At 46.3% G+C, this 144,179-nt stretch overlaps 3 protein-coding genes across 6 annotated transcripts in view; all 3 read right to left on the reverse strand.

The window, feature by feature from the left end:
- Window positions 1-54,054: 54,054 nt before the first annotated feature.
- SMAD4 (SMAD family member 4) lies at window positions 54,055-98,426 on the reverse strand. Of its 2 annotated transcripts, XM_088464696.1 has the most exons (13): window positions 98,191-98,426; window positions 83,595-83,914; window positions 79,445-79,619; window positions 75,306-75,335; window positions 73,105-73,323; window positions 72,897-72,953; window positions 71,990-72,109; window positions 71,293-71,406; window positions 70,340-70,390; window positions 69,851-70,034; window positions 64,632-64,800; window positions 60,249-60,387; window positions 54,055-57,926 (listed from the first exon to the last, which is right to left on the reverse strand). In XM_088464696.1, the coding sequence occupies exons 2-13, from the start codon at window positions 83,832-83,834 to the stop codon at window positions 57,715-57,717; spliced, it is 1,710 nt and encodes a 569-aa protein (XP_088320822.1). In that variant the 5' UTR covers window positions 83,835-83,914; window positions 98,191-98,426; the 3' UTR covers window positions 54,055-57,714. The 2 variants fall into 2 exon arrangements, with proteins under 2 accessions (XP_088320822.1, XP_088320823.1); XM_088464697.1 differs by lacking the exon at window positions 72,897-72,953 and having other exon boundaries at window positions 98,191-98,425.
- Window positions 98,427-99,455: 1,029 nt separating this feature from the next.
- ELAC1 (elaC ribonuclease Z 1) lies at window positions 99,456-118,866 on the reverse strand. Of its 3 annotated transcripts, none has more exons than XM_088464691.1 (4): window positions 118,814-118,866; window positions 116,834-117,010; window positions 110,015-110,473; window positions 99,456-100,647 (listed from the first exon to the last, which is right to left on the reverse strand). In XM_088464691.1, the coding sequence occupies exons 2-4, from the start codon at window positions 116,988-116,990 to the stop codon at window positions 100,178-100,180; spliced, it is 1,086 nt and encodes a 361-aa protein (XP_088320817.1). In that variant the 5' UTR covers window positions 116,991-117,010; window positions 118,814-118,866; the 3' UTR covers window positions 99,456-100,177. The 3 variants fall into 3 exon arrangements, with proteins under 3 accessions (XP_088320817.1, XP_088320815.1, XP_088320816.1); XM_088464689.1 differs by lacking the exon at window positions 118,814-118,866 and adding an exon at window positions 118,249-118,375; XM_088464690.1 differs by lacking the exon at window positions 118,814-118,866 and adding an exon at window positions 118,112-118,231.
- A 7,897-nt stretch (window positions 118,867-126,763) lies between these two features.
- ME2 (malic enzyme 2) overlaps window positions 126,764-144,179 on the reverse strand; it is an 89,091-nt gene continuing 71,675 nt past the window's right edge. The window contains exon 17 of the mRNA XM_088464681.1: window positions 126,764-126,988. Coding sequence (XP_088320807.1) covers window positions 126,937-126,988 — 52 coding nt within the window. The 3' untranslated portion in view covers window positions 126,764-126,936. The remainder of the gene's footprint in view (window positions 126,989-144,179) is intronic.

The raw sequence follows: 144,179 nt of genomic DNA on the forward strand, positions 1-144,179 counted from the left end.
TATCCCCCCGGCTATCCCCCTTCTGTCTCCCCAGCCATCCCCCTTCTGTCTCCCCAGCAACCCTCTCTTCTATCCCCCCAGCCATCCCCCTTCTGTCTCCCCAGCCATCCCCCTTCTATCTCCCCAGCCATCCTCCTTCTGTCTCCCCAGCAACCCTCTCTTCTATCCCCCCAGCTATCCCCCTTCTGTTTCCCCAACCAGACCCTCTTCTGTCTCCCCAGCCATCCCCCTTCTATCTCACAAGCCATCCTCCTTGTCTTCCCAGCAACCCCCCTTCTGTCTCCCCAGCCATCCCCCCTTCTGTCTCCCCAACCATTCTCCATCTGTCTCCCCAGCCATTCTCCTTCTGTCTCCCCAACAACCCCCCTTCTATCCCCCCCGCTATCCCCCTTCTGCCTCCCCAGTCATCCCCCCCTTCTGTCTCCCCAGTCATTCTCCTTGTGTCTACCCAGCCATTCTCCTTCTGTCTCCCCAGCAACCCCACCCTTCTATCCCCCTGGCCATCCTCCCTCCTGTCTCCCCAGCCATCTCCCCTTATGTCTCCCCAGTCATTCTCCTTCTGTTTTCCAGGCCAGTCCCGTTCTGTCTCTCCAGCCCCTGGCCACCCACGTCCAGCCTTCGCAGCCCACACACATACTTGCTATATCTTCTGACTGTGGCCGGCTCTTCATCAGTGCAGCGATGTGGCACACATGACGTCATGCGCACCTTGTGTAAAAAAAAAAAACTTTATTCATTGATTGTGTCTACTCTATCAGGCAGCCGCCGGCAAGCAGCAGTGGCTACCTGTCCCTAGACATCTCCCCCAGGTAAGGGGCAGGGGAATACCCGGGACTCCAGTTTTGGCAGTCCCGTACTGATTCTACCCCGTGGACGTGGATGGCACCACCAGATGGCACCCTCCCTCGGCCGACGTCCCTGGTGAGTGCCATCCTGGCCAATGGGTAGATAAGCCCCTGTGTTCTTTGAAACATGGCAGAGCTTCATGCAGGGATTTGCAGCAGGATGCTATTTACGGCAGAACATTGGCCCCATACTGCAGAAGGGGACGGGATGCCACCTGATTGTTTCATTTCCCGTGAACCCTAGAGAGCTCCCAAGGATTTGGGAGTCTCCCGGGCATTCCCGAGAGAGTGGGCATACACGAGTTGGTATGGAATTTGATAAAAGCGTTATTGTTGCTTTTAGAAAGCCCATGGTCTGTTCCCATGATTATGATCTATCCTCCGTTTTCATGGTGGTAGTGAGAGAAAAAGTTAGCGGCATCCACAGAAGTACACCAGCTGCCGTAGAATGCAGAGAAAAAGTTGCAACACTGAAAAAGTGCTAAAATTTTTTTACAAACAAACAAAACAAAATTAAATTTGGATTGGCTCATCTAAGTTTACTTCCTTTTCTGACTCCCTTTGGAAAAAGAATTGGCAAAACACCTGTCACCTGCTGTTATCAACCTCCCATGATTCTTACCCTGCCAGTCAGGAACTAAGGATCATGGGAGTTGTAGATTAGCATGATCAGGTTTTGTTTTGGTACTGGTGCAAAAGGCAAGTCCCACGGTGCACAATCTCAGCTGCCGAAAAAAAAAACATATATCCAGTGTGACATTTCCGCTGTATGGGAGATCAACCGAGGACATTGAGACAAAAGGCACAAATCTTGCGAGTAAAGAGAAAATAATCTTCCCCAGAGCTGTAATTATTTTCTGTTGGATTCTAGTACTATTGATTGTGATTACATATCTGAAGGGGAAATCCTAAGATAGAAGATGGCTTTTATTAAAGTCGGTTTATGTCACAATAAATCAGGCCGGGGTGATGAAAAGAGCATATAGGGGCAGACACTTTGCTCTCTGCTCCCTGCTGCCTTGTGAGAGTGTTGTGGCTTCTGTGATTGCGCCTATGGGACAAGCGGTATGGGGAGGACCATGACAGACAGAACCGCAATAAAATACTGTGTCAAGCAGCGAAGGGACAAAGGCCCTCATTCAGAGCCGTTCGCTATTTGCGGTCGTTCGTTCAAAAACAAGGGGTGGCTATTCAAATGATCCGTTCGCACATTGCGGTCTGTTCACACCTCTAAGTCTGAACGAGCGAGCAAAACATACGCTCGTTTATTTGATAAAAACGCCCCCTGGCCGCTCGCACCATACGTAATGTCCGCTATTTATTAGATTAATCAAGTACATCGTACAGCGTATGAACTGCTCGCTATTCTTGTGGTTGGTTTTTTCAACCGCTATTTTGCGAGCAGTTCTGAGTTAAAAAAAACCAAGTGACGTGGTCGCTGACGCTGCTGAACTAATTATGCACTCCCTTAAAACGCCCGTTTTGACCTTTAAGCACGCCTGCGTTCAAATTCCACACCCCCGTTTTCAAGCACCTTCCCCTGTTACCACCCACATACGCCTCATTCTGTCACTCAAAATAGCAGGCACTCGCTATATAGTGTACAAACGATATTCGGCCACACTGACTGGTTCGCGCATGCGTACTAAAAACCGTACGCATGCGCAGATGTGCAAACATCGCTCGGAATGAACGTACTGCCGCTAACGAGCGGCTCTGAATCAGGCCCATAGTTAGGACAGCTAAAACTTCAGAGTGATACAAAAAAAAAGGCATTTTTAGGGAGCAAATAATGGGTAAAGAACTGACATCTGTTCTGCAGCAATGAGAAATAGGCTTGCCTGGGACATGAAGCACGGCCAGATGACTACTGATGACTGGAAGAAGGTCTGATTCAGAGATCCATTGATGTATTGCTCATTAAACTCCAACATTCCATAACACTTAACCTAAAATTAAACTAATAAATAAAGACACGGACACATTACAGCTTGGGTAAAATGTCACAGCTTTTATTTATCAATTAAATAATGACCCTAACTGAGGTTCTCAGTGATCACCAGATCAGAGATCATCGCATAGACTGCCATATAATACAGAGAGGTTCTCAGTGATCGCCAAATCAGAGAGCGTCGCAGAGATGTGCCATATAATACAGAGAGGTTCGCAGTGATCGCCAAATCAGAGAGCGTCGCAGAGATGTGCCATATAATACAGAGAGGTTCTCAGTGATCGCCAAATCAGAGATCATCGCATAGACTGCCATATAATACAGAGAGGTTCTCAGTGATCGCCAAATCAGAGATCATCGCATAGACTGCCATATAATACAGAGAGGTTCTCAGTGATCGCCAAATCAGAGATCATCGCATAGACTGCCGTATAATGCAGAGAGGTTCTCAGTGATCGCCAAATTAGAGAGCGTCGCAGAGATGTGCCATATAATACAGAGAGGTTCTCAGTGATCGCCAAATCAGAGAGCGTCGCAGAGATGTGCCATATAATACAGAGAGGTTCTCAGTGATCGCCAAATCAGAGAGCGTCGCAGAGATGTGCCATATAATACAGAGAGGTTCTCAGTGATCGCCAAATCAGAGAGCGTCGCAGAGATGTGCCATATAATACAGAGAGGTTCTCAGTGATCGCCAAATCAGAGAGCGTTGCAGAGATGTGCCATATAATATAGAGAGGTTCTCAGTGATCGCCAAATCAGAGAGCGTTGCATAGATGTGCCGTATAATGCAGAGAGGTTCGCAGTGACAGCCAGATCAGAGATCATCGCATAGACTGCCATATAATACAGAGAGGTTTGCAGTGACAGCCAGATCAGAGAGCGTTGCAGAGATGTGCCGTATAATACAGAGAGGTTCTCAGTGATCGCCAGATCAGAGATCATCGCATAGACTGCCATATAATACAGAGAGGTTCTCTGTGATCGCCAAATCAGAGAGCGTCGCAGAGATGTGCCATATAATACAGAGAGGTTCGCAGTGATCGCCAAATCAGAGAGCGTCGCAGAGATGTGCCATATAATACAGAGAGGTTCGCAGTGATCGCCAAATCAGAGAGCGTCGCAGAGATGTGCCATATAATGCAGAGAGGTTTGCAGTGACAGCCAGATCAGAGAGCGTCGCAATGGGTGCCAAATAATTCCAGATAACTCAGTAATTGCCAAATAATGCAGAGAGCATCAGTGACCCACATATAACACAGATATTATGAATATTATGAATATAGGACTTCATTCAGATCCCCTCGCAAGCACCTATGCGCTCGCAAGCGGGTCGATGGTGAGGCCCTGCGCACGCGCAGCAGCTGCGGTGCACATGCGCAGGGGCTGGCTGGCAACTTTTAGCCTGGGGGGCAAATGCATGCAGGCGGCCCTGGCAGAGGAGTAGCGTGTAGCTACGGTGCCCGAAGAACGTGCGTGCTACGGCGCCGCCCCCCCTCAAGTGTTTCAGGGAGGAGGCGGGTCCATATGGGATTAATGTAAGGTAAAAATAAAGATTAGGGGCAGCCCCCTGTCGTAGTGCCCATATGCAGTGCCCCCGTGTGCCACAGGAGAAAACACCCTTATGCAGGCCTCCAGTAGTGCCCCCAGTAGTGATCCCCCCTATGTAGTGCCCCTTGTGCCCCCAGTAGTGGTCCCCCCTGTTCAGTGCCCCTTTTGCCCCCAGTAGTAGGCCCCTTATATAGTGCCCCCAATAGTGGTACCCCCTATGCAGTGCCCCCAGTAGCAGTCCACCCCCCCATGCAGTGCCCCAATAGTGGTAACCCTTATGCAATGTCCCTTAAATAGTGGCCCCAGGTGTAGTCTCCCCCCTATGCAGTACCCCCAGTATTGCCCTTTATATAGAGCCCCCAGCAGTGGTCCCTCGCAGTGCCCCCAGTGGTAGTCCCCTCCCCCTATGTAGTGCCCCTAGTAGTAGTCCCCGCCCCCCTATGCAGTGCCCCTAGTAGTAGTCCCCTCCCCTTGTAGTGCCCCCAGTAGTAGTAGTAGTCCCCCCTTGTAGTTCCCCCAGTAGTAGTAGTCCCCCCCTTGTAGTGCCCCCAGTAGTAGTAGTAGTAGTCCCCCCCCCTTGTAGTGCCCCCATAGTAATCCACCACCCTGGTAGTGCCCCCAGTAGTAATCCCCCCTGGTAGTGCCACCATAGAAATCCCCCCCTGGTAGTGCCCCCATAGTAATCCCCCCCTTGGTAGTGCCCCCATAGTAATCCCCCCCCTTGGTAGTGCCCCCATAGTAACCCCCCCCTTGGTAGTGCCCCCATAGTAACTCCCCCCTTGTAGTGCCCCCATAGTAATCCCCCCCCTTGGTAGTGCCCCCATAGTAATCCCCCCCTTGGTAGTGCCCCCATAGTAACCCCCCCTTAGTAGTGCCCCCATAGTAATCCCCCCACTTGGTAGTGCCCCCATAGTAGAGAGAGACTTAATAAAAAAAAACAAAAAAAAAACACTTACCTGAAACCCCGCTCCTGGTCCCGACGCTTCCACCGGCTCCTCTGGCCGCTTTGCATTAAGGGAGAGACGTCGTCATGACGACGTCTCTCCCATTACCCACTGCGGGAGCCGGAAGATGGCTCCCGCAGTGGGAGCAGCGGCAGCCGCTGAGAGTCTGACAGACTCTCAGCGGCTGCTGATTACAGCAAACACACAGTTGCCGGCTCCGGCGGCTGTGTGTTTGTGCTGTGTAGCGCTAACCGGACTCCGTCAGGTCAGCGCTACACACGCGGTGCAGTCTGTGTCACAGTGACACAGACTGCACCGGACCGCGGCCCGCATGACGCTGCGGCCCGGGGGGCACATGGCACCCTGCCCCCCGGCCCAGCCCGCCACTGAACATGCGCTAGCTCCGGAGCGAGTGACAAATTCACTCGCTAAAAAAGGGGCGGCTGTCGATGTTGATCGACAGCTCGTCCCGTTTTGTAGGCGGGGAGGGGGGTGGCCGGACAAACGGAGGTGTTCCTGAAGGAACGCCTGCCATTTGTAGGCGGCCCTAATGACATCAGCAGTGATGTCAGTAGGTAGCTTCCCACTCTGTTAGAGCGGGAAGCTACCTGGGGCTTGCGGGAGATGAGACCTGACCCCAAGGGTCTCGTCGCAAGCCCCGATGGTTGTGATGGTCTCGACCATCGCGACCTTCACCTGGTCACTCGCTAAAGCTGTGGGTGGTCACCCACAGCTAAGCGAGTGGCCAGGAGGCCAGAATTTAAAGAGGAAGCGGCCGCCCTCATTCAGAGCGAGCGCACGCATTTTGCGAGCAGCTCTGAATGAGGTCCATAACCCTCACACACAATAATAATAACCCCCCGCATACACATTATTACACCATCCTCAGCACCTACAGTATTAAAACAACCCACTCCCCCCAAAAAAATAAAAACTACACCCCCCCATTGCAGAAGTATTCCAACCCCCCAACTCACCCTCAAACATAATTTAAACATTTTCACACCTCCCCTGGCACTTACCTGTCTGGAAGGCTGTTCTGTCTCTGGTCCCTGCGGAGCTCCAGGGTATAGGAAGAGATGACACAGACAGGATAGACTAGTGAAGGGGCGGAGACTCGGGGTGAGGGGGCGGGGTCTTCAGCAGGGACAGGAGAAGATAGATTAATATAGTCAGACATGGTAGGAGAGGGGGCGGGGCCTCCCAGTGAGCGATATCGTCTAGTGTGTCCCCGGCAGTGTGTGCTCAATGTCGTTCATGACATTGAGTACACCCGCGGAACGATATCATTAACGATATCATTCAGCGCCGGGCTCTCTCCCACATTCCCCAACATGCAGCAACCTCACAATATCGTCAGGTTGGCCTGCATGTTTACCCAATGAACGATAAAGACGAACGACCCGCGGGAACGCGCATCGTTGTTATCGTCCATCGTTTTGGTGTAAAAAATGGACGATAAAGTGGACGACTGAACGATAACGATATCGTTATCGTTCAGTCGTCCACTTTAATCGGCCAGTGTGTACGCACCATAAGTGTACCAGTACAGCCCCTGCAGCGTAGCGCTAGAGCTCTCTCTCTCCTCGGCTCCTCGATGACAGCATGTCACTGACACACACCCCAGACGGGGAGCGCATTACACAGGCTCCAATCACAGCACAGGCTGAGCACAGCCTGCTCAGCTCAGTCAGTGCATGATGCGGACTGTGCTAGGTGGGGGGGGGGGGCAATCGCTCAAATCGCCCCCTGCTGGATCTGCAACTGAATCCGACTACATTGCAGCTCACTGGAAAACCTATGGGGGCTGCTTACCAGTCGGAAATGGAGGGGCTGCGGCAGATAGCAGAGATATCTCCTGCCATCCCTCCATGGTACATCTGGGGTATTTTTAATATTTGCAGGTACCCCACGAAAACTGATGTTTTTTGGGACAAATAGGCCCCTATGGGTGAAAAGGACACACTGCATAAAGTTATGGGGTTCTTTTATTGTCAGATCTGCAAACACAAAATGCACAATTAATTATCCTTTCCTTCATATAGCCGCAAGTTGTTTTGCAGAACTGTGCAACCAGGGTACATTGCCAAGCCAATAGGGCACATTTATTTTTGACAGAAGGCAAAGGAATAACGGTGGACCTGAGATATGAAATCAGTCGGATAAACAGACGGCGTAGTCACATGCAGGTAATGTGTCATCTGGAATAACAATTGTATGTAATAAGTGTAATTAATCTTAATTTTGTAATCACTATGATTAAATTCTAAATACATCTCCTCTCTCACACTCGCTCCTAACAGTGTTACGCTCACTATCAGAGCAATTAGCACAGGACATGGCTGCTGACAAATCCAATTTCTTCTAGCGCCTGCTCCTGGCTTTTCTGGACACGGTCTGGGGTCCGGAGCCTCCATTCCAGAACCCAGACTGGTCTGATGCAGCTTCTGGATGAATCCATTTTCATTCAATGGGGAAAGAAAGGAAAATGTGAAAAAAATGATCATATATATATATATATATATATATATATATATATATATAGGATTAGTTTGGATTTGCCAGCCAAATTCGGACTTTTCCCGCCAAAAATCGTGTCTCTGGAAGAGGCAAAACGTCAACTTTCATGGACAAACATCATCATTCCTGGACAAAAGTCCATGAAAGATGATGTTTGTCTATGAAAGATGACGTTTTGCCTCTTTCGGAGACCAGATTTTGGCGGGAAAATCCGAACTAATCCGAGCCTGCACATCCCTAGTCTGAAGTAGTCGCCGACTGTGTTGGAACTCATGACTTTGGAAACAAACGTCATGTAGGCGTTTCAGGGCGGCGAGTATGAATACGCATGGAGCGGCTGTGTCTGATGGGAGTGTCGTGGGCGCGTAGTGCGACTTCCATGCTTGATACTGGTGTTCGGACCCAGTTCGGATGCTTGTTTCATACGGATGGGCTGGTGCAAGTCTAGATACTAATGGTGGCGGCTGAAGCACGGACACAAACAAACAATGGTCGGTGAGATCGGATTGCGTGCACATGGATGGACGGATAGCTTGTTTATCATATCTCAGGGCCTTATTCACAAACGTGCCCTAATGCTGACGCAGCTGCGAATTTGTACCCAGCGGCTGCGCGAAAATATGCAATGTCGCAGCCGCCGGGATTTGTAGTGAGACGCCCATCGGCGGCTTCGCAAATCCAAGCGACTGCGTACAAAGACGCAGAATCGGTTGCAGATTAGTTGATTATGAGACTTATGAGTAACCCTACGGGCGCTCAGAATGGCCGCCAAACCAATGCAACTCAGGGCCTGATTCACTACAGATGGCTATTCTGCTTATACACACGCAACGCAGTTGCTAATATCAGCGTGGATATGTAAATGTTTGCATTCGCATTGCGATCGCAGCCTGACATAAGGACGCCCACTTCCCCTTACTCACATCGGTATACTTGACCGACATAGAGAAACAATCGGTAACATCAGACAGTTAGAGAAGCTCAGACCTTACTATGAGGCCTCAGGCGGCCTCTGGTATCGCAGTGCCTAATTTATGTACGCCCCTGCAACGCCTGCATTCGGCCAACCACCCCCATTACCACCCACAAACAGCACTTCCTGCCAATCACTCTGCCATGGGTCTGTGTAACCTCTGCATTCACTTTCCCGATCGCAGTGGCCAATTCAACCGATTTTGTGCGTATAAGCAACTGCGTTCCTTGCTGAATCAGGCCCTCAGACTTTTAGGGGGTTTATTTACTAAAGTGCGGGTGTTTAGAAGTGGAGATGTTGCCCATAGCACCCAATCAGATTCTAGCTATTATCTTCTAGAAGGTGCTAGATAAATGATAAGTAGAATCTGATTGGTTGCTATGGGCAACATCTCCACTTCTAAAAACTCACACTTTAGTAAATATACCCCTTTAGTCCACTGACGGACGCAAAGTTCGACGTGACTGCAGCCAACTCAGCATCAGACCCTGATAAAGACTGATGCTCATTAATTGCTGTCTAAACTGTAAGATTAACTTTCCCTTCTGGGTGTCACTGTAGACAGGGCCTGATTTAGTACGGATCGCAATTGCAATTACAGCTGCGTAATCACACGCAATGAAGCTGGGAAAATATGCTGATGCCTGCCACCACTCTGCCAGCATAGAGACGCCCACTGCTGCGTTCTCACATCCGTAAAACATCGCAGTCCTGCGTACACATCGGTACCATCGAGACACATCGGCCCATCACACACAATTACAGCAGGTCTGACCAGTTGCAGAAATTGCAAGTCTCGCCGCACGCAGTGAGTACACAAGCTGCGTAGGCAATCGCAGTGGCTAATTCATGCACGCCAATGCAAAGGCATTCAAATGGACGGACGCGCCTGCGCTTCTGCTACCACTCCCCCGTCAGCCCCTCCAAACGCTCACGGCCTGTCACTCACTCTACAATGGATTCCTATCTGCGGGCGTAATCGGAGTGCGAATGCAGCACACACGCAGTGGTGTGCATACGCTTGCGCAGTACTGATCGGCGTACGCAGTTGCAATTGTGTATGCTGCTGAATCAGCCCCACAGGCTGTAAAGTCAATCCTAGCACATAATTTGCTTCACTAATATATATAGTTTGAAGCTCTGATCGATCGTATGTAGACATACCAGACCGTTCCTCTTATCTCAGCGTCCATCCCGGCTTCCCGAGGAGGATTCGTGCAGGACGACAATAGCATATAGCTCCAACATTTCTCCAGGCCGGGGATCAATAGCCAAACAAAAGAGAATCAAGACGGAATTATCCCTGCGAGACAGATTTCCAATATTTAATAATGTATAATAAAATTGTTTCATACATTACTGATTGGAGAAACTAGCCAGAGGTACATTCATCTCAGCTCACTTGTTCCGGATAAATGCCGGTTAATGAATAAGGAGCATTTGGGATGACACTAGAAGGAATTACTTTGAGATCAACTTTCAAAAGAGTTTATACTCATTTATGTGACCAGCAAAAAAAAAATCAATCTCCCTACAGCCTGGTGAAGCTATGTGGTCACAGAACTCATTGCTGACTTGTATAATAAATGTTTAGATAATTTAAAGTAGGGCTTTCACTCTGATTCCCCGGCGACAAGCATAGAAGTCCTGACCCAGCCTACCAGTATGTTTTAATACTGTTGGAGGGGGATGTAGTTATTATCCGGCTGTCAGCGCTCAGAATGTCGGCTCCGGATTCCCGACACCAGTCAGAACCTCGACGCCAGCATCCCGAATGCCGACACCTCCCAACGGAGGTCACGGAAAGGGTTATGGGTTAGGCCATGGTTGCCGACTTTCTGGCTGCCCCTTCTGGGAGGGAGCAGCCAGATCGTCAGGGCAGGGGGGCGTGGCTGGCACAAGGGGGCGTGACCAGACAGGTGACTGTCATTTGTGGGCGGGGCAGAAGGCGGGGCCACACGATCGTGACATTTAGGCCCCACTCCCGCTACACAATGCCGAAAATTACAGGCATTGTGAAGCAGGGGGTGGGGCCAAAATGACGCGATTCAACGTGAATTGCATCACCAGCCCCCTCTGCTGCGGGGGTTTCACAGTTAATCTGGGGGGGATCGGCAGGCCGGCCAGGAGGCTTGCCTGCACGGGTTATGGACTATAGACAGACAGTAATTAGTTAGACAATGTCTAGATAGACACCAGCTGTTAGATAGTTAATAGTTAGACAAGGATAAAAGTTCAACACAGACAAAAGTCAGACACACTAAAGTTAGACATGTAAAAAGTTCGACAGGTACAAAAGATCGACAGGGTCAAAAGTTTGATGGGAAAATGGTTTAGGCACTAGAAACGTAGTTTAGGTTTAGGGTGCGGGGAGCGCCAGCATCCTGTACTCAACCCGTTGGAGGAGACCTATGTGAAAGGGGAGACAAACTAAGATAGAAGGTGGGTTGGAATCTAACACAAAGGGCCTGTTTCTGAGTCACACGCAAAAGCGCATGCAGCAGTGTCTATTGGCGGTCGCCCCGGGCTTGGGGTGAGAATGATTTGGCCATGGAAACCCGGTAATAGGGTCTCCTGGCTGTGGCATTACACCCCGGTCGGTTTGGGTCTGGTGTTGGTTTTAAATATAGGCGGATCCTTATGCAATTTTTCCCCCATATTTAAAACCAGCACTGACCCTACAGCCAAGTGCTGGTTCCTAAATTACGGGGGAACCCTACTCATTTTGTTCCCCATAATTTTTTTTAAAAAATGTAACCCTTCTTTTACAGGTATAACACAAGCAGCCTTCACATATCTCATTGATATGTGCAGGCGGCTAGCTCGGGAGAGTTTTGCAGAGAGAAAACACTGCAATCTCGGGTGAGTAATCTCATCTTAACTTGCAACTCGGGGGAGATATCTCGATCTGCATCACCATCGGGAAACTCACTTTCAGCTAAACTCACTTCTTAGTAAATTTGCGAGATGAAAAACTGGAAAATCACCCGAGATTCAGCGATGCAAATCGAGATAAAAAAAAACAGAACGCTACCAAACTCGAATCTTAGTACATTTTCCCCTGTAGAGTGCAAAAGGATTATTTTTCATCTAGAAAGTGAAAGTAGGCAATGGTGCCCAGAGCCTCAGGGATCTTCCTCTTGCTTTATATACTAATAATTAGTACAGGATCCGGAGCATCACTGCAGGGGGCATGGGACCACCACAATTCTGCTGCTGGGTTTTGTCCATTCAGCGCTGTCTCTTTCCTTCGCGCCTCTGATTGAAGCTCCTCGCGAGGATTAATGATTTCTTATTTTGTTTGTATAAACTGTGTCATTTATTCTGATCTGGCAGCCCCCACTTACTTTGTAATTGAAATAAACCTGAACTCTGAATTAACTGATTTATATCAAGCATGTTACAGCGATTCTTTAAAGGGTTTCCACCATTTACCAGCTTATTCATGGCGTCTAGCAACTTTTAGAAAGTAAGTTTCTTCTCCATCTCTTGTCAGTGCTTTTCAGCCATCTATTCATAGCATCAGGCGGAGTAGCCATTATAATAAAACCCTTTAATGATGTCAGAAACTGTATATTTCCTGCAGGGCACCACCACCATAATAATAATTTTATTAATATAGCGCGTTTCACCAATAGGACTTAAGGAAGTAACAGGCAGAAGCACCCCAGAGGCTGACATGATGCGCCCTCCTACCGAACAATCATTTGATGGTTATTCTGGAGAATGGAGCTAAAGTCCCAACCAATTAGCTCCTGTAATTTTTTAGTGACATGGCAGTTAGGAGCTAATTGGTCCTTCACTTTATCTCCAGCCAAGGCTTAGTAAATTGACCCCTTAGTGCAGGGGCGGGGAACCTTTTTTTTGTCCAAGGGTCATTTTAATATGTATAACATAATTTGCGGGACCAGGTCAGGCCACTCCCCCTCCATGTGATGTCATACGGGGGCAGGACCACAATCGCTGGCAATACCCGGAGCATCCTGGGAATGCTCCGGGGAGCTGTAAGGGCAATGGAGTGACCATCTGAAGCGTCCTAAGGACGCTCCAGGCGGCACTGCTGCATAGATTCTGGCTGCAGGTTGCCAATCTAGGCATCCTGCTAGCCGGGTGAGGCTTGCAGAAAAAAGCTCAGAGAACCAGACCAAATGATTCTGGGGGCCTTATACGGCCCCCGGGCCTGAGGTTCCCCATCCCTGCTTTAGTCACTAGGGGGTGCTTACACTCCATCTCCATCAAGTTTTTAATAATCCCATAGCTCCCCTGAATCCATCATTATTTGCAGTGTAGTGATAATAGGTTTCTCATTCACAATTGTATTGATTCCTGGCCTAAATGCATCCAGCACAACTGACAGATGATTGCCTGACCCTGGATACCAGCACAGAATGTGTAACACGTAATCGTACAGCTCAGAGCAGGTGCTGAAATGAAATAAGTAATTTGCCAAGACTGCAGGGCCTGACATCTCGGTCCAAACAGTTCAACTGCTCCCATTCCTGAAATGCTACACTTCTGTCCTCTATAAATCTAATACGTCCACTAAAGACTACAGCATCTCCATAGCTTGAATGAGTGCAGAGTCATTTGCTCAATGAATATTTGCATGTGCTGAAACATGAACTTACATTTAAATTGAATTTTTCAAACTCATTTCTAAATGCTGTAATCTTTCTTGAGACGTGTGCAGTATCTTTTCCTTAGTGTGCTGCATTTGTGCCATCTAGTGGAAAAAAGTGGAAGTGCAGTTTCGAGAAGTATTTCCTAGAATTTGGGTGAGAGAGAGGGAGAGAGAGAGACATGTATATTAATAGCACATTAAAGAAACACAAGCATATAATGCACAATATATGGATCCAATAAGATGAGCCTTACTTGTTAGAACAAAGTCTCACTTGAATGATGTAGCGTATAATATAGAATTGGGAAGGTGTGATCCACGCCACTTCAAGGATAGAGGCTTGATGGCAATGTATGCTGCTGCTTAGAGAATGAGAGCGGCATCCAGAAACCTATCATAAGTTGACTGTAATAAAAACAAAATTGATTCTCTTAGACGCAAATATACCATCTTCGCAAAGTTCTCTTTTGGAGTAAAGATATAATCCTATTAGGATATATTAAAGTCCTTCACAAAGTAGTTATATACATGGTAAAATCTTAATTAGATCAAATGACGCATTCTGGAGACCTCTATACAATACAGATAGCATTCTGGTGACTACTACAAATACAGACAGCATTCTGGTGACCTCTATACAATACAGATAGCATTCTAGTGACTACTATAAATACAGACAGCATTCTGGAGACCTCTATACAATACAGATAGAATTCTGGTGACTACTACAAATACAGACAGCTTTCTGGAGACCTCTATACAATACAGATAGCATTCTGGTGACTACTACAAATACAGACAGCATTCAAGTGATTAATTTACAATAACAATGCATTCTAGTGAATAACAAACAATGCAGAGCATCTAGAGAACATTCTAGTGACAACCAACCCTATTCAGTAGGCCAACATACAATATAGACCCCAAAGTTCTGGTGGTTTTAACATTGAGACCTCCAAGTTCTTTCTTGCTTTATAATGCGGACCCTAAAAACACTAGTGCCTATAACATGCAGACACCTCTATAATCCTAGGTGGTTGTACAATGCAGACTAACAAACCTCTGGTGCCTTTAGGTTGTGGAATTTTCTGTTAAAGTATGTAAAGAACTACAAATGATCCCTCTGCCCTCAGAAGCTACTACTACCTCCGTTCGCAAAGGACCCTAAGTTCCTGGGCCATTCCCCAGTTTTAAAAATGTGCACCTGGATATTTTTAGTAGTGACAGAAAACAAATCCTCTTTCCTGAATCCTGAATTTGGTTCTTACCAGTGGCGGCTCCTACCATGTACCGGGAGGAGGGCTGCCTGCAGACCGGTCAGAGCGATTTCCAGTCTGTTGCACTTGCAGAGCCTGCCAGGTGCATTGAGCATGTGCAATGGTTCTGGCACCCGAGACCAGCACATGCACACAAACACAAGGCTTTAGGTACTGCACCGCCTGTAGCCCTTAGACGTCAGGTAAGGCGGATGGAAAGGCAGGGAGTGACTTCCTATTGTAAGCGCTCTCTCTGCTAATCATGGTCCGAACTACCAGTCCCAGGGGGAGAAAACACCTGCCCTTGGCACTGCCTCTCTAACGCTTGATTAGCAGGTAGTGCATCCAATTGGAAGCCACTGTCAGGGAAGGCACCCAGTATACAGCATTACAGACACACTGGTAACTTCACTGGGTGTGGCAGATTTTACTGGCGGTAAAGTTTGCCACTGGTTCTTACTACATGCACTGGGCTTTATAAGGGAATATCTATAGATGTACTGACTTTGTCTAGAATGATTGTACCATTCATGACGGCTATGGATCATTCAGTAGCCGAGAACTAATCTCAGCAATATACTGTAAACAATTAAGGCACAAACCAGTATTTGAAATTAAATTCTTGTGTATATAGTTAACTGACTAGGATGAATGTTCATTGTCTTGTAGTGGAAATCGCATCCACAGCCACTGTATCATATCTCTTGTCACAACTTTTCGTGGGTCACACGTTCACTGACGAGAGGCGCGCACAGCCCCCTTTTCCAACACGTCAATACGTAAATGTTTACTGTGCTGAGCATCAGCCTGTTTTAGAGGCAGTCGCAGGTCACATGCAACGACACTGTGGAATTAAATTAAGGGCTTGGAACAAAAAATAATCAGTTGATCAGTAACATTAAGTGACTATTGATCACTGGCATAAACTGGCATTTAAGCTGTTTTACGGCTGATTAAAGCTCTCTCTGAGTGACATATAAAGACATACACAGTCCCAGCGTTTGATTCCAATGATGCTAAGATGTGATGGAGGGCCTGATTAAGAGATGTTGGACACAGTGGAGCAATTTTTTTTTGCCACTGCGCACAGGTCATGGAAAAGCAGGTAGTCCATCGACCTGCACTGCGCACGCATTCCGATGCATTTCACATCAATTTAGCCCAACTTCCCCATACGGACCCACCAGTAGGCAAGTGTGACTTGGATGCTCTTTTTGAGAGAAATGGCTTCCATGTTGCCACCTTACCCCGCAGCTTGGTGAGTAGAATAGAATAGAAGAGATTGTTATGCAGTGCAGGGAGTGACCAGCTCCTGCCAGCAATTCCTACCGCTCCTTTGTTGCCGTAGTCCTCTTAGAAGCCAACCTGATAAATGTTCTCTGCGTCCTGTCGTCGTCTTTGGAGGGACGTCCTGATCATGCCCGTACAGAGTCGCTGTTGCGATTTCAGGCGCAGGCATGGAGAAGTACATTGAAAATGTATTGGGCGGTGAGTGGGAGGGGGATATGCAAACGCACGGAGATGGTCCGTCCTTTGGGCGTGTTATGGGAGCATCATGAGCGCGTCGCTGATAGTGATTACGTGCGCAGATGCTTAATTGCTCACATAGGAGGCCGTACTCTGATGGCCATGGGGCTGGCGCAAGTTACTGAATGTGCGACCGAGGGAATCGGTATGATATGCCGGCAGCTGAAGAGCCGCTGGTGGAAATCACGACACTGGAAGCCCGCATGGTGCAGAATCCTGAAAGCAGTAGGTAAGTACCCTAACCTCTCCCTCACCCCTCCCCTAACCTCCCCAGGGGGTACCTAACCCTAACCCCCCCTTCCGCACCCTAAAACTAACCCTGGGGGAGGTGCCAAACCCTAACCTCCCTCCAGTGGTGCCTAACCCTATCCCACTCTTCCCCTAGCCTAACCCTCCCTGGGTGGTGCCTAACCCTAATCTCCCCCCAGGGGTGGCTAAACCTAACCCCCCCCCCTTCCCCGGGGACAGAGCAGTTACTTACCCGTCCGGACTTTGGTATCCTGTTCTCCTTCAGGATATCAACGTCAGCATATTGCCGGGCGGCAGGATTCGGGCGGCGGTATATCAACGCCCGGCATCCAGTCCGCCGGCAATATGACTGCTTCCCCGACCGAGACGCACCAAATGGTATTTCAGCGTTTACAGATGCTGAAAGTGGGCGTCTCAGTCATTGTACATTTGGACACACGGGTGTACACCAGAGAAGGGGTTTTTTCAGCGGGATTTGTAGGTGTGCGGCTGGCAAATGACACAGACATGGACACAGATGTAAGAATCAGGCCCATTGCCCATAGCAACCAAATTCTTTCATTTACCTAGTTCATGCTATAAAATGATAGCTAAAATCTGATTGGTTGCTATGGGTAAATTCTTTACTTGTCCGAAAGTTTGATACATCTCCTCCATAGTCTTCCCAGTGCTCCATCATACCTGTAATGCCTGTATAGTCATCTATCTCACCTGATTGGTGACATTTCTACAATTAAATCCCTTTTATGTTTCAATAACTCCTTTCGGACCATGGCTATCCCTGTAGGATGCTACCAAGAAAACTGCAGGGACATCCTAGAGGAGCAGATGAGCTTTATTTGGGGATTAATCATAATCACTGTAATTAATAGTGTATGCTAATTACCTTTGAACATGATTTTGAATGTGATTGGTTACCTCTGGTAAGCTATAGCCCCATTATGGAAGGTTGTGCTCACTGGTGGGTTGTGATAATATCGCCCAAAATCTCATTGCGATATTTGAATATATCACAAGGATGCATAAAACATTGCATGGGGGGACATAGCTTGCAAATCCTCTCCGCACAATTTTCAGGGTATTTTTCACAATAACTGCCCTGACCGACTAATTGTCTTGGTTGTAAGGTCAAATTAACCCCCTCTTACCTCCCCCAAACACTGCGTGATACTCAGTGATTTCTGTCGTGTGTGGGATAATTGGTTTCTCTTACAATAGACTCTGCTGTCAAATCAAAGCATGAATCCGCTGACAGTCTTTGGTGTTAAAAAGTGTAAATAAAGGGTTAATTTTTTTTTTTTTTAAATTGTGTCTGAGGTACAGTGTGGTATGAAACACGTATGTCTTCCCAAGCCACCCAATATCCATTGATCTACTCAGGATGACGGTGTTATGCAGGTCCGAGTCTAATTATTTTCAGAGGTTTTTCATTTATCAATACTGTATGAGAATATTGTTGATATTACAGTGTTATTTCTTGTTATATAATGCTGATTTTTTTTGTTATGTTTTATGTGTCTACTATATATATATATATATATATATATATATATATATATATATATATATATAGGGCCCCATTTACAAACGAAGGGAAATACCAGCGGGAATTTTCATTTAGTATCACTGTGATACAAATGAAAATTCCATTGGTATTTAGTAATACTTACCCCTCCAGCGAGGTCCCACGAAGTCCAGCGGAATCCTCGTCCTCGACGAGGTCCTCTTCTGGGCTGCTGGCAGCCTAACGCTGCCAGCGACGGGGCTCCAGGGTCATGCGCATGCGCGACGGTCCGTCTGCGCATGTGCATGACAGGGAGACCCGGCAGTGCCTGGAAGGCTTCGTTGAAGCCGGAAAGGCACCGCCGGGTCTCCATTGCCGGCAATCGGGCCCGCATCGCTCTCGCCATCTTTTAGATGGCGAGAGCGATGCTGTACAAACAGCGGTAATCTTAGATTACAGCTGTTTACTAAATACAGCAAGATGGTATAAGCCCATTAGCGAGCACTAAAGGGGTTATATTTCATTTGTAAATGGGGCCCATAGTCTTTTTTAATTTTGTTGTAATCATTGTCCATGCTTCTATAAATAAAAATTGTGTAAGGTTCCCCCACCCCCAAACCATAACCAGCCCAGGACCTCGGAGCCCAGCCTGCTACTAGTAAAGCAGGGGGGAAAACCGAGTGTGGGGTCCCCCCTATTTTCCAGTAGCCAGCAGGTGTTTTTTTTTATTTTTACAGGGGACTTCTACTGGATAAGGGGACCGAGCACCGACAATTAGGAGGTGAGTAAGAAGTTTGTGAGTGTGTGTAATAAATGATGAAATCCGTTGGCTGATAGATCCTCCGGAGCGGGACCACATTTTATTTTGGGATACCCACTTCCCGAGGATTTCCAGTCCTGGGCTGACCAGTTAGGGGCTGGTTTGCATTATGGCAGGGGGACCCGATGCTATGTGTTTCCCTGCTATAGTGAAAGCCCCCTGGTTGGTTCAGTCCAGGGCTGGTTACTTACTGGAAAATAGGATGTGTCCCCTCCAATTTTCCCACACCAGACCGGACTCAGCGGTCCGGGGCTGGCTATGTTTTTTGTGCAGTGCTTCACTCAAACCTGATGCTCACAGGCAGGGTCTATTTATTTTGTAGGATTGGTTATGTGTTGGGTCTTGCTAGGCGCACATGGGGTGTAGTTTTTAACATATATGGATAAAGATATGAACAAAATATATGTTGCATATTCGATGTTTCAAAATTAAAATAAATATTTTTTTGTGTGTGTGTTACTAGTTGGCAAATTTATATAAAACGCAAATATGTAGACAGTAAAACTAGATAATGTTAGCACATATGCGCAGTAAAATTAGAAAATAAAAAACAATAAAATTAATATAACAATATGCAAAGAATAGATAATGCTTATGGAAACCGGATTCATAAACTGTTAAAAGCCAATAGGTTGGCTATTTGGTCTAAAAAAGTATGCTTTTAATATCTCCTTTAAGATTTAGTAGCATAATAGTGGTGTGCTTCTTTATAGTTTAGGCAGGGTGTAATCCAGTGTTCATATATACTTTCAAAAGTCCTCTTGCTCATATAAGTTCCAGTTAATTAGATATTAAACTTGTGTAAACGGCAAGCGAGTTGCAGTAAAAAGAAGCCAAAGTCTATTTGTGGTGCGCGCACCTCCTACACTAACCCGTTCGTGGTAGCTTGCAGGTGTTTGCGGTCTTGTGCCGGGCATGTGAGTATTGCAGCCTCATCTGTCTCCTATGGCAGTGTTTCCCAGCGCTCCGTCTTCCCTGCAGAGTCTCTGGTCCTTCAGCGGAGGTGGCTGCCGGAGGTGCAGACGGCTTGTGTAGCAGAGGCAGCTCCGTCTGGCAGAGCTCTTTCCTACGGTGCTGTCCTTGCTGCTGCTGCTGCGGTGTCTCGTGTAGGTTGAATGAGGGCATGTGGTGGGTGTGTCCAACGTGTTTCTCCTGGACGGGCTTCATCAGGGACAATGGTTTGTGTTGCTTGTACCATGCTGTTACCTTAAATGGCTTCCTTAATTAGATCTTGTTAAGGATTGTTAATCTCTTGATTGAAAAAAAGTCTGTTTTACCTTGTTTCAGGGTACTGTATATCCCCTTTGCTATTCTTGTGGTTTTGAAAGAGATCCTACGTTTAAATACTTTTGCAATCTTCTACTGAAAAAAATATAAAGAATAATTTATGTATGACATTAATCATGTCCTTGTGCTCGTTGGTAAGGAAATTGAGGAATGTTTGTTAGGGATAGACATGTTCTGTATTGTTTGTAAGAAAAAAATCTTCTGCAAAGGTTAATTAAGAAAACGGGAAAGGGAAGTTATGGTTCATTTTTTTAGGGACATGAGAAAAAGTTATTTGTTGGAACTCCTTATTTGTTAATTTTCTATGTAGAGGTGAGTCTGCTTTGTTGGAAAAGATCTGTATTTTCAGTATTTAATATTCCCATACTAGTTGTGGTGGAAATATATTTGAAAATAAGGATATATTTATGGAAATGACATAAGGGGTGGCTAATTAAGTAAAGATTGATTAATTGGCTAGATTTTTTAATACTGGTTATAGAGGTTCTACCACTTGCATACTATTTTTTACTTTGAGAGCTGATTTTTCATCCTTGGTAAGGTTGTTTCTCTTCCTTTATTTCTGTTTTAATTTGGCAAGATCTAGTTATACCGCCTTTTGGAAGGTTTCTATGAAATCGCCTCTGGTGTGAGTCGGGTAAAAAGTTGATTTCTCTTTTAGATCAGTATGCATAAATTCATCTTCATCTTTTTCTCTTGTTATCTGTTCTGATTTCAGAAAACAACTTTTTTAGGGTGAGTTTTCTTGAGACGATATTTAAATCTACAAACGTTTGAAATTCGTTCAAGCTGTTTGAGGGAGCGAATTTGAGGCTCTTGCTAAGTACAGTAGGTGTTGTTCTGCCTTACTGAGTTTGTATTGGCTTAGGTTGAAAATTCCTATGTTTCGGTCCTCTTTTTTTTCCTTATTGGTTCTTCTTTGGTGTTTCTTTATATGCTTTTCGTGTTGTTCCTCCTCTGACTCCTCGTCTAACTCTTCTCTTTCTGTACAAGGTTGTATCCTCTTTTGTGTTGTATCCATTAGAAGACTGGGTGGTACAGTAGGTCTTCCTTGACTAATTCTAAAAAAATATTCAGATTTTCTTCTGTTCTGTCTTGTGTTTCTTGCCTTTCTGATGTAGTTGATCTACTCGAGGTTCATTTTTCTATGTTCTCCATCAGTATTGTTGTTTTTTGAAGTTCTGCATCTCGTGCTTTCATCATTCGTTTTCTGTAGCTTTCCTTAACCTTATTTGTATCCAGAGAGGTCTTGGTTTGATCTCTTTCATATTTTAAATGATCTTCTCTGTAGGGTTGGTATATTCTGTTCCTTGCCATATATCTTGGGGGTGTTTTGATGAGTGGAGGTCTTTCTTTGTTCCTCCATATGTTCATTTCATAGTTCTGTTGTGTTATTGTTCCATAGTTTTCCTTATTTTTATTTTTTTTTAATAATAGTTTTTATTGAAAGTTTAATACAAAGAAATGGGGATACAGAAGGAAAAAGAAGGGAAAAGGGGTAAGCCAGACATATTGCATATCACAATATAAATCAATCGATCTTGGTCCATTTACATATAATTAATACTTAAACATTTTAGGACAAGAAAAATGTTTTATAAAACACTTCACAACACATATAGACAAAATACTAAATAATCAGTTAATGGAACTACCCCGGATCTGCGTGAGTTGAACAGAGAACACATAGATCAACCGAAACACTATAAATGGTGGAATGGCCTTGTTTTTCCCTATATTCTCCCTATTTAAACCATTTCATATGGATGGAATTGGCGGAGGAGGAGTATTTCTCACCCGTTGTTTCAAAAACAAAATGCTTATGGATCTTGTTTTCTATGATTGTGATGTTGGGGAGAGAGGCTGTCTTCCACCCCTGAGCAATTGTAGCTTTTGTAGCAATCAGCACATGACCCATAATATATCTCTCGCCACGTGATAATTCCCCAGGATAAAAGTGGAATAAGGCAACTAGAGGCTCCGCCTGAATAGTTACACCAACTATTTTACTAATCATAAAAAATACCACATTCAACAAGGGGCGAAGTAGAGGACAGGACCAAAAGACATGAAAGATGTCTCCCACCAAACCACAACCTCTCCAGCAATATTGAGAGACAGAGGGCCAGATCTTATGCAGCCTTTCAGGAGTAAAATATGCTCTCTGAAGTAATTTGTAATACATATTTATTATTTATTAACAGTTTCTTATATAGCGCAGCAAATTCCGTTGCGCTTTACAATTTGAATCAAGATTAACATTATACTGACATAAAGACATACATACATGACATACATAAGGGTAAGAGGGCCCTGCTCACAAGCTTACAATCTATAGGGAAATAGGTGTTGATACACAAGGAGAGGTGCTATTGCAAATTGGTCCAGCCCAATTGCAGATATTCTTGGTGGGCTGTATAATCCAATCACACTGGAAAGTTGGCCTAGGGTTAGGAGGATGTTCAATTGAAGAAAGAGAAGATGTGATAGGTGTTTACTATAAGAAGAGAGTTAGATAGGGAGCTATAAAAGGTTAGGTGGGCGGTCCTGGAATCTGATAAGCTTGTCTAAAGAGGTGAGTTTTCAGAGAACGCTTGAATGTTTGGAAACTAGTGGAAAGTCTTATTGTGCATGGGAGGGCATTCCACAGGGTGGGTGCAGCCCGAAAAAAGTCCTGTAACCGTGCATGGGAACAAGTAATGCGCGGGGATGAGAGACGCACATCTTGTGCAGAACGGAGATGTCGGGTTGGAAGATATTTTGAGATAAGTGAAGAGATGTATGTTGGTGTGGTTTGGTTAATAGCTTTATGTGTGAGTGTAAGTATTTTAAATTGAATACGGTAGAAGACCGGCAGCCAATGGAGGGACTGACAGAGTGGATCAGCAGACACTGAACGTTTGGTGAGAAAGATCAACCTCGCAGCTGCATTCAAAATGGATTGTAGTGGGGAGAGCCTGTTTTTGGGAAGACCAATAAGGAGACTATTGCAATAGTCAATGCGGGAAATTATGAGTGCGTGTATAAGAGTTTTTGCAGTGTCTTGCGTAAGATATGATCGAATTTTGGCTATGTTTCTTAGATGTATGTAACAGGATTTAGAGACAGATTGAATGTGGGGAACAAAAGACAGTTCAGAGTCAAGGATGACACCTAGGCAGCGAGCTTGTGGGGTGGGGTAGATTGTCGAGTTGTCAACAGTAATAGAGATATCAGGTTGGCAACTGCTATTGGCTGGTGGAAATATAATTAATTCTGTTTTGGATATATTAAGTTTGAGGTGGCGAGATGACATCCAAGATGAAATGGCAGAGAGACATTCAGTGACACGGACCAGCACAGATGGTGACAAATCTGGGGAGGATAGGTAAATTTGAGTATCGTCCGCATACAGATGATACTGAAAACCAAAAGAGCTGATTAGTTTGCCAAGAGAGGTGGTATATATTGAGAAAAGCAGAGGACCTAATACTGAACCTTGTGGTACTCCAACTGATAGAGGTAGCGAAGTGGAGGTAGAATCAGAAAAGCGAACAGTGAAAGAGCGATTAGATAGGTAAGATGAGAACCAAGAAAGGGCTGTGTCTTGAAGACCTATGGATTGTAGTGTTTGTATGAGAAGAGAGTGGTCAACAGTGTCAAAGGCAGCTGAGAGATCTAGAAAAATTAGAAGTGAATAATGGCCTTTAGCCTTGGCAGTGACCAGATCATTTACTACCTTAGCCAGTGCTGTCTCAGTGGAGTGTTGGGAACGAAAGCCTGACTGAAGTGGATCCAATAAGTTGTGGGTGTTAAGAAAGTGTGTGAGGCGAGTGTAGGCAAGTCTCTCCAGTAGCTTGGAGGGGCAAGGTAGCTGGGAGATAGGACGGTAATTTGAGAGAGAGTTAGGGTCAGAATTTTGTTTTTTCAAAATGGGAGTGATCACTGCATGCTTGAACAGTGATGGAAAGATACCAGTAGAGAAAGAGAGATTACAGATTTTAGTTAAGTGTGGAATGAGCACAGGAGACAGAGCTTTACTGATTTGTGAGGGTATAGGATCACGAGGAGAGGTAGTAGAGTAGGAGGATGAGAAGAGTGTAGCTACTTCATCTTCATTAGTGGGGTCAAATGATGAGAACGTGCAATTGGGTTCAGGTAGAGAATTGAACAAGACCCTGGCTGAGGAAGTGCATACCATTTCATTTCGGATATTATCAATCTTGTTTTTGAAATAGGAAGCAAGATCTTGTGCACTGATAGTAGCAGGTGGGTTGGGTGATGGAGGGTTAAGAAGTGATTTAAATGTATTAAAAAGTCGCTTGGGGTTAGAGGCTTGGGCAGAGATAACAGATTGGAAATATATCTGTTTGGCATTATCCAGTGCATTACGATAAGAGTGGTAGATTGTCTTATACGTGAGGAAGTCACTTGGAGTATGAGACTTTCGCCACTGACGTTCTACTTTACGTGAGAGTTTTTGTAGGTGTCTTGTGAATTTGGAATGCCACGGCTGACGTCTAAGTCTACGCGGAATGTGATGGGTAGCTGGAGCTACTTCATCAAGGGCTAGTTCTAGGGTCTGGTTCAGGTGTGATACAGCAGTCTCAGGAGAAGTGAAAGTAGAAATAGGTAAGAGTGATTGTTGCAGAGAGGTGGATAGTTGTTCAAGATTAATAGCATTAATATCTCTGCGGGTTTGAGGAGGTTTGGTTGATTTGCTTGGCATTGAGGCTGATGTAATGGAGGAGAGTGTGCAGGTGATAAGGTTATGATCTGAGAGAGGGAAAGGAGAATTAGTGAAATCAGAGACTGAGCATAGTCTGGTAAATACAAGATCAAGGCAGTGGCCATCTTGATGAGTAGAGGAGTCAGTCCATTGGGAGAGGCCAAGAGAGGATGTTAAGGAGAGAAGTTTGGAGGCATGAGGGGATTGTGGACTGTCAATGGGGATATTGAAATCACCCATGATGATGGTGGAGATGTCAGAGGATAGGAAGTGAGGGAGCCAGGCAGAAAAATGTTCCAGAAATTGATTGGGTGGTCCAGGTGGACGATAGATAGCAGCAATGCGCAGAGAGAAAGGAGTGAAAGTCCTAATAGAATGTACTTCAAATGATGTAAATGTAAGGGATAGTACCTGTGGAATAACTGTGTATGTAAAAGATTGGGACAGTAGTATTCCTACTCCACCTCCTTTACTATTACCAGGCCTGGAGGTGTGTGTGAAGTGTAGACCACCATGTGAGAGTGCTGCAGGGGAGGCAGTGTCTGTTTGTGTGAGCCATGTTTCTGTTAATGCCAGAAGATTGAGGTTATTAGAAATAAAGAGGTCATGGATGGATGTTAGTTTGTTGCAGACAGAGCGTGCATTCCATAAGGCACATTTCAGTGTTTTGGAGGGTAATGGGAGGCATGTGATGTGTCTGAGGTTTGCTGGATTTATATTCCGTGAGTAGGGCATGTGTGTAGGGCCTGGATTTGGTGATATGTCACCAGCTAAGAGAACTAGAAGGAGAGAGACATAAATAAAGTTCTGTGCTTTGCATGAAAGTTTTTTATGGCAACAGGCTGTGGATGTTATGGTCAATTTAGAAAGATAAGTAAATAGCTCATGTGTGTTCATAAGAGGGGAGTAGATTATTGAGGCTGCAATGTGTACAGAGGGGTGAGCTGCAGGGAGAGTAAAGGATGCAATAGCCTTAGAGAACATGCCATGGAGTGAAATAAGAATGAATAATGTTTGGTACATGATGGTTTAGAATAAAAAGAGAAAATCCGTAAATGGTTGATACATTTGGATATAGTAAAACAGGAACGAAAAATAATATTCCAGTCCTCATCAGAAAGGTTGTTTTCCTTATTTTTTAAGGGCATGTGTGTTTGTGGGGTGTCTAAGGTTGTATTCACTTTTTTCTTTATTCCTTGTATTATGCCTGTTGTACATGGCTTGGTATCTTGGAAAGGTTCTCTGTTCATTATCTGTGTATGGTTGTTAAAAGGGTAGTGTTTTTCTCCACTAAAGTGTTCTTATGTTTTCCTTGTTCCATCTGTTATTGTGGCTTTCGACCCTGGGTTTCTTCCAGCTTCTATTATTCTCCATGAAGTCTGTTTTGTCTCTTATATGTTTCCTTTTCTTTATATCTATTGTGTCGTTCTCGATTCTTCTTAGCTTGTCATTTGTTAATGTTTCTAGATTTTTGTAGTCTTCCATGTCAGCTAGGGGAAGGAATCTGTCCTTGATTGTTTTTATCTCCTTGGTAATTTTATCTAGTGATTGCTTTCTATCTTCAATAATTAATCTCATTAGTGAAAATGAGCATTTATCCAGTGTCTCATCCCATTTTTGTTGCATGTTTTCATCAAGTGGGATGATGGTGGGGTATTTAAACATCCTGAGGCCTCTTGGGACCAGTGTATGTTCTATATACTTTTCTAAAGTGTTGCTATCTCACCATTGTTTAATTTCCAGGGATAGTAGCTTTTCTAGTCTCATAAATAGTGTGTAGAATATTTCATCTCCTATTGGTTGAGGTTTGGATGTCTCATTATCCTTAGGGGAGAAGATGTTCTCCAGCCTCTCTAATCTATCTGTATAAATACTTTAAATATGTAAATGGATAGTATATGTTTGAGGAAGTGGGAAGGAGTGATTTTTATTCCTATTTGAACCCTGGCTCCGGATATCTGAAAGGTTAATTTAATACTATATAATGGGGGTGTGTTCCACGCTATTTTCCTGGGAAAGGGGGGTGGTATCCTTTAATTGTATGTTTATAGGCTGCAACAGACCACTGTGATCCTTTTCTAGATCACTAAGATAGCAGGATTGGCTCTGGGTTGGGTCTTGGTATGGGATGTAGTTTTTAACATATATGGATAAAGATATGAACAAAATATATGTTACATGTCCGATGTATAAAAATTCAAATAAATATTTTTTGTGTGTGTTACTAGTTGGCAAATTTATACAAAACGCAAATATATAGACAGTGAAACTAGATAATGTTAGTACATATGCGCAGTAAAATTAGAAAATAAAAATCAATAAACTTAATATAACAATATGCAAAGAATAGATAATGCTTATGGAAACCGGATTCATAAACTGTTAAAAGTCATTAGGTTGGCTATTTGGTCTAAAAAAGTTTGCTTTCAATGTATCCTTCAAGATTTAGTAGCATAATAGTGGAGTGCTTCTTTATAGTTTAGGCAGAGTGTAATCCAGTGTTCATATATACTTTCAAAAGTCTTCTTGCTCATATAAGTTCCAGTTAATTAGAGATTAAACTTGTGTAAACGGGAAGCGAGTTGCAGTAAGAAGAAAACAAAGTTTCTTTGTGGTGCGCACACCTCCTACCTTAACCCGTTTGTGGTAGCTAGCAGGTGTTTGTGGGCTTGTGCCAGGCATGTGAGTATTGTGCATTGTGCTGCTATTTTGGTGTGATTTTGATCGACTTGACAAACACACGATTCTTAGTAAATTCGTGATTTGTATTTGAGTCCATGTAAATGATACAGAGTTTGGTCCGATGGTGTATTGTGCCAGATTGGTGTAGTAAGTAATGTTTCACCTACAAGTTGCAGTCAAACTGGCCTATGGTAAACCTCTGCTTTGCAAAATCACACCCAAATTGCAGAAAAACACCACATCGACCAATGACAAATCTTAGTAAATGTACCCCTGAGAGTTTGTGAGCCAGAGGCAGCCAGACTTACCTCCAGAGAGGTATTGAAACGAAATGTCATCAGATGCCTGTAGTGGTTCTAAACTTGCTATATACAAAAAAAGAAGAATAGCCTGTGTCGTATTGTTGATTTAATATGTACTTTGCTTATATTAAAATAAACCTTAGATCACTTCTAAACAATAGGGCCTGATTCACACAATTATATGCAACTGCACATGAGCAAAAAGTCCTGAAATCCTCTACAACACATGCATTAAACAGAGTATACGCTCATCGATTGTGTTGTGTTTGGGACAGACGGTATCAGAGATAGGGTGGCAAAGTGATGGGCATTCCTGGGATTTGACTGGGAGGTGGCCTAAAGTGAAAGCCAAAAAAATTACTTCTTATGGGCTTGTTATAAGTGTTGGAATTTAAATACTCTATGATTTGGGGTCATTAGGCTGTGGTTGCAGCCTTTAAGAATGGTATTTTTCACATCTGGCCATACTCAATTTAAAGCTGTAACTGTGGGCTCCCAGGAGGTGCGTGTACTGGGAATGTATATGGTCCTGAAAGTGTCTTTTTTCTTTTATAAAACTCTCCCTTTAACAAATTAAACTGATACAGCTGAGTTTTCCATCTAGATCACCCTGTACCTATCTGCAATGTAATGTTCAGTGATGTGTACAGCCACACCAAGGGACTGCACATTGCTGATAATTGATTATGCCGCTAGGACAGTGGTTCCAAACTGTGCGCCGTGGCACCCTGGGGTGCCTCAGGAAACTTGCAGGGGTGCCTCAGGTTGATGGTCCAGTACCAAATTTAATTATTTATGGTCACTGTAATGTAAATATGTGAACAAACAGAAGCACAAACTAGTCCACCACCAACCACATAACTGACCCTAAGGATGACAGGTAAGCACAATTTACTTCACTTTACTACATTGCTACATTTTTTTCTGAATTTCTTCACAACAAACTTTTGGCTTAGGGATGCTGTGAAAACAGTGCTGTTATTCTAGGGTGCCGTAATTCAAAAAAGTTTGGAAACTACTGCCCTAGGAGTCAAACAGTAATTTCACTATCCATGTCATCCCCAAACTTCTGGCAAAGTAGAAAGACAAAAGTGTTTAAAAATAAATAAACTTGCAAAAATGTTTAACAGCCTTAAGCATTACCATAATGATGGGGATGTGCGTGTGTAATAGGAAATTTTAGACTGCAAGCTACAGTGGAGCATAGACTGATATGGAGGATTCATGATTCTCTGTACAATGCTACGTTGTATGGTAGAGTTACATAAATGATAAATGTCACTGGCTCAATAATACTTAGTAGGATTTGTTTCAAGTCACAGTCATGCCCCCAACATGTGCCCATGCCTGGAAAATATTGGAAAATTTGCCATATGTAGAATGGACATATGCCCTTGTCTTAAAATACCCACCCTTGATCCTGACACTCTCTCTAGCAACCACCCAATCTCTGTTCTCCCCGGCTTGTCTACAACCACCTCACCACCAAGGGCTACTACTGTATGCTCATTCTGCTTGAGCTTTTGACACTGTGTACCACCCTCAGCTCCTGCAAATCCTTCACTCCCTCGGTCTGCGTGATACTGCACCCTCCTGGCTGCCCTCTTACCTTTCTGACTGTTCTTTCTATTTCTCCTCTCATGATCCCACTCCCCCCCTCTTCTACTACCTGTAGGTGTTCCCCAAGATTCTCTTCTTGGACCTCTTCTATTCTCCCTTTATACATACTCTTTAGATGAACTCATCAGCTCCTTTGGCTTCCAATATCATCTCTGTGCTGATGACACTGAGATCTACCTATCCTACCATGACCTTTACTCCTCTTTCCTTTCATATCTCCAGCTGTATCTCTGCTATTTCCTCCTGAATGTCCCAGCACTTTTTTAAAATAAACATGTCTAAGACTGAGCTCATCATCTTCCCACCCTCCTGAATAACCTCACTTTCCACAATTTCATTATCTATTGACTGCACCACCATTTCCTTTAACCCGCAAGTGCACTGCTTGTAGCATTTATTGACTTCTCCCTCTTCTTCAAACCTCAAATTCCGTACCTTTCGCAGTCCTGCCATTTACATCTCATAAATATCTCCAGGATCAGACTTTTTCTAACCCTGGAGGCAATTAAGACCGTCATCCACTCACTGGTCATCTACCGATTGGATTACTGTAACCTCCTCTTATATGGCCTTCCTGACTTCCCTCTTTCCACTCCAATATGTTCTGAATGCTGCTGCCCGGCTCATCTTCCTCTGCACTATGGGCCAGATTCAGAGTCAGGGCATACCTATTTTTTTTATTCCCGCCTCCAGGCTGCTTGCACAGCTGTGAGTGGCCACCCACAGCTTGTGTGAGCGGCCTACCTTGTGGTAGGGTCACAGCACTCGCAATTCCAAGTGGACTTCCAGCTCTAATCGAGCCGGAAGTCCACTACTGACATCACGAGTGATGTCCGTAGGGCCGCCCACGAATGGCAGGCATTCCTTCGGGAACACCTCTGTTTGTTGAGCCACCCCCCAACCCACCTACAAAACAGGGTGAGCTGTCGATCAACAGCGACAGCCGCCCCGTTTTGCTATGAGCTCCGGAGCAAGTGAAGGTCTCACTCGCTCCGGGGCTCACGCGTGCGCACTGGGCCACCATCAACCCGCTTGCGAGTGCTATGCGCTCGCGAGGGGGTCTAAATCAGGCCCTATGTCTGTCTCCCCTCTCCTGCAAGCCCTACACTTGTTCCTCTTCCTTATCAGAACCCAAATCACACTCCTCACACTCACATACAAAGCCCTCACCCAATCCTCTCCTATTTACATCTCTGTACTCATCTCCTTTCACACTCCTGCCCACCTACTTTGCTTTACAAATAAACGCTGCCTTTCTTCTCAACTGTTTAGTCCCTCCCACTGCCTCCTTCAAGATTTTGTCCGTGCTGTTCCCTACCGCTGGAACTCTCTCCTTCACCCTATCAGATTCTCCACCTGTCTACAAAATGTAAAATTCTTTATCAAATCATTCTTGCTCAGCTATCATCCATTGTTCTATTCTCCTTGCTCACTGTCTCTGCCCTCTGTCACCCCTGTCTGTTTCTCACTCCTCTTTAGGAAGCTCAGCTGTCCAATGGCTTGTGAAGCTGCAGCCTGCGGCTCAGTGACTGGCAGGTTGCAGGGAAGGAGGAGGTAGGAGGAAGGGAGGGCACAGCCCGGCCCCTAAGCATAGAGGTTGACATGGCATTTGTTCTCTGAAGAGAGGAACGTGCAGTCTGTCAGCTAGGAAAAGACGGGCAATTTAGTTATTTTTTACTAATTAAGTTTGAAGGCACTGGGTCATATGTGTACAGTATATACTGTGTATGTATATATATATATATATGATGTATATGTATGTATATGTGTTATGGGTACAATATATATATATATATATATATATATATATATATATACAAATGGGGGAATTGACCATGAGCGAGAAATCCGCTAGTAAGTGCAAAAAATGCAAATAAGTGCAATATAATATATAAAGTGCTAATATTAAAATGGAAAAACACTTTTCCTAGGACAAGAGATGTGGTTCCTAGGAAAAGTGTGTTTCCGTTGATTCATGACTCAGATAAGCTATTACTTTTTATGCAATTTACAATTTTATTCTATTTAAATTGTAATGGTTATGTTTTAATCTCTTAATTGAGTATCCCCATTTTTATGTTAGTATCCCCATTTTTATGTTATCCATTTATCCCTTGTTTTAATTCTCTGAAATAAATTGTATATCGTTTTTTAACTTTACTTATTGGTATATTTATTGCACTACCTCATGTGTCACCATATTTAGCGCTATTGCACTTTAATATTAGCACTTTATATATTATATTGCACTTTTTTGCATTTTTTGCACTTACTAGCGGATTTGTCGCTCATGGTCAATTCCCCCATTCATTTTTATGTACCAGGTAGTATACCACCAATACTACTTAATATTGACAGGGAGCTGACGCCCATCTACTAACCTATGGGCATATCCGCATTTTATACCAAAGTTGGTATTGATCACTTGGTTTGAGTATCTTGTACTGGCGCCTAAATCCACAAAATATTATATATATATATATATATATATATATATATATATGTGTGTAAATATAAAAATATGTATATATACATTATTTATTCATCAAAAAGAACCAGTACATCCATTTATAAGTGCAATAAATTATTTATAGAAGCAGCAACATCATAAAGTGCTTAAAAGCAATGTGTGTACCACATAAATAATCAACGGATCAGAAAAAGAGGCATGACAGTACAATGAAATACTCAGCACACGCCAGGGTGGTCATATAATAGCCAATCAGTCATCCTCAGTGGACACACTCAGCCTCAGGTCCGACAGCTGTTTCATTATATACATTATATATTTTATATATATATATATATATGTATATATATATATATATTATCAGTATGATATGCCGGCGGCTGAATAGACCGAAGCCAAATCACTGAAGATCCCAACAGGGGAGGTAAGTATACTAACCCTCCCTTAGTGGTACCCAACCATAACCTCCCCCCGGTTGTACCTAACCCCCCTCCCCATAGCCTACCCCTAATCCTCCCCGGGGGGTGCGTATCCCTAATCTCCCGCCGGAAGTGCCTAAACCTAACCCTCCATCCCTGGGAAACTAACATACTTGCCCTGGTCTGGACGTTCGGGAGTCTGGCGTTCGGGATGCTGACGCCGGTATCCTCATCTCTTTCGGGATATCGGCATCGGCATTATGCTGGGCGGTGGGATTCCAGCGTCAGTATATCGACAGCCAGCATAACGTCTGCCGGCAATATATCTACATCCGCGTATAAACACTTGGATTGCTGGTGGGATTATCTGCTAAGGGGCACCAGTAAAAATTTTGCTTAGGGCACCAAATTGGCTGGGGCCAGCTCTGACTACATCCCCTGTAACTCTTTATAGAGATAGAATAAGTACATTCTTCCGAAGTTATTTGATAGCTTCCCCCACATACTAAATAGTAGAGATGAGCGGGTCCGGTTCTCAGAGAACCGAACCGAATCCACCCGAACTTCCAGATCCGAGGCGAGAACCGAGCTAGGCTCAGGTTTTCCTGCGTGACTCTGATTTCAAAAGGAGGCAAAATGTCATCCTCCCACTGTCAGATTCTCGCTGGTTTTGGATTCTATAAAGGTCCCGGTGATCACTGTGGGTGTGTATGGTGAACTGAACAGACGTGTTGCCGTCACTGTCTGTGTCAGTGTGTTGACCAACTTGTCCTGTCGGGGTCTGGGGCTGAAAGCTACTGCTGTGTTGTCCATAAAGGGGCTGGGCTGCAGTATATAAAGGAGGGCTTCAGTGGGTGCTGCAGCTGCTGTGTTACTTGTCCTGTCAATCAAGGGGCTGCTGCTGTGTTATTATACATACGTGCTGCTGTTGTGTTATTATACATAAGGGCTGCTGCTGTGTTATTATACATATGTGCTGCTGTTGTTGTCCTGTCCATCAAGGGGCTAGGGCTTCAGTCCATAAAGGGGTGCTGTGTTGTCCAGGGGGGGTGCTCTGTCAATCAGGGGTGCTCTTCCCCAGTGTAAAAAAAATAAATAAAAGTGCTTTTTTTGTGCGTTAGCAACTTAGCTGCGCTATTATTGTTTGGTGATACTACCAGCCAGACCGCAGTTTATCGTCCATATATTTGTGACTCTACAGGTGGTCTGTTCTCACTCGGCAGGGGTGCTTTTGTTGTCCATCAAAAAAAGGTGCTGTCTGTGTTGTTCATCAAGGGGCTCCTGCCTCATACAGGGGTGCTATTCGCCAGTGTGAAAAAATAAAAGTGAAATTAAATTAATAATGTCAATATCAATCCACAAAAAAAATATAATTTTTTTTGTGTGTTTGCGTTAGCAACTTCGCTGCGCTATTATTTTTTGGTGACACTGCCGGCCAGACCGCAATTTATCGTCCACGTATTGTGACATTATTAGTCATAGCGCAGTGTGTTATTCTTATTCATAAATAATTAATCTTATGACACTGTAAGTGGTAGTGCAGTGTTTTTCTTATTCATAAATAATTAATCTTGTGACAGTGTAATTGGTAGCGCAGTCTAATATTCAACTTTTCACTTTCCTCAATTGTGAATAAATGATTACGCGCAAAGTGCTAAATAACATGCGTTATATATAAAACATAATTACATCACTGTAAGTGTTAGTGCAGTGTGTTATTCTTATTCATAAATAATTAATCTTGTGACACTAAGTGTTAGCACAGTGTGTTATTCTTATTCAGAAATAATTAATCTTGTGACACAGGGGGTCATTCAGACCCGTTCGCGAGCAAAGGACGCTCGCAAACGGGTCGATGTTGCCCCATTGCGCATGCGCATGATGGAGGGAGCTCTGTCGTGCGCATGCGCGAGACACGGATAGCGTCGGGCTCTCCGTCGCTCCGGGTCTTGCACCAAAGGGGGTGTGCTGTCGAAGTTGATTGACAGCACGCCCCCTTTGGTGGGCGTGCCGGGGGCATGACTGCCAGACGGAGGCGTTCCCATGGGAACACCTACCATCTGAGTCCGGCTCTGATAGAGCCAAAATCACTCCTGGGCTTGCGGAAGCGAGACCCTACCGCAGGGTCTCGTCGCAAGCCCGATGGTCGCGATGGTCACCCACAGCTATGCGAGCGGCCAGGAGGCCGCTCCAAATTTAGCTGGGATGGCCCTGATTCAGAGCGAGCGCTCTGGTCAGAGCGTTCAGCTCTGAATCAGGCTCACTAAGTGGTAGCGCAGTGTGTTATTCTTATTCATAAATAATCTTGTGACACTGTAAGTGGCAGCGCAGTGTGTTATTCTTTTCTTATTTATAAAAAATCTTGTGACACTGTAGGTTATTGATACCGCAGTGTAATATTTAAAATTGGCACAAATTGATGTGTGTGCTGTACCCCACTTCATTCGTGTTTGTTGATATGGAGAACGATCAGTTGGGACTTGAGAGGAGAGCAGGAACCACATAATAGTGCTGGAACTACTGCCAGTGCCACCAGTCATGACGATACTACTCCACCTACATCATCTACTAAAGCCGATGCCCAAGGGCATACAGGGCTTAAGTCAGGGCATCTAAAATCAAGAACCAATATTTTACAGGGTTAAAGAAGAAAACATCAAAGGGAAAGTTAGCTGCAGAAAGACATAAAATTGGCAATATGCCAGTTTCACCACGTGAAGTGGCAAGGAAAGGCGAAGGCTTTGGCCTTTATTTATGACTGGTGGTTCTGCCTCTTATGATGATGTAAGCACAAGTACTTATAGGTAACTGAATTTGACTGCAGAGTATTCCACCTCCTGTGCCTGCTTTATTAATTATACTTATAGGTAACTAGCTTGTTCTTTACTGAATCCATATGCTATTATTTCTAATGCCTTATGTCGAAGCTGGATTAGTGGCTGAGACGGAATCAGCGTAAAAATTAGAGTGCGCAACGCCATCTTGCGAATGGCAGCTAGACTCCATTTTAGAAACAAGAATCTGCAAGACGATATTTTGCGACCAGCGCCATTTTAAGTTACAACTCACGAGCTAAGTACAGATGGCAATGTTTTTGATAATCTACCAAGGGCAACTGGAAGAACAGCCTCTGAGAAAAGTAAATAGAATAGACAATACACCAGAATACTGTGAGTGTTTTACATACAAATTGGGAATCCCTGTATATAGACAAGTATAGTTGTGGCAATTGTAATATAACCCAGGCATTGATCTACACAATTGAATTTGTCTGAATCCTAAACAGGTTTTAGTCCCACACCCAGACAGAATGGCCCCGGCTTCACAGATGGGGGTAACACATTTGCATTACAGTTTGAAACTGTAAATAAGGAATGAGATATGTGTGTGTGTGTGTGTATATATATATATATATATATATATATATATGCCCCAAATCAGATAAACCTAACTAGCGTCTTTTCCCATATCCCTAATACTTACATAATGCACACTTACACAAAAGGCTCCATAGCTATAAAGTAAAAGAGTCAAGTTTTATTCATTTATTACAAATGCTGTGAAATAAAGACTAATTTGGTATCTAAGGTTTAATGCATGATAAGTAAGCCGTGTTTGATATTATACTGATCCGCACTTTATCCACAGCTTCCCGGTATCAACGGTGTGAAGATTGGAACATGCGTTCGCAACTTATGGACCGTAAAGACATAAAGAACCAAAATGTATTTTTTGTGCATGCAGGGGAAATAGAGGAGGCAACAAGCTGTTAGAGGCTGTTCTGTGTCCATTTGAACCAACCTGTTAAATGCTCTGTAACAGCTGCGTCCCCCTTGGGAACCAATGGCATCAGCAACAAGCCTTTCTATTGTGTTGTCTATTTCTGGGGGGGATATATATGTGTGCTCTGACCCTGGGTTGCTAGTCTATTCTGCTGATTGCTGATTGACGGAGGTCTCTTGCTGATGCCGGAATCTGGGCCCAGAGTGCTTGCGTATGTATGACTGTATCTTGGGTCTATATAATTCTTTGCGCTAAATTGTACTTAGATCACAGCGTGTAACTGACTGTACTTTATTTGAATAATACTTTGTGCTTTGCAACACATGTTCAAGGTCTAAAGTCTTTATTTTACTGTATGACTGAGTACGCAAATAGCGTCAATTTTAGAGGTTTATAGGCAGGGTTTAGAAGGTATAGGTAGGTGCGTATAGAGGTTGAAATCCAGTATCCTTACTTATGATTTGTAATAGTTGTTAATTCGTTATAAGAATGCTCTCCAGTCTATTGACTGAAGTGAATGCATGATTTATTTCTAGCCCAAGATGTTTGGTATGTGTTGCTTGTTGACTTAAATCATTTTATTGCTAGCTTTCCTTTGGATGGCCAATGGGGATATTTCATTAATTAGTGTCCACACTTGCCTGCATCTCTGTATAAATATCATTATCTATGCTGGAGGGTGCAGTTTTTCAAAGTGCAATCTTTTTTCAAGTGCTAAACTGTAGCTTTAGACCTGCGTTATTCCGAAGATAAACAGAAGGAGGATACTCTAAGTTCCATCAAACAACAAACCTCTGCTGTCCAAAGATTCAGGACTGTTACAACTGGACTCCCTGCACGGTCACAGCAAGAACTCAACACTTCTATTGCTATTAATAATGCTGACCTTCTGACATATATCTCAATGCATATCGCAGTTGTGCCTATGTTAGTTTACCTCTTTCTACTTGGAAACACTGCGCTTTATCTTAGCTCTCTTAGCTTACAATCTGCGTTATTATTCAAATTCTGCACGCATTATATCACCACTTTTATTCTGCTCAATAACAAACTTGTGTTAATCTGCATACATATTTACCAACACTGTTCTTTCACTTGCATTTCTACAAATCTCTTGCATTCATATTTAATTTACATTTAAAATTTTCATCCCTCTAGTTTACTTATCACCACCACCAGGTTTTCTTCAACTCCCTCCTTCAATCAGTCTCTACCTAATCCTCTGTTCTGACCCCTGCTTCCACCTTTATCCTTTCCCCCTTGTCTCTCCCACCTCTTCCTCCCCTTCTCCCCCCCTCCTCTGTCTGCCTACTCTCCCCTCCTCTCCCATTACTCCACTTTCATCCTGTTCTACCCCCCCCTTTGTCCTCCTACACTCCTCTCCCTGTCACTTCACCCCACTGCCATCCACATCTCCCTCCCTGCCCACCTCTCACAGGTTCCCTTTCTAGCTCAGGTGCCCGCACCATCACTAAACTTTACTCATATCGGTCCCCCAAATTAATCTCACCTCCACCTTACAACAACCCAGATAATCTTATTCACATCTCCCCCACAAATGCTCTCTCTCTTTCCTGTGCCCTCTGGAATTCCAGGTCAGTCTGTAATAAACTGGCCCTACCCATGACCTTTTCATTTCCAACTCCCTACATCTCCTAGCCATTACTGAAACCTGGATCTCACCTTCTGACACCACCTCTCCTGCTGCTCTATCCTCTGGGGGCCTCACCTTCTCCCACAACCCCCAGCCTGGGGGTGGCCATGGTGGTGTTGGGGTCCTTCTATCAACCAGTTATTCCTACCAGATAATACCCTCTGAACCATCAATTACAATCCTCACATTTGAGGTTCATGCTATACACCTCTTCCAACCAGTAAACCTCGGAGTAGCTGTCATTTACTGTCCTCCTGGCTCTCCCTCCAAATTCCTTGACAACTTGGCTCCCTCACTTTCTCTCCTCAGATCTTCCCTCCATTATCCTAGGTGATTTTAATATTCCTATTGACATTCCCACAGAATCCTCTGCTGCTAAACTCCTTACGCTCATCTCTTCATTTGGACTCGCCCGATGAACCTCATCACCCTCCTATGTGAGTGGGCACTCACTTGACCTGGTCTTTACTCACCGTTGTGATATTTTTGATTACTCCAATTTCCCATTCCCCCTCTCTGACCATCACCTTCTCTCTTTTAACCTATCCCTCTCTCCTTCCCCTCCTTTACCTCCTAAGGCTACCATTACTAAGCGTAACATTGAGGCTATTGACACTGTTGCTTTTTCCTCCCTGCTGGACTCGCTTATTTCACCAATCCTTTCTCTCTCCTGTCCTAAACAAGCTGCTTCCCTGTACAATTCCTCCCTTACTTCTGCTCTTGCAGCAATTTTTATTCACACTCGCAGATCCACCCCACAACCCTGGAATTCCAAATGCACCAGATACCTGCAAAAGTGTTCAAAAATTGCCAAGCGTCAGTGGAGAAAATCACACTCTAAGGCTGACTTCCTCCATTTCAAATTTATTCTCCCATCCTACAATGCTGCCCTGTCCCTCTCCAAACAAACATATTCAAGAACCTCATCTCCTCCCAGTCCTCAAACCCCTGGCATCTCTTTGCCACTTTCAACTCCCTCATCTGCCCTTCCCCTCCTCACTCTCTGCCCTTGACTTTGCCACCTACTTTACATCTAAAATGTACTCCATGTATGACGACATCATATCCCATCAGACCCTCAGCACTCCTGACCCTCCTTTCCCTGACCACTCCTCCCCTTCTGTCTCACCAACTCTGACATACTTCTCCCCTGTTTCTGGTGAGGAAATCAAGGCCCTCATCTGGTCGTCACCTCCTTTCACCTCCCCCCTTGACCCTATCCCTTCCCGTCTCCTCTCTTACCTTCTGCCTGTTCCCATCTTGCCCACCTCCTCAATCTCTCCTTATTATCTTTGCATTCAAACATGCCCTTGTCTCCCCCATTCTTAAAAACCTACCCGTGATCCTAACATACTCTCCAACTACCGACCAATCTCTCTCCTCCCTTTTGCTTTCAAACTCCTTGAACATATTGCTTACCACCTTTCTTTCCTCCCACTCCCTCATTGACTCATTTCAATCTGGCTTCCGTTCTCTACACTCCACTGAAACTGCCCTCACAAAAGTATGCAAGGACCTCCTTATTGCCAAATCCAAGGGCCACTACTCTCTGCTCATTCTTCCTGACCTCTCTTCTGCAAATCCTTCACTCTCTTGGTTTATGTAGCACTGCCCTCTCCTGGCTGTCCTCCTACCTGTCTGATTGTTCATTCTCTGTCTCCTCTCATGACTCCTCTTCCCCCCCCACTTCCACTAACAGTAGGAGTTCCCCAAGGTTCTGTTCTTGGACCTCTCCTTTTCTCCCTATATACGTCCTCTTTAGGTGAACTCATAAACTCTTTTGACCTCCAATATCATCACTATGCTGATGATACTCAAATTTACCTTTCCACCTGAGCTCTCCCCCTCGCTTCATACCCGTATCGCCAACTTTTTCTCTGCTGTCTCTTCATGGATGTCCCAGCGCTTTCTTAAACTTAACATGTCTAAGACTGAGATGATCCTCTTCCCATCATCTTCCACTACCTCGCTTCCCACAATTTAATTATCTTTTGATGGCACAACTATCTCCTCTAGCCCCAAAGTGCGCTGTCTTGGAGTTATCCTAGACTCCTCCCTCTCCTTTAAACCACACATTCAGCACCTCTCACAGTCATGCCATTTCCACCTAAAAAATATCTCCAGGATTAGACCCTTCCTCACCCAGGATGCCACTAAAACCCTCATCCACTCGCTGGTCATCTCCAGATTGGACTACTGTAACCTTCTCCTAGCTGGCCTCCCAGTCTCTCACCTCTCTCCACTACAATCGGTCCTCAACGCTGCTGCTCGGCTCATCTGCCTCTCCAGACATTCCACATCTGCTTCCCCTCTCCTTCAAGCCCTACACTGGCTCCCCTTGCCCTTCAGATGCCAATTCAAGGTTCTTACACTCGCATACAAAGCCCTCACCAAATCCTCTCCTAGATACATTTCTGACCTTCTCTCCCTTCACACTCCCACCCGCCCATTTCGCTCAACAAATGCATGCCACCTCTCTTGCCACCTGATTACTTCCTCACACTCCCGCATCCAAGATTTTCCCCGTGCTGCTCCCTACCTTTGAAACCCTCTCCCTTTCCCTATCAGACTCTCCACCTCTCTACAAATCTTCAAACGGGCTCTCAAGACCCACTACTTTATCAAGGCCTTCCAGCTCTCATCCTAACCCACTTCATGCTCTTTCCTCCCTATCTTCCCCTTCTGTGTCACATCTGTCTGTCTGCCCCTCCTCTTTAGAATGTAAGCTCTAACGAGCAGGGACCTCTTCCCTCATATGCTTCTCTTTACATTTTCTTCTACTCTTTATTCCCCATAAGGGCACCTAACACATGACTGCCAACTTCCTGCTGCATATTGTGAGTTCTGTAATCGCTATTGCAGCAATGTATATAAATTGTGTCCTTGTCCTGCAATGTAATGTACTGTAAGTTACTTGTTTCTTGTTCATATATTAGTTTTCATATACTTTGTAAGGCACTGCGGAACACTTGTAGCGCCATCTAAATAAAGAATAATAATAATAACAAAGTAAACATGCTGACATAAAAATCGAGGATGCTTCTGTGGAAGTGCACCAGGATAAGCAGAATATTTGTGTAGCTGACGCTAATGAGGATGTTGATGATGAGGATGTTGTTTGTGTAAATTAGGTACCAGTGGATGAAAAAGTTGTTGCCTATGATAAGGAAAAGCCCAATGTCAATGCCTGGGCCAAGACAAAAAAACTTTTTGACTCATCTGCATCATCAGTGGTTATTTTTTGGGGAAAGTTTAGTCTTTTCTCAGCAGATGCACTTGCTGGAGAAACTAAAGGAGAAGCCACCACTGCATCATGTGCCACTTGAGCTGACAATTTGCTTACCAACAGCTCTTTGCATCTCTTCAGATCTGTGTCCATTGGGAAGAAAGACACGTTTTCATCCCTTCTGGGATGAAAATCCACTCCCAGCAGCAGCAGGCATAGCGCTCAAGGATTATCAAGAAAGACACAACATAAGACTTAAACCTTAAATCTTACATTTGCTCTGTTTGGCTTGGCCACATATCTGTGGTTAAGTGGACAGTGGGTACAATGGCATTTTGGTGGCCACTAATTCAATTTTTTTTAATGTCCCTGTACAGGTTGGGAAATGCTTTTCTATTGAAGTGGAATCTTTGCAAAGGATTGTTTAACAGTCAATTGTTTTGAAAGCACTATTAGTAGTCTTCCTGGTCCCCTTCTGGGATGAAAATCCACTTCCAACAGTAGGCATAGCACTCAAGTGTTCTTCTGGGGCATGGACTGAAGTGAATGAAAAAAATATATTTTGTAAATGACTCCCCTTTCCTCCGCCCTCATAAATTTGCTTCAGAATAAGAAAAATTAATTAAATTAACTACAAATCAACCCTTCCTGTCCCTGCCTTCAACTGCATACATACTCCAACTCCCTCAGGCCTCTTGAATAATAAAAACATTTGTTTTCCGATGTGCCATGTTGGAAGTTGAACTGCCACGTGTTTGTGCCGCTCACTGCTGCCGCTTAGCTTAGTCAGCCAACTAGCTTGGTGCAAATTTTGGGCCTAAACCGGATAAAAACAATATTGTGAGCTGTGAGGTGGTCAACATTGACTGGAAACAAGTGGAAATTAATGTTATTGAGGTTAATAATATTGTAGGAATAATAAAAAAAATTATGTGATTTTAGCAGATTTTATAAATTTTTCAAAAATAATCCAGATCCAAAACACACAAGTGGCGGTTTTGGCAATACCAAATCCAAAACACAAGGAGATACAGATCGAAAACCAGAACACGGGGGTCGGCACACATCTCTACTAAATAGTATAATTATAAATGTTCGGTGGCATTACCCCTTTAATTCTTCATTATCTACGTCTATGGGAAAATGCTGTGTTTCTTTTTTTTCTTTTTAGAAATGAGCCTGGATTATGTGTATATTTTTTTAAGGATTGTACTACATCAATTCAAGATAAAGATTAAACGTGGCAATGTAATCGTTTTAGGGATCACATGTTGTAGTTAGAAGGCGAGAGAAGATAGAATTATTAATAGTGGGTTTTAATGGCATGCGAAAAGAGACTCTGTCATCCCAGCTAAGGTGCAGGGTCAGGCGGTTATACCATACAGAAGAGTTACAGCGGGAACCCAGCCAGCCATCATTAGCCAGCCGGAAAGTGGTTCTTTCACTAGAAGTCATTTAGCTGCCGTGCCCCCTGCACCTCTGCCCTCACAGCTGCCAGGGAGCAGAAGGAAGATTTCAGAAGCCGTGGAAATCCGTCCTTTTCTATCTTATAACTTTTCCATAAATTTTGAGTAAACACAAACTTTAAAAGAAGTTAAAGATGACCCTTATTTTACTAAAATGAATATAACTGTGGAATCACCTTTTCACTTCCTTCTACAAAGCTGAATGGCAGAGGTCACTGTTTCTTTTTATACTACCGACAATGCCGGCTGAATCTCTCCTCCTGCATGAATGCAGCGCTATAAATGGCATCGTTGTTTAGTTTACTATGAATGGCAGACATTCGGGGATCGGTTCAAAGTTGCACGCAAGTCGGCCACAATTGCATCAACATTACGCTCACAGAATTTTTTATTAAAGTTTGCCATATGCAGCATCTATGCGCCCGCACATTCTCTGTTCACCGGCGTGTTTTCATAGCTGGCATAATTATCAGAGCGCACTTCCACCAGCTCTGTACTTGGTGCAAGAAAACACTGTGATCAAAATATAATCTGCTAAATGGTGACAACATGTATTAAACACAACAGAACTGTCGCTTTATTAAATAGCCAATATAATTTTGCGACAATCATACGCTATAAAACCTTTTCCACTGTAATTCATAAAGTGATAACAGCATTACCTCTTAAAGGGGCCTATTTATCATTCAATATTTGTGACATATTCCCCGAAAACACCCGTTTTCAGGGGATATGCACAAATATTAAGTATCCCCCAGATGTATTATGGAGGGACTGAAGCCGCATTTTCGATAGCAGCTGCAACCCCCATAAGTTTCCATGGAGGATGTGAAGTTGACAGATATACGAAGCTTCATTATACGAAGCACTCCTGCGTTTGTCCCATCTGAAGATGGCGTTGTGCTACTGTACCCTATAGGCAACACTTCACGAAATTTACCGGTAGATGGTTCCTCTGAACCCTTCCCGGTAATGGCCGCCGCACAGGCATGGTCTTTAGACCGCGCATTTGCAGGACCCCTAAGAGAGGAGTGAAGAGACCGCTAATGCGGTCTCTTCACTCCAAGCTCATGGCAGGGATGGGCTCTTCTCTGAGCCCCTGTCCCTGCGTGTGCTAATTGATATATTAAGGCAGCATAAACGTATACTGCAGTGCGTTCATGGGCGATAATATCGCGCCCAGATCGCATTGAGTTCGTGATCTTTGATAGATCATCTCAGTCCAGTACGGACGTGCGCATAAACCACGGAAGTGACTAAACGGCAAATAAATATATTCCACGATATTTTCAAACTTTTTATTGTAACTCTTTATTTTGTTTGCTCACAAAGAAAAAGTAAATCAGATCATACAACGGAAGGAAAATATTTATGTGAGCTATTCTACAGCGGGAACATGTACACTGACAGGGAGCAGTGCAAACATAGAAACCAAACATGGACAACATGAATTCCTATATAACCTCTGTGTGGGGGGACACGGGACTAGCAGGAAGGATATATAGACCTACATATATGCTCTAAGGTAGAAGTACAGAAGGGGAGCCAAGCATGGAAGACACTCATAGGGAGATTGGGAGTGTTTCAGCGAGAAAAGACAGTAGAAAGGAAAATACAACATTGTATCGCGCATGGCAGGGGCGGATCTTGTGAGTGGTGGACCCAGGTGCAAAAATTTGCTTTGTGTCCGCCTTACCTCAAGTTCAAAGTGCAGTGGGTGACAGGGAGAGGTAGAGGGTGACGGAGAGGAAAGAGGTAGACAAAGAGAGGCAAGAAGGTGACAAAAAGAGGATAACAGGCGGAAACAGTGGGTGACAGGAAGAGGGAAGCGGCAGTGGGTGACAGGGAGAGGGAGGAGGCAGTGGGTGACAGGGAGAGGGAGGAGGCAGTGGGTGACAGGGAGAGGGAAGCGGCAGTGGGTGACAGAGAGGGTGATGGGAAGAACTGATAGGCAGTGGGTGACAGGGAGAGGGAAGCGGCAGTGGGTGACAGAGAGGGTGATGGGAAGAACTGATAGGCAATGGGTGACAGGGAGAGGGAAGCGGCAGTGGGTGACAGAGAGGGTGATGGGAAGAACTGATAGGCAGTGGGTGACAGGGAGAGGGAAGAGGCAGTGGGTGACAGAGAGGGTGATGGGAAGAACTGATAGGCAGTGGGTGACAGGGAGAGGGAAGCGGCAGTGGGTGACAGAGAGGGTGATGGGAAGAACTGATAGGCAATGGGTGACAGGGAGAGGGAAGCGGCAGTGGGTGACAGAGAGAGTGATGGGAAGAACTGATAGGCAGTGGGTGACAGGGAGAGGGAAGAGGCAGTGGGTGACAGAGAGGGTGATGGGAAGAACTGATAGGCAGTGGGTGACAGGGAGAGGGTGACAGGGAGAGGGAAGAGGCAGTGGGTGACGGAGAAGTTGATGGGGAGAGCTGATAGGCAGTGGGTGACAGGGAGAGGGTGATAAGAAGAGGTGACAGGCAGTGGGTGAGAGGGAGATGCAGTGGGTGCCCAACACATTATGCCACACTGTAGTCCCCACACATTTTGCCACCTGTAGTGCCCACATATTATCTGTAGTCCCCACACAGTGTACTCACCAGCAGCATCCTCAGGCAGCCGGCAGAGCAGCAGTCACACCCATGCGGCTGCGCTGCTGCTAAACTCCAGGTCAGAGGCGCATGTGATGGGCTCCTCGATCAGAGCTCGGCACATGCTCCTCTGATGCCACTGCAGAGACTACTGGGGTATATTACCCAGTAGTGCAGTGCTGAGCCTGACTGTACTGTGCCCTGGTCCTCTCTGTGTGTAGCTGCCGGCCAGGTCAGTCACAGCCGTGATGCCTGCCCAGCAAGCAGCTGAACTGCAGCCTTCCATAGAACTACAAACAGCGCCAGGCAGTGTGGACCCCTATATTGCAGTGGGCCCCGGCTGCACCGCCAGTAGTTCCGCCCCTGGCGCATGGGTCAGACTGGCAGAGAATAGGGACAGAGAGGCACAAACAAATGAGAGCCAGTGAGCCCAGACCTGAGCAAACATTTGGCCCATTGTGCAATAGGCAATTTTTTTCCAGATTTAGGGGTATATTTACTAAAGTGAGAGTTTTTAGAAGTGGAGATGTTGTCATATCAACCAATCAGATTCTACTTAACATTTAACTAGCATCTTCTAGAAGATAATAACTAGAATCTGATTGGTTGCTATGGGCTACATCTCCACTTCTATAAACTCTCACTTTAGAAAATAGACCCCTTAGTGGGAGATATATTAAGCCTTGTCGGGAGTAGAGAAATAAAGTGGAGTAGTTAAGAAAAGCAACCAATCAGCTTCTGTCATTTCAAAGACTGTGCTAGATAAATGACAGAGCCGATTGGTTGCTTTTAGCAACTTCTCCACTTTATGTCTGTCCAAGGCTCGATACTTCTCCCCCTTGGCTTAACAGGGCAGAAAGCCTGGCCGAGCAGCTCCGCCTCCCAGAGCTCTGCTAGCATGCAGACGAGGGGGTGCAGTGAGTCACCGCCCCTGTGCGTCATGGCCACGCCCCCTTTGATGCATGCAGAGGGATGCCGGGGCCAAATTATAGCCCTAGTTCATACTTGTTTCAGCTTAACTCACCCCTCTACCCTCCTCGCTCACTGGCTCTCCCATCTGCTCTTCCCCTTTAGATTATAATCGCTCACGAGCAGGGCCCTCTTCTCTTTTTCTTTTCCCTCCCCCACTAATACCATCATCCCCCACTGGCCACAATGACACAAAACCTTTGCGTTCAACAGCAGGCACTACATCTGTGGGTATGACCGCATATGAAAACAAGAGATATGGTAAGAACTTACCTTTGTTATCTCTGTTTCTACGAAGTCCATAGGGTCCACAGGGTTGACCTTGGGGTTATAGCTGGAACAGGATCCATGGGCACCACACAGTTAAGCTTTTAGCTCCCAGGATGCACTTGGGTCCTCCTCTATACCCCGCCCCCGAGCCACAGGCACCCCAGTTGGTAAGCAGCCTAGGCCGGAGGAGAATATGGAACAGAGAGAAGGAAGACTGGAACACACAAGAAACCATACTCACAGCAATAGGAGACGGAAAACCGGTGACCAGCCACACAGCCCATTTGAAGCCAGGTGCGTCAGGGCGGGCGCCCTGTGGACCCTATGGACTTCGTAGAAACAGAGATAACAAAGGTAAGTTCTTACCATATCTCTTGTTTTCTACTTCAGGGTCCATAGGGGGTCCACAGGGTTGACCTTGGGGATGTCCCAAAGCAGTACAACTAAGGGCGGGGACGCTCCTGTGCTGAAAGGAGTACCCGGCGCCCAAAGGATGCATCCTGAGAGGCAAAGGTGTCAAACGCATAGAACCTCAAAAACGTTTGAATTGAAGACCAAGTGGCCGCCCTACACAGCTGAACAGCAGAAGCGCCACGTCTAGCAGCCCAAGAGGGACCCACAGAACGAGTGGAATGAGCCTTAACAGAGGCTGGCACAGGTAAGCCCTCCTGTGCATAAGCCTCACAAATAACGGAACGAAGCCAACGGGCTAACGTTTGTTTGTTGGCAGGCCAACCCCTCTTGTGAAAACCAAAGAGGATAAACAAGGAATCAGACTTCCTAACCGAAGCCGTCCGGTCTACATAAATTCTAAGCGCCCGGACCACATCTAAGGAAGTCTCACCAGCTGAAAGATCAGGGGACTGAAAAGCTGGCACAACAAGTTCCTGATTAATATGGAACTTCGAGACCACTTTGGGCAAAAACTCAGGACGAGTGCGGAGCACCGCTCTGTCCTGGTGAAAAATTAGGAAAGGAGGGCGACAGGAAAGCGCCCCCAATTCAGACACCCTCCTGGCCGAAGCAATTGCCAGGAGAAAAACCGTCTTAAATGTCAGCCACTTGAGCTCCACCGCCTCAAGAGGCTCAAACGGAGGACCCTGCAGGACCCGTAGCACCACCGCCAAGTCCCAAGGAGCCACCGGAGGCACAAAGGGAGGCTGGATCCTGATAACACCTTGGAAAAAGGTGTGAACGTCTGGTAGTATTGCAATCCGCCGTTGAAACCACACGGACAAGGCGGACACATGAACCTTCAGAGATGCAAGGCGTAAGCCGAGATCCAATCCTGACTGAAGAAATTCCAAGATCCTAGAAACTCGGAACACCTGAGGATCATAAAGTCTGGACTCACACCACTGAAAGTAAGTGTGCCACACTCTGTGATAAATCCGTGCTGAAGCAGGCTTGCGTGCCCTGAGCATCGTACCAATAACCGAACTGGAGAAGCCCCGAGACCTCAAGACGGCTGTCTCAAGAGCCACGCCGTCAAAGACAGCCGACCCAGATCCGGGTAAAGGCAGGGCCCCTGAGACAACAGGTCCCGACGTTGAGGAAGAAGGTACGGAACGTCGATGGAGAGGCTCCTCAGATCGGAGTACCAAGGACGTCTGGGCCAGGCCGGAGCTACCAGCACGAGCATGCCGCCGTCCTGCTTGAATTTCCGCAGAACCCGAGGAAGCAGGGATATCGGAGGAAACAGATACGCCAGGTGAAACGTCCATGTCAGCGACAGCGCGTCCACCAGACTTGCACCTGCGTCTCTTGTCCTTGACCCGTAAACGGGCAACTTGTGATTGTGACGGGAGGCCATCAAGTCCAGCTCCGGCAGTCCCCACCTGTCCACGAGTAGCTGAAACACCTCTGGGTGAAGCGACCATTCCCCGGGATGCACGTCGTGACGGCTGAGGAAGTCCGCCTCCCAATTGAGGACCCCGGGGATGAAGACCGCCGAGATCACTGGAATGTGACCCTCCGCCCAAGACAGGATACGAGACACCTCCGACATCGCTGCCTGACTGCGAGTTCCGCCTTGGTGATTGATATACGCCACCGTGGTGGCGTTGTCGGACTGCACCTGTACCGCCCTTCCGTGAAGAGCGGGGCCGGACGACTGCAGGGCCTTGTATACTGCCCGCAGTTCCAGGATGTTGATGGGGAGAAGTGCTTCTTCCGCTGACCAACGACCCTGAAGCGACAAAGAGCCGGTCACTGCCCCCCAACCCCGGAGACTGGCATCCGTCGTGAGCAGGACCCAGTCCGGGACCCAAAATGGGCGCCCCTCGACCAGATGAGCTGTCTGAAGCCACCAAGCCAAAGATAGCCGAACGTCCGGAGACAACACCAGCACCTGAGAGCGGATCCGGTGAGGTAACCCGTTCCATTCTGATAGAATCAGCCCCTGCAGGGGCCGGGAATGGAACTGGGCAAATTCCACCATGTCGAATGTCGACACCATGGACCCCAGAACTCTCATAGCCGAATGGACCGACAGGCGGCAACGGCTCAGGCAACTGCGTATCCGCAGCTGTAGTGAGGCGACCTTCTCCGGAGTCAGGAAGATCCTTTGCTGACGCGAATCCAGCAGGGCTCCCAAATGAACCATCCGCTGTGATGGAATCAGGGAGGACTTTTTCCAATTTATCAACCACCCGTGTGCTTGCAGGCAAGCGATCGTCAGGTGGAGATGTTGAAGCAGTACCTCCGGGGAGCTCGCCAGCAACAGGAGGTCGTCCAGGTACGGCAGCAGCCGTACATTCTGGTTCCGAAGATGTGCGGCCATGACCGCCATAATCTTCGTGAACACCCTCGGTGCCGTGGAGAGACCAAAGGGTAGCGCCCGGAACTGATAGTGGTGTTGAAGGATAGCGAACCTCAGATACCGCTGGTGTGAAGATGCTATCGGAACATGGAGGTAGGCGTCCTGGATGTCCAGGGACACCATGTAATCCCCCGGTTCCATCGCCAGAATGATGGAACGTAACGTTTCCATCCTGAACTTGGGAACTCTGAGGAATTTGTTCAGAGACTTCAAGTTGAGGATAGGGCGATGAGAACCATTGGGTTTCTGCACCAGAAACAGAGACGAATAATACCCCGTCCCTCGTTGTGATAGAGGAACGGGAACAATGACCCCTGCTTTCAGCAAGGACTCTATAGCCTCCTGAACCTGTAACGCCTTGGTCTTGTCCTGAGAAGGACTTGTGCAGAAAAACTGGTGGGGTGGTCTGTGCCGAAAAGACAGGGCGTACCCCTGGGAGACCACTTCTCGCACCCAGGCATCCGTGGTGGTATTGTGCCAGCACTGGGCAAATAGAAGAAGTCGGCCTCCCACTCTGAGGTCCCCCAGAGGGAGGCCCGTCCCATCAGGCCGCAGGTTTATCTTCCTGCTTGGAAGAAGGGCGCCGAGCACTCCAGGCTTGCTTCTTGGGTTTAGAGGCCGTCTTACTCGCAGACTGTCTCGGGAAGGACTGACCTTTCGCCTTACCCTGAACCCGAAAGGAACGAAAAGCCGAACTCCGAACCTTAGCAGGCAGTGCCGCCGAAGGGAGGAAGGCCGACTTGGATTTAGCCAGGGTGTCCACTATTTTGTCCAAGTCCGGACCAAATAGTAATTCCCCATTGAAAGGTAAGGCCTCCAGACCTTTCTTTGAATCAGAGTCCGCTCTCCAGGACCGCAACCATAAGGATCGGCGGGCAGACACCGCTGCAGCCGATACCCGCGAGGTCAGCAGACTAGCATCTAAAGAAGCTTCTCCAATGTAAGAAGCGGCGTCCCTCATTTGTCCCAACAACGCCCGCTGGACATCCGGAGCGTCGTCCGGGAAGGTATCTTCCAATGCATTGGCCCACCCCTCAATGGCCTTGGCCACCCAGGAAATGGCCATGGACGGTCGGGCCACCGCCCCGGAGAGGGAGTAAATAGACTTTAAGCAAGTCTCAACTTTCCTGTCCGTGGGATCCTTCAGCGAGGATATCGACGGTAATGGTAAGGTGGCGCCCCGAGTTAAACGGGTGACATGGGAATCCACCGCCGGTGGAGTTTCCCATTTTTTACAATGTGCCTCAGGGAAGGGGTAATTAGAAGCCAACCGCTTCTGAGGAAGGAATCTCTTACTGGGCGCCTGCCAAGCTACCGCCATATGATCCGTCAACTGATCAGACAGGGGAAACACCGCAGAAGCCACCTTAGTTTTTTTGAAACTAGGAAACTTCGACCTAGGAACCGGTGCCTCATCCTCTATAAGAAGAATAGCTCGCACCGCCCTAACTAGTGCTCGCACATTAATGGACGACTTGGTATCCATTTCCTGGACCGAGGCGTCCGAGTCAGTGTCATCAGGGACCTCCCCATCATCTGAGGAACCCTCTGAGTCCGATACCTGAGCAGCCCGTGCCATGAGTGGGCGTTTAGAAATCCTAGAAGGCATGTCAGTCTGCAACATTGACTGAAAAGCCGAGGAAGCGGCCGCCAAATTTTGCACGGAGTTGGAGAGCACATCCACCCATGGTGGAGGCGTCGCCATAGGGGCCTGAAAAGGTACCACAGGCTGCTGCGGCACAGGGGAAGCCTGTATATACATAGGCAACCCCCCAAAGGGACCAACTGATTGAGACCCAGGAGGACTCCGCAATAACTGCGGGACACCCGGGGAATGGGGGATGGTCGGCTGGGGCACCGCCCTAGTAGGGAGAGCAGTCGGGACCGACAGACGGTCCGCAATAGACACCAGCACTTGAGAAAACATCGCCCACGGTGGTTCCTGCGCCAGAGAAGGTCTGGATGGGCCAGGAGCCACCTGGCATCGACTACACAGGCCATCCTGTGACAAATCCTCCCTATCTACTCCTGCAGAACAGCGTCCGCAGGAGGCCAACACCGGAGCCACTGAGCGCTCAACCTCCTCGTCTGACATGACAGAATATATTATATATCTGGCACCAGGGTAGAAGTAAAACGCACTCACCGGTGTGCTGAACAACAGCCCACAATATGGCACTGAGTAGCACACAACTGTATGTGACGGACCTCACAAATACGTGATCTATATAAGTGAGGTCAGTAGAAACGCCCCTCCCCCACACACCTGCAGGGCTTGTAGGAGAAGTAAAGGGATAGGTATAAGCTGACAGTAAGCGGAAAATAAGCACAGACAGGCAGCACTAGCAAAAAGTCACATACCATGCAGGAAGATATACTCACTGCACCTTTACACTACAATCAACCTGCCCAGATTCAGTGTCTGGGAGGGCTATAGTGCTGTGTACGCTGTCCTTAATCAGGGGAGAGGTACACAGGGGGACCGGTCCGCGTGCTCCCTGAGATCTGCGCTGCCACTGGGAAAATGGCCGCTGGAGACCTCAGAGGAGGAGTGGCCGAGGAATCTGCAGCTCAGCGACGCCAGACTGCGTGCTGAAAGGCGCGCTGAGCTGAGGGGAGGAGCCGCTGACAGGGAAGGCTTCCTCCCCTGGCTGGCCATTAACCCCAGGGATGCTGGCTTCCCGCTTGCCGGTTATCCCTGGTGGTCTAGTGGTCCCACGGGTTATGGGGGGGGCCCGCCGCCACTGCCAGCAGCCTCCGGTCTGTCCCCCGGACCGGAGGCTAAAGGACTGCATTTAAGGCATTCCGCGCGCCGCCGCTAGCCAGCGACGCGCGGCTTACCTGAATCCCCGGCGACTCCGGCAGCAGTCCTGGGAGGTAGACAGAGTCCGGCTAGTACGGACTCTGCCCTCCCGCCGCGATCCCCAGATCAGTACTGGCGTCGCGGCGCCAGTCGGGGATCAGAGCGGCAGCGTGGGCGTCTGTACAGACAGCCCTTCGCTGCCGTCTGTAGTAAAAATAGATTAAAAATAAATACAATTTAACTTAAAATAAAAGCTTTTGGGGGCTGCTCCTGCAGCCCCCCTGCGCGGTGACCGACTCCGGCCGGGCACCAGCTTACACTGGGGTGCCTGTGGCTCGGGGGCGGGGTATAGAGGAGGACCCAAGTGCATCCTGGGAGCTAAAAGCTTAACTGTGTGGTGCCCATGGATCCTGTTCCAGCTATAACCCCAAGGTCAACCCTGTGGACCCCCTATGGACCCTGAAGTAGAAACAATGATTCTATAGCTTGTATCTCATGTTCTGCAATGTATTGTACTGTAAGTATTTTACATTTCATTCTTGCTTTGTTTGCACAGATTCTGCTTATGTACTTTGTAAAGCACTGCGGACACATTGTGGCAGCCATGTAATGGATAATAAGTCTGCGAGCAGATACAAGTTACACAGTAAACAATTTAAAATACACCAATCAAAATCAGCAGTGTGCCACCACTAAGAAAGTCCAGCCAGGGCGGATCCAAGGAAAGGCCGATCAGGGCACTCCTCTCCTGCCCACTACCACTGTATAGCAGCACAGTGACACTTCAGGCAGGGACAGAGCAGAGACTACAGCCTCCCCCACCAGTCCAGCACTGCTGTGTGCTGGGGAGGCTGCTGCCGCTAAGCAGCAGCAGTCTCTGATCTCTCCCTGCCTGATGTGCCACTATACAGGGGATGTTGTTATGTGACCGGTGGCCACAAGGCCGCCGGTCACAATCCCGACAGCAGAATGCCGGCTAGAGATTTATGATAGGCGTCGAAATACCAATGCCTATCATGATCCCGACGCCGGAATCCAGGATGACGCGTGCCCGAACGAGGTTAGTCCGGGGCGCCCGTCCTGTTAGCAACGCATAGGTTTTTGGCAGTTAGCGGGGCTAGTATTAGGTTTGGGGGGGGGGTGTTAGGGTTAGGCATTCCTAGGGGAGAGGGTTAGGCACCCCCAGGGAGAGGTTGGGTTTAGGGAGCGGTAAGGGGGGGGGGGTTAGGCACCTTCGGGGGGAGGTTATGGTTAGGCACCACTAAGGGAGTGTTAGGGGGGGAGGGGACAGGGTGGTTAGCATATTCACCTGCCTCTGTCGGGGTTTTCATCCTGTCAGACAGCCGCCGGCATTTCTATCCCATTCCGCTATACAGTGGTAGTGGGCAGGAGAGAAATGCTACAGGTGTCATTAAGAGGAAGGAACTGAACCTATTTTATTTAAAGCCTGCTAAAGAGAAAGGACCTCATTCAGTGGCGGTCGTTAGTTGTAAGCGGTCGCACTGAATCAGGGCGGCCGCTTGCATCCTGAACGTCCGCCTCCTTGTCGATCGTTACGCTGTGGGTTACCACCCACAGCTTAACGACCGACCAGGTTGATGGTCGCGATGGTGAACACCATTGCGACCATCGGGGCTTACGACCAGACCCTAAGGTTGGGTCTGGGTACTTGTAAGCCCCAGGGAGCTTTCTGCTCTGATGGAGCAGGAAGCTCCCCACTGACATCACTGATGATGTCAGTGAGGCCGCCCACAAAACGGTAGGCGTTCGTAAAGGATCGCCTCCGTTTTGGAAACCACCCCCCCGGCCAGCCTACCAAACGGGGTTAGCTGTCGATCAACATCGACAGCCGCCCCTTTGGTAGCGAGCTCCGAAGCGACAGAGTTTCTCTGTCGCTCAAGGGGCTTGCGCACACGCAGTGCGCCCGCTGCGCGAGCGCAGGCCAAACCATCGAGTCTGTTACGAGCGCATTGGCGCTCGCGATCGACTCTGAATGAGTTCCAAAGTACCTTGCAAGTATTGGCCAATATTGTAGCATTTTGGACCTGGCATCCACCAGGTCGAGGTACATCCGCTACATGTTTCATTTTGGAATTATTCCAAGGTATGAAAAGCTTTACATACTTATTCACAATGCCTGCAGCATATTACATGCATTCTAAACGGAATAAACGCTAGAAGACCACAGCACAAGATAATCCTCATTCCACGTTTTTAATAAGCCAATACAAGTGTAATAAACAAATAGCAGTTTATTGAGAATTAGCAATCTGTTAGAACACAAGTCACTTTCTACTTTACAAGTCAACAAATAAAGACACTACAACTGATGCAGTATATAAAAAGTAACCCACATAATGCAATCAGATATGGTATGGCCCTAACAGCTAGATAAAAAGCATACACATCCTCTCTGATGAATATGCCATACTATTGTGACTAATTTATATATATATACAAGGTCGTCACTTGATGACGAGACCCATGACGACGTGGTGTACATAGGACTTTCTTGTGTAAAACTAGTATAGGGTAAGACAAAATAAGCAACTTAAAAAATAAAAACTTGGTATATACAATAACATTACAGTTTGCAAAAGAAGATATTCACAATTCCATTTTACTACAAATGTGCATGGTTCTGGAGTTTATAATCGCATAAATGTTTTGTATGCGATCGCAAAGTCATTAAAAAAAATAAAACTACTTCCTTTCAGTTTTGATAGAGCCCATTTTTAGTTAGTCCCTGCACCCGTGTCAATCATCAGTGGAGGAGGGGCTTGTGGTTGTTCTAAAGTTGACTACCTAATAAAGCTATACTTCCGTCACATACAGTAGAGCGAGAAAGCAATGAATAATTTAATAGAATGGATGGGAGCCGAAGCAAGGAACACTATGGGCTTGATGCGGACTTGGGAATAGAGTAAGATATAGCAAGTAGCTGTGTCTTGGTGAAACCATGCTGCACTGCAGGTAGGGCAGATGTAAAATGTGCTGAGAGATTTAGATTTGGGAGGGGTGTGTCCAAATTACATTCAAATTGCAGTGTAAAAATAAAGCTGCCCAGTATTTGTAGGCTACATGCAAAAGCAGCCGGTATTTACTCCACATGCAAAAAAAAAATTATGTATTTGCACCCCTTGTATTGCACCATGGTTTGTCCAGGTACACAGTTACTTGCTATAGTTTAAGGTGCCCATACACGATGCAATATAGCAGCCGATCCGACGGATTGGTACGATATTGCTGCTATATTGTACTGTGTATGGGCATCATATCGGACAATGCGGTGTCCCGTGGGGTCGTACATCGCACCTCCAGATCTTACTGTATGTTCACTTGATCTGGGGATGAGATGTACGACCCCAAGCAGCGCTATGCGGGTGGGGGAGGGGGGTGCCGGCATAACGGGCGGTCGGGTAGCGGATCACTCGTGTGGGGACCCCGCCCGATATATTGGCCATCGGATCGCCTGTCGCAGCTCAAGGTGCCAATCGCACCGTGTATGTGCGCCTTTACTCTATTCCCAAGTCTGAATCAGGCCCAGTGTCCCTAAATGACACCAGGTTTTATTCTGATATACTCTGTAAAATCTTGCCCTGAATACTTATCACTGTAGTTGAATAAAATGTTGGGATGTAGTCGGCATCCCGGCGATCAGAAACCTGGCGCTGGAATCTTGACAGCAGTCTGAATCCCGAACGCTGACATCCGGACGGTAAGTATTAGTAAAAGTGCATACACACACAACGATTTTTTGATTGATTATCGATAACGATATCGTTTATCGTTCAATCGTTTAAAAAATCGTCCACTTGCTGAGCTAAAACGATGAATGATTATCGGTCATGCGCGTTCACGTTTGTAGTTCAGTCAGTCTGAACCAACTGAACGATTTTCATTAAGGGAATATGCAAAAAGCGTTTGTAGTTCAAAAAAATCGTTCATTACACTTTAAAAAATCTGACAGATAATCATTCATAAAATCGTTGGTAACAAAATCATTGTGTGTGTGTATGCAGCTTTACAATTAGGATAGGAGTTAGGCACTAGGGGGAGAGCTAGGGTGTGGGAAAGGTGGATTAGGTTTTGGGCTAGGAACTAGGCAAAAGCTTAGAGTTAGGCTGCAGGGGGAGAGGGTTAGAGTTAGGGAAAGAGTCAGGGTAAGTATACTTACAAAATTCTGTCGGGATTCTGACTGTCGGGATGACGCTGTCTGTATTCTGACCGTCTGCATCCTGATCGTCAGGAGCCTTTACCCAACCCAAAACTTTTACCTCATCACCCATAAAAGACAACAATAAAAAAAAAAACCCTCCAAAGATCTGGTATCCCGGACTTTTAGTTAAAGTGCACCAGCAGCCCCCAGACAGACAGGCTGGACATATATGAATAAAAACAACGCTCACCAGGCCTTCGTAACGTCACTGAAGCAGAATGCGCTAAAAGAAGTCATGCCTATATTTATTCGCTACATTCTGAAATATTGGCTACAGTACACAGAATAGCAGCCAACCCGTATATAGGTATCGGGCAACGCTGCAAGATATTCGCTCCATCACGGCTAACCACAAGTGCCCGATTTTTGCGACAGCTCATGCGCAGGAGTGAAAACTCTACTGGTGAGTTAGAAAAGTTCTCAGGAGAATAACACAGGGGCCAAGTCAGCTTTATTACCATTTAAGACAGAACATATAGATCAAAAACACAATCAGTTTAGTGTATTAATAGCTTTCTAAGCTACACCGGTTATTTGGTTTTATTTATACACAAAAGGCCACGGCTGCAGAAAAGCCGCTTAGGCATATAAAGTGGTAGCATAAAACAATAAAATAAAACTTGTGTCGTCACAGTTAGATGCCTTCAGACTGAGCTGTGTGCGCCACTGGAGCGGGAGCTATGACGCACATCTTGCTTGGAGAATAGAGAAAAGGACACATTTTGGCATTAATAAAAGAAAAAAAGGGGTGGCTAATTCTAATATTAGCCAAAACTAAGTCTTTTATTAAATGAAATGGACTGCAGACATTTTGACTGCAGAACTAAAATCCTGTGGCAACGTACTATCAGCTGCTGATCACAATTGATATATAAAAGTATAATCCGTCGCATCAGTGCTTGGCGAACGCTGAAACCCCTGGCTGACAGGTATCCGTGTACAAAATGCTGTGACCACACTACAAACAGATGTTTGCTCTCAATCTACAACACAGGTGACAATTAGGGGCATATTTAAATAAGCGCGATGTGCGGCCAGGGACATAGCCGGTAAATAAAGCAGAAAAACAGTTGCCCTATGGACTGCGGGTAATTATAAGTGAAATAACCCTGCATGAACAACCCATATAGTATTACCGCGTGGCAAATTGAATCTCCCCCATAGAATATGACTGTTTGTCGGACACTTTCTACGGACAATATCCCTCGACAGTATACACTGAAACGTATAGGTGTAATTTCCTTTCACCCGACTTCCAGTTTCCAGACTGCAGGATTTAAATGTTGCGGCTTGCCTTTAATGAATATGTAATGCACAAGGCAGCTCTCTGTCATTTATTTTAGGTGTCCCAAACACAACTGTAAATGATTACCAGGTTAAGGTTACGAGACACCTTCCCGACACAGTGATCTAAATTAGACCAAATAAACATTGCTTCGGTTAAAAAAAAAAAAATATGTAAATTATATATATATTTTTTCCTTTTAAAAAAAAGGTAACAGGGCCACCCTTACATGGAGTAAGCAGGAGAAAAAGCTATGTGCATAAATTTATATATATATATGTCTATTTATATATATTTTCATGATTACAAATACGACTGCGCTTTTCAGTCCTCAATCTTGACAATGTAACTGTTACATTTGTGATGAGATCCTATTGGGGGGGGGGGCTGTCAGTCCAGAGGTTGGGGGTCCGCAATAGGCATAGTGTGAAGGACTTCATCCAAGAGCTGGAGGGCGCGGTGTAAGTGGATTTCAATCCAGCAGGGGGTCTCCTTTATACTCTGCCTTGGGTAATCGGGACCCCAACCCTTCACAAAACTCATCCGCAGGATGCACAATCTGCGGAGGTCATCAACGCCAATCCCCGCCGCAGCCGAAAGACCTGGGGAGGAACACAAGCTGTGTCAGATGCTTCGTGTTAAAAATCACACAATCGTTTTGTTTATAAAAGTCAATTAGCACCAAGTAGACGTAAAATCCCCAAACACAGACGCACAAAAAAAATAAAAACACTTTTATTCTGAACAATTCAACGACTGAGAATCTGCTGGGGATTCACAAACAATCTACACCAGTGGTGTCATACTTGGGCCCTACATTCATAGGAAGGAAGAGTCAAATCACACACAATGATCCACTTCCAAGCTGGATATCGTTCACCTTCTAAGCGTAAAGCAAGGAAAGACAGATACCTGACTGCAAGATAGCAGAGCCTGCACCTGTCTCTCAATGGCCACAACCTTCTCCTGCTGTAGAAAGGCTCTGACAATTGGGACCAAATGTAATAGGGTGAGAGTTTAGTAAATGTGAGAGTTTAGCAGTAAAACTCTCACACTATTACATTGATCGAGTTGTATTTTCAAAACAGGAAACACCTGGATGAGAGTTTAAGTCTGAAAAACAAGCGAGTTTCCGTGTTCTGTGACTTTATTACATTGGCCGAGTTTTCTCTCACATTTTCTAATCTCTCACCCTATTACATTTGGCCCTAGGTGTTGAAAGAGTCCAGAAAGATCAAACACTGAGCTGCGAGAAACAAGGATATTTGAAAATGAATTAACGAATGTTTTATCGGTTAATTGCAGATGGGTCTAGTGAGGAGAGGCAGAGCTGGGTCATCTAGGCACGGGGTGACAGTCACGTTTCTCAAATGCAAAAGTGTTGACCTTACCTCCACAACAGGATTCCTATTATTACTATATTATCCTTTATGTATATGGCGCCACAAGTGTTCCGCAGCGCCTTACCTACCTGTCATCTCCTGTGGGTACCATGTGTGAGTGATTTCCCACACGATCGAGTCACTCTAGTGTTTGACAGACGCTCTATCATTCACAATAGAGGCCATACTCTGATATTGCAGATCCTACAGATGCACATTCATATACATGGATGGACACTAGGGAAGGACTTTGTAGCGGCATTTGCATAGAGTCGCAGATGGGCGATCACCAAAAGACACCCTATGCCTGGAAGTCCTTTGTGGCCTTATGCTTGAAGCTTACTGCTAACATCTTTGCTGGCAGTGCTTGCTGCAAACTGTGATTATAAAACAGGCTTCAGAAATTAACCATCAGCCTGCAGAGGGAATCTATGGGGTCTATTTACTAAGCAGTGTTAGGATACAGAGTGAAATTAGATAAGGTGCCAGCCAATCAGCTCCCAACTGTCATCTCACAGGCTGTGTTTGAAAAATGACAGTTGGGAGCTGATTGGCTGGCACCTTATCACTTTTCACTCTGTCTCCTAACACTGCTTAGTAAATAGATCCCTATGTTTGTACGGATATTTGAATATACGCACATTGGAACTTTGATTATATTCAGGAGCTATGTCAGCACATCTTCATATATATATTACCCCACCACAAACTGTGATGTCCTTCCCAGATTGGGTCATCAAGATAAGCATTTTTTGTATCCATGGAGGCGACACATATAGGCAGCTCCATTTGGCCGATGACGGAACAAAGGGCCTGATTCAGAGCTGAACGCTCTGACCAGAGCGCTCGCTCTGAATCAGGGCCCTCCTACATTTTTTTGGAGCGTCCCCATGGACGCTCGCATAGCTGTGGGTTACCACCCACAGCTATAGCGAGCGTCCATGATGATGGTCGCGATGGTCTTGACCATCGGGCTTGCGACGGAGACTCTGCGGTAGGGTCTCGCTGCCGCAAGCCCTGGAGTGATTTTGGCTCTATCAGAGCCAAAATCACTCCCACTGACATCACTAGTGATGTCAGTGGGGCCGGCTTGAGACGGTAGGCGTTCCCATGGGAACGCCTCCGTCTGGCAGGCACGCCCACCAAAGGGGGCGTGCTGTCAATCAACATCGACAGCACGCCCCCTTTGGTGCGAGACCCGGAGCGATGGTGAGCCCGTCACTCGCCAGGTCTCGCGCATACGCACGACGGAGCTCCCTCCGTCGTGCGCATGCGCAGTGGGGAACATCGACCCGCTTGCGAGCGTCCTGCCGATCGCGAGCGGGTCTGAATGACCCCCAAAGAGACCATCTTCAATCTGACGACCCACAAATGCAAGTTCTGATTTTTCTAATCAATATTTTGTTTAGGCCGGCTTCTGGATGAGAAAAAGGTTCCGGCGGATAGAGCGGACATATATCGTGCACAGCAAATACGCATTACTTTATAAGAAACAAATCTAAAAAGCTGCACTTTCATTACAATTACTGGGAAGTCACTTACTGATCGCAGGTGCAATCCCGCCAACAGATCCCGGTCCAGGTATGTTGCCAGCCACTGCTGCCGCCTGCGCTGCTGCTGCCGCCTGCGCTGTGGCCGCCTGCTGCTGCATTTGTCGATGACACTGACGTAAATCGAACACCTTGAGCGAGGGGAACAGAGAGGATGTTAGTACATTTGTAGACCGACTGCCAGCAAATATATCACAACAGAATGTGCAGTAAAAAGACAAGTCATGCCTGGATGCAGTCATCAAATTGCACCTGTTACCTAGGAGAATGCAAGCTAATCACTCAGGCTTCCCAGCCCCCACCTCGTACACTACAAGTGGGGTTCAAGACAGATCATTTTTGCCTCCCTACGAGCTATTTATACATATTAGCTCTCGGCAAGGAATGGGACAGATCAGTTTCAGTGTTCTCCCCAGGGTGTTTTCTGCGGGCGCATCGCCCGGCAGAAACAGCCTGCCGTCCGGCACTTTCCCCCGCCGACCCCCGCTGTGGAATGCTGGCCTCTGAAGTGACCTGAGGCTAAAGAAGCCTCCGATAGCTTCAGAGGCCAGCGTTCCCAGTGATGCACTGCGCGGGTGACGTCATGACGTCACCCGCGACGTGAGGAGCCTGCCCCGTGCGCCTGCTGGATCTAGTTAGATCCAGTCAGCGCGAGGCAGCGGGAGCGGCCAGCAAGTAAAGTTAAGTGCTGGGGTGGGGCCAGGACCAGTCTGGGGGCACTGCATAAGGGACACTATTAAACCTGGGGGGGTACAGCAAAAGGGGCCAGCCTGGGGGCACTGTATAAGGGACACTATTAAACCTGAGGGCACTGCATAAGGGACACTATTTAAACCTGAGGGCACTGCATAAGGGGCCAGTCTGGGGGCACTATATAAGCCTGGGGGCACTACATAAGGGACCAGTCTGGGGGCACTACATAGGGGCACTACTTCAGCCAGGGGGCAATGCATAAGGGCAAAGTTAAACTACAGGGGGCAATGCATAAAGGGGAAAACTACAGGGGGCTCTGCATAAAGGGGAAAACTACAGGGGGCACTGTATGGGCACTTTTGACGGAGTGCCAGTGGGGGAGCAGCCCGAGACCTGTCGGGCTGGAATGGTAAGGGAGATAGCCCTTTTCCTGGCGCGCGCATAATTGCCAAGGCCCCCACCCGGCTACTTTTGGATGCCACCCGGCTGGAAAAAATTTCTGGGGAGAACCCTGAGTTTATTTCAAGCTTTTATTAACTATACAGCAATTCATGTAAGTAAAAGTTCTATTTGATTTTTTCCTGTTGTAACCTGCAAAGTTCATCATTCATGAACACATTGTCAATGCGGAGGCATAGAACGAGAAGCAAAATAGGTCATTTATCAACACTACAATTGGATGTGAAATATGCAGTGAAACCACAGCAACATAAAGACAGTAGAACAATTTAAACATACTTGGGATAAGCATAAGAATATCCTTACAAAGAACTGGGGATCACATAGTGTTTAGGTTACCAAAAGGTAAAAAAGAGCAGACTAGATGGGACGGCAGAATTCTATGTTTCTATGTAACCAATCAGCAATTGGCTTTAATCACTCTAGAGCAGCAAGACAGTGAAATCGAGCAATTTTCCAACCAATCCGATAAGCGGTACGTTTTTACAGCCAGTGACAGTTCCCAGCCGTATACAAATGATAGTTATGAGGACACAGGTTTGTGTGCTTAGGGGTAAAGGCGTTCTACACTTACCCTAATGCAACCTCTCTGTTCTGAAAGTGTTAATAGATCATAGACTTGGCTGTGGCCGGTTATACTTATTGACGGAGTTCCAAGGTTCCGGCTTGCCCGTGGTCACGTGCCACCTATGAATTGTAATGGTCTATACTACATTGTGCCATCGTGCAATGATTAACCATAATAATTTATAGGCGGCCGCAGGGAAGCCGGATCCTGGGAACGCAGTCAAAATTTGTAAAAGTTTGATTAGAGCCAAGATTATCAGCTATCGGCGCGGGAGTAATAAGGATATATACTACCATGGACGCAGGGTATCCATTAGCACACAGGACAATACTGTATACACTCAGAGGATAGTGAGCACATCAACTGCAAATCCTAGTGCCGAGAGGGTTCAAAGGAAAGGTCACATAATGCTTCATAATCATTATCACACCGGTTCTTTTCTTTGGCTACATATAGATGTGTTCTTATAAATCTGTGCTGCAGTCCTATGAGACTCTACAAGGTGCAGAGGGTCTTTTTGGCCTCTTTTCTGCTTAAATGTGTCTAAGTTGCAATGTGCTGTGGACTAGGACCAGCAGACTGTGCTGATTCATGTGATATGTGACACCTGTATATCTGTGTGCACCTGAGTCTCTGAATCTGTATAGGAAGTGCTACAATGTAGCTGCTGCAGCTTTTTGTATTCCAAGTTCCGTTGTGGTTCATACACAAACAGACATACAAGTGTCGCATATCAGATTAATCAGCACAGTGTGCTGGTGCGTCCTAGTCGGGATGCAATCGGTAAGCCGGCTGACATTTTAGCGACAGCCGGCTTCCCGACTGTCATAACCCGGCGAGGGTGAAATGCCCAGCGTCTAGATGTAGACGCCGCTCATTTCCCCGACGCCCTTCGATCGGGATGCCGGGCGCCGCGAGCTGACAACCGGGGCGGGGGGGGGGGGGGGGGAGGTTAGGTTTAGAGACTTAAGGTTAGGACACCCCCCCCCCCCGGGAGGTTAGGGTTAAGCTAGGGCAGTGTTGGCTAACCTTGACGCTCCAGCTGTTATGGAACTACATAACCCAGCATGCACTGCTACAGTTTTGCTAATTGGGCATGCTAAAACTGTGGCAGGGCATGCTGGGATATACAGTTCCACAACAGCTGGAGTGTCAAGGTTAGCCAACACTGAGCTAGGGGGAGGGAGGGTAAGGGTTACGCACCCCCGGCGGGAGGTTAGGGTTAGGCGCACCCCCGGGGGGAGGTTAGGGTTAGGCACCCCCCCGGGGGACTTAGGTTTAGGCAGCGGGGGAAGGGGGGGGGTTAGGTTTAGGCACTTAGAGGGGGGATTAGGGTTAGGCACTTGGGGGGGAGGTTAGGGTTAGGCACCCCTAAGGGAGGGTTAGGGGGGTAGGTTAGTTAATACTTACCTAGGGACGATCAGGATTTCCAGCGCTGTCGGGAATCGATCTGTTCCAGTGTCGGGCTGCCGCTGCCGGGAATCGAACCGCCGGCCGTCCTAGTCACATTGCATTGCAACGTAAACACACATTTCGCCAAAAAGAAAAGCTTGGCGCTAGCAGAGTCTCATGGGACCTGGCGACTCCCTCGCGCCAGGCAAGTCCACGCTACGTGGCGTATCGAGGCTAGATGTAGGAGGACACATAAGTAGACATCTAAATAAGTATTTCACCACCACTTGTGATCTGAACATTTACACTATGAACACACTTAACCTGGAGGTCGGAGCATTAGCGGAAGCGCCAGAGCTTCTAGAGACATTCGTTTATTCTCACAATCCCAATTCTGAACACTGGATACTAGAAGCCCAAGTGTTCTGCCCATACCAAGTATAGGCGACTGTTATCATCAGGGCACCGACTGCTTTGCTGACTCCTGAGGCCGCACACATTGCCCAGGAGCGGATTTCGCACATTAATCTTCCAATACACTATTAGTCAACAAATTATTAAGTATTTAAATAAGGTCCTGATTAGCAGCAGTAGTCACTGATGAAACGCGTAGTTCTAGAGTTCCGCTGCTCTCACTGGGAGGAATTCAATTCAACGCGATGTTGAAAAGCAGCGGCTAATCAATACACCGCGCTGTTTGGGCGCGCTAAGGATTTCTTCTCGCACCCCCCTGGGGATGCGAGGAGAAATCTGACCAAAGTGCCGGGCGCGCAGCAGTTTTTCTGCTTAGCGCGGCACTAACAGCCGCGCGCCCGGCACTTTGGTCAGAGAATGCCGGTTAACGCGCCTTAACACCCTTGTTAAGGCGCGATAACCGGCAATTCTCGGACCACACAGCGCACTGAATTGAATAGCTCCGGGAGCTCGCTTCCGGCGCTATTTAATTCGCGTTGCGTTGAATCACCCCCATTGATGGCAGAAGTCCTGCTATCTCTCTACCTTATGATCTGGATCTTCAGTGGCAAAGACATTCATTAACCTCACTGCTGTATTATATAGTACTTATATAACATCTGCAGTATCAGCGACATAAAGCACAACACCATAGGGAGCTGGATTATGAAGCCTTAGGGGCTTAGGCAGACTGTTTGTGAGTAATGTTAATTCTAACGCGACTGCCATATATATTGGATATTATAGGATCATTTATAATGGGACAGCAATGAATCACTGGTAGAGATGGAGAAGTGATTACAGTCTTACCTTAATGTAGGCGCTCGGGTAAATCTTGTGGACGGCATCTCCAGGCGCACGTCCAGCTTCTCTGTCCAGGTAGTAGCTCTGTACAAAGACGGCATGGTCACTGAGACACCGCACCCACACGTCCCCTTCTCCTTTACACTCCAGCTGGACGCCTTTCCCAATGTGTAACCTGTGTGTAAGGAGAGATCCATCAATAGGTGCAAGGGATATTCCTCATATAGGGACAAAGGGCCTGATTCAGACCCGGACTCTAAGTTGCGCTCGCTCGCTCAGAGCGATGGTCGCCCGTCTGCGCATGCGTATAAGTCGCAGCGCGCGTGCGCAAACTAGTACGAGTGATCGCACTTTGCTCGCTCGCCCTGAAAAGACTGCCCAGTGAAATGAGTCACAGATAGCGCCGTTTGTGGGTGGTAACAGGGGAAGGTGCTTGTGAACGGGGGAGCGGTGCTGCGAACGCAGGCGTGTCTGACCGTCAGAACGGAGTTTAATGGGTGTGCATAATTAGCAAAGTAGCGTCATTGAACACGTCACTTGGGTGTTTTTTTACCCTGAACTGCTCGCAGTGCTTGCAGGAGGGTAAGGTCTACCTCTAGCACTGCCAGCAGCTCCGATGGCTCTCGATGTTACTGATTAATCCTTCAAATACCAGAGATGACGTGTGTTGCGAGTGGCAAGGGGGCGTCTTTATACACTAGCGAGCGCTTATTGCCGGGGCTCGCTAAGACATAGAGGGCGTCCTTACGAGACGCAGTGCGAGCGCTTAATTTAAATATCCGGCCCCTTTTTGCCAGCGAGCGGCCGCAATTTGCGAGAGGGTCTGAATCAGGCCCAAAGTCTGGTCACTAGGAGAACATAACATACCAACGCTACACACGGAAAACCAGACATTTACATTATATATAGGATAAGAAGTCTCCGACTCCCCCCCCCCCCCCATTTACCAGCATATAAATGCATGACGCTGAAAGCCTAGAACTTCTCACATGTCACAGAAATCAGAAGCGACTTGTAATATTCATAATTACTTTCAAGCAGTGTTTATCACACACGTTTATATCTTAATAAACACTGGAGCGACAAGTATTGCCACAGACATTTACCGATGTTAATGCATACCCTATGTATTACATAATATAGATCAGGGTTATTTTTAACCTTTCATTATTTGTTGTGGAAACAAACAATCTCTGGACACCTGCTCAGTAACGCAATAAAGCATGCAGACATGGCCAAGAGGTTAAGTTGTTTGTAATTCACAACAAACACCACAGAGAAGGGGAGAGAGATGATATAAGTGACTTTAGTGGTGGTGCCAGACGGGGTGGTCGGACTCATTCAGAAACGGCTGTACTCCTGGGATTTGCAAACACAACAACATTCTAGGGTTTTTCCGTGTTAACGAGAGATGTCAGAGGAGAATGGCGAGACTGGTTCATGCTGACATGTAGGTGACCGTAACTTCGACAACCATGCGTTACAAAAGTGGTATGCAAAGCAGTATCTCTACACGTGGGTTGGTTAAGGGGAGCCGGCGGTCAAAATTCCCGACGCCGACAGGGTTTGATACTGACACGTGTTGGTCGGTATCCTGACCCTCCCCGTCTGCCTACCGCTGCCTCAAGCAGCCTAAACCTAATCTCCCCCCTCCCGCAGCCTAAATCTAACCCTCCCTGCCCACAGCCTAACCCTCCCCCTTGTGCCTAATCCTAACCCTCCCCCTAACCTTCGGGGTGCCAGTGCTAGGATTCTAAAAGGTGTCGGGACTCCGGTGCCAGTAATCTAATTGCCAGCATCCCATGTGCCGGGATTCTGACCGCATCCCATACACGCACGCCATATGAAACAAAGTAAAAAAACGCCAGCACCACTCCGCACCTGTCAGCTTAAGTACAGGAGTCTGCAAAAGCTGGAGTCAGAATGTGGCCTAATCATGTATCTATGGATCCATCCTGCCCTGTGTCCGCGGTGCTGGCTGGCAGTAGTGGGGTTATTTGGTACATATTTTTAGGCAATCGAGCATCGTCTAAATGTCACAACCTACCGTGTATTATTGCTGACCATGTGCATCCCTCCACAACCACAGTCCTGCCACCTATTAATGGCAACATCCAGCAGAATAACAGGTCATGTCACAAAGCATACATCATATATAAGCTTGGTCACACAGTCACCAGGTCTCCGTGCATTAGAGCACCTTTAGGATGTGCGGCAATGGGAGACGTGCAGCCGACAAATCTGCAGCAGATGTATGATGTCCCCATGGGTCAGAGTCTCTAAGGAAGGTTCCCAGCACCTGAGGAATCCATGCCATGAAGAGTTCTGGCTGTTCTGGGGGTAAAGGGAGAGGGGATCCTGCTCTGTACTAGTAAGGTGTACCTAATGAAGTGGCCACTGAGTGTACTTAGTACTTTAATGGCAGCATCTTGGAGCTAAAACAATTTAGGCTCCAATTACAACTGGATTTCACTCCTAATATAATTACCCATATTCTGGGTAGAGTTTTCCAGTTCTAAACACACAATAATGGAGGTTTAGTAGGTATTATGCGGTCGGCGATTCAAATCCTGCCCGGCAAGGGTTAAGATCGTCCCTAAGGTAAGTATCGCTAACCTAATTCTACCCCCTAATCCTAACCCACCCTTAGGGGTGCCTAACCCTAACCTCCCCCCCAAGTGCATAACCCATATCCCCCCTCTAAGTGCCTAAACCTAACCCCTCCTTCCCCACTGCCTAAGTCCCCCGGGGGAATACCTAACCCTAATCTCCCCCCAGGGGTGCCTAACCCTAACCCCCCCTTCCCCTAGCCTAAACCTAACCTCCCGGGGGGGTGCCTAACCCTAACCCCCCCCTCCCCTAGCCTAAACCTAACCTCCCGGGGGGGTGCCTAACCCTAAGTCCCCCTGGGTGCCCTAACCCTCACTCCCCGCGCGGCTGTCCGCGCCCGGCTTACCTTCGTTCGGTATGCCAGGCGGCGGTCTTCCAGCGTATGGTTAATGACAGACGTCGAGTTTTCGACGCCTGTCATTAGTACCACGCCGGGATTAGAGAGTCTGGAAGCCGGCGGTCGGCATTTAGACTGTTGGCTTCCAGACTACATCCCAATAATGGAAATATAAAGGAAGAGAATAAACGTGGCTACAAGACAATAGGGCTTTGGACACTGGGCAAAACAGGCCTAGACATATGGACCACCATGTACATTGCAACTTTTTCTGAATAAACCCAAGTAACAAATGATGAAACAGCAGCAATCAGGAGATACGGATATGCTGCCCCGATACAAGAAAAATAGGACCTGAAAAATAACATTGCCAATGTAATGACTGTAAGGGGCATATTTACTAAAGCACAGGTTTTTAAAAGTGGAGATGTTGCCTATAGCAACCAATCAGATTCTACTTAACATTTATCTAGCACATTATAGAACATAATAGCTAGAATCTGATTGGTTGCTATGGGCAACATCTACACTTCTAAAAACCTGCACTTTGGTAAATATACCCCTGAATGTAATAAATGCTCTGGTTGTATGAAATGGCATATTACTGGGACAATAGTCAACTTCTGTTCTCCTGACAATTACTACTGCCTGTACAAGGGAATATGCAGATTGAATTATAAATGCTGAGAATATTTAAGCTCACGTTGTGTAAAATGAAATACAAGTGAGCGCAGCTATCCAGTTACAAAAAAGAAAATCTATTGTGTTTGTATGTAGTGCTGTTTCAGAGACACCTGCTCATTATTATAGGGTAGTGCTGTAACCGATGGCAACATAGGACAGTACTGGCACCGCAGCAGAGCATAGATGACACCAGCCGGCAACACTGCTTGGCTTCAGTATGAACCTGCTGCATGTAACCATGGTGGTCTGACCAGCTAAGCGGAATCATTGGAGGAGACTGAGGGGCTTCCATCACACCAGATCTGAGCACTACATAACATGGAGACGACACTAATCACAGCCGAGAGTGTCATTGCCATGGGATTATCACTCTCACCAATGGGTATTTGAGCTGTTTTTTCGAAATCAGTATGATTTACCGCCGGATCCATGCCCGGCGGTTGGAATCCCTACTGCGGCATCCCGGCAGAGGAAGAAATCCCGATCGTCCAAGATAAGTATTGTCTAACCTAATTCTAACCCCCTAACCCTCCCTTAGGGGTGCCTAACCCTAACCTTCCCCCCCAATGCCTAACCCTAATCCTACCTCTAAGTGCCTAAACCTAACCCCCCCTACCACGCCGCCTAAACCTTAGTCCCCGGGGGGGGGGGGGGTGCCTAAACCTAACCCCCCCTTCCACGCACCTAAACCTAAGTCCCCGGGGGGGGGTGCCTAACCCTAACCTCCCCCCGGGGGTGCCTAACCCTAACCTCCCGGGGGGGTTGCCTAACCCTGTTTCCCCCGGGAGCCCCTAACCTAGCCCTTCCCCCACTGCGGCTGTCCGCGCTTGGCACCCGGCATCATTTCGATCAGGATTTAGATTTAGATGCCTGTCATTTAACCCTCGCCGGGATAAAGCAGTCGGGAAGCCGGCTGTCGGGAGTAGGTCAGCCGGCTTCCCGACTGCATACCGTATTTTCACCATGCTGTACACACTAAATAACACATGCTCTGTGTAATGAGACATACACTATGCTATACTGTAACTCTGCATGTGTGGTGTGGTGATAATCTCCTCTGTGTCATGTAAACCACACTATAGGGAAGATGTATCCAGCCTTCTAAACGAGTGAAGTTGCCCATAGCAACCAATCAGCTTCTACCATTTATTTTATAGAATGTACATGATAAAAGTTAGCTAGAAGCTGTTGGTAAGGGCAACTTCTCAATTGCTACACTCATTAGGAGGCTGGATACCTCTCCCCCTAAATACCTGTACATATGAGGGGGGAATCAGGCAGCTCCACAGGAGTATACTGACAATCCAGCAGCAGCGTCTTAATACGTATGGAATCTTTTTCTGTTTAAAGGTCTTGAAACATTGTTGGTGTCTGAATATGCTCTTGGAGTGGCGTCTGGTTTGTTCCTTATTATTGCGGTGACACTGGCAGGGCTACCATCAGAAACCATGGGGCCCGGTATTGATAAATTAGGTAGGGCCCCCCCCTGATGGCGGCCCTGGACACTGGCACAAGATACTGTAAAGATTTTGTTTTCTAAACATTTTGTAACAGTAGCAATTAGCACTACATTCCATATAGATACATTACGTACCTTGCTCTCTCGATGGCTTCTGTCCTGTGTACGTTGGACAGTTGTCCTAAGCAGAAGCGATCGCCACCAGATGGGTCTACGTAACCGTCCACAGTGACAATTGGGCAGTTTGAAGGGACTTTGAAGGTCTCCCCCACCTGCACGTCCATTTCAAAATAAGCAATAGAGCACCAATATTCAGGAGCTGTAAGAGAGTAGAAGTAATGTAACCCAGGCTCCAAATATTACATGGCGAGCTGCGGGATAACACTCCGAAAATCATTGGTACCAAAGCAGTATAAGGGGGAGAATTATCACTGAGGGAGATAAAGTGAAGACGTTGCCCATAGCTGCCATTCAGCGTCAGTCAGTTTAGAGACTGTAATAGATAAATGATAAGTGACAGCTGATTGGTTGCTAGAGGAAACTTCTCCATTTTATCTCCCTCGAAAGTTTGATACATCTCCCTTTAAACCTTTAGCAGAAAGGATAGAGAAAGGGAGTACTCACCAGGGTGATTAGATATTGGAGGCTGGAATGCAAGTTCATTATGCACAGGCCCTAAAAGACAGAAGGTACATTTAAGTTCTCACCTAAGGGCCGCAAAGCCCAAGAAATCATCAGACACTGACGTAGGTGTCCTTGTTTGTGAGCATAGGGCCTGATTTAGAGATGGACGCAATGCAGGTTATTGGTAATCTGCGCTTGCGTAAGAGTCGCACTGCGCATGTATCAAGTTTAATTATCATTGTCGCTCACAGTAAGGATTTTTTCGCAAAGTAACAGACAGGCAGGAAGTGTTTGTGGGTGTCAACGGGAGGGCGGCGCGACTCTTTCCGGGAGTGTCTCGGCCTGCGCCTGTGATCCGGTATGCAGTAAAAATGTCTCCTGCAGCCATTCTGCGCACAATAGGGTAACTCAAAAGTCTGATAAGCGACTGATCTGCGTGCGTGGTCGCTTGGCTTTGCAAAGCCGCCTGTGGGTGTTCTCAATACAAATCCCGGAGGTGGAGAATTTTCGCACAGCCGCTATGTACAAATTCGAGACAGCGGTGGCATTAGCGTACATCTCTAAATCAGACCAATAGTCTATATCCAATGCAAATGACCATACCCTCCTATAGTCAAATCGCACCAAAATACACACAAAGCTTTAAACCCTCCAATGCAACTTGCCTAACCTCAATATGCAGTGTCCTACAACCTAGACCACAGTAAATTACAGCTGTATGTGGAGACATTGGGATATATAAAGCCGAGTTCTTTCCCTAACCAATCAGTGGCCTCACACAATTTTCGGCTATCATCGGTAGATGTTGAAAGGTTACAGATTATCACTTATAAATCGGCATCAATCCGACTAGTACGACAAGTTTGAGGATGGTGTGAAGAATCCCGTAAGAAAGAAAGTGGATGGTTCTGATAAATGTCTAAAAATAAAACAATATTGGAAAATAAACTTACAGTAATGTCCAGGATGGGGCATGGGTGGGTGATGCTGAAGATGTCCATTCTGGTGGTGAGACATATTGGGTGTGTAAGCGGCTGTTCTACTTCCAGTCCAGGTTGTGGTACTGTCTACAACATCACACAGAAGATGGTTACTACACCGGCCTTTTGTCTAGATGCTGTGTCAGCAATATGTCTCAGGTGGGAACCCCCGACACACAAGGCAGTTATGGAACTAATGCAACAAAAGTGCATCAACAAAAGACCTGTTTAATGTATGACGGGAGTGATCAGGCCTTCTAGCCTCGCACGTCACATGCTGGGATGAGAAGGGAGAAAGTGAGACGCCTTGCTGGGTATGTGAATGGCGCGGAATGCGAATGAAAGGCAAGCATTTTAGTTAGTGGAGATGTCCCTTATAGTGGAGGCAGCCATTTTGCCAGTGAGACAATACTTAGCCTGTCCATACATGAGGAAGTACTAACGTCACAGTGGAATGAATTCCCAGTGAGCGGACGGGCTGCATTCTGTCGCGTATTGGTACGATGCAAAAAAAAAAAATTGCTGCCTACACTTTAAAATGAAAAAGATCACATCTGCACACAACCTGCACCGAGTGTTTGAGGTTCACTTAAGTCACGTTGCAGCAGAGATGGTTTACAGTCCAACAACATGACAAAACGAAGCAGACAGACAGCTGGTAGCCACTTACTGTGATGATATGTGGCTGGTTGAGCGTTGAAGCCATTTTGCTGCGTCCCCTGAGGAGGCACCGAGGCAATCTGAAGCAGTCCGTCGCCGTGCGTTGCTGCCAATAAACTGGCGGGCTGACCTAGGAGAAAACAACAAGCTCAGTCTTCTACGATCGACACTGCAGATAACTTCCTCCCTTAGCAAGGAGATCGCTCAGCAAGTCTCATATATGCAGTATAACTCTCCCTTGCAACGTTAACGAGCTTGGGCTGGCTTTAAATGTATAGAACTGGGATACACGGTGTCAATGGACACACCTCAGTTATGTACTAATGTTAACGCCATCAAGCAAAACTGGTAACCTTATAACAAGATATGGGGTTGTGTCACCCAATCTCCAGGGCTAAAAACTAACCGGATACAAAATCAAGAGCTCGATCAGTATTCACAAGTACACTGCCCCTCAATTCACAATGTATCAGTGATACCGACATGTCTGAAAGTCATACTGAACGGATACTCTACATTGTCATGAATATTTATTTGCACCTCGGTAAGGTCACTGATAATTACGGTAGCCTATAATTATCATGTAACCAATGTCCTTTAAGTAAAATTCATCTCATTTACTGGTCAGCCCACACACATGTATTTCATTTTTTGCCCCCCCATTAAACTGGATCATCATCCTGATTTAGTAGGCAATAATCATAAAAGAGTTTAGGACTTTATTATGTGCCACCCGTGTGGAGCAAGTCTCATTGCACTCAGTGCTGCCACCTACTGGCAGTGAGGACCATTAAGCTTACACACACACACTACAGTAGCAGTATGCAATTATCCCATAAACCCTCTACACCATTTACCTAGCTACCATGAAGATCTCAAATACTTCCACCAGATGACTGGCAGCCTTATCAATTTACCTGACGGAGACGCGGGGAAGCAGCAGGTGGAAGCAGCTTTGGGGATGTTCAGAAGGGCTGTGATTCCAATATATAAAAAGAAGGTGAACACAGCAAACTTCAAAACTGTGATTGCCTAACACTATTACTAGTAAACAGCACATGACATAAATATTGCACAAAGGGTGCCCTATTCAGAGAGGCGGTCTCACCGGCAGCTGTCACTTACTTGTTGAAGGGACGGGCATGCTGGAGAAGGTGGAGGAATTGGGGGTGCTGGGCTCACTGGACACCATCAGTGAAGAATTGCTGTAACTCTCACTGGATGACCTGTTACTTGGTGGATGCTGGATGGTCTGGATGGAGTGCCCATCGGAAGATGGCATGCTCTGTTGTCCTTCAACATAGTCATGACCGTATTCATCCTTCACTAGTAAGCTAGATGGCGCTGTAATACACACATTTACACATATTCATCGGTCAGCAGATAACAATTTTTTAAAAATATATATTTGAAAAGTGCTAGGGATGAGTCCAACTCACCCTCAGCACGGCAAAAGTATAATGAAGGAAAAATGTATATTCACAGGTCCCCTGCCAAAGCTCCTGCTTTGGGGGGCAGGAGAGGAGCAGGCATCACTAGACGGGATGGGGAGACCCCAAGATCTCTAATGGTGCATACACACGGTCAGATTATTCTTCAGATCTGAACGATAACGATTTAAAAAATCGTTCAGTCGTTCATATCTGAAGTTAAAATCTGACATATCTGACATGTCTGAACGATGCACGTTCCCGATGGTCAGATAACGATATCTGACATCTGATGTGCTTGCAGTCAGATTTGGACGATTCCATACATTTTAATGCAGTCAAAAATCTTTCATAGTTCAAATCGTTGGTCAAATCGTTCATCTGACCGTGTGTATGCTCCATTAAGTTTTGGCTTCAATTAACTCAAAGTTGTCTTTGTATAAAATATGTAAGGTATATTATGTTTGCCCAGCGAGGCATATCATTTTGAGAACAAACTAAATAAATATACATTACAGGTAGAGTCTCCCTTATTTAAAATGCTTGGGACCAGGGGTATTTTGGATATTGGAATATCCCGTATTTTGGGATATTTGCATACCATACTGAAATATCTTGGGAATGGGACCCAAATCTATACACAGAATTTAATGTATGCTTTATATACACCTTATGCAGGTAAGTTTATACAATATTTTCAGTAATTCCGTGGCTCAAACAAAGTTTGCGTACATATATGAAATTCATTTATGTTTCATGTACACCTTATACACACAGCCTGAAGGGCATTTTATACAATAGTTTTATACATTTGGTGCCTTAAACAAAGTTTGTGTACATTGAACCACCAAAAGCAAAGGTTTCACTATCTCAGTCATGCTAAGAAAAATGCTGTATTTTGGATTATTTGAATATAGGAGACTCAACCTGTATCATATTCCAGTGCAACATCTGCTTTTAGTACAACTATTGCCCATTTCAGGCAGATTTTGCTTCGTCGGGAGGAATAAGCACACAAATGTTATTTTACGGGGAAAAAAATAAATAAATAAATATATATATATATAAAAAAACCTACTGAGGTATGTCATTAAAGGTACATTCACCAACATTATCTAGTATGGAGAAGAGCTGAAATCACGACAACACTGACTATCATTTTCGGTACTTTAGCCCTATGCCCCCTTAGCAGACCGTCATTATAGGCTTTCTCCAAAATGGAAGAACTGCTATGGGCACCTCTGTGGGCTGCGAATAGTAACGCTGCCGTCGTCTAGCTGGATATAAGCCGGTACAACACGCAAACTAGATTTGGATCTACCTGGAACTACATTTTGTCATCCTGCTCCCGTCACAGCTCAAGACTATTCTACAAGTCAGGTATGGAGGAATGGAATACCACAAAAACGCACCTCGCTGTGCTAGCGCCCAATCTACGATCTGCAGAAAAAGTGACAAACGCAGACACTGCCAAGTTACCTCCTGGCCGTCCTCGCTGTGCATCGCCAGATCTCACACGCAGCCAGACCCCTGGGGATGCCTACGCGGGTTAGCATACGTAGCAATAGGTAAGGCTGCCGATATGTGGAAAAACCACAAAAGTGCGTTTATCGTTTTTTATGTTGTGGTGAAGGCAAAATCATTAGATGTTTGCACATAAAGTGAGTTTTCTCTATGTTATCTGCTCATATACCGTGGTTCAATGTAGGTGTCAAATAGCGCTGGTTAGAGCGCAATTGGCACTTACCACCTCTTCTTACTTCTCCACCTTAGATAGAAGGGTAACCTCATAGGTATTAATACATGTTTAGTAATTAGATGAGCAAAAATCTATTTGGAGCTTAGTAACATTAGCCTAACAATAACGTAACCTGGCACAGAGACAGCAGGACTTACCAGTGCTTTGCAGAGTCAGCCCCGACAAGTCTGAAACAGAAAGGTTATAAAGATCAGCTGCATAATATGATCAGTGTAAAGACACCAGAGATCATGTGAAACGACGGGCGCACCCAATCACAGTACAGAGAACAGTTACGTACTGGGTTTGCTGCGATGTTACAGTCACATGATGACATCACTGGAAGCGCTCGTCTGTGAATACTAAGTATCTATGGGCACAACGCTATATAATACAGTTACTGGGGCACCTCCACTAAATATGTATGTCTATGAGTGAGGCGTCTCCATCACTAACGCTCCTGAACACAAGAGGCTTATGTCCAATCTATACGTGCTAAACCACGATCGCTAGTCTGTTACAGTCTTAGATAATACATTGTACAGTGGCCATCCTCACGATAGGCCACGATGCTGGCGCTTGGTTCGTAATGTGATCACACATGGCGTTAGGTACGGGGTTCCGACAGTCAGGATGTCGACAGTGGCATCCCGACAACCAAAATCCTAACAGATTTAGGGGTCTATTTACTAAGTAGTGTTAGGAGACAGAGTGAAAAGTGATAAGAAAGTGACAAGGTGCCAGCCAATCAGCTCCCAACTGTCATTTTCTCAAACACAGCCTGTGAGTTGGGAGTTGATTGGCTGCCACCTTATCACTTTCTTATCACTTTTCACTCTGTCTCCTAACACTGCTTAGTAAATAGACCCCTTAGGTAAGTATCATAACCCTAACCCACCCCTCCATCAGCCTAACCCCCCCTCCCTTTGTCCCGCAGCCTAACCCTAACCGTCCCGCAGCCTAACTCTGACCCTCCCGCTAGTGCCTAACATTAACCCTCCCCCTACTGTCTAACTCTATGCATCCCCCTTGCCCTAATACTTACCTCCGTAATCTGTCGGGCAGCTGCTGTCTGTATTGTCACCGTCGGCATCCTGACTACATCTCCACGCATAGGCGAGTGCAGCGTTTAAAAGGAAGGCTGGAAGACCGCATTAAGTACACCAGGACTATACCAGTAGAATAGTGACGGGCATTTGTTCTACAGGGTAAATTAGTTTCTTTAATGAAACCATTGTTAGAATTTAAAATTGTGGATGAGACTCATGAAACATCATGAGCACATTGAGTACAAGTTATAGGGCCACGAAATACGTGTTACACAATGAGCACATTGAGCGCAAGTTATAGGGCCACGAAATAGGTGTTACACAATGAGCACATTGAGTGCAAGTTATAGGGCCACGAAATAGGTGTTACACAATGAGCACATTGAGTACAAGTTATAGGGCCACGAAATATGTGTTACACAATGAGCACATTGAGTACAAGTTATAGGGCCACGAAATATGTGTAACACAATGAGCACATTGAGTGCAAGTTATAGGGCCACGAAATAGGTGTTACACAATGAGCACATTGAGTACAAGTTATAGGGCCACGATATACGTGTTACACAATGAGCACATTGAGTACAAGTTATAGGGCCACGAAATACGTGTTACACAATGAGCACATTGAGTACAAGTTATAGGGCCACAAAATATGTGTTACACAATGAGCACATTGAGTACAAGTTATAGGGCCACGAAATACGTGTTACACAATGAGCACATTGAGTACAAGTTATAGGGCCACGAAATACGTGTTACACAATGAGCACATTGAGCGCAAGTTATAGGGCCATGAAATACGTCTTACACAATGAGCACATTGAGTACAAGTTATAGGGCCACGAAATATGTATTACACAATGAGCACATTGAGTACAAGTTATAGGGCCACGAAATACGTGTTACATAATGAGCACATTGAGTACAAGTTATAGGGCCACGAAATACGTGTTACACAATGAGCACATTGAGTAAAAGTTATAGGGCCACGAAATACGTGTTACACAATGAGCACATTGAGTGCAAGTTATAGGGCCACGAAATACGTCTTACACAATGAGCACAAGTTATAGGGCCACGAAATACGTGTTACACAATGAGCACATTGAGCGCAAGTTATAGGGCCACGAAATACGTGTTACACAATGAGCACATTGAGTACAAGTTATAGGGCCACGAAATACGTGTTACACAAATGAGCACATTGAGCGCAAGTTATAGGGCCACAAAATATGTGTTACACAATGAGCACATTGAGCGCAAGTTTTAGGGCCATGAAATACGTGTTACACCCCCCCCCCCTCGCGTCTGTCCGCAGCTGCGCCCGATATCACTTCGATCGGGATGCCGGGCGCCGGTCTCCCGGCATCGGTAAAATGACAGGCGTCTAGATGTAGACGCCTGTCATTTAACCCTCGCCAGGATTAAACAGTCGGGAAGCCGGCCGTCGGGATTACGTCCGCCGACTTCCCGACTGCATACCGATACATCCATGAGACTGACAATGCGTTCACTCATTCAGTCCATAGAACTTTATGTCAAGAGAAGAATCCGGGTACTTTAGCATTCTGTTGCCATAATTTCCCTCTGAGGAAGTCCAAATCTCTCTATCAGTATCTGAAATACTTCCTGATGCAGAGATCAGGGGTAAAATCACTAAAGTGAGAGTTTTCAGAAGTGGAGATGTTGCCCATAGCAACCATATTCTAGCTATTATCTTCTAGAAGGTGCTAGTTAAATGTTAAGTAGAATCTGAATGGTTGCTATGGGCAACATTTCCACTACTAAAAACTCTCACTGTAGTAAATTTACCCCCAGGAGGGTATTTTTTACTAGACAGCAGCCACCAGTTCGGCTGTGATAGCCAGGGCTCGACAAATCCCAGGGGCCAGGTCACCATGGCGACCAGATTTTGCTACCTGGCGACCAGATAATCCAGGATAGGAAGAAGCAGATCCTCGTCAGCCCTAGGGAAGAATATATATTGACAGCTCGCCCCGTTTGGAAGGCGTGGCGGGGGGGTGGCTTCACAAACGGAGGCGTTCCCAAGCGAACGCCTGCCGTTTGTGGGCGGCCCCACTGACATCACCAGTGATGTCAGTGGGAGAGCTTCCGGCTCTATTAGAGCCAGAAGCTCTCTGGGGCTTGCGGCCACGAGACCCTACCACAATGGTCTCGTCGCAAGCCCGATGGTCGCGATGGTCTTGACCATCGCGACCATCAAAAAAAACCGCCCTAATTCATAGAGAGTGCTCTTTCAGAGCGTCCGTCTCTTAATCAGGCCCTTAGTAAGGAGAGATCTAAGCTGTAAGTTCTATACACTGTTCAGGAGGCTGAGACTGTATATACTACATAAGATATCTTCAAATACAGCAAGATTACCACACGCTGCACAGACACGGTTCCTGTGTCACTAAGCTGACCTTCAGTCATAAAGCTGAATTATAGAAATACACCCCTGACTTAGGCGCTCGCCTTGAGCTGGTGTCTTCAATGGTTTATAGTTGCGCTCAGGCTCCATCTCACTTCAAGACACCTCATCTGCCATGTACATACCACGATTCCCAAAGTTACAACCAGATCTGTTCCCAGAGGTAGGAAACTGGTGTTCCCCATCCTTGGTGTGCAGCATCAGACTCAAGAGAAGATAAGGAAATAACAAACAGCTCCTGACCGACCTATACTCAGAGACAGGCAGGAGACACGGGGGGAGAAGGAGGAACTATCTTCTATACCATTCCGGAGGATTATCTACCTGTCCCTGCCTAACATAGAAGGGATTTACCCATTGTAACGACTGCTACAGATGACTGAAGGAGACATAATCCCCTGGTTGTGCTTCCACTATAGTTTTTTTGCCAGAGTGCTTTGGACTCAAATAGCATCAGAACCCTACAGTAAGGCTGGGATGAGAAACTACAAGTCCCAGCATACTGCACAAACTACCATCTACCTGGCAAAGCATGATGGGGGCTTGTAGTTTCACACCACCTGGAGAGCCACAGGTTGGCCAGGACTGCTCTACAGGCTTCCAGATGTGACGTCAGCTCTCCAGCAATGCACCTCCTGTTTGGTGAGCGGTCACACATCTATCAAACATGTTTTTCGACTAGACTAGAAATGACTAGAAGTAGAAAGCGTTTCATTGTGCACCATGGTGGAACAGTAAATGTCAACTGTGCATGAGACGTCTAAATACACAAAGAAAACAATGCAAAGATAAAACCCCATTGCACGGCTCTTACCTATTCCAGGGGACACAACCCGTTCGTAGTGATAAGGATTCACGCAGACACTGTCGCACTTCAGATCAAAGGCATACTGACAGTATTTTACATGTTTCAGCTCATTCTTATGGAGATCCGGCCACCTCCAGAGACGTGCGTAGATGACATGAGGGAAGCCCTTTCTGCCAGCCACCTGGGAGACGATATGCATTGCTTGTAACATCCATAACAAACTCATGACAGAAAACATGGAGAGAGAAATAACACAGCGTGCTGGAAACGGAGTGACAGGATTAAATGCCATAGTAGTTCCATGTTATACACCAGGGGTATTCAACGTGCGGCTCTCCAGCTGCTGTGGTACTATACATCCCTGTATGCCCTGCTACAGTGCTGCTATTAAGGCATGCTAAAAAAACTGTGGCAGGACATGCTGGGATGTGTAGTTCCACAGCAGCCGGAGGGCCTCATGTTGAATACCCGTTATATTCAGGATCAGGAAGCCTTCTCTGGCTGATTGGGATATTAGAGGCTGAGAATTTAGCAGCTAATGCCCCATAGAATCCAAACATAAAGCCCCAAGCACTGACTAGGTCCTAGTTGGCCACATGTGGCACAGTGGGGGAGATGTTTAGGCCACGTCATGCTTCTATAGCTGCTGCAAGTTATAACACTGAGATATATTAACATCTCGGCTACTGGAGTTTGGAGGACAGAAAACTCTCCCCCCTCCTGCGGAGATCTCCGCAAGTCCTGACTGGCCTCACAACTCATCCGCGAGACACCCACCGCTGTTCCCAGACGGCCATCGCTAGAAACAGTACACAAACTGCAGATATGTGAAAACACCATAAGCTACAAAAGATGAGCTTATATTATAATAAGACAGTGTCCTCCCCAGGATCAATTTCACAGCACCAGCCTGCTCCAAGAGTCTGACAGGCACTACTGTGACAGACACAGTAACAGAGATCCCTCCCATGTCTTTATGAGGCAGGGCGCGGTTTGTACGGCAGGATCATTGCAGAGTGAATAGAAGGAGGGTGCAGACATGCATGGTGTCGCAGCATGCAGCAATCTGTCTAGCGTGCATTGATGGACACATTTATCCAATGCAAGTGAGCAATATCTCAGAGAGTCCTTAACAAATAATGAATTTAAAATGAATATCGAGTTCAAATCATTATAAAGATTTCAGCATTTTCCATTATTGGAACGTGTTACACTAACCTCACCAGGCTGGCAAAATATTGTGGGGAGAACAAGGTAACTTAAAGGTTACTTTAGCGGTTCTCACCAATGAAGTCAATGGTGGGAACTGCTCATTGGCTGAGAGGCGGAAGGCTCGCCTCTCTCAGCCAATGAGTGCTCAGCACCGGGATTTCTATAGTGAAATCCCGTCGCTGAGGCGTCATTCGGGCGGACGGATCTCGCTGATCCTTCCCTGCATCTGTGTCATATTGACTTTTTATTACAAAGATGCTTGTAGCGCGGACCGCACTGATCAGTGCGTGCATCTGTCTACTATCGTGCATGATCTGATGATATGCAAATCATTAGATTGTGTATGATAGATCCTGTGTCACATCGTGTAGCTTTTGCTGCACATCGTGTCCTGGAGTGCCAGGGAACTGCCGGGGATAATTGCTCACGATATATCGCATCATTTAGTACATCGTGTGTATGGGCCTTGACAGTGGAAGTTCCGGGAGTGTCTTCAACTTAAGTAGATAGGGAGTAAAATCAATTCAAGGGGACATTAGGAGGAATAACCTAGAGGAAAACCCTCTTCAATGTGATTCAATGAAAGGGTTATTCCTTTAAAGCAACTGAGAATGTATTATTATTAATGTTATCCTTTATTTATATGGCGCCACAAGGGTTCCGCAGCGCCTCACAAAGTACATTAACAAATGAGCAAACTCGTAAAACAGCGACTTACAGTACAAGACAATACAGGATAAGAACATGGTATATAAACATTGCTGCAGCGATCATAACACCCAAAAAAGCAGCAGGGCGTCAGCTACCAAGTGTTAAGTGCCCTTGTAAAGTGTTTATTAATCCTTTTAACCAGATTATAAAAGGTCTGCGACACTGTAACGTAGCGTTTCGCATGCAGATACACCCGCAGTCGCACACAGAACATAGGCGTGCGCCTCATCATTTTAATCAGCAGAAGCTGCCCGTGCGTCCTATTTGAATAAGGTGCATTTGAAAGGAAAAAGTCACATGAAAATACGCTCGCGCTACAGAGTCACACAACGGCATGGCGCGACTAGACGGGTTCTGTAACATGCAAGGAAGTAAGATGTATGTGGATAACCGTATTACGAAAATAAGAGGTAAAGAGGAAACACAAAGTATGAAGTCATAAGGCAATAAAATGAGAGGACCAAGTGATCAGGGTTTTGTTTAAATGTGTGTGATGCATGGTCCCTAGAGAGCCTGTATAGCTGAGGTAACCTACATCGTCACTGTAAGAATAGAGAACACTTGCATTTTCCAAATAAATAATATATATATATATATTAATTTTAACTTTATTATTCTTTATGAACAATATACCCCTTCTTGAAAACAGAGGCCCTTAAAATGATTTCTGCAGGTTACAAAACTAAAAAAAAAATCTTTGAAACCATCATCCAATTCCCCCACTGAGCAAAACAGCAGTGAGTGGGTATTTCCACAGGAAAAAAAAAAAAAAAGGATTCCCTCCAGCTCACTGCAGCAATATCAACAAAAAATACTTAAATCCTACATGATAATAGAGATTCAGAGGTATTAGTTCCATACATCTGCAAATATATGAATAAGCGCCAGGCCATCGTATATGACCCAGAGTGGGTGCTACTATTATGTAGCAATAATTATTTTGGGGTGAGTGTTTGGACGTGGGGCCCCCGGAGTTGTCTGGCTGGACCTTTTCAGGGCATCACCACTTAATTCACATAGATATTTTTTTTATCACTTTTCTAATTGTTTATTTATTATTTATGTCATTTTAATTCTTTCTTATTTCATTAACACTTATTGATTTATCTTTACACATCTATACTTTACACTTCACTATCACCTTTTTTCCCCTTTTTGTGTGATGCCTTAGGGATGGTCCTTGGCTGGAGTTTTTTGGGGTGCCTTGCTTCTCGGACGTGGACCCCTTAATGTTAGGGACGCCAGTATAGAGGAGCCTTGACGATGGCCTGGCGCTTATTCATATATTTGCAAATGTATGTAACTAATACCTCTGAATCTCTATTATCATGTAGAATTTAAGTATTTTTTGTTGATATTGCTGCAGTGAGCTGGAGGGAATCTTTTTTTTTTTTTTTTCTGTGGTTCAGTGTAAACCCCGCCCTTTACAAGCACCTGCGTAATGTCATTAAGCTGATATGAGCGACCACTATACTTTTTGTTTACAGTGGGTATTTCCATCTTGAGACCAACTTGGCTGCCCAATGAGAAGTCTCAGAGGCTGGCCTGGCAGGACTAAAAGTACCAAGTTCAAATTAATACTCGCCGTCTCCCCAAAGTGCTGTAAAGCCCACAGAAACTGCCAGCACAGTATTTTTCAGGCAAGACATCAGTTTAGTCAATTATTAAGTATTTGGACTTCTTGGAACAGGAAGGTACTAATCAAAATACTAAAAAAATAAAATAAAATATTTTGTTTTCACATGGGACTAGGGGTCAGCACTTGGCCTGGCTGCATGGTGCAAGCATCCTGCATTCACCCAGGATAGCACTGCTAATAAATCATACCACTCTGATGTGGTCTATGGGATATAATGCAACAAAATCTGTTTCTTACTGAAATAGTATGTACGTATGTATGCAGCATGTACATAGGACACTATATGAGTGTATCAGTGAAACTCCTCAGGGCTTAAGATGCATTTATCTTTACTAACAGACTATATACACCCTATGTACTAAGCTTTGGAGAGAGCGAGAGATAAAGTGCATGGAGATAAAGTACCAGCCAATCAGCTCCTAACTAATTTTTCAAACAGCCTGTACAGTGACAGTTAGGAGCTGATTGGTTGGAACTTTATCTCCGTCAACAGCATAGTACTTAGACCCCATTGTCTCCAGTTTGGTGGTGCACATCACTGATGGGGCCACCTCTGTTACAATGACCTCAGTGCATAGAAGGAAATGTACTTGCCTGAAGCCGGCCATCTAAAGTTCTCTGGATAGTGACACATTTACTTGGGTGTGCTCCGTTCGTAGTTATTGCAGTGATCAATGAGTCCAACTCGTCTTTCTTCTCCTTCAGCTTTTTGACTAAACTTTCGATGGCCCGCTTGGCAAAAGTCTCGCTCTCGCCCCCTTGGCGGTGGCACATCAAGCTGTGGACGATGCTCAGGCAGGCGTCATTGCTTGTGGGCGTGTTGGTTATGGACATGTTGTCGAGAGGATCCAGTTTTTCTGCTTAGTTCAACGATTCGATGGTTACGGGCAGTAGAGAGCAGATCGCCTCCGATCCTAATTAGGATAAATACACAGATATCAGCACTCAGAGGGCAGGGCTACAGCGGACTCAAGCACACATTGATGCCGGCCTTATCAAGAACTACCTACGCAAGATGGAAATATTATTGTAATGATATGCCTAGTGGACAGAGTGGGAATAGAAATGAGATTTAATAATTACATCCACTTGATGAGTTGTTGGTCTATTCAGCATTTTAGGTAAGTGTTGCAAGTATGCACAATGCAAACTTCAACGTGATCTATTGATGACTATCTCTATGGCGATTCATACTGCTAGTGTTCGTTCTAGCACCCTACACCTGTCACAACCCGTGCAGTTCCACTTTCCTGCCTGGAGTGTCGCTCTCTGCTCTGGTGATTCTAGCACACTCTGGGCCTGATTCAGAGCCGGACGCTATTTGCGCTCGCTCGTTCAGAAAAACGGGCCGGCTATTTAAATTGACTGCTCGCTCTTTGCGGTCTGTTGATGCCTCTATGTCTGAGCGAGCGAGCTCGCTATTTTGTAAAAACGCCCCCTGGCCGTTCGCATCATACGTCATCTCCGCTATTTATTAGATTGATCGAGTACATTGAAAGGCGTCTGAACTGCTCGCAGTGCTTGTGGTAGGATTTTCCTACCGCAATCATGCGAACAGTTCAGGCTAAGAGACAACCAAGTGACGTGGCCGATGACGCTGCTTTGTTAATTATGCACACCCTTTAAACTCCACTCCGTTTTCAAGCACCTTCCCCTGTTACCACCCACAAACGCCTCATCCTGTCACTCAAATTAGCATGCACTCGCTATTTTGCGAACACACGATTTCCGACCGCACTGACTGGTTGGCGCATGCACATTACGACCCATACGCATGCGCAGATGTGCGAACATCGCTCGGAGTGAACGAGTGGCCGCTTACGAGCGGCTCTGAATCAGGCCCTCTGGTCTGTATCTCAGCAGTTTGTTGCATCAGCTTAGCGAGTAGAGCAGAGAGTGACACCCCAGTCAGGAAAGAGGTACTGCACGGGCTGTGACAGGTGCAGGGTGCTAGAATGAACACTACTATAAGGTTGTTCAACTGTCCAGGAGTACACAGCCTAATAAAGGTATCTCCTGTTTGTAAACTAGGATGCTTCATTGTACATATTAGTGTCCCTCCTCCATGGTCTGGCCAGTGCCTACACCAGTGGTTCCCAAGCATTTTTTTTAAACCACGGCACCCTAGAGTATCAGCATTTTTTCCACGGCACCCCTGTGCCAAAGGTTTCTTATTGAGAAATACAGCAAACATTAAATGAAGTACACTGTGCTTATAGGTCACCCTTATGGTGCATACACACTAGATTCGCTGCATGAGCGACATCGTCTGGTGTTTCCCTGGCAGGTGTGATATCATGGGGGAGATGTATGAAGCTCAGAAGCGGTATCAGGGCACGTTATGTGCGCTGATACCGCTTCTCCCCGATGTATGGTCGGGGGGTTTGGCGGTAAATGACAGGGGCGCTATGCGTCCCTGTCATTACCGGCGCTATCTACAAGATAGCAGCGCCAAACAGCAGGGCATGTATGAATGGTCAGTTCACCTGACCTTTCCGCCTGCTGTAGCTGTCGCTATCGACAGCTACAGCCTGGCGATGCCCTATCCCCACAGCAGGAACAGCGCTGTCCCTGCTGCGGTGGCTGCCGGCTCCAGGGCTGCACGCTGGATCTCGCGATACTTGCGAGATCCCGCGCACACTCAGTGGAGCCGGCCGGGACTGAGACACACGCTGTGGTCTCTAGCGGGTAGCGCCGGAGTGGGGAGTTAACGCTCCTCCGCTCCGGCCAATGAGATGCTCTTTCATCTCATAGGTAGTGCTACTGGACCACACCTGCAAGTGCCCTGAGGTACGGCCTGACCTACACAAGGAAATAAAATGATTGTCAACAGCAGAAGGAAATCAATACCTAACTGAAGGGAGATTTATAAACCTTCTACATAGGACCAGTGGAGTTGTTCCCCATAGTGACCAATCAGATTCTATAGTTTAGCGAGTACATTCTATAAAATGATTGGAGGGATCTGATTGGTTGCTATGGGCAACACCTTCACTAGTCCTGTTTGGAATGTTTGGTAAATGTCCCCTTAAATCTTGGTAAATCAGTAGGTGCCCCAATCTTAGAAGTGGACAGGTGTGTGATTTGCAAACCTATGAATGTATATTGTGCAGGGATTGAATGCCTGTTTGCAGCTTAAAGTTTTCGGATTATTTTAGAGAAATAAAACAGTGAGTAAATTTGCATAGAATTTTCCCCTCCTCTTCAGAAATGTGTTGGCCGGGAAGGGGACAGATTGGTTCCTTTCCGCATATATTCTGGACTTGCCCTAAATTTCCGCCCATGTGGACTAGCGTCACATATCACAGATTACTGGTATATGCTTTCCGCCTCTACACTCTCTATTGCCTCGGGACGTCCCAGGGATATCCAAACACACCCAAAAGCTGACTTGGCCTATAGTAAATGCAGCTGAGAGTTGTATTACTCTAAAGTGGAAATCCACATCCCCACCCCCCCTCTCCTCCATTATGGCGGCGGTTTACCAATATTACCGTTATTGTCGACAATAAGTCGTCTGGATTTTTGCCCATATGTTCGTCGTGGTTAATCTACCATGATGCTTCTCCTGCCCTTTACCCTGGGTCTATAACTGCAAACTCCTCTCCTTGATTAGCTGTACGCGTGTGGGACTTACATTCTCCCAATATGTGACTTCTGTATCTAACAATTGGTTTTAGTTCCGCTAAATGGTGCATTTTAGCAACTTTATTGTACTCCATTATTACTTACCTGCTTGTACTATGTCCCCCCCTCCCTTTATCCCGTCCCTCTCTTTCTTTACATAGCCCTTCCTTCATATTTAACATTTTCAAACAAAAAGATATTTAAAAAAAAAACATTGAGGAAATTAATTATTTTGTACATAACAAAAAAAATTAAAAATGTCCTCTGTGTCAAGTGTATAATCCTCCTAAATAAAGGGTATAAACACTCTGCATTCCCATTATACCGCGTCAGATTGCACGGTCCCAACAGAGGCCCAGCGACACGATGTCATAAAACACTCATTAGGCCTAAGCAAGACATATTACCCAACAATGTGCCGCACATCTGGCGGAATCGGTAATCTACATGGGTTTGGTATATTAGGTCTCCATTCATTGTGTCAACATTCAGCATCTCAACACTGTTGTAATGTCAACAAGACCTAGTGTTACCGTTAGGCTGTTTCAGCGGGGCGCTGCGTCCTACCTGATGTGAAGTCGCTGAAGTGCACCCTGCCCTTATGGCGGTGTCCCGCTGAATCAGCCCTGCCCACCTGCGGGGGAAGAAAAGTTCTGGTGAAACAATCACCAGCAAGTGAATAGATGCCGTGTACATGAACAAGGTAAGCTATTCACACTGCGGGGAGAGATTGGCGGCAACCCCTACAGTGTTGAAAAGGGGGCACATCTCATGGGCACGCTCCCTGGGTAGAACAGTGCCCTTCAGTGACAGCCGCCCTGCTCACCCTCGAAATATATAATATAGTCAATAGACTGGCGGACGCGATGCCGCCGGTTTAAATCCCGACACGACTTGCCTGACAGGGGACTTAAGTTAGGCGTCGAAATGTCGACGTCTATCTTAATCCCGCTGCCGGAAGACCGACCCCCGCCATCCCAATTGTCCTCTGACGGGTAAGTATTACACTTAGCCCGGGGATGGGGAGAGGCTAGGTTTAGGCACCCCTGGGGGGAGGTTAGGCACTAAGGGGGGAGGTTAGGGTTAGGCACCCCTAAGGGAGGGTTAGGATACTTACCTGTACCTGTCGGGATTTGAACCCGCCAGCCTGCCGCTGTCGGTTTAGCTGCCGGCATTACATACCGATTCCCAGTAGAAACACTAAAGATCAGAATGTCGACACAGTCTTTATTCATCTCTGTCCCCAATGACATAAACCCTACACTATAAGTGTAATGTAAATGTCGGCATATTAACCATGTCAACATCACGAATGTAAAAATGGTGAATGTTGACACTCCCACTGTCGACTTGCTGATTGCATTCCATCTATACACAATCTGCCGAGCACACATCACAGCTTCACAATGCATCTCTGATATCAGAAAAAGACAAAATGCTAGAATTCAGCTATTTACAGAACATCTGCAGCAATCGGATACAGGAGAGGACAATGCAGATCGTTAGGCGGATGTGAGAGTCTCATCCCCTCCAACATTTCATTATCCCAACCATAAACAAACAGAGCACACATGGAAATTTCTGCTGTGTCTGAGCCAAAAATATCAGCACAGGAAATGGGTTTCACTCGCCAACCGGGTCTGTCAGATAAAGGCGCAGTGTGGATTTTAACCCTTCGGGCTTCCTGTGCTGTTCCAGGTCATCAGATCTGAAAAGATCTCACGAGCGATCTGTAGGCGTAATGCGGAGGGTGACGGGAGGTACATTAGCGCCCTGGAAGGAGAGAACGGATCCATAGCAGGTTTGCGGTAATGCACAGCAGAGAACTTGATATCTTAATGGCTTTGCAGACGTGCATGATCCTAAGGGAGTATGAAATGGCTGTAAGAGACGTAAGCCAAATCGCAGACATTCGTGAGTCACAGCTGTCAAAATATCCTGGAAATATTATCTGGCATCTTCTTATAATGTAACACAATAATAATGTTACTTAATGGCTTTATCGGGTCTTTTATATTACAGAAATAAATAGCCTTAAACAATTGGTCAAATAAATATTATTGACAATATGAATATTACACTGGGTCAACCATCGGATTTATTATCATACGGAGGTCTGGGTGACAGTTGGACCACATTGGTAAAGACTGAGTGAGCTGCACGCAAAGCCGATGTTCAGTTAAATGGGTTTTTTTTGCTGCTGCGCGTGTGCGAAAATACCTAAAAAGCCATACGGCGATTACACTGTAGTGTTCCCGCTAGGCTGTTTCATTATGGTGCTGTGCCCTGCTCAAATATATATATATATATATATATATACACAATACATCACATCTATCGGCCCCACAGAAACAATAAGACGAATAGTAGAGAAACAAAAATATATTGTGTAAATACCTTTGTAGTAAAATGGCCATATGCACCTTAATCCTTTATCCCTCCCTGCTCCCGTCAAGAGATTCCTATTTTAGTAGTAACAAGAAGCCGTGCTTACATTGTAATGAATATGCAGCAGTAACTGGTACGGCATTCCCAGGTCACTCTATAAAGTGGGTGCTATAGGGCGTATCATCGATTTATGCTGAACAATAAACCAATGTGTAATAAGGTGGCTATATATGAGCAACAACAAATAACAATCATATTTGATGGATATATATATATATATATATATATACACACACACTCACACACAGCAAGTAATTTAAGCGCAGTGCCCACTCGTCACCCAGTTACAAATCTTCAGGGTGCCCACCTTCCTGTACATCTATGGTATAAAACATCAGCGCATCAACCAAGCACCATGTGACTGACAGCTGATACCATTCAGTGTTTTGCACTCCACAATAATGGGAAGTGAAACATAGATCAAATAGTATTCAACCATATGGGAGGGAAAACATAACATAAGGTAGAGTTATATATAGAATATACTGCATTATAAGACAGATTGGAGCAAATGAAAAAAAAGCAGCAATTTGCTCCTGGAACAAACCATGTTACAATGCAAGGGCAGCAAATACATTTATACAATACATTTATTTGTATTTTTTTGCATGCAGGGAAATACTGGCTGCGTTTGCATGTAGAGAACAGATACTGGGCAGCTTAGTTTTTGCACTGACATTTAGAGTTAAGCTAAGACACGCCCCTCCCAATTTGCAGTGCTCCTAATTCAATCATGCCCATCATGCCCCCTTTCACCTCTCTGCAAAAGGAATGGGATTGTAATCCCGACAGCGGATGCCCGACAGGATCAATATCCCGACAGGGGCAGGTAAGTACCCTAACCTCCCCCCCCCCACCCCTAACCATCCCTTAGTGGTGCCTAACCCTAACCTACCCCCGGGGGTGCCCAACCCTAACCTCCCCTTACCGCTCCCCAATCCAAACCCTCCCGGGGGGGTGCCTTAGCCTAACCTCTCCCTGGGGGTGCCTAACCCTAATCTCTCCCCCCCCAAACCTAACCCCTCTAGGCTACCAAATCCTACCCCCCCCCATTGTGCGGGATGGCGTCCACAGAGTTCCGGCATCTGGATTATGATAGGCACCGGTATTTTGACGCCTATCAAAATGCCTAGCTGGCATTCCGCTGTTGGGATTGTGACGGACTACATCCCATGCAAAAGCCTACCATGTTCGGAGGATGGAGGTTCTCAATCACAGCCGTTACAGAGTGATGGACATTGCAGATATACACTATGTAGGCAGGCGGTCTCACACAGGAGGCTGGTCCAGTGATGTCACAGCCGCTCAAATGGCTACCGTCTGTTCTCTGGCCCGAATCAGATCTCTCCAGGATACTGTCTTATGCAGGGTACACGCTAGACCAGGCCTGGCCAACCTGTGGCTCTCCAGCTGTTGTGAAACTACAAGTCCCAGCATGCCTTGTCACAGTTTTGCTATTAGGGAATGCTAAAACTCTGGCACGGCATGCTGGGACTTGTAGTTTCACAACAGCTGGAGAGCCACGGGTTGGCCAGGCCTGCACTAGACGATATGTTGACCGTTCGGCGGATGGCAGCGACATATCAGGCACATCGCCTAGTGCTCATGACCAACTTACCTACAGCAACTGGAAACGCTGGCCTCTGATCACTAAAGAAGCCCCTGATCACTTCAGAGGCCAGCGTTCACGGTGATGCAGTGAGCGGGTGACATCATGACGTCACCCACGATGTGAGGAGCCTGAGCACCTGCTGAATCCAATTAGATCCAGCAGTCAGCGGCCCTGGCAGTGGGAGCGGTGCCCAGCGTACAGCCCAGCATGAAGTCAGGTAAGTACTGCACAGGGGTGTGGGGACTGTTCTACACTGGGAGGGGGCTCCAGTACAAAATGGGAACAACTACAGAGCACATTGCATAAGGGGCACAGCTACAGAGGGCACTGCATAATGGGTACAACTACAGAGGGCACTGCATAATGGGTACAACTACAGAGGACACTGCATAAAGGGCACAATTATTGGGGGGGGAACAGCTACAGGGGGCATTGCAGAAGGGGCTCTAATACAGGGGCACTGCATAAAGGGCACAACTACAGGGGGCACTGCATAATGGGTACAACTACAGAGGACACTGCATAAGGGGCACAATTATTGGGGGGGAACAGCTACAGGGGGCACTACAAAATAGGAACAATTACAGAGCACATTGCATAAGGGGCACAGCTACAGGGGGCACTGCATAATGGGCACAACTACAGAGGGCACTGCATAAGGGGCACAATTATTGGGGGGGAACAGCTACAGGGGGCATTGCAGAAGGGGCTCTAATACAGGGGCACTGCATAAAGGGCACAACTACAGGGGGCACTGCATAATGGGCACAACTACAGGAGGCATTGTATAAGGGACTCTAATACAGGGGGCATTGCATATGGGGTACTACTGTGTGTCATAAAGTGAATAAGGGACACTACGTGGTGTAATGTGAATAAGATTGTGCTGCTGTGTGGCGTCATTTGAATTGGGGATACTATGTGTGATATCGGCATGACAGACTCCACGCCCCTTGCTGCGAGGCCACATCCCCTTTTTCACACACGGTAGATCGCAAAAAGTTTTTAGCTTTAAAAGTAGATCACTTAGTCCAAAAGTCTGGCCACCCCTTGTCTAGTGTGCACCCACTACGTTGCTGACGATGCACACTACCACGCATGGTCAGAGACATCTTCAGTCAGCCCTGCATGCAGGTCCAACTGGCGATGTTGATGGCGAGGGCCATGCTGGACGCAGTATGGTCCCTGCCGGCACTGCCGTGTGTATGCACTTGCCGATGCTGGCTCCCCCGCCGGGTCCAGTCACTGACGAGGTTGGGCACACTAGACATCGTCTAGTGTGTACCGGCCTTTACAAGTATTTGAGGTGTTTATGCGGACTGTAGTGGAGTGAGAAGGTAATGCCTTAAGGTGGGTACACACTATAGCGATATATCTGCAGATCAAGTGATCTGCAGATGATGGTCATTCATACACACTGAACGACCATCATCTGCATGCTGCAGCGGGTCGGGCCAGCCTGGGGGCGTGGCCTAATCGTGGAACTCGTTGCCACACCTAAAAAAAAACATTTGCGGCGCTGCGCGCTGGGGAGGGGGGCGCTGTGTGCCCCTCAGCCCGGCGCACAGCCAATGGGGGGCACGATCAGCATGATCGCTCTCCCCCTTTGGCATAGGAGACTCTCTGGCTGCTGCTTTAGCAGCCTCGGACAGTCTCCCAGTGCAGCCCAGCACACAGCAGCGTGTGCTGGGCTGCTGTGACCTAAGAGGGATGGAGAGCGGTGCCAGACCCGGGTAATTAGTAAACACTCACGGCTCCCCCCCCCTCCCCTTCTCGGCGCCCGTGTACGGGCGATCGGCTGATCACCCGTATACACTTGCCGATGGACAGATATGCCCGCAGACATATCTGTTCATCGGCTGTGCAGCACAGCCAATGCGATATGTCTGTGAACGATGTTGTTCACAGACATATCGTCTGTACACACTGGCCGACGGGGGCACCAATATATTGGTCGATCAATTGATTGGCCAATATATCAGCCAGTGTGTACCCAGCATTACTCTTTAACAGTGCTGTACTGGAATGTCAGCTTCATATTGACCTACATGGTTTATATATATATTTTTTTTTGTGGGTTTATTAGTCCTTGAAGAGTACATTTTAAAATGGCAAAATGATATACACACACACACACATATATATATATATATATATATATATACATATACATACATACATACAGTACACACACACAGGATTACATTACTTTTTTTCATCTAAATATGCAGCGTGCAAATTTGTGTTCATCTATTACTAGACTTCCAATACCCATAATGAATACACGGCATGGAGACACCTGAGAATATCATCAGAGGAGCTGGGGAACAGGATATTTATATGCATTAGCTTGCAGGAATCAGATGTCCCAAATCTATATAGTAGCATTTCTGTCATACTTGGAGGATAAGGAAAAAATTAACTGGGCCAATACTTTTACAAAGCAGAGTGAATTACCATACAGAATATAATGGGGGCCATTTATGATCACTGGTGTTATTGGAGTTGCCTGTATTAACCAGAGATTTGCTTTACCTTCTAAACTTCATTATAAGAATAAAACAAAAACAAAAAAAAGACAGCACCTGATTAATGTGAGCGCCACTATTTTTTGGCTTTGAAACAATACGGTGCCAGAGCCGGCAACTCGTCCCCTTCACGGCTAACTGAATTGACCCCTAATACACTATAATTGATCTCTCTATCCAATAATGACTATGGGCCTGATTTACTACCGTATGCAACTGCGAATACGCACACAATCGGCCGATTGGTGCATGCTGTGCATGCGTATGTAACGCAGTGCAAGAACTAGCTATTGCGATCGGGACTGCGATCGCAAAGGCTACGAAGACCCCTCGCAGAGTGATTGATAGTAAGTACCATTTGTGGGTGGTGACGGGGGGGGGGGGTGGATGGGAAAACGCAGGCATGTCAGTGCGTTCGCACGCCGTTGCAGGGTCGTGCATAAATTAGCCAACGCGATGCCATACGCAGTGTGAGGTCTCATAGCGTGCGTGGAAGTTAGCAATTTCTGAGCAAAGGCCCCCATACATCAGCAATTGATTGCAACAATCGTGCAATTTTTATACACAATCGATTGCAAATTGCACGATTGCTGCAATCAATTCCTGATGTATGGGGGCCTTAAGATCTAGGCTTGTGCAAATGTGTGTGGGTTCAATGTTACAGATTATTTCGCTATGTTGCTAAAGTACACAGATGTAAGGGGAAGTGGGCGCCCTTATGTTAGGCTGCGATCGCAATGTGCGTGCAATCATTTGCATATCACCGCTGATATTAGCAACTGCGTTGCGTGCTTATTAGCAGAATAGCGATCCTGGCTGAATCAGGCCCCACAGTAGGTCAGATCTAAACATCAATTATCGCATCTGCCAGGAATGCTGGAAGATTTCTCATTGAAGAGTGATAAGTTCTCGGACGTGGCCATACACTGCAATGATCTTTCAGCCAATAACTGGCTGATCAATCAGATAATTTCACAGTGTATGGCCACCTTTATACGTGTCCCAGCAATCAACCCAATCCGGTGTGTGTCCAACATCTGCCACATTCAGGGCCCTGTCTCCTCACTCCTGCCAGAGTGGGTTATTCTCAAACAGTCCATCGTCCATAGACAACACACTGGCAGCAGGAGTACACACGTGCCACAGGATCAGGTAGATCGCTGAAACACAGGCATGTAGTATGTTCCAGTTACGGCACTGCACCCAAGGCTGAAGACTTATTAGCTTTTAAAGGAGAAGGCCACAGATTTATGGCTTCCATTTGCATGCTCCTGTCTAAATGATGACGTGCAGACATTGCTCTTCATCTGCTCTATTCTATTTAAAGACCAGATTTAAAATGACAGTTTTTTGCTTTTTTGCTACAACACTAAGGGGGAGATTCAGGTATGCATGCAGTTCCAAAGCACAATGTGCAGAGGTTATTTTTGCCGTGTCTATGGGGTGAGCACGAATATGAACAAGGTTTTCCTGTGCTGATTTAGTGTGTAAGGTTCCAACTAAACCAAGTGGCTAACGGAATATCTCCCTAAAGTTGGGTAAACACTGAGATAGATAGATATCTATCTATCGCCTGTACCACTGAACGGGCAATATATCTAGAGTGCATCACCGGGGGTGAACAGCAGATCGGTCTATGAACGACATCATTCACAGACATATCCGATCAGCCGTGCAGCACAGCAGATGGCGGATATATCTGTGTATACACTTACCAAACGTCAGATAGGTCGACCTAGTGCAGTGTTGGCTAACCTTGACACTCCAGCTGTTGTGGAACTATATATCCCAGCATGCCCTGCCACAGTTTTAGCATGCCCTAATAGCAAAACTGTAGCAGTGCATGCTGGGTTATGTAGTTCCATAACAGCTGGAGTGTCAAGGTTAGCCAACACTGACCTAGGGCCTGATTCAGAATTGGGAAGAGAGAGAGAGATAGCACTTAACTGTGAACCTGAACAACCCATGTTGCAATGCAGTGTGTACCCATCTTAACAGTAATCTTAGCCCCCTGCCAAAATCTATTGTATTCACCTTTGAGTGCATTGTATGCACGTAGAAGGGGACCTGTGTGTGTAATTAGTCCCATGTAAGTTCAGGTGGATGCAAAATTGAGGGACTTGTTCCTTCTAATGCCAGATGTTATTAGTGGGTTCAGGTCATTTCCAAGTCAGGAAAGTTGCAGTATGCAAGGAGTTAAACTGACCAGGCCAGGAGTGTATGGGTTTGTCAGGTGGAGTGTACTCTGGCACGGCTGATCATAACTAGTACTTCTTATATATAAAAGACACAGCAAAATTTAGCAGCTCCATACACAGGGTAAATACATCATAGAACAAAGACAGAGGACCAACAGGAAAGAATACAGGGTATTCAAATAGCATTAATGCATTAGGATAGAGTCATAAAACCTAACAGGTAAGATATGCAACAGAATGTGGAAATGCATCTGCCAACCAAGTAATGGCCACCGCTCAGACCATGCTCAAGTTCCAGCTCTGCAGGTGATGGAGAACCCCCAATATTTGTGCTGCCGCCCACTGTGTTTATGCCTAGCATTCTTCAGTCATATGAGGAAAGAGGGACTTGCACTTGAATAAAAATCAGCAGATCCAGAGGTACTGTAAGTGCAGCATTTAGCCACACCTTCAATCTTACAAAGTTGGCTACCATGTATCCCAGTAAAATATACCACCTCAATTCTCAGGCTATATTATACTGAACCAAAAATCTCAGATAGACTGATCATACTGCCTACAGTGAGGGGAGCACCACAGGCTGATCATACTGCCTACAGTGAGGAAGCACCACAGGCTGATCATACTGCCTACAGTGAGGGGAAAACCAGTGCTGATCATACTGCCTACAGTGAGGGGAAAACCAGGGCTGATTATACTGCCTACAGTGAGGGGAAAACCAGGGCTGATTATGCTGCCTACAGTGAGGGGAAAACCAGGGCTGATTATGCTGCCTACAGTGAGGGGAAAACCAGGGCTGATCATGCTGCCTACAGTAAGGGGAAAACCAGGGCTGATCATACTGCCTACAGTAAGGGGAAAACCAGGGCTGATCATACTGCCTACAGTGAGGGGAGCACCACGGGCTGATCATACTGCCTACAGTGAGGGGAGCACCACGGGCTGATCATACTGCCTACAGTGAGGGGAGCACCACGGGCTGATCATACTGCCTACAGTGAGGGGAGCACCACGGGCTGATCATACTGCCTACAGTGAGGGGGGGGGGGGTCTCGGGATGATCATACTGCCTACAGTAAGTGGAAAACCAGGGCTGATCATGCTGCCTACAGTAAGGGGAAAACCAGGGCTGATCATACTGCCTACAGTGAGGGGAGCACCACGGGCTGATCATACTGCCTACAGTGAGGGGAGCACCACGGGCTGATCATACTGCCTACAGTGAGGGGAGCACCACGGGCTGATCATACTGCCTACAGTGAGGGGAGCACCACGGGCTGATCATACTGCCTACAGTGAGGGGAGCACCACGGGCTGATCATACTGCCTACAGTGAGGGGGGGGGGGTCTCGGGATGATCATACTGCCTACAGTGAGGGGGAGTCTCGGGATGATCATACTGCCTACAGCGAGGGGGGAGTCTCGGGATGATCATACTGCCTACAGTGAGGGGGGAGTCTCGGGATGATCATACTGCCTACAGTGAGGGGGGAGTCTCGGGATGATCATACTGCCTACAGTGAGGGGGGAGTCTCGGGATGATCATACTGCCTACAGTGAGGGGGGAGTCTCGGGATGATCATACTGCCTACAGTGAGGGGGCAGTCTCGGGATGATCATACTGCCTACAGTGAGGGGGCAGTCTCGGGATGATCATACTGCCTACAGCAGGGGTCTTCAACCTTGGCCCTCCAGCTGCTGTGGAACTAAACATCCCAGCATGCACTGCCATAGTTTTAGCATGCTGTTATATCAAAAAGGTGGCAGTGCATGCTGGGATGTGAAGTTCCACAGCAGCTGGAGGGCCAAGGTTGAAGACCCCTGGCCTACAGTGAGGAGGGGGGGGGTCTCGGGATGATCATATACTGCCTATAGTGAGGGGGGGGTCTCGGGATGACCATATACTGCCTACAGTGAGGGGGGGGGACTCGGGATGATCATATACTGCCTACAGTGAGGGGGAGGGTCTCGGGATGACCATTCTGCCTACAGTGAGGGGGGGGGTCTCGGGATGACCATTCTGCCTACAGTTAGGGAGGGGGGGGGGGACTCGGGACGATCATACTGCCTACAGTGAGGGGGGGTCTCGGGATCATATACTGCCTACAGTGAGGGAGGGGGGTCTCGGGATGACCATATACTGCCTACAGTGAGGGGGGGGGGTCTCGGGATGACCATATACTGCCTACAGTGAGGGAGGGGGGGTCTCGGGATGACCATATACTGCCTACAGTGGGGGAGGGGAGGGATGACCATACTGCCTACAGTGGGGGGGTACGGGAGCTCGGGGTGACCATATACTGCCTACAGTGAGGGGGGGGGGGGGACTCAGGATGATCATATACTGCCTACAGTGAGGGGGGGGACTCGGGATGATCATATACTGCCTACAATGAGGGGGGGACTCGGGATGATCATATACTGCCTACAGTGAGGGGGGGACTCGGGATGATCATATACTGCCTACAATGAGGGGGGGACTCAGGATGATCATATACTGCCTACAGTGAGGGGGGAGGGACTCGGGATGATCATATACTGCCTACAGTGAGGGGGGAGGGACTCGGGATGATCATATACTGCCTACAATGAGGGGGGGGCTCGGGATGATCATACTGCTTTCAGCCGGAACTCTGCATACGGCCAGATCGCTCAGAGGCTGATCGGACACGACACATCGTAAACAGACAGAGCCGATCCCACGACCACCAGCGAAAAGATTCCCAGCCAGCTGACCCCAATGCTAAGACCGAGCCCATCCCCCTCCTCAGCATTACCCGCAGTACTCTCACGCTGGTCGGGCTCCAGGAGACTGCGCTAAATCGGGCCTGCGTGATCCCCCTCTGCCCCGGGCTCAGGCGCGGAGTGTTAGTGGAAGGCCTGGGCTCTCCGCTCTGCCTCCTCCTCTCCTGGGGCTTCTCCGGACTCCTGAGCGCGGCGCAGGCCGCAGACAACAAACCCTCCCGGGGTCAGGCGTGCGCAGGCGCAGCGGGAGCTACATCCGGGACATGGAGGGAGGAAACCGGGGGCGGGTCCTGCGAAATAGCAGCGAGAGGAGAGACCTCATGGTCACCATGGTTACAGGAGCGGGGATTGACGAGGACGTCCAAAAGGGATGTGGGCGGGGCCGAAGCGTAGGCGGGAATGTATACAGTAATGATGCCCATCGGTGGTGTCACCATGGATGGCATAATAGCAAGCAGCCATCGATTACTACAAACTATTAAATGGATGACCATCGATGGTTTCACCAACCGATGGTCATCTTTATTTTGTGATTGACTCGTGGGCCAATCAGAACTTGGGGGCGGAGCTATGCTCCGAGGTTCAGCACCGTCTTAAAAAATAAATAAATAAAAAACACATTCGGTTATGCTTAGACATCGATAGAGGGAAATCTGTCTCTCCCCCTCGATGGTAAAAAAAAATCATCGATGGCCATCCCTAATATACACAGTCACACACTCACAGTGGCAGATGGGGGTTAAGTTATTGTCTGTCACAAGGAACCATCCCCAGCAGGGTTTCTTGTATTTTCCAGCTGCTGTGGAACTAAAACTCCCAGCAGACCTAAACAAATAGATTCCTCCTCAGCTGGAGAGCATGTGTCTTAAAAGCTGATATTTATTGAGGTGAATGAAACACAAAAAGTATTACACAAGATTTTATTTATAATTATATATGCATATTTACTAATGAGGGCAGCTTGCATAGGCAGTCTGTGCATGTCCTACATGTGCCCACTCCACTCGCAATGCCGTGCAATGCGGAGCAGAGGACGTCATTAACGCAGTTACTGGTACATTTCGGACTGACAGTAGTAAAACAAGTGTCCAAGTGCCGCCACCCCGCAGGAAGTGACACTCTTAGACAGGTGTCTCATGGGAAATATGAAGGCTACTCAGGGCTTAAAACACACGCATAATACAAAATAAAAAAAAGAATGTGATGTGAATGATTACTTAGAAAAGCAACTGAGCGCACCCAAGATGGCCGCCTCACAATATAAAAAAGTACTTGGACTCCTATAGGGAGAAAGGCATAATGTAAAGAATTTTTATTCTAAGATTTACAAAGCAGTTATTGTTGCAGGTTTCCTCATAAGGAATAAAAACAAAAGCTAGCTAGACGTAGGGCAGCTTAGGACTGTAAAAAAAGAAAAAAACAACACAACATAAAATCGGTTTTACAATATAATTTAGGCTGGGTCCACATCAGATCGATGTGTTTCCAGGCCCATGGGGCAACAGACGACATTGCGGTCCCCCGTACACACTGAATATATCGCTCAGTGGCCGCAATCAGAAGCATGGAGTCGTACAAGATATCTTCTGATTGACCATGCAGCACGACCAACCAGAAGATGTCGTATACAACCCTCAGGAATTGCGCAATTCGGAGTACACACTGTACGATCCGCACAATATGTTGTTTCAATGTGCCTGAAAACGACATATCGTGCCGATATCGCTCTAGTGCAGAGGTTCCCAAACGCAGTCCTCAAAGATCCCCAACAGTTCAGGTTTCTGAGATATCCATGGTTGAGCACAGGTGGTTAAATCAAATTGACTGAAGTACTTATTAAGTCACCTGTGGTCAAGCATGAACTGTTGGGGAGCCTTGAGGACAAGGTTTGGGAACCTCTGCTCTAGTGTGTACCCAGCCTAATCGTATTTAATTTTAACTCATAGGAAAAATCCATCGCCCGTGTTGCTAATATATACAAAAATAAGCTGTAAAATAATTAATATTCACAACCAAGCCCTATGTTGGCTTCTTGATTTTAAGATTAACAGTTAAAAAGTCCTCGGCTAAAATCACATTTTGTCCTATTAGAATATTTTCTGTTTGTGTTTTAAGTACAGTCACATCTTCATCCCCTTCTGTGACCTGACCAGGAGGCTTGTACCTCTGACTGAAGTGAGTCAGAACCAGCTGCTTCGCTCCACATAGATTGGCAAATTCTGCCGCCATTTTGGGGGTGCTGTGGCCATGTTCTTTGGCTTTGTCCATCTGGCTATCATCTAGTGTAGCCTCGTGAATTAGTAGGTCAGCATCCTGGCAAAGTTCAGCTGCCCCCGCCGCAGCAATGCCCGAACAATCTCCGAGAATGCAAACTTTCCTTCCCGACACAGGGTCTCCCAACACATCCGATGGAGAGATGGTTTGTCCGTTCTCGAGGATGACAGCAGAACCAAGCTTAAGCTTTCCATACACAGGCCCAGGCGGAATACCTGTGGGAAATAAGAAATTACGCAGCCATAACTTAAAAGGAAATTCAGTTTTGTATACAGTAGAGGCAGCCATTTTGTGGCCTGAACAAAGATTTATACTAAAGTAGCCAATTATAATCAAAAGCACAGTACTTCATGAATATAAGTCAGTCATTATGAAAATTAGTCAGGCAATAACGGTTCTCACTTTCTTAGGAAACTGATCATCACCTCCCTGGCTCTGCCCACTAAAGGGATGCCAACTCTAAATGTAAGCATTTTGTAGCTGCATAATTATCACAGAAATAAATATAATTTTTGTCTTTAGTCTGTCCAAGTTATACAATTTTCATTTTCTCAAGACTGATTCTCTTGGCAACATATTTGAAGGGGAGGGAGGCACAAAAAAAATAAAATAAATAAAACTACACACCTTTTCCACAATTCTTCAGGAGAAAAAGCAGTCATCATGCAGAGATATTGTATTTACTTTATTTTTATTAGTAACTTTATGGAAGTCTGACCTAGGCCCTGATTCAGAGCCGGACGCTCTGACCAGAGCGCTCGCTCTGAATCTGGGCCCTCCTCCATTAAAATGGAGCGTCCTCCTGGACGCTCGTATAGCTGTGGGTCACCACCCACAGCATATATGAGCATCCAAAAAGATGGTCGCGATGGTCTTGACCATCGCGACCATCGGACTTGCGACGGAAACCCTGCGGTAGGTTTTCCCAGCCACAAGCCCTGGAGTGATTTTTGCTCTATCAGAGCCAAAATCACTCCCACTGATATCACTAGTGATGTCAGTGGGGCCGGCTTCAGACGGTAGGCGTTCCCATGGGAACGCCTCCGTCTGGCAGGCACGCCCACCAAAGGGGGCGTGCTGTTAGTCACCATCGACAGCACGCCCACTTTGGTGCGAGACCCGGAGTGACAGCTTGGCTGTCGCAGTCCGGGTCTCGTGCATGCGTACGACGGAGCACCCTCCGTCGTGCGCATGCGCAGTGGGGAACATCGACCCACTTGCGAGCGTACTGCCGCTTGCGAGTGGGTTTGAATGACCCCCCTAGTGTTCTATTGGCTCAATCCTATTAGGTGCAAGTTTGCAAAAGCGAGTTTGTTTCATAAAAGTTGCATACATCGGACGAATGCGCACAAATCAAGAAACGCCAAGTCACAGTATTCGTGGCGAGGTTGCGCAATGAATCTACAAAACGCAACCTGGGAGAAGTACATGAAAAAGTGGGAAAACATCTTGGAGCCCAAAAAGGTGACAACTGATATAGTAAGACCATATAGAAGGTACTAGAGGTTTTTTAAACGGTGTCATATGGCCGATTTTTGCAGTTTTTATTAATGGTAAAAAGATGATTGAAAGCGTTTTTTCATCAAATTAAGCGAAATTGAATGTGTAATGTATAAAACAAGAGATATGGTAAGAACTTACCTTTGTTATCTCTGTTTCTACGAAGTCCATAGGGTCCACAGGGTTGACCTTGGGGTATAGCTGGATCTGGATCCACGGGCACCACGCAGTTAAAGCTTTGCTGCTCCCAGGATGCACTTGGGTCCGTCCTCCTCTATACCCCGCCCCGGCCACAGGCACCTCAGTTGGTAAGCAGCTAAGGCCGGAGGAGGAGACTAAACAGAGAGAAGGAAGACTGGAACACACAAGAAACCATACTCACAGAAATGGGAGACGGAAAACCGGTGACCAGCCACACAGCCCATTTGAAGCCAGGTGCGTCAGGGCGGGCGCCCTGTGGACCCTATGGACTTCGTAGAAACAGAGATAACAAAGGTAAGTTCTTACCATATCTCTTGTTTTCTACTTCAGGGTCCATAGGGGGTCCACAGGGTTGACCTTGGGGATGTCCCAAAGCAGTTCAACTAAGGGCGGGGACGCTCCTGTGCTGAAAGGAGTACCCGGCGCCCAAAGGATGCATCCTGAGAGGCGAAGGTGTCAAACGCATAAAACCTCAAAAACGTCTGAATTGAAGACCAAGTAGCCGCCTTACACAGCTGAACAGCGGAGGCGCCACGTCTAGCAGCCCAAGAGGGACCCACAGAACGAGTGGAATGAGCCTTAACAGAGGCTGGCACAGGTAAACCCTCCTGCGCATAAGCCTCACAAATAACTGAACGAAGCCAACGGGCTAACGTTTGCTTGTTGGCAGGCCAACCCCTCTTGTAAAAACCGAAGAGGACAAACAAAGAATCCGACTTCCTAACCGAAGCAGTCCGGTCCACATAGATTCTAAGTGCCCGGACCACATCCAAGGAAGCCTCACCAGCCGAAAGATCAGGTGACTGAAAAGCTGGCACAACAAGTTCCTGATTAATGTGGAACTTTGAAACCACTTTGGGCAAAAACTCAGGACGCGTGCGGAGCACTGCCCTGTCCTGGTGAAAAATCAGAAAAGGAGGGCGACAGGAAAGCGCCCCCAATTCTGAAACCCTCCTGGCCGAAGCAATTGCCAGGAGAAAAATGGTCTTAAACGTCAGCCACTTGAGCTCCACCGACTCAAGCGGCTCAAAAGGAGGACCCTGCAAGACCCTCAGTACCACCGTCAAGTCCCACGGAGCCACCGGAGGCACGAAGGGAGGCTGGATCCTGAGAACACCTTGGAAAAAGGTGTAAACATCTGGCAGTGTAGCAATCCGTCGCTGAAACCACACGGACAAAGCAGACACATGAACCTTCAGAGAGGCCAGGCGTAAGCCGAGGTCCAAACCCGATTGAAGAAATTCCAAGATTCTGGAAACCCGGAACACCTGCGGATCATAGTTTCTGGATTCACACCATTGAAAATAAGTGCGCCACACCCTGTGGTAAATCCGCGCGGAGGCAGGCTTGCGTGCCCTAAGCATGGTACCAATCACTGAACTGGAGAAACCCCTAGACCTCAAGACGGCTGTCTCAAGAGCCACGCCGTCAAAGACAGCCGACCCAGATCCGGGTAAAGGCAGGGCCCCTGAGACAACAGGTCCCGACGCTGAGGAAGAAGGTACGGAGCGTCGATGGAGAGGCACCTCAGATCGGAGTACCAAGGACGTCTGGGCCACGCCGGAGCCACCAGCACGAGCGTGCCGCCGTCCTGCTTGAATTTCCGCAGAACCCGAGGAAGTAAGGATATCGGAGGAAACAGATACGCCAGGTGAAACGTCCATTTCACCGACAGAGCGTCTACCAGACAGGCGCCTGCGTCTCTTGTCCTTGACCCGTAAACGGGCAACTTGTGATTGTGACGGGAGGCCATCAAGTCCAGCTCCGGCAGCCCCCACCTGTCCATGAGTAGCTGAAACACCTCTGGGTGAAGCGACCATTCCCCGGGATGCACATCGTGACGGCTGAGGAAGTCCGCCTCCCAATTGAGGACTCCGGGAATGAAGACTGCCGAGATCGCTGGAACGTGACACTCCGCCCAAGCAAGAATGCGAGACACCTCCGACATTGCTGCCCGACTGCGAGTTCCCCCTTGGTGGTTGATGTACGCCACCGTGGTGGCGTTGTCGGACTGCACCTGAACCGCCCTTCCGTGAAGAGCGGGGCCGGACGACTGCAGGGCCCTGTACACAGCCTGCAGTTCCAGGATGTTGATGGGGAGAAGTGCTTCTTCCGCGGACCAACGACCCTGAAGCGATAATGAGCCGGTCACTGCCCCCCAACCCCGAAGACTGGCATCCGTCGTGAGCAGGACCCAGTCCGGGATCCAAAAGGGGCACCCCTCGACCAGATGCACCGTCTGAAGCCACCAAGCCAAAGACTGCCGAACCTCCGCGGACAACACCAGCATCTGAGAGCGGATCCGGTGAGGTAACCAGTTCCATTCCGATAGAATCAGCCCCTGCAGGGGCCGGGAATGGAACTGGGCAAATTCCACCATGTCGAATGTCGACACCATGGACCCCAGAACTCTCATAGCTGAATGGACCGACAGGCGGCAACTGCTCAGGCAACTGTGTATCCGCAGCTGCAGGGAGGAGACCTTCTCTGGAGTCAGGAAAATCCGCTGCTGACGAGAATCCAGCAGGGCTCCCAAATGAACCATCCGCTGTGATGGAATCAGGGAGGACTTCTTCCAGTTTATCAACCACCCGTGTGCTTGAAGACAAGCAATGGTCAGGTGGAGATGTCGAAGAAGCACCTCCGGGGAGCTCGCCAGCAGCAGAAGATCGTCCAGGTACGGCAACAGACGTAGACCCTGACCCCGAAGGTGGGCAGCCATAACCGCCATCACCTTGGTGAACACCCTCGGAGCCGTGGAAAGGCCAAAAGGCAACGCCCGAAATTGGTAGTGATGGTTCAGGATAGCAAACCTCAGATACCGCTGATGTGCCGGTGCTATGGGCACATGGAGATAGGCGTCCTGGATATCGAGGGAGACCATATAATCCCCGGGTTCCATCGCCAGAATGATGGAACGTAACGTTTCCATCCTGAACCTGGGAACTCTGAGGTATCTGTTCAGAGACTTCAAATTCAGAATAGGGCGATGAGAACCATTGGGTTTCTGTACCAGAAACAGAGTAGAATAGTACCCCGTCCCGCGCTGAGACTGCGGAACGGGAACAATGACCCCTGCTTGTAGCAAGGATTCTATAGCTACCTGAATCTGACCAGCTTTGGTCTTGTCCAGAGAAGGACTCGTACAGAAAAACTGGTGGGGCGGCCTGAACCGAAAAGACAGGGCGTACCCCTGAGAGACTACTTCTCGAACCCAGGCATCCATGGTGGTATTGTGCCAACACTGGGCGAATTGGAGAAGTCGGCCTCCCACTCTGGGGTCCCCCAGAGAGAGGCCCGTCCCATCAGGCAGCAGGCTTATCCTCCTGCTTGGAAGAAGGGCGCCGAGCACTCCATGCCTGCTTCTTGGGCTTGGGTGCGGCCTTGGTCGCCGAATGTCTCGGGAAGGACTGGCCCTTGGCCTTACCCTGAACCCGAAAGGACCGAAAGGCAGAGCTCCTCACTTTAGCCGGCGCAGAGGCCGAAGGGAGAAAAGCCGACTTGGACTTAGCCAAAGTATCCACTATTCTGTCCAAATCCGGACCAAATAGTAAATCACCATTAAAAAGCAAGGCCTCCAGACCCTTTTTTGAATCTGCATCAGCCCTCCAGGACCTCAGCCACAGGGAGCGCCGAGCAGATACCGCTGCAGCCGACACCCTAGAAGTGAGCAGGCTGGCATCCAAAGACGCTTCCCCAATATAGGAAGCTGCATCCCGCATCTGTCCCACTAACGCTCTCTGGATATCCGGAGCCTCATCAGGAAAGGTATCCTCCAAGGCATTGGCCCATGCCTCAATGGCTTTAGCCACCCAGGAGATAGCCATGGACGGGCGAGCCACCTCCCCCGGAAAGAGAATAAATGGACTTTAAACAAGTCTCCACCTTCCTGTCCGTGGGATCCTTCAAAGAGGAGATAGACGGCAATGGCAACGTCGCGCTTTTGATCAAGCGGGTAACGTGGGAATCCACCGCCGGCGGAGTTTCCCATTTCCTGCAATGAGCTTCAGGAAAAGGATAGTTCGCCGCCAACCTCTTCTGTGGATGGAACCTCTTACTAGGTAATTGCCAGGCCGCCGCCATATGATCCGATAATTGATCAGACAGGGGGAACACAGTTGAGGTCACCTTGGCCTTTTTAAAATTAGGAAACTTCGACCTAGGAGCCGGCGCATCATCCTCAACATGTAGGATAGCCTGCACCGCCCTAACTAAGGCTGGAACATTAATGGAGGACTTAGCTTCCACCTCCTGCCCCATGACATCAGAGTCAGAGTCCTCATGGATTTCTCCATCATCTGAGGACACTTCCGAGTCCGACAACTGCGCAGCTAGTGAACTCACAACCGGACGTTTAGACACCCTTGGTGGCACATCACCTTGCAACATAGACTGAAACGCCGAGGATGAAGCCGCCAGACTCTGTACGGAGCTGGATAGAACATCCACCCAAGGCGGAGGAGCCGTCGGAGCAACACTCTGCAAAGGCACTACAGACTGACACGTCCCTGGGGAAGACTGCACATACACAGGCAGTCCCGAGTAAGGACCCACAGTCTGGGCCCCGGGGGAAGACCGCAACATTTGTGGAACCCTCGGGGAATGGGGGATGGTGGGCTGCGGTAACGCCCTAGAAGGGACCGCTGATGGGACCGATAACCGGTCCGCAATAGACGCCAGCACCTGTGAAAACATCGCCCAAGGAGGGTCCTGTGATACAGGGGGGTTGGAGGGGCCCGGTACCAGCTGGCACCGCCCGCACAGACCATCCTGAGATAAGTCCTCCCCATCAACTCCAGCAGCACAGCGTCTGCAGGAAAATAGCACAGGAGCCACAGAGCGCTCAGTCTCCTCATCCGACATGATACCGTAAATACACAAGAAATAGGTATCACCAGAGGAATTACGGTTTTAACACCCGCGCACTCACCAGTATGCGACACAACAGCCCAGATATGGTACTGTGTAGCACACAACAGTATGTGACTGACCCCACAAATACGTGTTTTATATAAGTGAGGGTCTCAGAAAAACGCCCTTCCCCCACACACCTGCCGGGCCGTAGGAGAAGGAAAGGGATAGTTATAAGCTGACAGTAAGGAGAATAAGTCACAGACAGGCAGCACTAGCAATAGTCACATACAATGCAGAAAAGTTATACTCACTGCACCTTCCGCTACAATCAACCTCCCAGATTCAGTGTCTGGGAGGGCTATAGCGCTGTGTACACTGTCCTTTAGCAGGGGAGAGGTACACAGGAGGACCGGTCCACTTGATACCGCCTGGGAGTCTGCGATGTGCCAGTAAAGATGGCCGCCGGAGACCTCAGAGGAGGAGTGGCCGAGAGATAAGAGCAGCTCAGCGACGCCAGACTGCTTGTTGAAAGGCGCGCTGAGCTGAGGGGAGGAGCCGCTAGACAGGGAAGGCTGCCTCCCCTGGCTAGCAATTAACCCCCGGGTTGCCGGTCCCGCTACCAGCCTGATACCCTGGTGGTCTAGCGGACACGCGGGGTATTCCTCAATTGAGGGGGAGCCCGCCGCCGCCGCTAGCGCCTCCGGTCTGTCCCCAGAGACCGGAGGCTCCTGACTGCATTGAAGTATCCGCGGGCCGCCGCACGCGGCGACCCGCGGCTTACCTGATCCCCGTCGCGTCCGGCAGCAGTCAAGGGAGTCCCCAGAGCCCGGCTAGTACAGGCTCTGGGGTCCCGCCGCGATCCCCAGAGCTGTACTGGCGTCGCGGCGCCAGCGGGGAGAAGGAGCGGCAGCGTGGACGTCCTAAAGGACAGTCTGATGCTGCCGCTCTAACAGTGTAAAAAAAGAAGAAAAAAATAAAAAATTTCTCTTTTAAAATAAAGCTTAGGGGCTGCTCCTGCAGCCCCACTGCGACAGGGTGACCCGACTCCGGCCGGGCACCAACTAAAACTGAGGTGCCTGTGGCCGGGGCGGGGTATAGAGGAGGACGGACCCAAGTGCATCCTGGGAGCAGCAAAGCTTTAACTGCGTGGTGCCCGTGGATCCAGATCCAGCTATACCCCAAGGTCAACCCTGTGGACCCCCTATGGACCCTGAAGTAGAAACATTGAATTCTATTAATAAGAAAACATAATTGTGAGTAAAAAAATGGAATGGAAAGGACTGGGTGAGACTATTTAGCAGTTTAATTAGCAGTAACGACCCATACATAGGGTAAAGTTACATATAAACACATTCAAATTTGAAATGAGATGTATTTCATAGGTTTTTTTTTTTTTTATATAATTGATAAGAACAAGTTTTGTATATTCATATACAAGCGACTATCCTATATGATCAGCAGCATTTTGTGTGTTATTTATACCTTTCATTTCATTGTATATTTTAGGATTATATTTCACTGCTGATTTCAGTGACACTGTAATAATAGCGCCTTTGGTTTTATAACCTATTAAATGTAATGTTTGCACTGTTCAGGAGGTTGCAGTAATTCCTTATGGGAATCGGTTTGTAATGCCTCCGGATGTGTTCCCGGCGGACGCAATACCGACGCCGGAAGCCTGATCAGTGGAGATCCCGACTGGGGCTAGTAAGTACCCTAACCCTCCACCCCCCCCTAACCCTCCCTTAGTGGTGCCGAACCCTAACCTCCCCCCCAGTGGTGCCTAACCCCAGCCCATGGTGGTGCCTAACCCCAGCCTGCCCCCCCACTCCCATTCCCACACCCTAAACCTAACCCTGCCTGGGGGTGCATAACCCTAAATCCCCCCTTCAACTAGCCTAATCCTCCCTGGGAGTTGCCTAAAACTAACCCTCACTCCCTCAGCCTGCAGTGACCGCAGTGCTTGCGGTGAGGTAGGGTCTACCTCAGGCGCTGCGTGCAGCTCTGATGGCTCTCGATGTTACTGAACACTTCTTGGAAGGACGTGTGCTAAGAAAGAAAGGTGGGCGTCTTTATACCGGCGTGCGCTCACTCTGCCGTCGCTCTCTAAGACATAGAGGGCGTCCTTACACCAGACAGTGCAATCGTGGAATGTGCATACCCGGCCCCTTTTGGCAGCCAGAGAGCGCAGCTTAGCGTCCGGGTCTGAATCGCCCCCACAGACCAGAGCGTGTTGGAAACACCAGAGCAGAGAGCAACACCCCAGGCAAGAAAGAGGAGCTGCATAGGTTGTGACAAGTGCAGGGTGCTAGAATGAACACTAACTGTTGGCATTCTGAGAATGCCAACATTTCATCTGTGGTGCGGTGTCTGACCCCGGCGTACAAATGACGTCGGACGCTCGCACACGCGCAGAAGAATTTCCAGGTTAGAAAGAGGGAGCTTAGATCATTTTTAGCTACCAGAACTGCTCCTGTGGCGGCATCCAGGTAACAGACCCTGTCCTTGGTTCTGCAGCAACTAGAATATCCCGGAGGGCATTAATATACTCTTCTCTAACTATCTAGATTGGACTCATACCGGTAGGAAGGGCTGCCACATAGTATTGAAGAAACGTTTCTCACCCCACATACAAAAAGTTTCCTGAACACCATTAATACCATTAAGCATTTACAGAACACACAAACACAAAACTGTTTGTACAAAGATGAACATTTTCCAACTTATATGACATGAACTATCGATTTTTTTTACCGTCAATTTTAAAGACTAGTGTACACTTCAATCAATAGCAATTGCAATGTTTGCTTCTACCTAAGGGAATATAGGAAAGGGCCATCTAACTTGTGACTCCAAAACTTTATTTGGCCAATAGCTTCCCAGAAAGTTCATTGACATTAAGAGTATTCAGTCATTAACTCATAGCTATAACAGAGGCCTCCCTCCATTGAATTACTTGGACAGCACCAATTTAGGTGCAAATGATTAAAATACACACAAGGAATTCAATAAAAATGTGACTCTTACCGAGTTCCCTTAGTTTGCACACATCAAGTTTGCCCGGCCGGTCTTTCTCAGCAATCACAAACCCAAAGGACGGAATACGATGGAAGAGTTTGAACGCTTTCACGATGAACTGGTCATTTTCGAGGAGCAAGTAGGAACCTTTTGGGTCTGCACAGATGGTCTGCTCGTCCTGAGAGCCGTTAGCCTCTCGTCCCCAACTGGAGAAGTCTTTAAACTCCTCGGCTGGACACTGGTCCTCTGAAGGCATCAATTCATGGACGGAGTACGGGAAAACGAGCTGCGAGTGCGACACTTCCAAACTCATTCGGATGAAGTTCCTCAGACCCACAGGACCATAGATGTCCACGTGCTGCTTACTTGGAGTAGAGCCACATTGGAGACTGACTGTACAGAGGAACCCAGGAAGCCCGAACAGGTGATCCCCATGAAGGTGTGTGATAAAGATCTTGGTGATTTTGCCTGCAGGCAAAAAAAAAAAAAAATCAAAATACACACACACTTCACAGGTTTATATTGCAAATGTCCATTTGCTCAAACAGAATTGATCATGACACTGAGGTCCAGGTAGAGGTTATATAAATTTAGAGGCACAGATCCCTCAACTTTTGTCTTACGCTTTTTCAGTCTTCTCTTTTGAAGCTACCTCCTTTAATACATAAATTTAATAAAAAACATGTACTTACTGTACTTACTGTAATAAATTATTGTTATACTTGTATTTTTACTCTACTGATCTAATAACATTATGTTTAAATGTATAGAAATGAATAGTATAGTATATTTATTTAAGTGGGGGGGGAAAAAATAAATAACTTTTTTTCCCCCCCATAGTGTACATAGTTTCCAAAATATGTGACTAACTGGGACATGAAACCAACTTGTGAGGGTCAGGATTTGTATGTACAGGTTGAGTCTCCCATATCCAAATATTCCGAAATACAGAATATTTTTAGCATGACAGATAGTGAAATCTTTGTTTTTTGATGGTTCAATGTACACAAACTTTGTTTAAGGCACAAAATTATTAAAAATAAAATATAAAATGACTTATAGGCTGTGTGTATAAGGTGTATATGAAACTAATTAATTTCATGCATGTACACAAACTTTGATGCACAAAATTATTGAAAGCATTGTATAAAATTACCTTCAGGCTGTGTGTATAAGGTGTATATAACACATAAATGCATTCTGTGATTAGATTTGGGCCCTATTCCTAAGACATTTCAATATGATATACAAATATTCCAAAATACGGAATATTCCAATATCCAAAATAGCCTTGGTCCCAAGCATTTTGGATATGGGAGACTCAACCTGTACTAAGCTCCTTCAATCAAGGTTCTGCACATTATCTGACCCCTTGTGCTCACGTGCTCCACGGGTTGCGAACTCCTGGTTTAGTTGCTCTCTATTCTATTAGAAACAGGACAGTAGCAGTAGTCAGATACTTATCCCAAAGTTAATTGGAGATATAGTTTATCAATGGGCTACTTCCACTGAGAGTGCTTCCTTATAGAATGAGAGCAACTGTGATGGCTACTGCTCCTCTATTTAACTATCAGTCATAACATCTAGACAGTGGGGGCGATTCAATTGTTTTTTAAGCCGTGATAATTAATGAGCGCCCAGTGTTGCAATTCAATTTGGGCGCTCACTCAAATTTCGCCCTCTTCGCCCCGCGTTTAGCCTTGTAAAACGGCTAAACCAGTCTAAAGTTCTGGTTAGGGCGCGCTAACGGCGGATAGCGCGCCCTAACCAGGGGGATTCTCACACATTTCTGCTCGCACCCTCAAGATGGTGTCATCTAAAGACACACATAACATGATTGCAGGCCCTGCACATACTGACCATGGGAGTCTTAGTCCTTGCACATTTGGATGTACACCAGGGAACGGCTGTGTAGTGGCACTAGCATAAAGTGAAAGACGCAATAGCAGCAAAAGATGCAAGGGAGGCTACAACTGCGTCCAAATTTAGTATCAGGCCCTATGAGAGATCCCACCCCCCATTAGGGCTACCTTCATAAATTTCCCATATCCGCCCCTGTAAGCACACCTTCCTTACATGAACTAATCCATCAAGTAACCATTCTACTTACAATTACAGGTTTAGTAGTTTAAGTGACTAATACCAGTGTTACGCCAGAGCAAAAACCTGGGTTATTGCTGGGTCTACCCGGGTCGCAGCTCAGTGTAAAAAGGTCCCTGAAAAATAACCTGGGTCAAGTGACCCAACAATCCAACCTAGGTAGCTACCAGGGTCGGACCCAGGATAGACCTGGGTAATTGTGCAGTGTAAACGGCGCAACCCGGGTTATCCGACCTGGGTTATGCCTAAAATGAGCTGATTGCCCCACAGCCACCAGTCACCTCCCACTTTTTATGACCTGACAAGTTTAGCAGGGCAGACCCGGGTTCAGTGTGACCGGTGCTGACCTGAGAATAACCCAGATCGATGATGCTGTGTAAATGGTGTCTGACCTGGGTTGGACCCATGTCTGAAAACCCAGGTCGGACCCAGGTTTTTGGAGAAAAAGAGGTATAAGATACCAACAAGGGCATTACATGTCAAGAAAAACTTTTTACTAACTTTGTACACAGAATATTCTGAATACATTTATTACAGGCCCTTAAACACAGTGTGTAACAATACTAATAAAACTGGACTGTGAATCCACCAAATCAATGTTTTAAAACCATGTCATTTATATGTTTGTTAATATCTTATATATATATATATATATATATATATATATATTTCACATCAACAGTGTTTGGCCCAACAAAAAAACAAAACAAAAAAAAAAAAAAAACACTTCACATTGATCAATAAAAGTTATTAAATGTTATATTGCTGATATTTCTTAATGTAGAAGAATTAGCAACTAAAAACACAGCACGGTGCTGGATGTTGAAGTTTTTTTCTTTTATTTAGTAACGCCGGCAAACCCTCTGCGCGGCTGCTGACATTACATGGTGGCTCCACCTGCCGAGCTCAGCAGAGCTGGTGACAGCTGCGGTATTCGCAGATCATAAAGTGGAATAAGCAAGCAGGCAGCACATGCTGGCGAAGCCAGGATATTATCTCTGCAGGTCTCATATTTCACTACGGCGGATTACTAACAGCATTAAAATAGCCATCCAGTAAATAATTATGGCAGGATCAGAGGCACTGAAGCGTTTCTGTGTATCCAGGGATTTTGCTTACAAAAGGGAACATACAATCTACTGGTCAAATATCCCAGCTAACCCGTATATTTTAAAAATATACAATATTAAAGAGCAAGTATAGCCACTATCAGACATCAGTATCCACTACGTGGACACCCGAGCATCACATCAATATGTGCTTGTTGAACATCTCATTCCAAAGCCATAGGCACAGACATAGGCCCGTATTAAATTTGAGGCAAAATGTCCGGACTTTTTGCCTGTTTTCCAGGCGGAAAAGTATTGTGCGCGTGCTCGCTTATCCCCGTATTCAATAACGTCGGACGTGAAAACGGGACGCGGCGAAACTGTAACAGGCGAAAAGTCCCGTCAATTTTCGGGAAATCATCCTTGAACTCACCTAAACATATCCTGACATGGAGGATGACTATGGGTACCCCCGTTTTTGCCCACTGAAGGGAAGTCGGGTTTTTAATTAGCAGCGGCAGGTGCATAAATAAATTTAGTTTTTTTTTGTTTTTTTTTCCAGGGGGGGGGGGGGTTAATCTATTCCCATCAAATTTGGGGTATATGAAATTGGATGCAAGTCCCTAAAATGAATTTTAAAATTCTACAAAAATGTACCTGCCGCTACCACCCGCAATGAAGAAAACACTTGCCGCATACTTGGGGTACCCCTCTGAATAAATTTAGCTAGTTTGCAACTTTATTCCCCTAAAAAAAAAAAAAAAAAAAGTTTTCCCCCCCTATAATTAAAGTAAATTTTTTTTTTGGGGGGGGGGGGGCCCTCAATTTTTTCCAACTAAACACTGGAGAAAACTTATCCCTGAATTTTTGCAAAGACTTTTGAAATTGAGAACGGGGATAATTGAAACAGGCGAAAATGACGGGTTTTCGCCTCAAATTGAATACGAGCCATAGTTGGTACCATCTTTGCTGTTCTAACAGCCTCCACTTCACTGGGAACAATTTCCACCAGGTACTGGAATATCCATTCAGCCACAAGAGTAGTGAGAACCAACGTGGAGCGATCAGGCCTGGCCTGCGGTCAGCAATACAATTCATTCCAAAGGTGTTCGACCAGTCAGCTTCTTGCACAATAAACTCTGCACTCCATGGACATCATTTTGTGCATTGTGGGTCTGAAACAGGAAAGGGCCATCCCAAAAAAAAAGTATATCCAGCGAGAGACTGACAGCTTTGCAGCCTTGCCCGGTGCGGATTGGTGGATTCATTCACAGGAGTGAGGCCAGAGACGTCAGTGACTCAACCTCAGCTTTTTGACCTGGATCAGTTCCCATCAGAGCACGGTCAAAAGACATGGCAGGAGCGTCAGCTGTCCGCAATGGAAATTGGTGGAAGTACTACATTCTTTTAGAATGTAAGCTCTTACGAGCAGGGCCCTCTACCCTCTTGTGCTTCTCCCTACCTTAGTTTCATCTACTTCTTACTCACCACTAAGACACCTAACACTTGGCTGCTTATGCTCTGTTACTTATCTGGGTGTTATGGTCACTAATGTAGCAATGTATATTATCCATGTCCTGGTCCTGTATTGTATTGTTCTGTAAGTCGCTTGTCTACAACTTGTTTAAGTACTGTGTAAGGCGCTGTGGAACACTTGTGGCGCCAGATATTTTTAATATTATTATAATAATAATAATTTATTTAAGTGTAATGTCAGCTCATCACAGAACAATGTGTGACAGTCATAATAATGGTGTAGAGCAGCAATTCATTTGGGTCTCTGGTGGTCATTTAAAAAGTGTACTAGTCCTTTAGAAAGCGCAAAGGCAGCCATACTGTGCGCATACTCCATAAACATGCAAATAAGCCTATGCACTAGGAAGGGATGTAGTCATCAGACCAGCGGATGGCGTCTTTCTGCTGGAATCCAGCAGGACGCCAGCCCGAACGAGGCAAGCCCGGGGCGCTCTTAGCCGTTAGCCGTGGGGAGGGGGAGGTGAGGGTTAGGCACCCCTAGGGGGGAGGGCTAGGTTTAGGCACGAAGGAGGAGGGATGCCGCTGTCGGTATTTTGACAGGAGGCATCCTGATAGCTGGCATTACATACCCATTCCACTGGGATCTAGTGACACGGCTCGCCAATTTAACTAGCAGCCAGTGGATAAATTCTCACACTGGGACATTACAGTTGGGTTTAAATAGGTAAAGGTTCAGAAGTCCCAGTCACACGGTAAGTTCACAATTATCTAGCTCAGGGAACTTTCTTACCTTTCACCCCAAAATATATTTAGCTACGCCGACGTAACCCCCTTGATTTGAAAGGAAGGAAATCCTATAGTAGTGCTCCCATAGTTATGCCCATGTAGCAGTGCCCCCATAGTTATGCCCCTGTAGCTGTGCCCCCATAGTGCCGCTTGTACAAAAAAAATAAAAATACTTACCGTAATCCCTGCTTCTGCATCCGCCGCCGTCCTGTCCGCCCGGCTGCTACTCGGAACTATGGGAGAGACGTCATGACGTCTCTCCCATAGTGCGCATGGGCAGAGCCGGAAGCTGGAGTTCAGAAGAGAACTCCAGCCTCCGGCTAACGCGGCGCTGCAGGGAAGGAGCCGGGCGCCCGCTGGTAATAACATTTCAGCAGGCGTCCCCCTTAGAGCCTCCCTGTGGCGCCGGGCTGGAGGTCACTCGCGCCGGGTGCACTGGCGCACCCGGTTCACGTGCACCTCCAGCCTTGCATCCATTACCCCCAGGAATTTCAGTTTTACCCCATGTGGGGTAATTTACCCGTTCCCCGACCACTGATCTAGCTGGTCATATTGTTCTATAGCTCCAAGCTTACTTTGATGCCAGTGGTCTAATATAACTGCATTGACGCAGTATATTAACTAAAATGGCTAAATAGGATCATGCATCATTATCATCAAACAGTCCTGGAAAAGCTGTGGTTTTCCAAAACTACAAGCCACAGAGGGCTCTCAACTGACAGCCAGCCGGAAATGCTGGGACTTGTAGTGTCACAGAACCTGGAGAGCCACAGGTTGTCCAGGCCTGAACTGTAAGGGAAAAAAAAAATATTACTATATAATGTATCTGCTTTGGCTGATCTACACAACAATTATATCCATTATCATCATATCTGAAGAGGGTGGGAGCGGTGATAATAGAGGAGACTAGAGCAGGGTAGCCTACTTCGGTCCTCAAGAGCTACTAAAGGCCCCCATACATCAGCGATTGCAGCAATCGTGCAATTTGCAATCGTTTGTGTATACAAATCTTTCCCTTTTTCAATCGATTGCAGAATTGCCACAATCGATTGAAAAAGGGAAAGATTTTTTTATACACAATCAATTGCAAATTGCTGCAATCAATTGCTGATGTATGGGGGCCTTTACAGTTCACATTTTCCAGACCACCTAGCTGGTGTACAGGTGTATTCATTACTCACTAACACATTTGAAAAGATCCACAGGTGGAGTTAATTATTTCACTAGTGATTCTGTGAGGAGACCTGGAAAACATGCACTGTTGGTAGCTCTCGAGGACCAGGATTGGCTATCCCTGGACTAGAGAATGGGAACGCACGCTGCTGTGAATGAACTGTTGTCTGTTTTGATCTCACCAATGTGTCTGAAGCTCCAGCTTAAATGACACATGAATCATGATTAAACTCTGCACACTTACCTGCTTTAAGGGGGCTTTTCATGAACTGGGTCTGTGTCCCCTCCCCGCAATCAAACAGCCAGCACTCCCCTTCTGTCCGAAACACTATAGCCGAGGCCCCTCTGCAGGGGGACGGATATGCAGACCCCGTACCCAGAAAGGTGACATCCATAGACATGATGGCTGATCACTTGTAACCTTCAGGGAATTAGAGAGATCAAATCTGTAAACACCTAAAGCTCAAAACATGAAGTTTCCCATTCAGTGGTTTTCACTAACACCAAGGAAAATTGTTTCTTCAGGGGCACGGTTCCCAAAAGCCAAAGCCCAGGGTTCTGCCGATGTTGTAACTAAGAAATGAATTGTGTCAACCAATAATTAAATGGTGGTGACCTCTTCATTGCAGCTTGTGATAAAACCTGCAAATCACAATTTTTACCACTGCTTTCTTCCCGGGCGTAGAGAGAAGCAGGGGAACACCGGGAAAAATGGCAGCATAGCGCAGCAACGGGGGCTCTGACTAGTGGGTACGTACATTAAGAATATATTTACTTGGGTGGTAGTGTAGCTTTAAGACACATGAGGAAGTCAAAAGGATAAAGCTTTAAGTAAAAGTTGTAGGAGGGTATGTACAAGATATTACATTTAGATCAGGGTTTCTGAAACTTGGTCCTCATGGAACCCTAACAGTGCATGTTTTCCTGGTACGCACAGGAATAATTAGTACCACCTGTAGACTTGTGTCAGTCAATGAACACACCTGTGCTCCTGTTAGATGATCTGGGAAACATGCAATGTTAAGGTGCCCATACATCTGACCAGTATTTCCGCGATCCTGTGAAGCGATCGGAAATGCCGATCTGCTGGGTGGAAACGCCGGTCGGCCAACATCGATGGTCAGCGATCTGTCGCAGTCTCGCTGAAATATTACATGTTAAATGTCCCCGATTTGACGGTCGCGATCATTTTTTGATCGAGATCGTCAAATCGGGAAAATCCAACATTTTGGATTTCTGCTGTCCCGCGATTCCGGGTTGCAGGATCGCGGCAATCCATCGCTGATGGATGGGCCCCATTAGGGTTCCATGAGGTCCGGCCGTGTTTGAGAAACACAGTACACAACACATAGCTAATAAAATCAACAAAATACTAACACATGTATTATAAACTGCATATATATCATATATTCACTACTGTACAGATAATAAAACAGGCAAAATAATATAGAATTTTTCTTTTTTTCACATATATATGGGATTGATCTTTTCCTGTAAATAAGAGTATATCCACTTCCATTACCCATTAATAAGGAAAGTGGCCCATTTGTCCTCATAGTCACACCCCGACGAATATGACTGCCTCTCCTGCTCCCATCCCTCACCCAGTGCCTGACATGAAGGGTATACCTTACCACCTGCACTCAGCCCAACACTTACTGTAATACTGTGTACAAGCAGTTTCCTGCAGGAAGCCCCGGCCAGCACATCAACACCACGTGCTGCACGTCAGCCATATTGCTACTCTCACACCAGCGCAGCATTGACATAGGCTCATCCGCCATCTTACTACACCCGAGCGGAGCTATAGCCGCAAGCAACACTGTATAACCGGAAATGCTTCAGAAACCTCAAGGGGGGGGGGGGGGGTGGAGGGTGTTACAATAAAAAAAAAATAAAAAAAAATAAAATATATATATATATATATATATATATATATATATATATAAATATAAATCATTAATTATGAAATCATTCATAAGGCATGCCCACAGACTGACATTATCATTTATACTTGGTTTCTATTATAGCGGCTGTGCCGTGGAACTACTAGTCCCAGTATAGCGAATGGCTGTTGATTTCATGGCAGCTGGTTAAGTAAGTCAGTACACATTCACAGCTGCATAGCAAGGATCTCACATCACATGTATGCAGGCATGGTTCTAGCAGGTGAGATTGGTTTCACATGTTTCAGAATTTAAGGCTATTACAAGTTACAACCTACCCTCCAACATGACCCCTTCCACCAGGTACAAACTGCTCTGCTGGACTTCCTACCTAATGTTTGATTGCAGACACCTGTGTTGAACTAGGTAATTAATGAGACTGGTGTTTCAACACAGGTGACTGCAATCATACATTAGGAGGGAAGTCCTGGAGCAGAGCACTGTGTACCTGATGGGACGGGTCATGTTGGAGGGTCTGTTAAAACCAGTGGCGGCTTAAGGCACGGACTTGCAGAGCCGTCGGCCGAAGCGCCATAGCCTGACAGGCACAGCCCTGCCGGGAGATTATTGCCCTAACCCAGTGTTTCCCAACAACAGTCCGCAAGGCATACTAACAGTCCAGGTTTTAGGGATAGCCATGCTTGAGCACAGATGGTTAAATCAAAATAACAGATTCTAATTAAGAAACCTGTGCTCAAGTATGGCTATCCTTAAAACCTGGACTGTCAGTGTGCCCTGAGGACCGTGGTTGGGAAACCCTGCCCTAACCACTAGCCGCCTCCAGAAAACCCCGCCCTGTTCCCACCAGCTGGTATTATTGGTAAAAACACAGGGAAAGGGGGCAATGTCGGACTGGGGCATGAAGGGCCCACCGGAGAATGCAGTGGTAGGGGCCCATGCTTAAGGGGGGTGGTTATCCATCAGAGAGGGTGTGGCCAGTCAACCAAAATGCTTGGCTAAACAGTAAGTCTGATGTGGATTCTATAGAAGGGAACCAATCACCCATATTGATCAGTGGTACTGCTCCACCAGATAATTAACCATCTACTAGAGTAACAATGTATAATTTGAGGTCTGGAACCTGACACCTTGAAGAGGGGGTGGGCCCTTAGGCAGTGGGGCCCACCAGGGATTTCCCCTGTACCCCTGTGGGCCAGTCCAACCCTGAAAGAGGGAGGGGAGAGAAGAGGCGGCACTGGGATTATAACCTTTACTAATACCCCTTTTACACCAGAGCAAAAACCTGGGTTTTTTGCTGGGTCTACCCGGGTCGCAGCTCAGTGTAAAAGGGTCCCTGAAAAATAACCCAGGTCAAGTGACCCTGCAATCCAACCCAGGTAGCTACCAGGGTTAGACCCAGGATGGACCCGGGTAACGGTGCAGTGTAAACGTTGCAACCCGGGTTTTCTGACCTGGGTCATGCCTAAAATTAGATGATTGGTGGTTGTGGAGCATTCACCTCCCACATTTTATGACCTCACAGGTTTAGCAGGGCAGACCTGAGTTCAGTGTGAACAGGGCTGACCTGGGAGTAACCCAGATCGTAGGTGCAGTGTAAAGGGTCTGACCAGGGTTGGAACCATGTCCAAAAACCCAGGTCGGACCTGGGTTTTTGGTGGAAAAAAGGTATAATATAGTACCTTCACATAATGCACTAGAGCTGTGGTTCTCAAACTCAGGGCCTGATTCAGAGCCGCTCGTAAGCGGCCGCTCATTCGCACTGAGCGATGTTCGCACAACCGCATGCGTACAGATTGTAATACGTATGCGCGAACCAGTCAGTGCGGCCGAAAATCGTTTGTTCGCAGAATAGCGAATGTCTGCTATTTTGAGTGACAGGAGGAGGCGTATGTGGGTGGTAACAGGGGAAGGTGCTTGAAAACGGGGAGTGGAATTCAGACGCAGGCGTGCTTAAAGGTCAAAACGGGCGTTTTATGGGTGTGCATAATTAATACAGCAGCGTCAGTGACCACGTCACTTGGTTTTTTTTTTTAGTCAGAACTACTTGCAAAATAGCGGTTGAAAAAACCAACCACAAGAATAGCGAGCAGTTCATACGCTGTTCGATGTACTCGATTAATCTAATAAATAGCGGACATGACGTATGATGCGAGCGGCCAGGGGGCGTATTTTTCAAAATTCCGACCGCAAGTTTTGCTAGCTCGTTCAGACTTAGAGGCGTGAACAGACCGCAAAGTGCGAACGGTTCATTTGAATAGCCACCCCTTTTTTTTAAACGAACGACCGCAAATAGCGAGCGGCTCTGAATGAGGGCCTCAGTCCTCAGGACCCCACACAGTTCACATTTTCCAGGTCACCCAGCAAGTACACAGGTGTTTTCATTACTCACTGACACATATTAAAAGATCCACAGTTGGAGCTAATTATTTCACTTGTGATTCTGTGAGGAGACCTGGGGTCCTGAGGACCAAGTTTGAGAACCTGTGCACTAGACTGACCAGAGCATAGAGGGAAATCACAGAATCTGTGAATTTTTTTTGATTGCTGATGTACAGATGTGTCTTCGCTCATCTTAGTCGCTGCTGCGACTTGCCGCGGCACGTATGGCGCAAGTCGTGCGCCCGCGAATGGGTATGTGCGTTTTTGCTCTCGTGATCCATAGGATTGCATGGTGCAAATGTTGGCGTGGCCTGGCATACGTGGAAAACGCATTCCAATTTGCATGTGCACACTTGCCACATAATTGGCGGCAAAGTTGAGCGCTGACACATCTGTATGGGCCCCTTTAGTCACAGCTGAACGGTAGGGAGATGGAATCTGACAGAGAGAGATCATTGATGTATATAGAGAGATGCTGGTATGGTAGATATGGGACCAGAATGGGAAACGTTGGAGCATGTATTTACTTCACTGCTTGGTCATCCACTTTGCACTGAAAAGTATCTGTCCGCAGACATCAGTGGCCTAGGAATAACTATGAGAAATCCATGGTTGGAAACTATCGACATAACCAAGTCAATGGTTTTTCCATTTGATGCTGGGATTGTGATGGTTTCCCCCATCTCATGCCTGTTTCAATGGCTCTTCTGATGTGTAACTACTTCCTTTCAGCTGTAGACACCGGTAAGCAGAGCAGCAGCACAGCTCTATTGCACATGCATAATTTCAGGCTTCTACTGTGTATTAGATAACTATCAATGGTTAAACCATCTACGCATGTTTCTGGGTTGCAGTGCGCGATCGCTCACTGCGTCCACAAAAGCGAGAGCAGTGAATACTCAGACCCAGGGAACAGTGTTTGAGAGGAAGTGCAGTTTGTGGGTGGATAGGCGGAGTGGTGCCAGTGCGTTGGCACTAGAGATGTGCGGGTTCGGTTTTACTGGGATATGTTCGGATCTCAAAAATGGCATATCATTGGCTGTTGGCTATCACGTGTTTTGTATAGCCAATAAAATACATCCGAACTAATCCGAACTTGCGTTAATTTTGACGAAAAGAACAGAGTAAAACCGAACCCGCACATCTCTAGTTCGCACCCCGTTACAGGGGCATGCATAAATTAGCTACTGAGATGCCGGACGCAGCCTGGCGTCCCTCTGCGTGCAGGAAGTCTCTCAACTCCTGCGGCAGGGTCAGGTCTACCTTTAGTCTGCGTGCGGATCCAATGTTACTCGATGTTCCCGATGTTTTCTCAGGCTTGCGCATCAGTACTGACGTTAGTGGATGGTAAAGGGGGCAGTGTCTTTGTGCTGCGATTGCCGTGCGTATGCAATCATTAGCATATCCTCGCAGCGGCCGGGTGCGTGCGTCTGCACCCGTGCGTTCCTTGCTGAATCAGGTCCGTAGGCACTTATATGACCTACTAACTTGCTACTGCACCACCGTAAACTAATAGGAGTATGCAAACCCTCCTGGCTCAACCCCAGTACTTACACACATGGCACCCTCTGCCTCACGGTACCCACACACATAACATGTTTGAGGCGGAGTGGGGGCAGTGTCCTAGAAAAAGGGGGTGTGACAGTCCCGTTTCCTGGGCGCGCTGAAGCCAATGGCTGTGTCCTTGCACGCATCGTCACCGTCTTCAGCTGCATGAAAACACCCTTCATCCTGAGTGACCTGAAGGTGACTCAGAAGGGCCGAAGGTATCAAATAGTACAGGGCATCTAGGGACTAGTAGTTCCACAATGGGTAGGATATAAAAAGATTGCTTGATCTTTTGGTTTGCACTGACAGTATATTATCAAAAGTGCCGTGAAATAATATTTTTCAACCTAGAAAGCAAAAATGTAAAACTCTCATGAAATTACCAAAATCTTTAATTGAGGACTAAAGGCCTGATTCATTAAGGATCGACTGATTAATTGAGGATCGCAACTGCAACAGCGCTCGCAGTTGGCCGATTGTAGCGTACTGCGCATGTGAATGCATCGCAGAGTGCGCGCGCGAAGGCAACACTGCGATCACGGATACCACGCAGAGCCATTGTAAAGTGATTGACAGGCAGTGAGCGTTTGGGGGTGGTGAAGTGGGGGGAGGGGAGTGGTCGGAGAAATGCAGGCGTGCCTGACCATTTGAACGCTGTTGCAGGGGCGTGCATAAATTAGCCAGTGTGATTGCATACGCAGCGCGAGTACTTACTGCGTGCAGCAAGGTTACCAATTTCTAAGTAAAGTCAGGGCTGCTGTAATTCTGCGTGAGGGACCGATGGTACTCGATGTTAGCGATGTTTGTTTAGGGGTTGAAAAGTATTAGCATATTTTTGCAGCAGACCTGCGATCACAATAGCGATCCATGATGAATCAGGCCCTAAGTGTGAATGAAGGGGAGACACAGCTTCTGCCTTGGTGCTGCTGTGGTACATTGTTGTGGTGTCACTCAGACTTCCTCGTTAACAAAATGGATGCCACATTTGCATACGCAGGACAGCAGGAGCCTCATAGATCGCTATTACATACAAAGATACTGTAGTTGGATTTGAAGAAAAATACATAACTTCTCTGTAGTCTTCTATACTATTTTTGTCTGTACTTCATTTATTTCATAGTATTTTCTACTCAGCGTATTTCAAGGATGCATTACATAGGCAGTCAGCAGGGAGGATAGAGTATTGATTCTAACACGGAGAGCTGAAGAAATCCTGACTTCACCACATATGAAGCATGGGTCCCTTAAGGGCAAACTGGGACAGTATGGTAGCACAGTATCTAGCATTACTGCCTCACAGCACTAGGGTTATGGGTTCCATTCAAGGGTTCTATCTGTGTGGAGATTGTATGTACTCCTGTGTTTGTGTGCGTTTCCTCCAGGTACTTTGGTTTCCTCCCACAAACATACAGGTAGGCTACTTGACAATAAAAAAAAAGTAACCTTATTGTGTGTTTGTCCATGTGATGGGAAATACAGATTGTAAGCTCCTGTGGTGCAGGGACTGATGTGAAAGACTTGGGGGCACATTTATCAAAAACAATATTTGCAGGATTTTGCTGGAACACGTTTTCTGGGGGTACCTGCAAATAATAAGCATCTCGGTATGTATCTATGGCGGACCACAACCGATATCTCTGGTAATTACTGCTTTCCTCCATTTTCCACCACAAAAGCTGCCTTCTTAGGTTTCCAAAATGTGGGATTTACCAAGCGAAAGCTATAGCTGGTGTTAGTCATTGTAGCCTACGGGCAACTTTCCACACAATTTACAGGGAGATGGATCCAAATAACTCCTCCCCGGGAACGGCCGCTTGCTCATGCACAGAGCCGGATTAACGAGGAGGCGACTGGGGCCCCCAAACAATGACACCACAATACCCAGATCACAACATTTCAATGCTTTCGGTCCGGTCTTCCTATATGTGCTCGAAGTGTGTCTGCAGCAGGATGACAGTAACTGGCCGATCGTGCCTGTTCTTACATCTACTTGCTGGGCTCCTCATGCCAGCCGCAGCGGTTACCGTTTCTGCTGAGCCCTGCTGCTGGAGCCTCTCAGTCTCTGGACTTTCTCGCCCCCTTGACTACTGCAGCTGCTGCTCCTGCAGGGTTGCCGCTGGATGGAACTCCGCCCCCTGCTGCCCTCCCCATCTTTACCCATGTAGCTTCCTTACACCGCATCCGGATCCCTTTCCACCTCTACCACCGACGGACTGGTTATAGAAGCAACTGGTGAGTAATATCTCCTGTGGGTGCCTATGTGTTTGGTTTTTTTCCTGTGGGTACCTATGTGTGTTTTCATGTGAAGCCCATGAACCCCATTTAACAGGAGACATAACCCCTTTAGCGCTCGCTAAAGGGGTTATGTCCTCCTTTCAGTATTTAACAAACAGTGGTAAGCTTAGTTTATCACTGTTTATCAATGTACTAACTATCAATCACCATCGATTATCAGTGCCATATTCCAAGTGCTGACTACCATCGATACTCAGCGTTTCATATCAAGTACGGACTACCATCGATTATCCGTGTTTCATATCAAGTGTTGGCTACCATCGCCACTCAGCATCTCATACCAACTATTGATTACCATCGCCACTCAGCATCTCATACCAACTATTGATTCTCAGTGTCTCATTCCAAGTTCTGACTACCATCGTCACTCAGCGTCTCATACCAAGTCCTGATTACCATCGCTATTCAGGATCCCATACTAGGTGCTGATTATCAGTGCAACGCACATCAGTCTTTGGAGTATCATCTGTGCTTATATAGTCCTCCCATATCTATCCCTATGTTTTCTCCAGGTGCCTCTGGGGCCGCGACATGTTCACTTGGTGCAGAGAAACCCACATCCCACTTGGAGGGGTCACTGGTGAATACCATTGAGTGGACTAGACTACGCGCCCTGGAGTAGGTCTTGCCAACACCTGGGAGAGACGTATGACGAGGACGTATATATTGCCTTCCCGTTTCCACTTACCTTAGCCCACCAGCCCAAGTTCCAGCCTATATACATCCTGGCGTGACATAGGGGAATTCAAGCTCCCCCTTTTGAGAAGTACCTTCAGGTTAGAATGGCAGCACCACTGGATGATACACCAACACATTTCAACCACTTTTGGTCTTAATCAAGGTGCGAAACCTTGATCAAGACCAAAAGTGGTTGAAACGCGTTGGTTAATCATTCGGTGGTGCTGCCATTTTAACCTGAAGGTACTCCTCAAAAGGGGGAGCATCAATACCCCTATATGTGTGATGCTGTACCTTTCCAAAAAGTTCTTTTATGGTACGTGCCCATTGTATTTTACTTTTGATTGAACAAATAAATGTTTTTGGTTTTACACTATATTTGTCTCCCCTACCTTGTCTTTCATACAGTATGTCGATTCTGAGATAATACTGACACTGGTAATAGACACACTGGGTGATATTACTGAGCGATTGCACGGTTACGACATCGTAATAGTGCAATCGCTCAGTAGTCGTGCACTTTTATTTCAGAAACGACTAGCGATGTCGCCCCCGCTGGTCGTTTCTGACATTGTCCATCACCTGTACATGCAGGCCAATCTGCCGATAATGACAGATTGGCATGTTCAGGAATGATGGAGTGTGCCTGCACTGAATGACTGATCGTTCAGTGCGGACACTACAGGTGATAAGGAACGACGGTACGATTACAATGTCTTAATCATACTGTCTTTCCTGATCGCCCAGTGTACACACACCATTAGACGTGTGGAGTAACCAGGATATTCTGATACATTATTTTACTACAACATTCCAGAGGATTACTTGATCATGAATTAGACTATTGACTCTGAGGAGGATCCATTCTGCAGAAAATTGACAGTATATTTTTATATTTATTTTTCTTGAAGTGATTTTAACTCCAGAGCGAGTTGCAGCCTGAGCACTCACTGCGTGCAACGAGGTTAGCAATTTCTGAGTCAGGTCAGAGCTGCTGTAATTGTGCGTAAGGGGATGCTGTTGCTCGATGTTCCCAGTGTATACGCAGGACTGTAAGGTACTACAGAGGTGAGATAGCTGTAGTGGGCGTCTCTATGCTGGCTGTGCGATGGCTTTGCGATTGCAGTCATCAGCATATTTTCGCAGCAGACCCCTGTGCGTAACCACAGCTGCGATCGCAATAGCGATCCATGGTGAATCAGCCCCAAAGTGTGAACAGACCAAACAGGGATGTGATAATGTTCCCCTGCTACGCATATGACAAAATGCAATTCACACCTTTCATTGATGGACGTATTCCATCTGTAAATATTAAGTACAGTACTTAATATTTAACCATCCATAGAGTAAAATACAGAATAAACCGATATTATTGAGGTTATTTTATTTTATTTCATGCAAATGCTGCTTGGAGGCAAAAAAAACTGGTATTTACATACATTTAGTGTTACAAAATACATTTTACAATTAAATTTACACTAGAATGAGAAAATATGATCCTGGATATAAGATTTGCGGTGTTGCAACAATGGAAATTCCTCTACTGCCGCCATGACGCCAGTATCCGGATATCGTCAAAAGCCTTCGTCATACTAGAAAGATTTGAAAAGAAAACATAGACATCCGCTTATTTATGGCACTGTGTACTGTACAGTTGTTGATTTATAAAATCTACCACAGAAAGAAGTACTGGGACAAATTGTGCAATGATCGGGCATGCTTCAGCGATTCCATTATTTTTTTTAGAAACATAGATGGAACCCCATGTATTATAAATATAACTATAGACAGTAGAATGCATGTCGGGTGCTTCTTGCCGTTTAATTTCATCATCATTTCTTTCTATGGCGCCACCAAGTGGCCGTAGTGCTGTAAAAGTAAAATTACAAAATTAACCCTTTAAAAAACTCACATAAAACCATATCGGTATTACTAAAGTATAATTAAACCTGGAGATGTTTTTTTTTAATCTACACATGAACAGGAGACGCACTGCGCATTTGCGGACTTGGTCCTGCGACATCGGCCGCAGTTCCGCAAAAATCGCAGCATGATTCACAGCTTTGGGTTAATCATACCAAGTTAATATGGGGGAACCAAAAAAAATATGCTTTCTGTGCAATACCCCATTCACAAGGTCCCAGGTGGCTGTAATTGTCCCATGACACACCCCTTGCCTATTCTGTCCCTGTTCCTAATCCATACGGGAAGTAGACGGGAGAGGGAGTGAAGTGCAGTGTGGGGGGGATCGCTCCGACCATCAGGGACCCTGGAGCTTTATTGTAAATTTTTTCTTTCAGGACAAGCGCCTTCAACCACCAGACACAACTGCCAAACTGGGCCTGGCTCTGAGTCAGAAGCGCCTGCATCTTATGCTAATGACGCATGCGATTTTCACAAAACTCAGACGCCTGCTTGCAGAATCTTTAGACGCACCAACGCTGCACCATCGGTCACGACATCGATATTAGTTGGGTATGTGATGCGGATGCTCGGGATGTCGGCATTGGGATTCTGACCGCCGTCATCCCGAGCGCCCGCATCCCGTACCCAACTCATTTTGGTTGATGCGAATGATGGAGCAGCGTTGGTACGTTTAAAGACGCTGCAAGCGGGCATCTGTTTTGTGAAAATCGCCCGGGTCATATGTATAAGATGCAGGCTAGAATGTCGATGCCCCCAGGTAAGAAAACCTAATCTAACCCCTAGAGATGAGCGGTTCAGATTCTGTGGAATCCGAACCGCTCCGAACATCGGGTGGACGGATCCCCTAACCCTGTTCGGGTGTTCCCCGCCTGACTCGGATCCCCGTTCGGGGCCGAACGGCAGCCGCCTGATGTCGGATTCTCGCTAGAGAATCCGACGTCAGGGCTCCTCTAGTGTAGGGCAGACTGCTGTGATAGCGGTCTGCCCTACACAGACACAAACACACAGCCGCCAGCGGCAGCTGTGTTTGTTACAGCAGCCAATGAGAGTCACACAGACTCATTGGCTGCTGTACGGAGGGAGCCGGCTGGAGCTCACTCATGAGCTCCGTCTTCCGGCTCCCTCCTCGTCACGTGGCAGCAGAGCGGACGGCGGCTGGAGCGGGGATACAGGTAAGTTGTTTTTTTTTTTGTATGTATGGGGGCCTGCTAATGGAGGGGCCTACTACTGGGGGGGCCTACTACAGGGGGCCTGCTACTGGGGGGGCCTGCTACTGGGAGCCTGCTTATGGGGCATACTACTGGGGGGCATACTACTGGGGGCCAGCTAATGGGGGGCATACTACTGGTGGCCTGTTTATGGGGCCATACTACTGGGGGCCTGCTAATGGGGGGCATACTACTGGGGGCCAGCCAATGGGGGGCATACTACTGGTGGCCTGCTTATGGGGCCATACTACTGGGGGCCTGCTAATGGGGGGCATACTACTGGGGGCCTTCTAAAGGGGGTCATACTACTGGGGGCACTGCATAGGGGGCCCTACTACTAAGGGGACTGCATAGGGGGCACCACTACTGGGGGCATTGTGTAAGGGACACTTGCTTTGGGCATTGTATAAGTGGTACTACAACTGTGGCCATTGTATAAGGGGCATTACTACTGTGGGATTTGTGTGTAAGGGTCACTACTGTGGGCATTGTGTAAAAGGGGCACTACTGTGGGCATTGTGTAAAAGGGTCACTACTGTGTGTCGTAACATAAATAAGAGACACTACTTTATGGTGTAATGTGAATCAGGGACACTATGTGTGGTGTAATGTGAATAAGATTGTGCACTGTGACTCCTTGGGCCGTAGCCCACTATGTAACAAGTACTGTGATTCTGCTGGCCGTACCCCACTGGATGGATGTACTACTTTTAATTTCTGCCACTGTTGTGTGGCAATGTGTCATAGATGTGCTTTATACTGTGGTGTCTGTGTCGTTGTGCCGCTGCTTTGTCGCTTAGTAACCAGTCAGCTCACTGCAACCTTTGGCAAATATTGTTGAAAACAATATTGTAAGCTGTGAGGTGGTCTAAATTGACTGGAAATTAATGTTATTGAGGTTAATAATACTCTAGGAAAAAGAAAAAGACCAATTTATGTGATTTTAGCTTTGTCAATTTTTGTAAAAAAATCCAAATCCAAAGCCAGTAACCGCAGTTTGGCAAATCCAAATCCAAAGCCGGACGACGAATTAGAACCATATCCAAATCTGGCAAAAATGTTCCGGCGCACATCCCTAACCCTCTCTCCCCGATGCCTAAACCTAACCTCCCACCCTAGTGCCTAAACCTAACCTGCCACCTTCCTGCTAGTGCCTAACCCTAACGCCAGTACTTACCCTCTGCATTCCTGCGATCGGGATGCCGGTGCCAGTATTCTGACAAGTGTTGGGATTCCGGCGTCGGCATTCTGACCGCATCCCCATTGAAACATACACCAGCCGTATAGAAGGTGCAGTTTCTCCGTCTGAGTACGGTCTCCTGTGTGATCGGTTCACTCCCCGGAGCTCCCACTAAAATTCATAGATGGTGCATTTTATTCTATACTGCGTCTGAGCGCTGGCAAACGGGGCCCATGCGCAAACTTAAACCATCAGCCAACTGCGTGGGCATCGATACTGCAACAGATTCAGGATCATGCCCTTTGTTTTTTAACTGTTGCCGCTTTAAAAATATGGGCTTACTTGCCAGAATCACGCCGGTGCCGGTAGCTCGCAGGCCATTACATAAAGCCCTTCATTTATTTTTACAGCATAAATATAAATGCAAACAAAAAGAGTTTTGCGCTAATGTTATATTAAGTATCACTATCTCTATTGGATATGGTAGAATGAATGATCAAGACGCCAATCAATTTAGTTAGTAAATCAGTTTATAATATATATATATATAAAAATGTAGCAATGGCAGCAACAACATTAAAACAAAACCTCATATAGATTAATCTCCTATTGTTGGCAGCATATTTAATAATAGCAAACCACTTGGATATAGTTCCTGTATATTGCGTGACCTAAGAAATCCTCCTCTAGGCTATCTGTGCTGAATAGGTTTATGCACAATTATAAAAATTGTCCACATGGAGACCTCACCACATCATCCGTAAGGAGAAAACAAAGTCCGCTCCCTGGTCTCCAGACCTGTAGTAGTAAAGAGCGTCGCCTTGGAAAGCTGTGATGCCACAGCCGGACTTCCGAAGTAACAGGCGATCCTACGGTCAAAGGTATTTTAAGTCAGCTTGTGACAGCCCCAAGTAACAAAAGACGGGTGAGTAGTCCCTACGGTCTGCAGATCTCCAGTTGGTTGTGCTCATTCAGGACCATTACACTAATATAATTTTGGTTTCAGGGATACAGGGAAATAGACTAATTAATTAAGTCAAAGGGGTGTATTTACTAAACTGTGAGTTTTTAGAAGCGGAGATGTTACCCATAGCAACCAATCAGATTCTATTTATCATTTATCTAGTACATTCTAGAAGATAATAGCTATAATCTGATTGGTTGCCCACACTGAACGATGTGTTTGTTACATAAAATTATTATGTATTGTTCCTATGTACTAAAAAGTAAAACACAATGCAGGAGATTTCACAGAAATCCCTGGAAAAAGTCCCAATTAGCACTTCAGATCACAGTCCCCAATGGGGATTACAATCTCAACCATATGTGCTAAACTCCAAAAAGTGAAGCTTTTCGGCGTTTAGCCCCGGTAGTTTACACCATCTTCAATTACTGGAGGCTTCAGTGGCCCCAGATGGCTCTGGAAGCTGACACCATGCACATGCGCAGTATCAGCTTCCCCCAGAGAAGTCTTTCACTTCTGTGAAGGAAGTCTCCAATTTACCAGGGATATAATTTGAAGGGACAGCGGTTACCGCAACCACTGTCCCTGAGAGTTCCCCTTTGTACATAGCGGGGATATTTTTCATTAATAATGAAAATATCCCCATCAATATGGATAGATAATAATCGCAGGTGGTCCGCGGTTATTAGTACATAGACCCCTTAGTTACAACCCCATGGTGGAAATGTTGCCCAAATTTATTCAAACAGATATGTCAGCACGATAATAGTCATCCAACTAAAAGTCTCTTGTTTTAGTTCCAGGAGTTATTTTTTTTAACCTTTTTTTCTTTAACCACTTAACTGGTGATGCGACCGGAGCCATAAGTGTTTCATCTGACCAGGCCACCCCGCTGTGGCCAAAACTAAATGATATATTGCCCCCTCCAATCTCCCCCTTCAATTTTGAAATAGGGACATAAGATAGTGCACCTGAAAAAGGGCTATGGCTTCATGGGAAGAAGATACAGGTGAGAATGATAATAAACAGGAAAATTTACAGACCCAAACAGTGCCTGTGGTGCCCTATGCCATGGCACTGGTCGCACCACCCTAGTTACGGCCCTGTGATGATCTATTACCACTATGGGAGTGGGAGTTGATAATGCTGGGGATCGTTGCCACTGGGGGGGGGGAGGGGGGGGTATTTCTGATGGGAAAGTGGAAAGTGATATTACAAATGGGCCTTAAGGACACGGGGGTTGGGGGAGAGTGCAAAACACCCCTTAGGTATATATTTTTAAAAAATATAATATTTAAATATATTTTTTCAAATGTTTAAACTTTCTTAAATAAAAATTAAAAACTGCCAATTTCTGCGCTATTTTGGTGAAAAAAAAATGCATCAGTTAAGTGATTAAAGCATATGCACATGGGATTCACAACAATAAAAGGGGATTTAGTCTGCATACCGGCGTGCTGGATGCAGACGGTGAATATACCCTCACCAGAATCCCGATAGCGTTGGGATCCCAGCTCCAGAATTGCGAACGCCGGGATCCCGAAGGTAAGTAAGGGGGTTAGGGGAGGGTTAGGTTAGGGTGCGGAGGTTATGTTCAGGCACTAGGGGGGGAGGGGTTGGGGTTAGGCACCAGGGAGGGAGAGGGTTAGCATACTTACCTACAAGTGTCGGTTTGTTAACCCTGTCGGGATTCTGACCGCAGGGATCTCAACTGCCGGCAACCATACCCAACCCCAATAAAGGGCCACCTCTTAACATTGTCATTCAAAAGCTTATCATGTTTTATGCAGGCCATACACCTGGATATAAAACTCAGACAGACCAATCTGCATCAGAGAAAGGAAAGATAGGGGAGGTATCAAGCCGGGGAGGACAGTGGCAGTCCACCCTGTTACCCAAGCAAGGCAGCGCAGGGATGTATTCCAAAGTAGCGTTTCTCTTGGGTAACAGGGTGGACTGCCACTGTCCTCTCCTGCTTGATACCTCCCCTATCTTTTCTTTCTCCGAAGCAGACAGCCCTCTCTCATTTGTTATCCTCCATGTATTATCACGATAACAAACAGCAGGAGGGGGCTAGCTCCATAGTAACGATACTGCCTTAGAACCTCTATACACTCCTTCCTATACCTTCTAATATCCTGTCTATACCTTCTAAGGATGACGCTAATTTGTGTATGCAGTCATACAGTAAATAAAGACTTCAGACCTGGAATCTGTGGTTCCAAAGCACAAGTATTATTCAAGTAAAAGTACAGTCAGTTACACCCTATTGATCCAGACACAATTAGGCGCAAAGTAATTATACAGACCCAAGTACAGTATACATACGCAGCGCTTCCGGACCAGATGTTAGGCATCAGCAAGAAACCCCTCGTCAATCAGCATTCAGCACGAAGACTAAAAACCCAGTGTTGAATCACACATATTTATACCCCCCAGAAATAGACAACACAATAGAGAAGTTTGTTGCTGATGCCATTGGTTCCCAAGGGGGATGCATCTGTTACAGAGCATTTAACAGGCTGATTCAAATAGACCCAACCCAGCCTCTGACAACTGGGGGTCTCTGGATTCCCGCCTCATGCAACATCCTAACAGTTGTTCATATAATATACATTTTGTTGCTTGAAGTATCTGCGGTCCATAAGTTGAGAATGCATGATGCGATCTCCACACCGATGATACCGGAATACTGTGGAAAAAGTACACATCAGTACAAAACCAAACACGGTTTACTTAGCATGTATAAAACCTTAGTTACCAAATAATCTTTATTTCACAGCATTTATACTAAATGAACAAACTTAAATCTTATACCTTAAAGCTTATGAAACCTTGTATGTGGATATGTAATGTGTGAGTATGCGGGGTTTGATATAAAGAAGCTAGTTAACTTGGAGCAAATGCGTCCGCATAAAGCTAACAGCGGTTTCATATAGGATCTTATGCATTCGCTAATATGCGACTAGTTAACAGCGCAATTGTGCGTATTAATGTGTATATGAGGAATGGTGAAAGATGCAATCGCATGGTGCTAATAGTAATATCGCCATATGTACTTAAATGTGCATTTATCCAAAATGGTGCTTGGGCGGCCATTCGCAAAATGGCGTCTTGCAATCTCATTTCCAAGATGGCGTCTTGCGGCCAGTCGCAAGATGGCGTCGCTGCGATTCAATTTTAAACTGATCTTGTCTCAGCAAATAATCCAGCTTCGACAGTCCACCCTTTGATAGCGAACAACATGCTATCACAATCAGAATTTAAAATAGAATTTAGGCTTACATCTATATACTATTTAGTGTTATTATGGGATGGCACAAGGTGGTTCTTAATCCATAAATAATGTGTCTCTGGGTGGGGACATAAAACTACTATTATAAGCACACCGCGGATCTTGGAAGATCATGTGAAAGGTGTGGGAATGCACCAGTCTTATAAAAGCAGTCTTTAAGGGGAATTGAGACTTTACATTATCTGAGGTGTTTTAAAAATAAAATTTCAATAATACATTCTATGCACGTCTAAATATAATACATTAAATGATGGTATTTCCTAGTTCAGGGTTGTAATGCAGTTCTATATTTACCTCGGTATTCATATTGTCATTACTGACCACCATCATAGTTTCGTTCTTGCATTTTACTCTATTTTTACATTTTCCACACTTCAACACAATACGAACACCCCGGACGCATATGCCAATTATTATGATGACAATCAGTATAAGGATCAAGAATTTGCCTATGCTGGCGATCACTTCCTGAACCCATTCCCCTAGACGTGAGAAACATTTCACTGGGTTCAGCCATAAAACCCATCCTTCTATCTTTTCCCCTACTTCAGCCACTGAAGCGTTATGGTTCTTACGAAACTCCCATTTTAGCTGCAGAATTTCATCTATCTTCCGGTCTATCACCTCCTCGGGGTCGCTGGTATCATTGGTGACATAGGTGCAACATTTTACTCCAAATTGGGTGGCTAACGTTACGCAATACCCTCCAGTAACAGCAGTTAAATAATTCAACACTAGCCTGTGTTGCACCAGTTCTTTCTTGTATGCTTGCAATTCTCTCCCTGTATACCTGAATGTGTAATCGTACATCTCCGTGATATTATCTATCAATTTAGTAAGTTCCTGAATATATCTAAAATTGAATGTACCCCGTGCAATCCTGGTGGGATCCAGTGCGACTAAAACTAGAAAGCCAGTTGTCTCACTAATTAACTGAGTGGCTTTATGCACGTCACCAGTTATATTTCTTTAGCCTCTGTATTCATATTGTGTGTGAAGATATGGTGACGGTGTGTTTTTATGTATACCAAGCATTTCAACATGTGTGAGGGTCATAACTTCTGGGACTACTCTTCCCAGGTAACACAAACCTTCGGAAATCGGGGAGAGCCACTTATACGCTTTTCTTCCACATATAAAATATACATTATCAGGGAGAACATAAGGAATGGTATGCATCATTATCATTAAGCATATTTCCCTTGCAAACAATCCTATTTCTGGGTCTTCCATCTGGTATATGCAAGTTTCTGGCTGTATTATTTTAGCACAATAACCATCTGGCACCTTACCAATAATTTCTTTGGTGGAACTCAATGTATACCGATATCTAAAATGTTTCCCACCAGATTTAATTGAGTGCAACAGATCATGGTTTATGGACTCATTATCAGCTCTTTGTGAGGTGGTCATCGTCTGATTATTCCCCGTCACTTCCCAACTCCCGGGTTTATTGGGGTTGGTTATGTTTAAACACAAAAGTGATCCATCTACTTGGAATTGATAGAGTTTGAAATGAGGTGGTTTGGATGAGAGGAATTTTCCATCCAATGTTTTCCCTTTTTGTAATTCTAAAATTTCCGTGATATTCAACGGAAATGGCACCAACCCTACATTATGCTGTCACTGTGGCACATGTGAACACACCCAGCAATCAGTTTGATTTAACACTTTGCCTACCATGCTATGATAATCCTCTAAAGGATACCCACCCAAGTACAGGTTATATTTAGGTTGGCACCGTTGGATACAGTTCTCATCAACCAGGGACCCACAAAGCTCACAAATACAGGAATCTTCAGACGATAAACCTCCACACCGTCCCCGAGTATCCAGAATGACAGCTCTCTTAACAATAACAGTACTAAGATTGGTCAGACACTCCCCTGATTGGCATTGCATTCCTCCTGACTCCACTCCATCAGCACTGCCATCAGCTCCCGTTTCCTCAATCGGTCTCCCATCACAGAAACTGGATATTCCCGAACCGACCAGGATGGTGAACACTCTAAAAGAGAATATGAAAATGAACACAGCAGGCCCGTCCATTGTCACAACAAGACCTGCAAATTTCTCTTAGTTCAGGTATCTCACTACGACCTTTTCAATCCTCCCGGAACAAGCTCATGAGCGACAGGTCCACGCTATCAGCCTTGTCTCCGACTTGTTTATCCACCGGTTGATTGACCTTTTTGCAGTGAGTGGAATGGATCCAGGTATCTCTCAGCCACCTTCAAAGATGTAGTACTTGTCAGCAGCACCTGGTACGGACCTTCCCACCGATCAGTCAAACAACAACGCAAAAAATTTCTGATCATAACATATTCTCCTGGTTCAACATCATGACAGTTAGTTTCAGGCATATCATGGGACAACAATTCAGTTTCTGCTGCTGTTGCTTTAACTGCTTATTCATTGATATAAGATACTTTACAGTTACCTTGTTACCCTTCAAGTCTTCCTGTGGACTTGTAATCAAATGAGGTTGTCTACCGAACAGTATTTCAAATGGGGACAGATTTAGAGGGGGTCTAGGAGTGGTCCTTATGCTATGTAGGACCAAAGGTAATGCTTCTGGCCATCCTAGTCCAGTCTTTGCCATGATTTTACTTAACTTATTTTTAATAGTCCCGTTCATCCTCTCTACCTTGGCACTAATACCCATCAGCTTACACATATTTTGAAAAACATCACCTGTGAAATGAGTACCCCTGTCACTCTCGATTTTAGGGATACCGTACCTGCATACAAATTCCTGAACTATTTTCTTGGCAGTAAACGCAGCAGTATTAGTGGCCGCTGGGTAGGCCTCAACCCAATTAGAAAATACATCAGTGCACACTAATATATACTTAAGATTCCTGCAGGGTGGTAATTGGATGAAATCAATTTGTATCACCTGGAAAGGTCCATCAGTCGGTGGAATGTGGGATGGTTCGGTAGGGATCGCTTTCCCTATGTTCTTCCTCAAGCAGGTCAGACAGGACATTACTATCTTTTCTGCTTGTAAAGAAAAACCTGGTGCACACCAGTATGATCTCACCAACTTGCACATACCTTGTTTTCCCAGAGGAGTCAGACCGTGTGCTGCCTCAGCCAGGCTGGGGTAATATGCCTTGGGGGCTACTGGTTTACCATGTCCATCCCTCCAGAGCCCGGAGGACTCTTGCCCACATCCCTTGGACTTCCAAATGGATTTTTCCTGAATTGAACACAAATTTAGCATCTCAATTAATTTCAGCATATCAATTGTTTGGAAAGACAATTTTTTCAGTTGGAGAAAACATTTTTAACCCTGCTGCCCATTTTGCAGCTTCATTGGCTCTGTTGTTGCCCAGTGACACCGGATCATCCTCACATGTATGGACTTTACATTTAATTTCTGCCACCACTTTGGGCAGTTGGATTGCTTCTAAAAGATGTTTTATGTGTCGGGAATGTGCAACTGGTGTGCCTGCTGCTGTCATAAAATTTCTCAGACGCCATAGAGCCCCAAAATCGTGCACCACCCCGAACGCGTACCTCGAGTCAGTGTAAATGTTAGCAGATTTGCTTGCTGCCAGTTCACATGCTCTAGTTAGTGCTACTAACTCTGCCACCTGGGCTGAGTGAGGAGGACCAAGAGGTTTAGCTTCTATGATGTCTGTGTCATTTACAACAGCATAACCTGTACATAATTCACCTGTGTCTGTTTGTCTATGACAACTCCCATCCGTATAAAAAGTCACATCCACATTCTCTAAAGGTGTCTCATGTATGTCAGGTCTAGCAGTAAAGGTCTGATTCAGATATTTCATACAATCGTGCGTATCATTATGTCCACTGAACTCACCTCCCGCCAGCAACTCGCCTCCTTCCACCCTTTGTACATCATGTTGTACATATGGTAAATACGTTGCTGGATTCAGCGTGCTGCAATGTTTAACAGTGATGTTTGCGGGTGTGATTAGAGCTAGTTCCCATTTGGTAAACCTAGCCGAAGAGACGTGTCTGGTTTGAGCTGAGTTCAACAGAGCAGATACAGCATGGGGAGTGTAGACAATCATATCATGACCCAGTACTACGTCCTCACTTTTACTCACCAATAGAGCGTTAGCTGCTACACTTCTCAAACAAGTGGGGAGTGATCTTGCTACAGTGTCCAATTGGGCACTGTAGTATGCTACGGGCCTACTGGCATCACCATGTTTTTGTGTAAGGACAACTGCAGCACAACCATCGGCTTCCGTACAATACTAATCAAAAGGTTTTTCATAATCAGGTATTCCTAATGCAGGAGCTTTTGTCAGACTATCCTTAAGATTAAGGAAAGCCTGCTCTGTTTCCTCTGTGCATATGACACGATCAGGCTTTGAGGAAGAGACTAATTCCTGTAAAGGCAAGGCCAAAATAGAAAAACCTGGGATCCACATTCTACAGTATCCACACATTCCGAAGAAGGTACGAATTTGCTGTTGATTCTGCGACAGTGTCATGTTCTGTATGGCCTGGATTCTATCATTTGTAAGATGTCGTAACCCCTGGGTTAGGCAGTGTCCCAAATATTTTACTCTGGATTGGCATGGCTGTAGTTTGTCCTTAGCCACCCTGTGTCCTGTATGCGAGAGATGAAGTAACAAAAGTTTAGTATCATTCAAACATGACAAACGAGTCAGAACAGCAATAAATCGTCTACATTTGAATTAGAACAGATCCATTGACAGGTTGAAAAGATTGTTAACAGTCGTGCAATGCCTGGGAGAAGATACTGGGGCTGTCTATGAAACCTTGGGATAAACGTGTCCATGTATATTGTACACCTCTGTATGTAAATGCGAATAGATACTGACAGTCAGGGTGGAGAGGCACAGAGAAGAAAGCAGAACAGAGGTCAGTGACAGTGAAATGGGTTGCATTTGGTGGGATCTGCATCAGAATGACAGCTGGATATGGCACTACAGGGAATTGGCTCTCTACCACCTTATTAACACCTCTAAGGTCTTATACCAGCCTATAACCCCTCCCACCACTCTTCTTTACTGGAAAGATGGGACTGTTTGCTACACTAGCTGTACAAACTAAAATTCCCTGTTGCAATAATCGCTCAATTATTGGAAAAACCCCTAACTCAACCTCCTGTTTTAGTGGGTACTGGGGAATTTTTGGAGCTTGCCTACTGCTTTTTAAACTTACCATTACAGGGCTTACGTTTGCCATTAATCCAGTGTCCTGTCTATCCTTAGTCCAAAGAGAATCTGGAATTTGGGACAACATTTCATCTACCTGAGATGGATTTTCATTTAAACTTGTAGAGTGATACATTATCCTTTGGGGAGTGTCCAACATATCCTGCACCTCGTGTGCAACTCTCTCTGGGATATCTAAAATTACACCATCAGGGGTGCAATATATAACACATCCCATTTTACATAACAAGTCTCTACCCAGCAGGTTATTAGGAGTCGCAGCAGCCAGAAGGAAAGAATGCCTGGTATGCAACGGCCCAATAGTAACCTCTGTGGACTTTGTTAAAGGATAATGTTCCACTTTACCTGTTACACCCATTGTTGGTAGTGTCTCGTTGGTCACCTGTAAATTAACGGGAGATTTTATCACTGACCTGGTCGCCCCTGTGTCTACAAGAAAAGGATATTGAGTACCGGCTACATCAACCATCAAGACCGGTTCTTTCCTAGCACTTCCCGTTAACCTGACTATCTGTACACTACAGGTATGACCTGACCCCTAGCATTGGCTACCATTCTCCAATAAAGCATTTACGGCCACAATTGGAGCTGGTGCCTGCTGGACATTTGCTGGTCTCTGTGCATATCCCTTATGGGGATATCCAGGTCTTCCCTGATTTGGGGTTCATACTCTTTTTACTGTAGAGTTTCTACTTAAGTGTCCTGTTTGTTTACAATTAAAACATGTTCGTGGATCGGGTGAAGACGTGTTGTTGGTGAGGTTTGAGCAGAGGGTAAAGGTGGTGGGTATGGGTAAGGATAGGGAGGGTAAGGGTTTTGTGGGGGATATGAAGTTTGTGAGTAGTATGGGACCTGTGGTTGTATTGGGTTAGTGGAATAGAGCTGTGTTTGTTGTTGTGTGGGGTTAGTGAGGGCATATAACTGTTCAGATGTAAGTGTGTGTGCAGGTGCGAGTGTGTCTGTTGGCTGTGATGTTACCGTCATTCCCTCCAGAGCTTGGATACTGACAGCCATTAGTTTTTCGCTCTGGGCCTCTCTCTTCTTTGAGATGTTTTTATCATATTCTATGGCAGATTCTATGAGGGTATCTATTGTGAGTCCCCTCCAGCCAGGCTGTGAGGTCTAAAGCCGGGTCTTTAAATTCTCTTTCAGACCGTCCATGAGTACCGTGACTATCATTTCCCTGTGGCGAGTGCTATCTTTAATCCCAGTGTAATCTTCTATCCCAGTGTACTGGGTGATAGCCTGCAGAGCCCGGTCGCAATAATCTTCTGCAGATTCACTCTCCTTTTGCTTAATGGTGAAAATTTTGCTCCAGTTAACTACTACTGGAAAATATATATCCAATTGAGTTACAATGCGGGAAATGTTACCTTGGTTTACTTGGTCTGTTAAGGGAACGTCACCATCCAATACACAATCCGTGATAAATTTTGTCACGCCGGTATTGCGTGGTAGACAGGCCCTTAACACCACACGCCAATCTTTATTAGTTGGCTCATGTGAACTACCCAAATTTCTCAAAAATCTTTGACATTTGGCTAGTTCCTTTTTGGGATCAGGGAAATCATTTATGATGGAATTTAGTTCTGATCTTGTCCAAGGACAATTCATTACCACTTCCCTCGTGGGCACTACACCGTTCGCATCTGCATTTCCATTCGGAACAGTTATCGTCCGAATGGGATGCAGACCGGTATCGCTGCTACCTTTGACCTGGTTACCTGGCTGGGGGTTTAATCTGTTGCTGCTATGTATGGTATTAACAACTTCCTCTACGGGTGCAGAGGGTGTTAGCACTTCCCTTACTGTTACTGATGGAGATGGCGGCACCACTCGTGATTGTGGTGATGCAGCATCTATCATTTGCACAGAATGGGAAATGGCAGACATTACAATAGGCTCATCATCCACATCATAAACATTTTCTTTATGGTTGCTTAAGAGAGGGTACAAATTGCTTGTTACATTTTTATGGGTATTTTTGGTAACTGTACTTGCACCTCCATCCACATAAGGTGGGGGAGGTGAGCGTGAACTGCTGGCAATACTCTCCACAACGCTACCTTGCTGCATGTGCGCACTATTTTGCGGCCCGCCCGCATTGCAATTCAGCGTCGCGGATGTATTCTCTGGCAATGCGCTCACAATGCTAGTTTGTGTCGCTTGCGCATTTTTAAGCCACGCATCCCCTTCATGCTGCCACAACTTTAAACATTCATAATATTTGACATTTTTTTCTCGGGAGCGCATCAGACTGATGTGATCCCGGACATTATCTAGTACATTTTTATCAAAACTACCAATTCTGGGAAATGGTCTAACACTCTTCATCGTCATTTTAAACCATACATCACAATACCTTATTGCATAAGTACCATACTTAGTATGCACAATACGACGGGCCAATCCAATCGGCGCTTCCATTAGCAGCACATCATTGTCTAACATCTCTACTGTTTGCGCAGCTCCCATTCTGAGACAAATCCTACACTTTTCAATAAAGATTTAAACTGGTAAAAGACAATCAAGATACTTTTAGTTAACTGTGGACGATTAAAATCGGCAGCGCCCACACACCTGGATAAGATTTGAAAAAGGCAACTGCCACACCCGGATAAGATTTAGTAAGGCAACTTCCACACCTATGGAAGTTTATGTCGGCTACTTCCACGCACCTCTCTACAACAAAGACAACATGTACACCTGCTACTGTGTATAGAACGGTAAAGCTGCTTACCGAGCGACTAGCACTTAGCCCTTAAAGGTCATACGGTATCTCTAACTGTAGGGAACAAGTTACCCCTACCAACAAATACTCACTGTTACACACTTTTTCCTGCGCAGAAAAATACACGTTAACCCAGATATTTAATAACAATTGAAAAATGTAAACCTCAACAGCTTTATTTAAACACATGGCAACACAACCGGAAGTACGTATACGCTATTGTGCGACCAGTCGCATACACAATAATGAGACTACCACACAACCGTATGACAACTTTTTAGCTGCGTACGCAAAAGTGCATCTTTGCTGTGCGCAAAACTGCGACTCAGACGCGTACTCAATACTGCAGCACCCCTTTAAACGTTAGGTTCGATCAACAAAGGAAAACAAATTTTTTCCTCTCTTGTCCCTGGATTCTAGTCAGCTTCCTTGGCTCACACGAAAACGGATAGCGATCTTTCAGCACAAAGCGGTTGCAGGTAAACCCTGCATGTGGCCACTCCACCCTTTGCTGAGATATCGATAACCGTATGTGCCGTGTGAGTAGGTGACTTCACTACGAGCCCCCAACTAACGATACTGCCTTAGAACCTCTATACACACCTTCCTATACCTTCTAATATCCTTCCTATACCTTCTAATATCCTGCCTATACCTTCTAAGGATGACGCTAATTTGCGTACGCAGTCATACAGTAAATAAAGACTTCAGACCTGGAATCTGTGGTTCCAAAGCACAAGTATTATTCAAGTAAAAGTACAGTCAGTTACACGCTATTGATCCAGACACAATTAGGTGCAAAGGAATTATACAGACCCAAGTACAGTATACATACGCAGCGCTTCCGGACCAGATGTTAGGCATCAGCAAGAAACCCCTCGTCAATCAGCATTCAGCACGAAGACTGAAAATCCGGTGTTGAATCACACATATTTATACCCCCCAGAAATAGACAACACAATAGAGAAGTTTGTTGCTGATGCCATTGGTTCCCAAGGGGGATACATCTGTTACAGAGCATTTAACAGGCTGATTCAAATAGACCCAACCCAGCCTCTAACAACTGGGGGTCTCTGGATTCCCGCCTCATGCAACATGCTAACAGTTGTTCATATAATATACATTTTGTTGCTTGAAGTCTCTGCGGTTCATAAGTTGAGAATGCATGATGCGATCCCCCACGCCGATGATACGTACTCTTTCCACAGTAATCCGGTATCAGTACAAAACCAAACACGGCTTACTTAGCATGTATAAAACCTTAGTTACCAAATCTTTATTTCACAGCATTTATACTAAATGAACAAACTTAAATCTTATACCTTAAAGCTTATGGAACCTTGTATGTGGATATGCAATGTGTGAGTATGCAGGGTTTGATATAGACGCTAGTTAACTTGGAGCAGATGCGTGCGCATAAAGCTAATAAACAGCGTTTTCATATAGGATCTTATGCATTCGCTAATATGCAACTAGTTAACAGCGCAATTGTGGAATGGTGAAAGATGCAATCGCATGGTGCCAATAGTAATATCGCCATATATACTTAAATGTGAACCTAAAATGGCGCTTGGGCGGCCATTCGCAAAATGGCGTCTTGCGATCTCATTTCCAAGATGGCGTTGCTGCGATTCAACTTTAAACTGATCTTGTCTCAGCCAATAATCCAGCTTCGACAATAGACATCAGCACTGTTATTCCTTATATCTTAACCCTATCCCAGCTGATAATACAGACATATATCTTCACCCTATCCCAGCTAATACAGGCATATATCTTAACCCTATCCCTGCTGATAATACAGGCATATGTTCAACACAGACCTCAGGCTGCATATAAATTTTTGTGCATGGGAATGACCCTTTAAATCTCTGTGTATGTATCCACAAAACGACCAAAGGATTATACTGAGCCTGCCATAGGCACATATTCAATATGGGATTCATCTATTTTTGACACCATATATGAATGACACGGGAAAATCTCAAGTTGTGTATCCACGGGACATTTGGAAAGATTATACTGAGCTTGTTAGGTGTCTCTGATCTGTGTATCGACAGAGATACAGCACAATATCAAATTTGTGCAGTATCCATTTGGAATAATCTAGAAAACATCAGGCACGTTTTTCAATACAAGATTCAGGCTGCATTTATTTTGATACTGTGTAAGAATGACATTGGAAAATCTAAACGTATTCACGAGACTTTAGAAGGACTATATGGAGCATGTACAGTATCTCTGATCTGTGTATTCACTAAGATGCAGCACATTCAACGGAAGTATTTGCCTA

The sequence above is a fragment of the Taudactylus pleione genome, unplaced genomic scaffold (genome assembly GCF_031769625.1).
Source record: "Taudactylus pleione unplaced genomic scaffold, aTauple2 ptg001750l, whole genome shotgun sequence".
Taxonomy (NCBI): domain Eukaryota; kingdom Metazoa; phylum Chordata; class Amphibia; order Anura; family Myobatrachidae; genus Taudactylus; species Taudactylus pleione.

Excerpts from the sequence above, each read along its gene's own strand:
- SMAD4 (XM_088464696.1), bottom strand. The coding sequence starts at position 83,834 with ATGTCCATAACCAACACGCCCACAAGCAATGACGCCTGCCTGAGCATC. Across the intron at positions 72,110-72,896 it reads CTTCCCCGCGTCTCCGTCAG|GTCAGCCCGCCAGTTTATTG; the intron begins GTAAATTGATAA and ends GTTTTCTCCTAG. Across the intron at positions 57,927-60,248 it reads CGGGATTGCACCTGCGATCA|GTCTTTCGGCTGCGGCGGGG; the intron begins GTAAGTGACTTC and ends GTTCCTCCCCAG.
- ELAC1 (XM_088464691.1), bottom strand. The coding sequence starts at position 116,990 with ATGTCTATGGATGTCACCTTTCTGGGTACGGGGTCTGCATATCCGTCC. Across the intron at positions 110,474-116,833 it reads GAAAAGCCCCCTTAAAGCAG|GCAAAATCACCAAGATCTTT; the intron begins GTAAGTGTGCAG and ends TTTTGCCTGCAG. Across the intron at positions 100,648-110,014 it reads GTGCAAACTAAGGGAACTCG|GTATTCCGCCTGGGCCTGTG; the intron begins GTAAGAGTCACA and ends TATTTCCCACAG.